Here is a 126188-nt window from a genome sequence, read left to right as displayed (position 1 = left end):
GTGAGTCATATTTTCATAACTATTTATTACCAAACAGGTTAAATGGAGGTGGTGGAAGATTTCAGTCTGGTCTGAATTCAGAGGGACACCCCCAGGAGAGATAAAACAGTCCCACAATGACTTTTTGCAGGATGCAAGATTGCAGGGCAAGGAAAGAGCCAGTTAGTCTGCAGCTTTACATTCCAACATGTTTTTCATCAAGTACTGAAATGACTTGCAGTCATGTTTCCACGAGGAAGTCATCATGGTTTCTATACATACAGTATCAATATTCATGTTTTTCATGATTTTAGAGGAGGTTGGTGTGGTGTTTGGTCCCAGTATTTTTGAGTACAATTTGGTTTTGGCTCTTTGGCACTTTGGCTCTGTGTCAGGGAAATTTTGACTACCTGTACCGTTTACTTGACCAGATGTTCCTAAAACTCCTGTCCTACTTATCCTGCCAGGATACTGGCCACCTCTACCAAACCTCAAGCATGTTTAGGAAGGTTAGTACCCTGACACTTTCCCTCTCCATTTTGAACTAAGGAAGTTTGCATGTCAACTAGATCATGTTTATGTAGATTTAGATTTCTCTTCCACCAAGACTTGCTTCTCAAGTAGAGTGGAGTGGTGATGGTGTAGTGGTCTAAAGCACATAACTGGTAATCTGGTAATCAGAAGGTCACTGGTTAGATCCCCACAGCCACCATCATTGTGTCCTTGAGCAAGGCACTTAACTTGAGGTTGCCCCAGGGGGATTTTCCCTGTAATAAGACGCTTTGGATAAAAGCGTCTGCCAAATGCATAAATGTAAATTTATATTTTTTCATGGATGTTCAGATATTTTCACTGGACAACAAGACAAAAATACTAAATAAAAGTAATAAATTGTTTTAAAAAATATATATATATTTTTGCAGTGCACTATGAAGAGACTACAATAGCTATATTCTTAAACAAACATGTGAGCAGAGTCCCTTGTATATGTTGGTACACTGCTTTGTCCCAGTACTGAATGCCTTATCCAATTTGCTTTACAAGTGAATATACTGTGTGTGTGTGTGTGTGTGTGTGTGTGTGTGTGTGTGTGTGTGTGTGTGTGTGTGTGTGTGTGTGTGCAGCTCTGAGGAGTTCTGGGAGCAGATTGTGCTGAGATATTGTGAAATGATAACAGAGGGCATGGGATGCTGGTGAAGGGCGTGGGCTGGAGAAGCATCTTCTTTAAGTTATACTATTATAAAGAAGAGCATGGTAGAACGGCCCATCCCACAGAGGAAGAAAAGTAACACATTACTCCATCTCCATGAACTATTAAATACAGCTCATACTCAAAGAATCTCAGTATTTATTAATTTATGTATTTTTGAGGGTTTTATGTTTGCAGTTTCACACTATTAATGAAGTGAAAATGAAAAATGCAAATGCACTCTTAATCTAGTGTGCTGTGAGTGCCAAAGTTGTTGCTAATATAGATTTTAAGAGTTGCAATATTCATTTGTAACTTTTGTACTAAATTTGTACTAAATTAATAAGTATATATTTTCATATGTATCATTATGTTTATAGTTAGTAAGAATTATGGATAGTTTTAATGGAAGACATTGGATTTCCCCAGCTATTGTTTAGACTGATATGGGACTGAAACAATAAATGTTTTCAACTTAGATTTCCATATATATTGTATCCTATATAAATGTTATTTTCCATATATACGCTAGATTTGCTATATTTTATAAATAGTATATGTATATATATATATATATATAATTTTTATTTTTTTTAAATAATATATATATATATTTCCTGAAAATAAAATCATCCACGTAACATCATGCTCACGTCATCATTCTGCGCGTTTGTAACAATCATAGCACGTCTCCCTCTAGTGCTGATTTTCATAACTGCACTGTGAATTCACACCAGCAGAGGCGCAGGAGCACAAGTTAATAAAGTATGTGAATGTTATAAATGAATTACAACCTGCCGGCATGCTCGTGGAAAATAATATTTTCACCATAATGTCACTAAATATGAACAACAAGTTTGCCTAAATCGCTTTACTTTCAGGTAAGTGGTTTTGAAAACAGAAGTCAGAATATTTTAGACACATTTTTTGAGGGAAAAATGAATCGTTTGTTTCATCTCAAGATGAGGGAAGGATTTTATGGCTAGTTGTGAGGGTAGGGTTACTTTTGAACCCTTTTGTCTTTTAAATGTAATTTTTTTTTTCAATCAGTTTGGCTGTGTCAATGACAATGGCATAATTTTTGCCGAAAGTGTGTATTTTTGGGGGAATTTTGTTAATTCAACCTCAGTTCCTAACATACATCTAATACACTGTGTACACAAAATAGTTTCACTCAGGACCGTAAGGACAAAAAGTTCCCCAATAAAACTGCAATAATTGACCCCAGTGCCATTAACGCATAAAATCATGAATTCTATGATATTGAGCTTTCATTCTGGAGCTATGGCTTCAAAATTAAAAACAAAAAAAAATATTTTCCACTAGGCATCTTTCTTCTCATGTTTAGCCTATGGAGCAAATACATGCATTTTTCCTATTTTCTGTTTGCTGTATTATACAGCACTGCAGGCCAAGTGAATAGATGATGCAGCTAAAATTGTGTAGGTGTGATGATATGGATGTCAGAGTGTGTTTTGTATGTGTGTATTGAGAAATTTGTATGTGTGTGTGTAAAAAACAACATTGTCATTATGTAAACAAACTGGCATTTAAAGGGTTAAAATCCTGAAAATGAATGAATATTTGGTAGTTAAGATCAGGACTGATGTTGGTTAAAACATCTCAGTCAGTGAAAGTGGAAAATAATATTAATATATATTGTTTTTATGGCAGTGTTTTTACACTGACAGTTTTGTCCTCTAAGGTCCTTTTTTTTTTTTTGCTGTTGTATTTATTTAATTATTTTAAATCTGACACTGCACAAAAAAACAATGAATCAAAATCAATTGTTGTTGCTAATCATTGACATATCCCAGACTGTGATAATCCAAAAAACGAAACAAAAAAATGTTTTCCCTTAGCATTTAGTATATAGAAAATAATAATTGATTTATTTTGAGTTTTTTCCATAGAAAACAAGTGGCATTATATAAACAAACTGGCATTTAAAGGGTTAAAATCCTGAAAATGAATGAATATTTGGTAGTTAATATCTGGACTGATGTTGGTTAAAAAAAATTAACTAATTGAAAGTGCAAAATAATATAAATATATAATATTATTATGGCAATTTTTTGACGCAGACATTTTGTCCTCTAAGGATGTAACGAACCCCGCTCCTCTAGTTCGCTCCGCTTCCTCGAGCTCACACGCTCGCTCCCAATCTCCCCCCTCTGGCTCTCACGCTCGCTCCCAATCACTCCCCTCTGGCTCTCACGCTCGCTCCCAATCACCAGAGTATTAGTTTCACCTGCACTCGTCCCAATCACTCGATTATTAGTTTCACCTGCACTGTTCGTTTTCCCCTATTTATACGCTGCCCTTTCGTCTCACTCGTGTTGGTTATTGTTTAGTTTACCCCTTCGCTTTGCCAGCTCTAGTGATCCCCTAGCTCCCCTGTCTATTCAACTCGATTGTCTTACTTGTTATACTGATTCTGATTTCCCCGGCTTCGACCTTACGCTTTCCTCGACCACTCTTTTGTAGATTTGCCCCGTTGCCATATCCTGATTCCCCGGCTTCGACCTTACGCTCCCCTCGACCACTCTCTTCTGGATTTGCCCTATTTGTACTTTTGCTTTGCCTGCAATAAACGCAGTTTGACTACACATTGTGACTGTCTCTTCTTGTGCGGGTTACAAAGGACCTCTGAGTAACTTTTTAAATTGACGCACAAGGGTTAAAGTCAGTATTTGTTAAGGCACATACTTTTATCTTGGCTACATTAAAGCCACTGACCATTTCCAATGTTACTGCCCATGAATAACAAAGTTTTATTGAACAAACGTTAACCTGACATACTATGTAAAGTAAAAAAAAAACAATAAATGGATCAAGTAACATAGAAAAAAATATTATGTAGAAAATGCACATTCAGTAGATCGCAGTTGTGCTACTGAATATGTTAATTCTTGATATAACTCGATGAAATAATACCCATTCTGCATATCAAAAATGAGATTTCAACTAGTAAAAAACATAATTACTGATATCTATAACTGCAATTTATCTGTCATTCAACTGTTCAAACACATTTACAGATATCTATAACTAATTTCTTATTTGTTGAAATTCCAGTTTCACATTTCAGCCAGTGTACAACACATTTTTTAAGTCCTTTTAAAATATTCTTCTTTTTGTATTGGCAATTCACGTTCTTCGTGATATCGGCATCTAATTGGCAGGAAAGAGAATTTATAGGAAAAAAGGTCTTAAGTATTGAACTATTTATTACCCAAACCTGCCATATCACTTCTGAAAACAGTCATATGCATTACTTTTGTGCTGCTTTTATGTGATTTTTGTAGCTTCAAAGTTCTGGGCACCATTCACTTGCATTGTATGGACCTACAGAGCTGAAATATTCTTCTAAAAATCTTCATTTGTGATCTGCAGAAGAAAGATAGTCAAACACATCTGGGATGACATGAGGGTGAGTAAATGATGGGAGAATTTTCATTTTTGGGTGAACTATTTCTTTAAGTAGTGCAAACGTAATTACTGATATAAAAAATGACCATTTGCTCTAGTAATAATTCCAGTGCTGATCTCAAGAAATTGCAATTTATCTAGTGAAAATTGAATTCTAGTTACTATAATACATGTCTTGCACATGCTTAAATGTCATAAGGGTTTGTGACAGGGGTTTGTTAAAATCCCTAACTCTTGATTATGAGCAATCGTAAAAGTGATGTTTGCCACTAATGACAGAATGGCAAAGATTAAAAGACAGGAAGCAGGAGAGAGAGAGTCTTACTCGGGCCCGGACAGAGTTATATCAACATTTTCCAGAGATTGTAACCGTTAAAAATCAGCAGTGTTGCTTCACCCTCCCTTTTTCAACCCCTCCCTCCCAATCTATCTCTCTCTCTCTCTCTCTCTCGCTCTCTGGATCATGGCGCAGCAGTTACAGAGGCCTGGTAAGTATTGCTAGGCTGAAAGAGTAACAGAGAGAGGCGCTGCGCTGCTTTAGTGGGCCCTGACACTTAAAAACACAAGAGCGTCACAAAGGAAGTCCTGCCCAGAGAAAGCAGCTGATCAGGTCCTGAAGGAGAAACAGTGCAGCTGACTGTTATTCTCTCTCTATCTCTTTCTCTCTTCTCAACCATGGCAGAACAGACTGATCTCACCCTGGTCCAGACTGTTTACATCTACAACTGCTCCCATGTGGATGAGGAGGACTAGATCAGGTATATAACAGAAGGGAGCGAGGGAGGGGTGACCTCACTTGACTCACTCTACTAATCATACAGAGAGATCTGTTGTTCACTAATGCTGACTAAAACAAAGTGGCGTTAAAGTGTGCTAAGTTTTCCGCTGTTGAAATAGTGAGCGATCAAGTGGTCAGGAGTTAGATGAGTGTGTGTGCAAGCTTGTTTTGGGCTATACTGTGGAAATAGACACAGATGGACTTTCCGGAGCCAGTCATTTACAAAAGTGGCATCAGTTTTCTTGTGTGTATTTCTATTGATTATGTTCCAATGAAGGCAGCTATTACTAAATGAGTAACCTATCAACTTTAAAGGGTTAGTTCACCCAAACCTGAAAATTCAGTCATCATTTATTATTCAACTTATAACCATATAGCCACATGATCAGTGTTGGGTGTAATCTAATTACAAAGTTATTCGTTTCTGTAATGTAATTACTTTTAAGTAAAAAAAATTGTGTAACGTGTTACTTTTTAAAGTAAATTCTTGTAATCGAAAAACTAAAACCTTTCTGTAAAGTTTATATTTTTTTAGAAAATAGGATTTAGTAATGGGATTTTATTTTTCCATGAAGTAATCATTAAAGTTATTTAAATTTTTCAAATAATTACAATTTTAAAGAATTATTAAATAGTTTGTTGTGGATTAAAATTTTTCAGTAACTTACCCAATTCTCCACACAATGAAATACTGTCAAAATATTTAAAAACGCTAAGTGAGGTTAAAATGTCTGAGACCACACTGAAAATTTGAGATTCAAAATCAAATATCAAATTGGGAGCACTTTACAGTGAGTTTCTACTCATTAACATGAGTAAATCTAGTAGGTATCATCAACTAACAATGAACGATAGCATTTATTAAAGGAATAGTTCACCCAAAAATGAAAATGTATTTACTCACACTCATCCATACCAGATGTGTATGACTTTTTTTCTTCTGTAGAACACAAATAAAGATTTTTAGAAGAATATTTCAGCTCTGTACGTCCTTACAATGCAAGTGAATGGTGACCAAATCTTTGAAGCTCCAAAAATCACATAAAGACTGCATAAAAGTAATTAATATGAATACTGTGGTTAATCTGAAGTGATATGATAGGTGTGGGTGAGAAACCGATCAATATTTAAGCCAATTTTTACTATAAATTCTCCTCTCTGCCCAGTAGGTGGTGATATGCATGAAGAATGCGGGTCGGCAAAAACAAAAGAAGAAGAATGTGAACGTTAAAGTGGATATTTATAGTAAAAAGGGAGTTATATTTTGTTCTATTCTCACCAAAAAAGATTGGATCACTTCTGAAGACATGGATTTTACCACTGGAGTCTTATGGAGTACTTTTATGCTATCTTTTTGTGCTTTTTGGAGCTTCAAATATTTGGCCACCGTTCACTTCCATTGTGAGGACCTACAGAGCTGAAATATTCTTCTAAAAATCTTTATTTGTGTTCTACAGAAGAAAAAAAGTCATACACATCTGGGATGACATGAGGGTGAGTAAATGATCTAATTACTGATGATCAGTTTTGGGTGTAATCTGATTACAAAGTCATTTGTTTGTGTAGTCTAACTACTTTTTTAAATACAAAATTTGTCTGACATGTTACATTTCAAAAGATTATAATCAGATTACAGTTACTGACTTTCAATTAGTTAGTTAATAAAGTTAATTACGTTTAAGTACATTACTTGGGTTACGCATGTTTCTATAATAATTTTATTGATGTAGAATAATACAATTAAGACGTGAATTATGTTCATATGTACATTATGTCATTATGCTGTGTATGACTTGCGTGAGAAAATGAATATGAAAAAAATACCTCTAGTGGAAAAACAAAAAAAAATTGCATGAAAAGGTTTATAAAGTAACATAAAGTAATATAATTAGTAATGTGATTCATTTTTAATTTAGTTAAATTCAGATATTTTTGGGAAGTAATTAGTAATTTCTAGTGGATTACTTTTTTGAGGATCTTAACCATTAATATTCATAATCAGCTCATGTTTGTTAATAATGTATTAACTAATTTTAACATATACACATTTTAGCCTAATTTAAAAAATGTATTAGTGTAGAAATGAATAACCAAGATTAATAAGTGCTGAAAAAGTATTGTTAATTGTTAGTTCGTGTTAACTAATGTAGTCATCTTAAAGGACACAAATTTAATGTAAAGGGTTGCCATCAAATTTAAACCTAGATGTAAACGTTGAATGATTTTGGGTGGGAAAATTATTTAGCAATAAAGCAAAAGGAGGACATACCAAAGACTAAAAACTCAAATTCATGTGAATTGTTTTGATTAAAAACGTGTATTGATATACTGATGATATACGTAATGTCTAATACAAACAAAATGTTTTAAATGAGAATATTCCAAAATAGAATCATTATCAAACAGGGACTCGCAACTGTGAACCCCATCGTAAGCTAAAATGTATATTATAAATTGTAGGTGTGAATTGGCCTGGGCCACATTTTGAATTCTTCATTATGGACGCCAGGGGGCGCATCACTGTATTTCCACGCACCGATGCACATTTAATCGCACTGACAGGCACAGGAGAAAAGACGATCTCGATTATGAAGAGCAGTATGAACAAACGGCAGGTTGGTAAAGTGATTTTTATCTTAGTCTAATGTACTCTTAAGTACTATTGCTGTTTGCAGGAAATGTTAAACTGTACCTTCTTCCTTCTGCTCCAGCCAGACAAAAATTATGTCATCGTATGACTAATATGATGTTTGGACTGTCATTTTCATTTGCTTATCTGTCATGTATTCACATTTGATCTGAATAATTCACTGCTTAGAATTTGGTTTCATGAGCAGCAAAGTTTCGTTCTATCATTTAATACAAAACACAGCAGCCCACTTATTGACCTAGGCCTCATCCTGATCGTCAGAGCAATTTGTCAGTGTTCAGTTTGTTTTTACTTTAAACTTAAGGCCAAACTGGCCTTAAGTGGATTATTCATACGATGAGCAGCACAAAAATACCATTAGCATGGTTTTACATAACAGAGGCCTCACTTTGACAAGGCCTCTTAGCTTAGATATGTCTGCTAGCATCTTTGATATTTTAAGGGAGAAGCAGGGTTGTTTGGCCACGGCAAAGAGTGGCAAAGAACAAAAGTACTTCAGCCATGCAGCAATTGTCCGCTAACTGTTGGCACAGAGCGTTCGCTGCATTCTTCTTATGACTCATTAATGACTGTGCTGTGGCTAGCACTGCGGGGTAATTTAGAGGCAGTACTTTGCATTGTTTAAGAATTCATTGCAAATGCTCTTCTTCAGGGGAGATGCACTTGAAAAGAGGTGATCTGTAAGGGAACATTCAGTCCCAAACTTCACCCTTTTGTGATATGAATCACATTTACAAGACAATCCAACACATAACATAACGTAGGCTAGTTCACAAGACAAGCTCTAAAGCACACTAGTGTTAATTGTCTTGCTCAAAAGCACAAAGGCAGCATTAACAGGAAGTGCCCTCATCTGGAATCGCAATGAATCTTTTACAATTATGGTCCAGTTCTTTCATCATTAAACCGCTAAATGTAAATATGCCAACATACATGGAGACGTGTAAAGTAACCTCCAGAAATATTACCACCTTTAAAAAGATAAAGAGCAAGGATGGGAAAAAACACAGACACACCTACCAGAATCCATCAGAACAGCATTATCATTAAATAAACAAAGGTCATTATAAACTATACATATATTACACATTACACTGAACAATATTTAAGCATTTTTTAAGATTTACACATTTACACAAAAAAAAGACATTTTTTGTCACAGGAAAGAATTATTAGCTAGTAACATTTGCCGCCCAATGAGTCACATGGGCAGTTACCCTCAATAATATTATCATGCTGGCTTGCTTATAGCAAGTTTAAAGGTGCGGTCACATAAGACCTCATGCTCCATTAACTTTCATCAAATGTGGGAGGATGACACACAAGCTCAACGCAAGCTTGTCTATGAAAGTTCAAGATTAGTGAACTCTGACCTGCGAATGTGCAAACTAAAAAAACGAATGATGAAATTGAGGAACTAAATGTCACACAATGATCACTTGGCTATATACAAAGAATACAATGTATTATTTGTTATTTATTGAAAACATAAGCCTCGGGGCTTGCAACATGATCACACAGGAAGTCGGCATGTACCCTGGAATTGGACTCATTATGGCAACTCAATGACAAGCGCCATCTCTCATCAAATATTTTTGCATTAGCTCCAGGATGTTTGCCTTCCCTTGTGGCTGACCGGGAGTGTATTGTGTCAGCAGCGTAGAAGACCCGGGTTTTAATACCATGTTGAAACCAGAAAGTAACCAAATATGCATTCCTCTTTACTGTATTACAGCCTGTACAGCTAAAAAAACAAAACCCGGAAAATGGAGCTCACACGTGCCCATATGTTCAACACACTTACCGCCTTGGCCACTGGGGGCAGTGTTTTGCATTTCAGTAAGCACAGACTGATAGCATGATAGCACTGGAGCATGACATGATAGCAATGGTTGCAGTGGCTGAAGTAATTTTGCTTTTCCAAATCAGCCTGATCTCATGAAAGTTACATGACTGTGGCAACATCTTTGTAAAATTAAATTCAGAATCAGAATTAGAGTTTGAATCACTTTATTCAGCATTGCAATAATGCATCAGAATTTGCCTTGCAGCGTTGTCTGCACATAAGAAACACAACAACACTTACAGTAGTAATGTGTAACATTACAGTTAGCAATAAAAAGTGCAAACGATAACAACATAGTTGTGTGGTTCAACACACATATCACAGCAGTTTCAAGGTGAAATGTCCAAATTAGTTTTGTGCTTTTAAGTCCTTGTGGTGGCGTAGTGACTCGCCTCAATCCGGTTGGCGGAGGACGAATCCCAGCTGCCTCTGCGTCTGAAACCGTCAACCCATCACATGGCTTGTTGAGCGCGTTGCCACAGGGACATAGCGTGTGTGGAGGCTTCACGCCATCCACCGCGGTATCCACACACAACTCACCACGCGCTATACTGAGAACGAGCCACATTACAGCGACCACAAGGGGGTGACTCTACACTCCCTAGCAACCGGGCCAATTTGGTTGCTTAGGAGACCTGGCTGGAGTCATTCAGCAAGCCTCATTCTAGGAACCCAGAAATTTGCTTCTCAAGTAGTCAGTCACATGTTATATTTGTAAAATTTGTATTAGGGATTGCAGTGTCTGGTTGACTAGTCAGTGCATTGGGTCTTTGCGTACAAGATGTGGATCACATGATTTCAATTGCGCTTGTTCCATATGGTGATAGAAGGAGGGAACTGCATTCTGTCTATTTTGTGCAAACACACCTTTATTAGGGCTGAAACAATTAGTCGACATTATCGACAAGCGTCGACAATCAAAAATTTGGCCAACATTTTTTGTTGTCGAATAGTCATTTCATCTCATTTAACGTAACATTAGATCACATAAAAATCTAATGATGGCATGAGAGAGCAGCACTGTAGCTTGCACATGACTGAGGAGAGAAAAAAAAACGCTCACAGTCCAGATGCACTCTAAACTTTCCAAACAGCTTCAGCTTATGTAGAGGAGTATGAGGGAATTATAATGCAAAAATACTAAATAAGTAAATACAGAAGCATATTCTTAAGCAAAACATGCGTATCGAGCATCTTTAAAGGAAACACCCCGGCGTTACATCTTTAATGCAGTTATATTTAATGCGTTATAGCCAGGGCTGGACTGGTAATCTGGCATATCTGGCATTTTCCCGGTGGGCCGAAACACTTAGGTGCCGATCAGTGGCGGAATGGTCATCGGGACAATGAGTCGATCCCGTGGGTCGGCCGCGAAACAGGCCAAATGGGCCGCGATAAGCTCAAATTAGCCACCACGTAATGCAAAACGGATCACAAAACGTTGCCGTGATATGCAGAAAAGGACAGCGAACATTTGGGCCAGTTGCTATGTAAAATGGCGATTTCTCTTCCCAGTCCAGCCCTGGTTATAGCTTTATTAAAGTTCAAATAATAAGAAATCAGATCATGTAAATAACTACAAACTCTGAAACTGGCATTTCTCTGTGTGGTCAGTGCCTCTTCTATGAGTTGTGCGAATGTCCTGATCTGAGGGGGAGAGATTGAAATTGCACCCGGTTGAGACACACTCTGTCGCGGGGACGCTCGTCCCTCGAGCATGCGTGCTTGCTGCAGCTAGATTATAACGTAATGGCTCACGACTTATTGAATCATAATATATGTGTCACTATACATTTGATATCGTGAAGAAAATTTGCAATACTCCGCTTTATTAATAAGAGAGTTTTTTTTTTTGTGAGTTAAAGATGGATTGAAGTGAACAGAAAGATGAGAGAGGAAGTCTTCACCCCATTATACACTGCAACAAAACACGTATTTGATTTGTTCTAGTTTTTGCTTTTTTTCCAATATAAATATCTAAAACTCCTTTATAACAACATACATTTACTTTAGCAGCTATACAGTAAGTTTATTTTTTTATTGAGAATGTGGAATATAAATATGTTTTGTCTTTACTGCACTCGCAGAAATATAACCAAGTGAAAAAATACTCTTAATACACTTATATTTAAGATACATTCTCTTAAAGCAAGTCTAAATATCTTATATGTTGCTTCTCAAGTAAATGTATCTTGTTTTAAGGATTTTTAGACTATTGTAAATGGAAATCAAGATAAAAACACTTGATAACAAGTTAATTAAACTTTTACCTTTTATTCAGTGAATGTCATTTAGAGGTATTATTAAAAGATGATTTTTTTTACTCTTTGTTAGTAAGCACTTTTAATACAACCTTTTAAGTCAGGACTCAAGCTGAATAATGGGATAAGAGCTAATGATTAATCGTTCAATAATCGCAGAATAGTTGAATAATCCTTCTAATAATCATTAGATTAATCGATTATCAAAATAATCATTAGTTGCAGCCCTAATCTTCATACATTTCCTACATTTTCACATAGTCAATCAAATTAGAATTTGAAAATCTGATATTTTAAAAGGCAATTTCAAACTAAGCATCAGGAAACAGTGAGAGGCTGTAATCTTGAGAGGTCAGTAATCAGTCCTGTCTTGGGATTTTATATCAACGTCAGTAATTCACTCATAAGAGCTGAACACAAGTGAATGCAGCCATTGTTGTGGCAGCTTGTCTTCATGGCACACAGGTGATAAGCACTCAGCCTTGTTTCCAGAAATAACTGCTGGTATCGGGGCATTAGGTTCACTCGCCACACTGTGAACTCAAGGTAGCAGTCGTCTGCAAGGTTTAAAGAGACACTTCACCAAGTTTAATAGCAGGTCTGCTACACTCACTCACAAGAGCTTATTTGACTGATTTGACCAATAGTTCTTGAACATATTTGAAATAAAATATAAAAAAAGAGCTTTAAGCTGAAGATCTATAGTGGGTCATATATATATATATAATTTTTTTTAAATAGTTTTTTTCCATTTGGAAATTTTGTATACGAAAAGTTGTAATATCTTATAAACTAATACATAGTTGTGGTGTAACATGAAAAATACATTTTAAAAATCTGATTTCCATGTTTCAATTGAAGCACACAAGATGCTGTTTGGAATATTCTCATATCATGTTGGAAAACAGCGATCAAAAGGTTAAGTACAAACAAAAGTTCAAATGCAAGATGTCATTTAATAGGGAGGGATGGACGGATCGATTGAAGTATTGATAATTCTGATATTGATGCTGTATCGAGAAGATTCTATAGTTGCTGTTTTTTTAACTAGGGATTTTATTATTTAGTTACCATGAACATTTTTGCATATTATAAGCTTGGAAACAACAACAATTTATATTAGCAAATAGTTGTGTAGGATAGGAATGTCTTCTGCTCATCTTAACATGCAGAAATGCTGAAAGACACTGACAAGCAGTCACGCTGCTCAATAAATGAAAGTTGTTAAAACGTTGAAAATGTTCTACAATTGTTGTTAATAAATGAGAAACAAAACTAGTAATTTTCCGCAGTTACCAACCAGGTTGTATTTGTTAATATAGTTAATACAATAGTTAAAACATGTATTACTTTTACAGCATGCTGTAAATTTATTGTTAATTACAGCATTTATTAATAAATTGATCAAATTAAAAGTTATCAATTATAACTTATAAATATAATTTTAAATTAACATTTGTTATTAGTTAACATTATTATAACGCATTTTAAACGAACAGAAACACAATTGTATTTTTTTTATATATATATATAAATGACCAATAACCAAGATCAATTTACGCAGATGTAAAATGTTGTTCATTGTAGTTCGTGATACCTAATTCATTACTTTTACTATTGTTAATGAACAGGATCTTATTGCAAAGTGTTCCTTTTCTGTTTAGGCCTATAAATATCAAAACAAGGCTTTTAAAAACAATATTTAAAATGACCCATTTTGTCCCAAGAATTCACAAAAAAAAAATCAAAAATCAAATAAATCCCCTGCAGTATTGTCTTTGATAGTACTTGGTAATGGCATCCGTAGCATTTAAGCAAATTGGGACATACCAAATACTAAATTCTGAAATTATTGCAATTTAAACGTTTTAGTATTCAAATGAAACTCTTAATTTGTTATGCTGATTAAAACATTTACAATGAAAAATGTAAATTAGAGCCATTTTGCCAGACTTATGTACCCCAGTTTTAAGTTTTATTTTAATACCACACCCCATAAAATGTAAAATTTTAAAAAATGTCTTATAAGTGAAAAATGAAACAATGATATTATGCAAAAATGATGAACAGAACAACAACAAAAGGGATAGATATCTTATAGTGTTTAGGTGCTGTCCTCATTTTGAATAACGTCAACCCCTTTTTGGTTTGTGAATTATAATAACCTGCAGTTGGAAAGTGAATAAGCTCCTCCTCTTTTTTCCTTTTTCACATTCCCTTCCCTCTCGCTCCAATCTCCCATCTCGCGCTCTCCGCAGCACAGCCGCATCCTTTTGCATCAGTCAGCAGCCATGTTGAAGGTGAACCTTCAGTCCTCCTCCACATTTCCTCTTCCTCGTGAGCTCTTGTTTTCTCTCCAGCGCTCTTTCGCACTCTCTCTCTCTTTCTTCTTCACCCTAACCTTTCGCTGCAACCCCTCTCTTCCCTTTTGCCATGTTCTCTTCCCCTCCTTGTATCCACCCCTCCCTCTTTCAGTCGTTCTCTCAAGTCACCATTTCCTTTTCTGCTTGCTCATGCACTCCTCTTTCTGTTTGATAGCATGAGATGAGCGGTTGAGAAGCAGACTCTGCGGTCTCTCTCCCTCTCACTCTTTTAATCTCAAACATGCACACCCACCGCTACAAACATACACGCATAAAAAAGTCACTGCAGTGGTACCAGTACATCTTCAGCCATAACAGCGAACATCCGCACTCAGATCTGCATAAACATGCACCAAACCCGAGAACAGCCGTTTCCATGCGTTGTGGAGAAATAGCATGAGGTGGGCGAGGGACAGGCATCAAATATGTGCATGTGTGGCTGTGAATTTAAATTCATAGCTGCTCGCAATTTTTTTTTTTTTGAGGGATTTGAACACCCAGACAGATATTATTTATTCTACGTGATGGAAAATATCAAAACCTGTCCAGTGCCTGGTGTTTATATTCAGACACTGGTGGTTACGTTGTTGCAAATGCTTCACACTGTATGCGAATGCTGTTCTTTTACAGTAGATTATGAAGTTGCAGTTCCATGCTAGCATTCCACATCTTTTTCCACAGCTAATAATACACAGGCTGCAGTGGAGCTATCCTGTCCGACAATTTACAAACTTAACAGTGAGCGAAGAGACTCTGGTGGCCATCTAGCAAGCGTTTCGGAACCAATGAGACATATAGCATGGTGCATTGGAGCAGACTGATGCCCCCTGCCACCTCTGGACTGGGCGTCTCATGCAGAGAGGGCAAGGGGACTAGGGTGAACCAAAAAGAGAGAGAGAGAGAGAGAGAGAGAGACTGTGAGAGAGCAAGCAGGATAGACTTACAGGAGAGGCTGTGATCGCAGCAGTGAGCAGCAAGTGATGAGTTGAATAAAAAAAAAAAAAAACTCTTTCGCCTGCAAACTAAACATCTTTTTCCAGTGGACTGCAGGAACCGTAGAGGAAAATGAGATGTTTTCCACTCTCCGTGCATTGAAGCATTTTCTCTGATTAACTGAAATAAAGGTACGTTCAGCATGCTTTTGCCTCCAGTTTCAATCAGACAAAGTCGAGCGCATTTTTGCTGGACGGCGCATGAAGACTGATGTGGTTTTATCTGTAATATTGAAAGATAATGTTTTCGCTCATTGTTTGACTGGACATTTTGTACTCGTAAGCAGTTGCATCTTTTGTTTTATTAGAAAAATGGTGGGGGATTTACATTTTTCCGCTGTTTCGCTCACCATTCGGTATGTTAAGGGATGTTTAAATCAGGGCGTGGCAGGAAGATACATCCAAGGAAGGCAAATGTGATTTTACACTTGCATGAAATTAAAACGTATAAAAATGTTAACAGAAAATCAACAGGCAAAATAACAAATGGTGAATAATTTTTTTTATTATTATTAGCTTTTAATTGTTTTTTAATGTGAATGGGCCCTTTAACTCAAATGAGCTTCGCCATCCGGCTCCTTCTTTGGGTAGGGGCTGTGATTTTGACTGCATACTACTCCACTAAACACACACATATATATACACACACCAATCCCTGATCGTCCACCGCTCCATCTAAATGCTACCCAGGCTTTCCACCATGTCTCATTCCATAAGATCTGTTTTTCTCCAGACAGAAAACACGACTGCCTGCTCATTCGCCATTCATCCAAATCCCAGTAAGAGCTGCGCCACAGCATGTTGCCGTGACAACGGAGGCCTGTCAGACAGGGAACAGGCGGATGTTTCCCCAGCGATTATGAGAGGTCTGCCTCTCCCGCTAGTGCATGCACACACAAACAGTGCAGATTAAAATAGACTCTTAGCTCCGACGTAACTTTGAATCTGGCATGTATTTCCATCCAAACTGTTTTCAGTTTTCGTTTAAATTCAGAATTAAGACTAAAGGTACTGGCTGAGCAAGAACACTGTCTCATGGTGTTTTGGCGTTGATCAAAGGCAAATTATATGTGGTGGATGCCTTCTGCATGGTTGTGTTGTTTCCTTTCTCGTTGTGAGTAACATCAGAGCGACCACAGATCAGCCTGAGAAAACGTTCCTCTGAACTAGTTTGTCATTTTGTCATCATGCTGCATGAACAGCCTTGCTAGATCAGTTATTTTAAAGATTCATTCACCTGCATACTCATCTATACTCTAAAAATAATCAGAATTGCATGTCCAAAGGTGATCGAACACTGTTAGATACAACATTCACTAACAGCCATTTTACTTGATGCCTTGCGTTGTGGTTTCAAAATGGTGGCTCTATTCAAAGAAAATAACCTTTCAGCAAAAGCACATAAAGTTTTGCACACCTCCCAAACCCATCAATGCATTAGTGTAATATTGGTGAAAAAAACTAAAACCTTTGTGCAATGTGTGTTTGTTAAAGTGCACAGCCAGTCTACTGCACATGGTCCCCAGCTAACTCTGCCAGCTGGACCAGCTGGTTTAAGATTTAACTGTTAACTGATCTGATAACAAAGGTAACATTTGACTTTTTTAAAGAGCTTCATATGTCTCCCTGGGGAACTGAAACCACTGGAATGGATCCTAAAAATCCATCCAGAAAACGTAATGTTAGCACGATCGATGCAACAACTATCTGTTACCTGTTGAAAAGACCAGGGCTGCATTTCCCAAAATTATCGCAAGCTTAAGTTGATCGTAGAGACCACTGCTGCCAATGATTTCTACAATCTACTTAGGCTTACGATGCATTTGGGAAATGCAGCCCAGGCTGGTTTATGCCGGATTGGTACATGTCTGGATAGGGACTAGCATAGCCATGGTGATTACCAGGACAAAAGCAAGAAAGTCTTGCTAGTTTAGCTAGTTAAGAAGCCTGGTGGCGACACCAGCATCGAAATCACAACATATAATGGTGACTAGACATTTTCAACAGAGTATTTGGCGACTACAAATATTATTTCATGCATCAAAGTTTCAGTTTTTTGAGCTAGTGGCCGCCAAGTACATTTTTAGTCTGGAGCATGACAATAACTAAAATGACACTACAATCACCCATTTAAGTAGAATGTAATTTGGACATCACCATCACACAAAGAGAAATAAAGACCCTTGGGAAGACAAGAAAGCTTGAGAGAAGGAATCTTGAGAGACAGAAAGATGTGCTAATGAGAAAGAAACAAAAGAGACAGTCAAAAACAAGAATGTTTTTTAATACATTCACACGGTAGGTCTACTTAAGATACTTTGATGGTACATTGTTCAAAAGTGCCGCTGCCACACTACAGAGGATGTGAACAAATCATGGGCTTACAGACATTTGGAGACTTCTGAATCCATCTGGGAGGGACTACACATTTTTTTCATCAGTTCATAAGATTTACTCTAGAATAGTTTTTTTTATATAGATATCTAAGTCAATTCCATTTGCCACTGACTGCTCAATTGGGAACATTTTAGTTTCAGATCATGCTTTGGTGTGTTTAGAGATGTTGCTGCATATAGAGAAAAGAAAATAATATAAATGCTGCTTTAATACATCACTTTTGCAGGACCCAGCATTTCAACAAATGTTAAAGACAGAAGTCAAGTCAAATTCATTTGTATAGTGCTTTTCACAACAGGCGTTGTTTCAAAGCAGCTGTACATTAAATTATGCTATAACTGAAATGAATGAATATTATGGCAATATTAGTATTTTATGTTTAGAACTATAAGTGATTAAAATCAGTAAACTAAGTAAGTGTTTGTAAGGAAGTTCTTGGAAAGGAGGACGCTAGAGCCGCCTTGACAAACACATAGACATTTATTGTTGCACTTTTCAGTTGCACAAAATTAGGCCGCTTTTCAGCAGTACACAAAAGGTTTTCTTTTCAGCTTCACTACACATACTCTCTGTTGGCTTTTCAGCTCAACACTACACATAAACTCTATTGGATTTTCAGCTCAACTCTGCACATAAACAGCTTCATTGTGTCTCTCTCTCTCCCTGTGTCTCTCCCCGACTGCAGCTCTCGCCATGGCTTTATCTCTTGCCCGTTACCACTGGGCGAGATAATCCGCTGTAGGTGTCCAACCCGGCCTCACTCCGCAAAGTCACCGCTTGGCCCACCTCATTCTCCACATACCCCCATCGCCCAACTCAGCCTCAGGACCTCTCTACACATACTCTCTGTTTTCTTTTCAGCTTCACTACACATAAACTCTGTTGGCTTTTCAGTTCAACACTACACATAAACTCTATTTGCTTTTGAGCTTCACTACATATAAACAGCTTAGTTGTGTCTCTCTGTCCCTGTGTCTCTCTGTCCCTGTGTCTCTCTGTCCCTGTGTCTCTTCCTGACTGCAGCTTTATCACTTGCCCATTAACAATGTAATCAGCCACAGCTGGGTGAGATAATCCGCTGCAGGTATCCAACCCGGCCTCGCTCTGCACAGTCGGCGCTTGGCCTGCCCCGCTCTCCACAGTGTTGTGGGTCAATGATTAAACAAAATTATTTTATATTAACTTTAATTTTTTCTGTTAAAGTCCTTGAAGTCATCCCGTAAATACACGTAGATGCATTGTCCTTTGATTTTGGCCGATGAAGGCTTTTGTTAGTGGTTCATTCATTTTCTTTGTAGTTTAAGAGTGCTGTCCACCCTTTGACCAAGTTGATATAGTTTTCGTTCAGCGAGGAGCATCGCAGTCCGGTTGGAAGCTTATGGAAGGTAATTTTGGTGAACTCCATCTTGAACCCATGCTTTCATCAATTTAAGTTAATGATTATGTGGTATGGGAGGTACTTAAGGCAGTTCTTAGGGTGCAGATCATACAATATGCCTCATTCATTAAAAAGATCAAAGCACAGGAGTTCATGGCATTGGAAAAGAGTATTAAAATTGCTGAAACAGAGCTGAAGTGCCAAATGTCATCCAGTGGTCTTAGAGAGTTGATGCAGCTAAAATATAGGTACAATACTATTTTGTCACAGGGCAAGACAGACATAATTTGAGCCGGGAGACAAGACAGGGAAACCCCTTGCCAGATACATAAAACAGAGGTTTTTTTTACACCATTCCTTCAGTGAAATCTTCTGGAGGCAATATACAGTATTTACCTCTGCCACAGATATTCATAAGGCCTTTAAATAATGTAATATTGATCTTTATAGTTCCACGTTTTCATCTAACAATAAGGATAATAGCAACTTCATAGACCCATTAGACTTTCTTTACTTAGATATTACTTCTTATGTCACAGATCTGGTTCCACTTATATTAAAAGTTTACATAGAGTCATTAAAGAAAGGTGAACTGCCACCAACCATGACACAGTCTCATGCTTAAAAAAGAAAAAGACCCAAATTAATGTAAATGTTTAGACTAAAAATATATTGTCTAAAACTCTTGCTAATCGATTAAGCAGTGTAATTACTCTTATTCATATAGATCAAGTGGAGTTTATTCATGGTCATAGTTCTTCTGATAATATTAGATGTTTTATAAATATTATGTGGTCAGTTTGGGTGTAAATCGGATGTTTCATCACAATACGATCTTGAATTGATTCTCTTGGCCTGCGATCCTATATTTGCTGATACTTCGAAGCCTGCCGCTATACGATTCGATTCAGGGGCCTGCGATCGATATTCCAATATGTGCCTATTTTACACAATCAATTAAAAATGTTTTCCCTCAAATGCAACCAAAATATAATTTGATTCTTTTATTCAGCTCTCTGTATACACATTGGAACATCCACAACAAAATAAGGTACTTCAGATGTTGAAAACAATTATACAGATAAATAATATAAAAAATAAATCACACACAAGTGATCATCACTCGCTTGATGACAGCAAATATTTCAGTTTAGTCCAATTCAAAATACTTACATACCCATGACTTGTTTCCAACTAACCATGCTATAACTTCCACAGTTGTAATGTTACAGTTAACTGGGATAAGGGTGTTGATGTGTAGATGTGTAAAGTCTTATAACTGATGCTGGAGATGAGCAGGTGTTTCTCTTTCCCTCGTTAGTGCTGTTTAAAATGTCGGCGTTGTCAAGATGTTTCACATGGTTGAACTTCTCCATGGTACTTTAAAATAGCAAATTCTCATGTAAAATTCAAATGTGTCGCAATGATATTGATGGTAGCCCAAATTAATCGTGCATGTGAGCTGCTCTGCATTTGTCATGAGAGCTCACATTTTAAGGAGTGCAAAGTTGATGCACCCGCACAGATCCTGTCAATGGAGCTCGCATTTCGCGGGAAGCCTGGTTGACTTGTGCGCAAGCCACACGGATAGCAGAACACCATTTGGCTTCAAAGACACACCCGTGTCCCTCAAGAAAAGCATATTTAGTGCAGTGTGATGAGGAGGAGGGCGTGGCCAGGCCGTGATAGCTTGCTATCCTGCTGATCAGCTCATTCAGCACCGGCCATGCTCCATCATGGCCCGGCCACACCCTCCTCCTTGGCAAACGCTCATAAAGTCAAATAAATGTAATATGGTTGCTTCATCGCCTGACAGAAAAACGGAAAAACATATGGACGTGGCTGACAAGAGAGAATTAAAATTAAAGTACATCTTAAAAACAATTCTATATCGATATCTATGTGTTGTATCGATCACTAATTATTGGATCGATGCATCGATCCAGATCAATTGATTGTTACACCCATAGTAGTCAGTAGCGAATTATCAGACCCTAATTGCTGCCATGTCACTTGATGCCGAGAAGGCATTTGATTGGGTGAAATGGGACTATTTTTTTAAGATTTAGGTAATTTACAGGTTTGGGTACACTATAGTTACTCTATAAACATCCGTTAGCGTTTTGTTATTTTTTTGTCTTGGTAGGGGAACCCGGCAAGGCTGTCCTCTCTCCCCTTTGCTGTTCTGTCTTGCCCTGGAAATATTAGCAGCAGCAATAAGAAAAGAGGATGATTTTCCTGGTATTGTAGCAGGAGGTGTGGTGGATAAACTTCTACTCTACGCAGATGACATATTATTATTTGACTCCGACATTAGTAGATCTTTGCCTAGCCTCCACAGAATTATTCATTCTTTCTCCAAATTTTCAGGAAGCTGGGTGAATTGGCCTAAATCAGAAGCTTTTGCTCTGACAGCATATTGCCCTGCCAGGGCTTTCCAATCTGGCACCTTTCAATGGCCCAAGCAAGGCTTTTGGTATTTAGGCATTTTATTTCCAGCAAATCTGAGCGATTTAGTTTGTTAATTTTGACCCATTATTGAAAAGGTTCTCGTGTGAGGTGGATAGTTGGGCTTTACCACATTTGTCCATGGCTGGGAAGGTCAATGTTATAAAAATAAATTGTATCCCCAAATTCAGTTATTTTCTACAGTCTCTCCCTCTAAAAGTTCCTCTTTCTTTTTTTAATAGTTTTTATTGAATATCTAAGTTTTTTAATGTTTTATTTGGAATGATAAATGATCTCTTACACTTGGTGACCTTTATGAAAAAGGAACTTTGAGATCATTTGAAATATAATACAGCAATTTGGGATTTCTATCTCTCAATTTTTCAGGTATTTACAGTTGCGCCATTTACTTTGTACTATTTTTGGTGGTAGTACATAGCCCCCTAAAGCTGCAGACACCATGTGTATGGTGCTCACAGCCTTTGGAAAGGGTCATAAAGCGTCAGTGTATTATTCCTTGTTGATTCAGAGTCTTGGTGGTGGGGCGATAACAGCTCTTAAGAGGTTATGGGAAAGATATTTTAACTTGGTATTGAGGATGGGGAGTGGGAAAGAATTTAAAAAACATTTTTTATCTATGTATAGGGATTCAAGGTTACGCCTTATTTAGTTTAAGATTTTGCATAGTTTCTATTGGACTCCCTCTAGATTGTTTAGGCTTGGTTTAAAAGACACACCTACATGCTGGCGATGTCAGTTGGAGGATGGAGTCATAGCTCATGCTCTGTGGTTCTGCACTAAGATTCAAGAATTCTGGTTAAAAGTCCAGAATTTTATCTGTGAGATTTTAGATACTCAAATTTCATTCTGTCCCAGACTATGTACTGTATATTGGGTGATGCCGACTCCCTGTCCAATTCTGTCACCATTTTTTTAAATGAGGGAGCACCAATTGACTTCCATCCTCTAAGAATTATTTGTCTGACAATCATAACATGATTGTTTGTATGAAAAGATGTCATACAAACAGCTTGGCAGATTAGATGCATATGGTAAGAAATGGGACAAATGCATAAACTTTGGGTCATGTGGAGAAAATACCTTTTTTATTCTTCAAATAATGAATTTAAAAAGACTTTTAAAGTTTTTTAATTTCAAACTTAAAATGCATTTGGAATGCTGTGTACACATTAATTAACATAAAAATGGCCTTTAAAATGTAATGTGGTGTGACCATGATTTATCTTCCAAATATTTTGAAATGCTTTTGTAACTGTCACTCAGTGACCACTTTATTAGGTACACCTGTACACCTACTTATTCATACAAGTATCTAATCAGCCAATCAGGTGGCAGCAGTGCAATGCATAAAATCATGCAGATACGGGTCAGGAGCTTCAGATGATATTCCATTCAACCATCAGAATGGGGAAATATTTTATCTCCGTGATTTCGACCATGGCATGATATATACAACCAAACTATAAGCACTTTATACAATGTAATAATATGTGCATAGTTCAGGGGTTATATTTTAAAAAGCATATTGAAATATCTGTTTTAACCCCAGGGTATTTTGGTGAGTTTGATTATCCTTTTAAGTCAAGAAAGGTCAGGGCATGTTATGTTTAATTTTTGCAATTATGTTTTCCATATTGCTTTAAATATCAACTATATTTTGATTCAGAACTTTGACAGACCTCAAGCTCAAGCTACATAACCCCAAACCTGTGAATAATTAACCCAACACAGTGAGTATCCTCTCTCTATGCCTGCAGGAGCTCTCTGGTGAGGAGTATATAGAAACTCATCTTCAGCCATCAAGGGTCAAGCTTTCCAAGTGTTAATGCATCCCTACTGGATTGGCTCATTAATATTAATTTGGTCATGTGGGCTACTAAATTTAATGCAATGTCAGCATGAATACATTTTTATTCATGAGCCAAGCAGGGTTAAGATTGCACCCAGTGCCCTATAAACATTTTCAGCAAGAAAACCAAAGTGCACTGGTGTTACCAAAGAGCTGTCGCCAACAAAAGCACAGCAGACTCATCAATGACATGCTAGAGCTTGACCAATCAGTTACCTCAGTCATAGTTCCTGCTAATGTTCTTTCCTGGCCAGATATGTTCCTTTGATTGTGCCATCTTTGTGTATATGCCCATTTTTGTCTCTTTAATGTTTGACTCAGAGTCTAAGTTCATGCCTGAGGTCATGCCCACATCGGGGTCTTGGTCCAGGTCAGGGTCCACATCCAGACCTTTCACACTGTGAATTCGCCAACAGCAGGTTGAAAGTACTGCTGCTGAAATTGGTCTGTGCTTACTGAAATTCGAATCACTGTCTCCAGGGGCCGAAGCTGGAAGTTTTGTTAAACGTATGGGCACGTGTGAGCTCAAGTTTCCAGGTGAAATTTCCACAGGGTGGTGCCAAGAGTGAGTTGTATTCTTAGTTATAAATGATATAATACAGTCAACAGAAATGTATATTTTATTAACTCTACACCCTAACCCAACCCCAACCCTAAACCTAACCATCAGTTGAGTAAAAATGGAATTCTAAGGCAAAAACGCAGCCTGAGAATCCCACTGACCATTGAATGCAATCAGTACACTAGAGAGAAATATATTTACGCTTGAATTTATTTTAAAAATGTCTGATGGGGATGGCACTTGTCAGTACTTCAGCTGAATGGGGTTGATTTCAGGGTACATTAACTTTTGGAAGCGACGTGTCATGAATTCTAGATGACAATCAGCTTGCTGACTTGTGACAGAAATTATTTTGCTAAATTATTTCAATTTCAGTGCTTTGTCAATAATAGGCCTTTTAATAAGTTAAATTATAGTCAACTAATGTAAAGCTTATTACTCACCCTCTGCAGTTTGTTTTATGCAAATGAATCAAACTTGAGCTCTTGATTATGATATAATGGACAATGTTCTCCAATGGACACACTACATGACATTTGGTCGCAGTGTATTAGGTTTTTAAGATTACACCTAGTTTATTAATTACAGGCACAGCCACCAAAGTAAAACAGGTCTTTTCTCACCAAAGTCCACCATCAGATTTATTATCAAAATATAGATAGACACATGATTTGTTTTTGTGTTTATGCCACATGACTTCAGCAACTACATAACCAGACCATGTCAATTTAAACTGATGAAGTCTATTCATTAATTTTCTTCATTTGGATACATTTCTGTACAGCCAGTTCAGATTTTATGATGAATCTGTTTTTTTTTGTTTTGTTTGTTTTTGCTATGATGTAAGATAATGATTGACCCTTTTCTCTGATTTCAGTAAAATCACATTATATAAAATTACCCTATATATTTTAGGTCTATTTGCATACAACGACGGTACACACATTAAAACCCTTACAAGTCAATAATGGGCTCTGACAATATCCGCTGAAACGTCATTTTACTGATGGGTTATTCGCAGCAGGCAGTATGACTATATTCTCATGCTGCCAGGTGAGCCATCTCCAACAATACAGGTGTTAGTTCTAAAAGTAGACAAATGGAGAATGCTCGATGAGTCATCCAGTAGGACTCAGTCTAGACTCTCTTGGATTAATCTGCCAGGCGGCACCTCCTACATCAAGCTGAGCAAAAGAACAAAACATAAACAATAGTTAATTACAGGGTTATCACGTATATTATCGTTTTGGCATCACTTGATTGCTGCATTGTAAGCATGCAGTGGTGGGCGAATAGGATGGCTTGCTTAACCTCACTAATTGAGTGCTGCTGCCATCTAGTGGTTGTGCATAAACATTCTCACTCTGTGATTAATGTGGTTGTGATTTTACTGTCTGTCACAGTATTAAATGTAATTGTAATGAATAATCATTGATTAACATGACAAACAATTACCGATCAGTTTATTCTGTTTTATTATGGTCAGTTATTCGTTCATGAAATAGATTGAATACCTCAGGTAGTTACAGTATTCATTTCCCTCTTTGGTGTAAGAAAATTTTGCAATATTTTATGCAAGTAGGGGACATATATTTATATAATCAGGCCATTGATGTGATTTGTCCATTAATATGCAGATATATTACTATTTTGTAAGATTACACAGATTCCAATTTTGTATTTATTATTTAAATTTTTTTGGCTTTCCCCTCTGCAGATGACTGTGGTCAACTCTAGCACTCTTGGCCTGATGGACAGTTCCCACCCCCAGGCTGTCCTCAGTCATCTGAGTGAACAGCGTTCACAAGGCCTTTTCTGTGATGTAATAATCGTTGTGGAGGATGTCAAATTTCGTGCTCACCGCAACATTCTGGCTGCCACAAGTGGATACTTCCGTAATGCTTTCAAAATGCCTGAAATCTACACGTCCAACCAGGTCCTGGAGCTTACAGACCTTAAGTCTGAGGTGTTTGCTAATATCCTAAACTTCATCTACAATGCCAAAGTGGAGTCAAGCAGTGCCGAGGACAGCAGGTCTCTGGTGGCAGCTGGAAAGCGTTTGGGAATTCCCTTTCTGGAAAAGTTGCTGGACTCTGAAAAGCAGAGCTCTGGCCTTCAGCAAAGCTCCGCTAGCCAAGGGAAATCAAACATTCAGTCAAAGTTGGCAGACACATGCAGTCTGAAAAAAGAACCCCTCAAGCCTGAGGAGTCAGACTGCTCCAAGGGCCCACGGATCACCAATGCTTTCTCCATCACTGAAGCTGGGGCAGTAAACAACCCATTCTCTACACTGGATCACCGCAACAAAGTTATAGATGCACTAAAGAAAGTTCACCCTCCTTCCAGCTCCCAAGCTACAAGCAATTCACCCATAGAGAATGAGCCTGCCCATGCCCTGTCTGAGCACTCATATGCAGTGAGCCAGGGGCAAGAATCTAATGATATCAAAGAGGTTACCCAGGGAAATGATAACAGAACCATCATGCCTGTTGTGGTTCCAGCTAAGACTTTGGTTAACCATAGACTTGGCCCCATAAAAAAACGGCATATACTTGGTGAGGGCATTCATCCCCTCTTAAAAGAGCCAGCTACAACTGTGCACACTTTTGCCAGCACATCTGTATTTGAAAAGGCCTCTCCTACCCCATTTTCTTCCTCCCAGTTGTCCTCAAATGCAGCACCAGAGATTCATTCCAGCCTCAATTTGTCACCACCACCTGACATTACACCCCCTGAGGATGCAGAGCCACCATGCCTGAGTCCTCAGAATACATCCAGTGCCCCCAGCTTCTGCTGCCAACAATGCCCTGAGACCTTTAGCGACTATGCACTTCTCACCATCCACATGCAAATACACAAGAGATTTGTCAGTCATTTGTTTTGCAAGTACTGCCGTAAAAAGTTCATGCATCTTAAAAGATTACGCAATCATGAGCAGGTTTGTGTGAAATCTCTGAAAGGGCCGTCTGAGTTAGAGACAAACAATAAAGAGTCTTCAAGGGTCCCAGTCTCTAATGGTGTGGCAAATCCAAATAACACACAACCAGATCTCGACATCCCTTTAAGTCTGGACCCCACTTTGACTAGTCCGCTCGAGATGCCTCAGGATCAGATTAAAAGGAACTTAAAAACGAATGGCACTTCAAGAGCATATAAATGTTCTGTATGCAAACGGGCTTACGTAACCCTCTCCAGCCTAAAAAGGCATGAGAATGTACATTTATGGCATAGAGCCTACCCTTGCCACTACTGCAACAAAGTGTTTGCTCTGGCTGAATACCGCACAAAGCACGAGATCTGGCATACTGGAGAACGTCGGTACCAGTGCATCTTTTGCCTGGAGACCTTCTTGACCTACTACATCCTCAAGAATCACCAGAAGTCCTTTCACGACATCGATCCACAGCTGGCTGTCAACAAAAAATCAGCAAATGGTGGTTTCAAGGGTAGTGTCTACCCCATAAAGCTCTACAGGCTTCTCCCAATGAAGTTCAGAAAAAAACGTTATAAGTCTTACAGTCAGACATACTCCGAGGGGATCGAGGGCCATGAAGAGTCCTTCAATGCACCACTGGACAGCTCTTCCCCCCATGCTATATTTGACAGTACAGTGCCCAATTCAGATGTTGTTAGTGGTCAATCATTATTCTCAATGCCAGTGACATTCATGGCCACTCCAAAAATGATGGCATCAGAAATGCCTCGCATAACCTTTGACAAACCGTGTGACCAAAACATTGAATTTCAGATACCATCTGAGATGGACCAACCTCAGAAACAACTCTCTAATGATTTCAATAAAAAGTCTGGCTTACCAGGATTTGATGGCAAAGGGTCACCGCTCTTCAGTTATAGATTTAAAGATTCTTCAAAAGCAATACAGAAAAACATAGGGTCCTCTCTGGGTACACATAGAAATGACACATCTTCAATCGAGAAAAACACAGAAAACAGCACAGATATTCTTCCATTCCTCAATATACCATCTGTCTGCTCCTTCGAAGGGTTGAGCAGGCTGAGTGAACTGTCAGCAGCTGCCCAAACCATTGAAGACATGGCTAATCAGCTGCTGCAAGCAAGGCCAGAGAGCATAACACAGGATCAACCACCTAGTGGAAAGACAGAAACTTATCTTGCTAAGCCTGCATGCCCTGGTCCATCGATTGACAACCAGGTCCTCCCCCTCTGCCAAATAACAGTGAAGATTGGCAATGAGGCGATCGTTCGACGTAAAATAAAAGGCTCAAAGCTGTTTCCAAAGAAGAGGAAGAGGAAAAGCTGGAGGCAAGAGAGCATAGGTCAAAGTAGCCCTGCAGAGGAGAGTGTTGTGAGCCCAAGTTTACGGCTAAGAGCTGAGGTCAGAACCTCTGTTACAGAAAAAAAAACATATGACCCAAATGACCCCGAAACCGACAAACTATGGCGTCCTTATTACTCATATAAACCTAAAAAGAAGGGTAAGAAGCTCAGAAGCAAACGGAAAAGGATGAAACCTGTAAGAAGCTACACTAGGCCTTTGTCACCTGAAGCAAACGAGGACTTGAGAGAGACACACTTCTGTCCAGATGAGAACATCTCAGCAGAGAATTATGAGGTCAGGAAGGAGCTGAGACATAGCAGCCAAAGGGAAGCTTTCCACTGCCACAGCTGCAAGAGCTCTTTCTCTAGCCAGACGTCCCTTAGTATGCACATCATCAGCTGCCATCAGCCATGCTGCAGAATATGTGGTAAACAATGTGCCCCTGAAGACACATCCAGCACAGCTGGGCCCTCTGTTGAGGAAAGTGCTGATTTTATCTGCAAGAGTTGCACAGAGGATGGCTCCTGTTTCAGCTCAGATGTTACTCCCCACAGCCTGAGCACAGAAAAGCGTTACAGATGTTCCTACTGCCCGCAGCGGTTCCTTTACCTTGCCACCAAAAAAAGCCATGAGAAGAAACACCTAGAGAAGTCAGGTAAAGGGCACAATTGCAGATATTGTTCAAAGGTATGTAAAACAGCAGTGCTGTTGGGTGTTCATGAGAGCAAGCACTTCAAGGCAGAAGTTGGAGAGGATCCAGACATGATATGTAAAATGACAAATTCATTTCCTACAAGTAAAGATCGCAAAGGGTCGATCAAACCTGAGCCTTGGGAAAGCACATATAACTGCTCAGAGATCAAGCCAAAGGAAACCATGGACAGAGAAAATGAGGGGAGTTATCCTACATTCACCAATGCCTACAATAAAACATCTCTGTCATATCCTTATGCAGCAGAGAGGTCTTTTGCTTCCATTTCTCCTGAGTTGAAGATGAAAACGTCCAAGAAAAAAAGCATTTTGGAACGATCTAAAGGATTTGGATTTAAGGGGGAACAGACAGTGTTCTTTGGGAACTGTGATATGGGGCCAACAGGATTGACTCCACAACACAAGTACTGACTTCATCCAAGCTCTGAGCCTGTAATGAAAGGAGCCTCCCTACAGTTGCCCTAGTCAGAGAAAAGCATTTGTAAAAACATTAACTTTCTCTTCACACCCACCACAGGAAGGAAATTTATTGCCTGCTGATGTCACATAGTATACTGAAATGATATAAGTTACAGGGCAGGACTTGCAGTAAAAATGGAAATAAATATGAAAATATGAGAAGACTGTTGTTTTAACTTTGCATCCAACAGAACTTGTGAGATGTCAATATAGAGTATTTTTGTTCTTACACGTAATACTATAAGTAGTTTTCCAGGCATTTCTATGAAAAGAGAAGTGGTTTTATTTTTGTAAATTTTTATTTGTCCTAGTCAGGTGGATCTTCCCTTTGTCATTACTGATTGTGTTGTACTGTAGTCTATGCATCAAGTTAACCGAACGGCTTTCAGCACCTTACAGTGAAAATAACTGCAAGGGATTTTCCTTTTTTTTTCATAACATTACATCATTACCACCATTTTCAATCTATGTATCTTATTGGATGCAAAAACCTCTGTTAATTACATTAATATAAATGCTAATTGTTTTCAATGTGTTATACCTTTCAGTTTTACATGGTTGAATCCTTAAAACATATCATGAAGTTAAATAAATAACATCAAATAACACATAAGACACATGTTAAAAATAACACAATTAATGTTTGTTAAAATTGACAAATGTTAGCCACAATAATGGTTGATTTTACAACAAATAATAAAATATATCAAAATGTCATTGAAGCACATGTTTATTGCATTACATTTACATTTTATGACACATCACGCCAGTCCTGAATACAGAGAGATGCATAAGAGAAAGAATGAGTGAAACAGAGCTCAAGAGTTCCTTTTCCTCTTGAAACTTCTGACTTGTAAGTGGGAACTCTGTTTATTCATTCAGAATGGCGATATCTCTTCGGGCCTCAGTTCTGACCCATCTGAAAAGCTAATTCCCGCGTCTCTGTCTGTCCTCCACACAATGCAGCTTTCACAGTGCCCCATCTGAGCCCACGTGACACCAGACCCAGATGTTCTGAACTCTCCTTTGTCATCAAACCCAACCTCCTGTGATATACTCTGATCTGGGTGGCAGTTTTGTGCCCACAACCAAACACCTATTAGTATAATGTCAGTAAAGTTTTCATTCATCCAGGTAATCATGGAATTGACTGTCTGCTAGTTCATTCATCAGTAACTGTACTGTGTTTTGCATCTGTTAAACAACTCCACCAGACAGCCTATCAACTACTCGTCAGTTTTGCATGTATAATCTATCAAGAAGAGGTCCTGCCAGTCAACTCAAATATTAACATTTGCTTTCTTACTGATGTGAATATTTGAGAAGAACTTGTAATACTATTACAATCCTGTACATATGGAATAAAAGGTAATTTTATTTTTCACACAATGCTGTGACATTTCACAAAGTTGAAAAGCACAATCTTAACAAGTTTCCAGAGCAAGATGTCGATGAAGCACATATTGTACAACCAATTCTGGTCCAGTTAGCTAGATTCAGTGCATAGAACCCTGTGTAGCAAAATAAAAGGTATTTAAGTAGATTACAGTTAGTTACTTCTGATAGTAATCATCCACTAGCAGTTTGGGGTCGATTATTTGGGTATAAATGTAACCAAGTACTGTTTACAAATCACACAACTTGAATTGTAATCAGTAACGTAATATTTTACTGTAGATTACACTAGGTAATAGTTTAGTGTTCGCTCTCAATAAATTAAAAAAATGTTTTACTATAGTAATATTGTAGTAACCATGGCTGTAGTAACCATTCATTTTGTGTTGATAAGTTTTTACGCAACATGTTCACACAGGAAGTCAGCATGTTTTTTCCGAGAGTTTCGTTACACTAGGATCGACCACATTATGCCGACTCGCCTACAACCTCCATCCCCTATCAGCAGTAGTGTAGTCTAGGGGATACACAGGCATACGCCGCATATCCAACTATCATTCTTAGGATTTTGCGTATGCCCATCTAAATTAAGTGATGATATGTATGGCCGCCAGAACAACAAGTACGGTAGTCTTTTGACTTGGAACTTTCAATCTACTAACATGATGTCACAGCACCAGTGAGTGAATTGTGTATTTAATTTTATTTTAAAAAGTGTACAGAGCTTCTCTCTAAACGCACACGGTGCAGCGGGAGGCAGGAGCGCAACTGATGGCACTGGCAAGACAGACTAACCTGATCCACCAATCAGAATGTTCATTTCGGACGTGATTGGATATTGTCTAACCAATCATATTTTCAGTTTCAGTAAGGGATATTTCCAGCAATTAATGCTAATGTACAACTCTAGAGTAACCATCATTTGCGCTGTAAATTACTTTCCCTGCTAAACGTAAATATATACAATTAAATTTAACTTGTGTAATTGCTGTCGGAGGTGCCTTTTTCTCGTGATATCATATCATTTCAATTTATATTTCTAAGTAGGAAAACAATTTCACTATACACAGAAAAGCACATTATAGTACACAAATAAAACAAATAACCATGAATAGTTATGTAGCCTTTATATGGTTATACAAGATCATATTTTAATGCGAACATTACACTCATATTAGCTATACAATGCTAAAAAGTTTATTGCGTATAATGTATGTATTCGTTTATTCATTCAAGTAATTGTAAAGTACTAACAATTTTCATAGTAGCCTAATGAAAGGAACATTAATGACACCTATTAATTTAAATGAAATTAAACATATTTAACATCAAGTTACCATACTACTTTTCTTAGTAGTGTACTGTACACCATGCCAGCAAAAACTTACCCTGATATACATTTCCATGTGGGACTATAATTACAATAGCCAATTCTTACACATTTGACTTATGTACTGTATATAAATGTAAATATAAGAATTTTAGAGACCGGGTGCATGTTTTATTTGATTTTATTATAGTTTTTTTCTTCCGACACTACTACACCACTGCCTATCAGACATTTTTGCATTCCTCTTTACTGTATTACAGCCTGTACAGCTGAAAACAACTCACTTCACAACTCACTTTTGGCGCCCCCTCCGTGGACATTTCACTCAGAAAATGGAGCTCACAATTGCACAACAGGATTTCCGTTACACAGTAATTACTGTTTTTTGGCCATTAAAATGTCCTAATGTCTGACAAATTCAAACATTGTCACACAATGTCCGGTGAAAATATTAACACGGATGGTCAGCATGATGCCACAAGTACAATGATAAAAGCTTCTCACTTCAGAATTGCATTAAAACAACCTTGCGTGAATGTCACATAAAACACTGGAAAAAACTTCACTTCGGCAGCAAAACACTTTTGTGCTATGAAAAATAGTCATTAAAATAAAGAGCCAAGGAAATTATCCAAGGTGAGAAATTATTCGACATAACATAATGATTTGTTATTTTAAGATTTCTTTGTAAACGAAAATGACAGTATTTTTCCCAACTGTCTGGCAAACTTTATCATTCCCGGACACATTGGCCGGCAACAACATTTATTAGCGGAAACTCTGGTGCACATACGCCCAACAACACTTACCGCTTTGGCCACTGTGGGCAGTGTTTCACATTTCTGGTAGCACAAACTGATTTTAAAGAAAAGTCAACCAACTGTTCCTGATTCCTTGCCTGTTTTACTACACATACAATAGTTCAACTGTATTTACTGTGGTAAAACCTTTGTTAACCCTTACATAAATTAACCATGGTTTTACTCTCAAAAGCTGTCAAGATACACAGACTTAGATGGTTTGGTCATGTACAGTACTTTGAATGCCATTTAACCACGCCTCAACCATTTACCACGCCAGCTAATCGGCATAAGGTTTGTGGAGGTCAAATAATGACCTGTCAATGGGAAATAAAGGCTACAACGAAGACATTAGGTATGGTAGGTCGTGTTTGTCTTCCGTGTTGGGGACCTCTGGACGTGCCCAATAGATGGTTGGAGACTCTTTAGTGTTTCTTGGCACCACACACACACACACACACACACACACACACACACACACACACACACACACACACACACACACACACACACACAAGAAATGGTTACTACAGGTTTACCATAGTAAAAAACTATGGTCAATCTACTTATACCCGGCCATGTTAATATACCATAGCAGACTTGGTATATATGTTTTCCAATCTACCCACATCTAATGAGCTGACCACCTAGTCAGTATGTTTGGGCATCAAAGGAAAAAACTATGAGCACAAATGCTACCCATCTAGGTAAGCTAATCAAAGCCTAGCTTGGTGGGTTTTAACTACTGTCCATTTAATTGTTTAATATGCAAGTACTTTTTAAAACTATGAAAGGTTTATATCAAATAACAAACAATGTAAAACAATACCACTACCAGTAGATCCACACTGTAGATTTTCCAATCTACCCACACAGTCTCATAACCTAATGAGCTGACTACCTAGACATTGTCTGCATTAAAGGTGCCAAAAATGCTTTTTTGTTAGGCAGCTCACAAAGAGTTGTTAAATATAATTTACTAATTTGTTTACGTATTTATTTTGCAAGGACTTCTCATAATAATCTGCATAAAAGATTAAAGTATTTGTCAAAATGTCTAGCAAACCACAGAATGGGTCTCAAATCCTAGTGAGCTGCCTACCAAGACATCATTCTGAGGCATTATGTATATATACTATGTGCGCGTTTAAACGTTGTCTCTGTAGGCAGTTCACTACCTTCTGAAACACTGCTCTATCGCTCGTCCTCCACAGGGACTTCCGTTTGTTTTGACTAAACGATGCTGCTGCTGCCGCCTCTGTGAAGTTGATTCACACAAATCCCCGGCCAGACGTCGGCGCGACCAATCGAGCTGCTGAGCCGGTGACGCTGAGGAGGGCCGTCCGTCAGTGCGCCTGCATTCATAAACGGATGTGATAAGTGTTGATTGTACTGTACAGAGACGAAACTTGCGGACCATGGCGGAAGAAGACGACACGAAAATACGGATTTTGCAGAGCCTCCGAGGAAAGATCTGTAAGTGCGACACGCTGCCTGGACGGCGAGGTTTGGTGTGTATGTTTAGAGGCTTTAGGAAAGAAAGAGTGAAACGTATCGGGCACGGGGGAGAAGAGAGGCGCGGTAGGACACACACACACACACACCTACCTGATGGGGCGCTGAGAAACCAGAGCTGTTTGACACCTTTTGCGCACATTCCCGGCGCAGTTTAGAGGTTTTGTTCACATCATTAGGGATAATTTATGGTTAAGTCGCATTTTTAAATCAGCAAAGTTAGAGATAAATATCCAGCTTTTGCACAGGAGATGTAAGTTAGCCGTGCTGCTAACGTGCTCTGTAGCACAATTCCCCTTTACAACCGCCTCATTTATTAACTCTTATATGAGTGTATCTGTGAAATCTTGTTATTTATGCTCTCATTCAAACTAAAGCGTTGTTCATGTCACTGGAGTTGACGGTTGGTTGAGTCATTCTTACGGACTGATGTTGTGAGAGACTGTGGGGATCCTCGCCGAAATGTGACAAATTCTGCGCTGCACGGAAGTTGTTGTATTTCTTTTACGTATAATATTAAATTCTAATATATTTATTTAATATTCTAATATATATATATATATATATATATATATATATATATATATATATATATATATATATATATATATATATATATAATTAATATCTAATATATATATTATTAATATCTAATATATATATATATATATATATATATATATATATATATATATATATATAAAATAATATTAAATAAATATATTAGAATTTAATATTATATGTAAAAGAAATACAACAACTTCCGTGCAGCGCAGAATTTGTCACATATATTTATATATATATTAGTATTACGTGTAATGAAAAGTAAAACTTGACAATAAGGTTCTATTTGCTAACGTTAATACATTATCATTAACTAACAATGAACATTATTTTTTACAGTAATTATTAATCTTAGTTTAATTTAAACTAATTCATAGTTCATGTTAGTTCATACTGCATTAACTAATGTTAACTTTTGAGTTAAACATGTATTAGTATATATTGAATTGACAAAGCAAAAAGAATAGTATATTGTTGTTAACTAATGTTATGAAGCGTAGTTGACATTATAATTTACATACTATATTACTAAAAGTATGGCAAAACATAATTAAAACATCATAGTTACTACAGTTTGTTGATACAAATGTGGTATGGCCACAGTAGGCTAGTTTTAACTTTTTTTTTCTTTAAAAAAATAATAAAATAAGGGTTATGAAAAGTGATATTGAAACTATCAGGCAAATGGGAGGTTATCGTCCGTCTGAAATCAAATAAAGAGAGGATTGACTGTTTCACATCTAAGGAGCGTTCAGAATAGAGTTGATTTAGTTTGGTAAACTTAAGCTCAGTTTATTTAAAAATATATGTCCTTGACATCACCACTTATGTTTTTTTTATCGTTACCCCCTAAAAAAAAAAAAAAAAACTGAACTGAAACCTTCGTGTTGCAAGTGACTTTGTGGTAAATCAAAAATGCTGTGTTAAGCTCACTGGAAGCCTCATATCCATACGATATTGCATAATTCAAGTGAAGTAGTATGACCCCTAAATTTCACATAAAAGAAAACCATGTCTTATGTAGGATAAGAAGTTGAGAACTGGACATCAATTACTCCTGATTTTCAGCAAATCTCACATATATCTGTTGGCATTATACTTATGTATAGCCCTTTATTGCATTGTTTTCAAATTGTCTGTATGAAACAGATTGTGTGAAAAACATTCCTTTTATCTCGCCACCTGGATGAGGGTAGGGATTTTTGAGTACCGGCTCAGTAACCTGGATTTACCACTGTACCGAAACGGGGCATTTTATTCAGAGGCAGGGTGGAGATATTTCGGAAGTCAGTGAGTAATGTAGTTGGGACTTTCAGGGTGCTTTGATGGCTTGAAATTCACATTTAAGAACTGGGCAGGATGGGACTTTACAGCAGCAATTTTATAGAAGTATACACATCTGAAATGTTTGGAAACTTGACTGAATTGTTGTTTCTTCTCATTAACATGAAAACCTGATCTAAAGCTTAAATACATGATGAAATTGATTTGAATTTTTTTACAAAACGAAAAATCTTAATTTAAATAATGTGTTTGATTTGGATGAGTGAGACCGGATAGTGAAGGGAAAGCAGTCAAGAAGTGCCCTGCATACATGTAAACTTCAAAACTGTTTTTTCAAGACGCACCTCATGAAGTTGGTTGAGAGAGTGATCAGAGTATACAGAGCTGGAATCTGGACAAAGCGCGGCTACTTTGATGACACTCAAATATTGTCAAACTTTTTTCTGGTCAATGCATATCTTTTGACTGGTAGAATATATGGTAAATCACATAAAGTAATGTATTATGCGATGTGACAGGATTTAGAGAAAATTTCAATACGTTGTATGTAGTGTATATGTTCAAGAATTGGGAATAGAGTACTTCTGAATCATCCCTCTTGTTCAGATATACTTGAGTTTATTTGTACTTATCTTTTACTTTGTTTTAGTTTGTTTGAGTCTCTCAAAATCTGTCTAGAAAATGTTGTGGTCCTATTTTACTGCAAAAGCAAAAAAACAAACAAACAATAAATTATATTTTGCATAAAGAAAATGAAGCCTATTTTCAGGGTCATTAAGATTTTTTACATTGCGACATTACTGTCAGAATGGTTACAGAAATTTCCCCCTAAATTCTCATTACCACAATTCAAAAAATATATTCATTATAAAGTTCTCATTACTGCATTGTGAAAAACATTTATTATAATTTAAATTACACACACACATATATATATATATATATAACATAGTAGTACTCCCTTCCCTTGGTACTGCCTTCCATTTTTGCTGATTTTAATAATAATTGTACAACTGCATCTATTTTACAGTTAAAAAGTGACTGTGCTGAAGAAATGGATCATTTAAAACCGTGGGAGATGTCAAATGTCTGGACTCGTTGTGGTAATGAGAATTGGGGTGTAAAATGTGCTTATGTGTCCAGAAAATATTGTCACAAAGGAAAAAATCTTAATGGTCCTAAATGTAGGCTTCTTTTTCTTTTGTGCAAAATCAAATTTCAGTTTTTTGTGTTGATTTGGGGATATATATGACCAGGACACTTTCTTGTCAAGTTTCGTGAGAATCACCCTTTTGCACTGAAAAAAGTGTTAACCTGCAATTGTTGCATCAAGGATCTATTTTGACTTGATCTAACCCATAAAATTACTTCCATGTAAATGTATCTTTCAGGCAAATTTTGTCAGATAAAATATTATTTTTGAACCGAGGGAGAAAAAGAGTAAATGTAGATTTTTTAGGTTTCCTCTCAAAACCCTTTTACAGTGAAATACACACACTCAAAAATAAATAAATGACATAAAAAAATACTTTTATGTGATTTTTACATGTACACTACCATTCACAAAAGATCTGAGTGTATGAGTGTAAAAATAAAATAAAAAAAAAGTTAAAATGATCGTTGAGCATTCCGAAAGAACTGTTTTTTTTAGATCACACACACTGAAATTTTCTGCCAAACGACTTCCTAGCTAGCCTTTTGCCGACCTGACCGCAATGATTTGATCCTGGATAAATGAGGGAGAAACAGACTGAATGTCAAACTGAATGTCAGATTGTCGTGTGTCAGAGGGGATGGTCGATGGATCAACATGAGTGACAGAACGATTGATCAATCGCTGTATATTTGTTTTAGTCATGTAGTTAGTTCGTGGGTCATGTATTAACACTGTGGGCTGAATAGATGGTTTTGTTGATAGGGTTGATTTCACCTAAATGTGTATAGTGCGGCTCTGTTGCACTATTAAAGCAATAAAGCAATATTGGCTCAACCAATAGAGTGAGTTTGGGAAGTGACTATCTGTTTGAGCATCCAATGAAAGACAGGGGAGTTTCTTGTATCTGTTTGAGAACAGGCATTATTTGTGCTCTTCCGTTTGGTGATTATTGTGGTGATTCTTTTGTGTTGTGGTATGTAGTTGCTTGACTGTTATGTTGGATAATGGCTACTGTCCATTGGCCTGTGAGGTGTATACATGCAGCTCAATGGCTTGTTCATTCACAAAAGTGCACCACAGTTTCAGAATGACTTTTTTGACCATGCAGTTCACAGTTAAGCACGTAAGCTACTGTGAGTAGTGCGTCATTGTGAAGTGAAGTGAAGACTTTGCCCACATACGTGCCTTTACATGATGCATGTCAACATATAGCATAACCATAAATTGGGTTACAGTCTCAACAAACACAAATATAACATTCTGTGCATGCAATATTTAAAAAGGTATTGATTTAATTCCATGTACTAGTATTCATCCCTGAAATCCCTCATCTTAACAAAAATCTGGTATTAACTCTGAGATTTGGGCCATATTTTGCCCAGAAGCATGATTACAAATATGATTATGAACAATAAAGCCAAACCAAGATTTAGTTCTGAGATGAAATTACCATGTAATGATTTGATCTGCTTCACTGAAGCAGTCATACTTGTTTTAGTGTCTCACATTGGTTACCTACCCTTCCAATTTTTTAAGTATGGTGTTATTTAATTGAATTCTAGATGTCAGGGGTCAATGGTAAGGATTTGTTTCTGTGGGAGTTCAGACATTTACTTGCCCTGCCAACATTTCCATAGGCCCCCACAAAAAACAAAATGCTTTTCTGGAAAATGATGGCATACGATGCAAACCATTACTGATTTTTATTTTTACAATTAAACTCATTCTTACAGATGCCATTCTCACTGTTTAAACAAACGTATTTCTAAGATAATGATACTTTTGTGATAAGTCTAAATCAGCAGAATACCCAACAACAATGTTCAATAATGCATCACAGAAATCCAAATTCAAAAGTTTGCCAGGCATAAAAACACATTTACATGAACGTTAGACTTTAAGTGCAGCATTGACCCGATGAGGCAACTGGCAATACTGTCAACTGGCCTTAAACTCTCTTTCTTTTTACCTGGACTAATAAGAAACCACCCAGTAAATGCCTAGAAACTGCATAGCAAAACCCTTACAGCCACCCACAGCACTAACATCATGGGGGCTAATTTTACAAAGGCAAGCAGTGTGGGAGAAATCTTGTTTTATTTACAAGTTTAAACAATCCAACTGCCTTAAAGTGTGCCTGGCTCTTTGTCGGGTCATTGCGAAAACTGCTTTTCCTGCAATGTTGAGCCACGTACCTTTTCACCGGAAAGAGTGGCCCAACCAGTACCCTCATGGACTAAATGGCTTTGTTCTTCGCTCACTATGTCTGATTTAATCTTTTAACGGCCACATTTACATGCGGTCACCATCACCGGCGACTCGCGGGTGTGTGTGCACATACACAAAAAGCAGAAGGAACTGTTTTGATGTTGTCATGTGTTTGAGAACTGCGAAGCATTCAGTAGTATTCAAGAACAGGCAGTGAAGAGGAACTGAACCCGATAGGCTAGCTCAGTGATGACCGTCTTACAACATAGTCTTACGACTCAATACTGGCCACATTTTTCCTGTGTCAACCAATTTCTATGCCCTTATTAGAATATTTCAATACTCTGTGAACGGATCGGTAGTCTGTTATATTTAAACCATCATGCGACTTTCTGTTTTCCTGTTGTGTGTATGTCTTATTCCTTCCCTCTTACCCTACACTCCTGGTTAAGTTTGCAATCTGAAGTCAGTTGTTAGAAACTTGTGATTCTCACCCTTTGACTCGTGAGCTTTTGACATCATTTATTTAATTCACTCTCTCAGCTCAAACTACTCTTGTCCCTTTATACATCGTTTACAGTGATTTATTGTTTACAAGTAGTTTTGAGTAATATGAAATGATCCAAAAAGCATATCAGGAAAGCAGAAGTTCTACTTTATGTGTGTCTCATGTCTCACATACTTTCAGGTCTGTCACTTAGTTTTAAGGAAGAGAACTATTTGTTAAATAGCATACTACCTATTCTGTTTGTAGTACACAGTGGTGATAGACCGATATACTGGTTAGGCCGACTGATGTTTGACTAATTTGAGAATACTGATGTTGCTGTTTGTCTGATTAATATACATTTTTCTTCCCTTTTAATGGACAATCTACAGAGAGCAATTTATAATATTTTTTAATTGAATTTTTAAAGTTGTGCCAAAAAAGTGTGATACTCACATATGTTGTTACATTTAAATATATCATATATGTAAAGTACCTGTACATCTGTAATAACATTGTTGACCTTACCACTAATCCCACCCATAACCCAACCTCTGTAAACGCAAATGCAAATTTTGCGAGTTTCAAAGAACAACACATGCACATAATATGTATGTTGCATCAAATGCTACATTTTGTGATGTAAGTATAGCAGTTGAAGACAACTAATATAATTTAGGACTGCTTTTCCTTCTTGTCTCGCCAGTAGATCCGTGCTAAAATCTTCTGAAAGCAGTTATGTATTGAGTCGTAGCCGATCTCTGGGGCTGGTACTGCAATTCAGGGCAGCAGGGCTTAGCTCAGAGCTCAAGAGTCGCTTTAGTTTTCACAGTCTGTGCAATAGGATTAGACATTAATAGTTTTTTAAAGAGCTGAAGCAGATTGGAGCTGTCACCTCACACACTCTTAACAGTATGCTGTACTTACACAGCCAACACTAAACCTGCTGCTATGTTCAACTGCCACTACTTCACCATTTCAACAATCCCAGCCTAATGAGTGATGCAGCACTCTTCAAGTGTGATGTGATATTAAAGGTTAAGTGTGTCAGTTCTGTGCCATTACCGTCACTAAACGGTAACTGCAAAATGAATGACTGTTTTCAAACTTTCTTTAAAGAACTTTTATCCCAAATGCTATTAGTATTTCAAATAAGGAGCCAAAATGAGATTAAGTCCCAGTGCATTTATACTCATACTTTACTCATTCTTTATTATTTATATTGTACTGTGGCCTTTGTTGTTTTTTTGTGTATGTAATTTATGTGTTTTTAATGTAATGTATACTGTTTTACTGAGCCTTTTCGTCAAAGAAAATGTTATATCCCCATGGGATAGACAATAAAGTTTTGATGTTTTCCATTGGTCGAGCAAACTGATAGTCCCGTCCCAGACTTGCGGCATTAGTTGAGCGAATTTTGTTGTGTCAAGCTGGTCGGGATACTCAACAGAATTACTGGGTGTATCTCATTACTTAAATTGCGCATCATAGTGTTGCCAAAAGTACCGGTACTTCGGTACTAAGTCGTTACCAAAATAAAAAAGATGTAACGATACCAGTGTTTCTGCAGTACCGTTAGTAATGGGTACCAACTCTATTCGGTACCAGCGTGCTTTATGACTGACACACGAAAGTTTTAAAATGCTCACAGGCTTAATTTGAACATGCTCATTTACTCCTTGTACACTCAAATGGACAATTAATGAAATTAAAATCTTGACATATCCTAGTGTGATTTATTAAACCACTAATGGTTGCATTCTTGCTGTGGACGAGCTGTGTACTTGAAATAAATTCGACCGCTCATCCAATAGAAACTCCACAGACACTGAATCATTGTCCTTGTATGAGATGATAGAGCAGAGCACTAATCCACTGTGAAGATCACTGCACATGTAAACTACATGTTATATTATAAAATCACAGCATTTGCACTTTAATTTCAACTTAACTTTATTTATATTGCATTTAAAACAACAGAGTACACAAAAGTGCTTCACAGTAATACAATTTAAAACATAACATTTCAAAATTACCACATACTCAAACACCAGTAATCTAAAACACAAAATACAAACACAAAACTGTGTCCTACATTTCATTTGTCAGACTCAAAGTCCAGTGTAAACAGATGTGAATTAAAAGTCTTCAACGATCACACTGGACTGTGTTGCGAACTTTTTATATGGAAAAATGAAGCATTTGGCAAAAAACAAATGATTCAAAATAAAAGCTAGTTGCCTGAAATTGAATAAAAATATATTTAAACTGTATAGTAAAATTATATAATAATATTCACTGTACTGATAATTATAATTAATCAAAATATCAAAAGCAAGACTGCTGTTGAATAAAAGTTTGGCAAAACAATGCCCTTTTGATTATTAAATGAAACTTTAAAAAATTAATAAAATAATTATTAAAAATAACTAAACTGGTGTGTTCAATAGCACATTATAATATTTACATATTTTTGCTGTGGTATCGAGGACAGTGAAATTTCACTGCTATCGGTACTAACTACTGAAATTTAGGTATCATGACAACACAAGCACATTGTCTTTTCCTTTCCTTGCTTGCTTTACTTGCGTCCTAGCTCCATCCTCTTAGGAAATGAGGGAATGTCCTTGCTCACTTGATTGTCACTTTTAGTGGCCATTAGAGTATTTCTGCATAAAATGCATTTCAGTATGTGAATTTGTGCTTTACGTCAAATTGCAATTTGATTATTTTTTTCTTTGTTGGTTAAATCTGTGGTTTAGCTTTCCAGAAGTCATGTCAGTGTCTTGTTTGTGTTTTGTTAGAATTTTTTTTTATTCAAAAACTAAAGCTCAATTCCAAGCATCACAATAGCTAAAATTGATAATTCTGCAGTAGATCATGCGCAGGCCCAAATGGAATCTGCAGACTTTCTTTCTTTCACTTCTGTGGAATGTAGTGAAATATTTTAAAATATGTTCAATGGAGCTGGGAGCACTACACACTTATTGGTAGCTAAAAGTATATTGAAATGATCCAAAATATTTCTTAAACTTGCAAGGGGTGGGAGATGTTTCAAACTTTAATGAGAGGTGTAAACTGTGAACTACGATGTTCTAATTCTTCGGAAATCTGCCCAGATTTCTGCGAAGTTCTGCGGGCCTGAAAAAAGTAACCTCATTGGAGTAAAAAATAATTTACAGAGTAACATTTTGCTTTGCCACAAGGATGCATACCATAATTATTAATTTCTTTACACCTTTTTTGTTGTTTATGTCTTTGAATGCATGTGACTATATATGTTAGGTTAAGTGTTAGCATTTATGTTCATTTGCAGAGAACTCCAAAGTTTCTAAAGTTATGCGCCTGAAATATAAAATATGGACAAAGAAATGCCCTCGTAATGAATTTCTCTTTCCTTTTTAATTTATTTATTTATTTTTGTTTACATTTCTTAATATTCTATTCTAGTTCTGTTTAGATGTAGTATTACACAAAATATGTGTTGATGTTGATTTTAAATGTATATGCCACTTACAGCCTATGTAATAACAGAGATAGAGGATTTATTTTAATGAATGGATTAAAAGTATTTGACAAAAATGGTTATATGGTTAGAAATAAGCAAGCCCCCACAATGACCCTAAAAAAATCAATTCCATAGGGCAAATATTGCTCCTTAATGGAAAAGTATATTTTTGTTACTGGTGCGTGTGTCTATGTGTGAGCGTTTCAGTAGCTTGTTTGTTCACGTCTAACGGTTGTGGTTTGCGTTAACTTCCGTTGCCAGGCATACAGTGCTACACACTTGCTTCTCTCTTGATCACACCTGTGTGTGTGTGTGTGTGTGTGTGTGTGTGTGTGTGTGTGTGTGTGTGCAGAGAGGGTTAACTGTAGGGCATTGGCTGCTATCACAAGCTCCCTGTGGCAGTGTTCTGTTGGGAGTTTAGTTTCCTCCGAGTCTTTATCTGTGTCGACTGTAAGCATCATTATGAGCTGCTCAGCGTTGCATTAACTGTTGTTTTCTCAATGGTGCAGGGGAAGAGTCATGCATGTGCGTGTGTGTGTGTGTGTGTGTGTGTGTGTGCACGTGTGCCGGAAACAGAGGGAGAATGTATAAGTGCTAAAGGTGTGTGTGTTGCAGATTTCTTGTTCATTCAGCAAGCAGAGTCAGGAATAACTGCAATGGATGGATCTGCTTGTAGGATGAATTTTTGGGATATTTGGCCACAGAAACAATCATGGCTAGGTCTGTGTTCAACTGTTGATCAAAAAAGGAATAACAGTTGGTGCATCATTGTAAGAATATTATATACTGTATACATTCATATAAAACTTGTTATACCGCTACTTAACAAATAAATAAATGGACACACAAAATAATTAAATGGACACAAATGATGTAATTATGTGAGAAGAAAGAGACAGTAGAGTGATTCGAGAAACATGAAACTTGCACAGCTATGTAGTTTAGTAGTCACAAACATATTTGACCTCAGAATGCCAAGACTGACCATTCAGAAGCAAATATTCCAGAGAGTGGGCTAAAGGGCCTGAACCAGAATAAGGAATAACTATGATCCGTTCATGTAATCTGTAACTTGAAAAGGTGCTTGTTCTTGTTTGATTATTATTCTCTAGTTGAGGAAATATATCTAGCTGTGTCATTCTGAGTAGTTTGATGTGGTCAAAATCAGCCATGCATACATCTGCCCACTGACACAATAATTTGTGCGGTTGTGTATATGTGTTTGAATTTGATCTTTTGAATCAGCGCTCTCATGGTAGCCCAAGTGCATGCTGGGAGGAAGTGAACGCTTCTCATCTGTAACCACATCTTAGATGAGCTCCACGTATGTCAGCCACATCCGCCTCAAGCCCATGCACCACCACAGTGCTCCTGCAAGCCTGTGTGTCAGAACGAGTGTGTGTTAGTTAGTGTGCACTGCCGACCCCACAGCTGACGAACCTCTAATCCAATTGCATGTAATGTTCAGATTATTAATATCCTCAGTAAGTGAATGATGGAGTATGAGCCGAGAGGTGTGTGCTTGGGTGGGTTTGCTTAAATGCTAAGGATCCCCTCAAGGAATATGCCTTAATAAAGCATATACAAAATATTTCAAAAATATTCCACGTTCAATACAAATTAAGCTTAATCGACAGTAACAATAATACATGAGCTTTAACAGAACAGTTAATGTAAGTGCTTTTTAAACCCTCCAAATATTGGCCCCATTCACTTCCATTGTAAGTGCCTCACTGGAACCTCCATTTTTGCTTTTTTAAAGAAAAGGAGGGTAGAGTCCAAATAAAATTTCTGCAAATCAATTTTTTATCACAAATGCTGTCGATAGAGCTTAACTTGTATTGAATCCTGAATATTCCTTTACTGAAGATGTAAAAATATCGGTATAAAAGCAAAAGAAGTAAACGAAAAGTTGTTGTCATTTCTCCACAGGCGAAGCAAAGAATCTTGGTCCGTGCTCAGGGCCCAACCGCCTCCGTGACCTCTGCACCTTCTGTACCATCAGTCTGGACCAGGAAGAAGTATACCGCACAAAAGTCTTTGAAAAGAGTGTCAGGTGAGACTGTAAATACACACAAGCACAAAAACATCACCGGTGACATGCAAAACCATGTGCTGATTATGATGATATTTATCTTACAAGGACAGCACTTCTCATATATGTGGTTTTGATGCTGCTTTACAAAAGCCATACAAATGAGAGACGGGAAAACATGTACGAGTAATACATTCTAACAAGAAAATCAGCACTTTTTGGGTCATTCTCAGGAAATGGTGCCATATGTGTGCTACAGTATGTGTGTCCCCATGACTCACTACTCGCATACTGTAGTTAACAGGATATTGTTTTATAACAGATTTGAAGTGTGTAATGCAAAATAACTTTTAAAATAAAAATGTGAAGTGTGTAATGTGTGCAAAGTCACAGCTATCGCCATGATGAACCGAAATATCAACCAGGCTGATATTTGGTCATTTTGAGATTATCGGCATCAGCCAACAGCTTTGCTCACTTGGACGATATGTAGCTCAGATACACTCATGGCGAAGTTCTTCTTCGTTCTTTGCTCAGAGCTAGGAAGAAGGTTAAAACAGCTGAGCAACGGTATAGGCTACTGCTTGGGAACAATCGAACACTAGCCACGCCGCTGGGGGAGGCGTTAAGAGCAGCGTTTAAGTACGAGATGCACGCTGTCCTACATGTAAAAGGTTAACCAATGTGACATCAAAATGTGTTATTATTGACTTCATGCCTCATTCTGTGAGTAGAATTCACACAAGATTAGTAAAAAAGCTGTTTTAACCACATAGTGATTATTAAAAGTGACTTATATGCCGTAGATAATGTGTAATTTGTCATGTTTACATTCTGCATTCATGGTGCTAAAGCTAACACGCTACAAGTGGCCATAATATGCACCAATTACTATCTGTTATTGTGTTTTTTAAATCACATGACACAGTCTTGAAAAATGTCTTTGCGTAAATCACATGACACAGTCTTGGAAAATGTCTTTGCGTAAATCACATGACACAGTCTTGGAAAATGTCTTTGCGTAAATCACATGACACAGTCTTGGAAAATGTCTCTGCGTAAAAGTTGATTAAGTTTGCATCAACTCTGCACTCCAGTATGTTAATGTTTACCGGGTCACACCCACCGATGGCGTGGAGCTGCCATCCCCAAATCGCCTCCATCACAGATTCTAACCTGCGTTCGGCATCAAGATTGGTTCGCGGCAGTAGACCTGAAGGACACGTACATCCACGTCTCCATTTTGCCTCGACACGACCCTTCCTACGGTTTGCGTTCGACGGTAAGGTGTATCAGTGCAAGGTCCTCCCCTTCGGCCTGTCCCTATCCCCTCGCATCTTCACAAAAGTCGCCGAGGCAGCCCTTGCCCCGCTACGGGAAGTGGGTATCCGCATACTCAACAACCTCGACGACTGGCTCATTCTAGATCACTCTCAAAAAACACTGTAACAAACTCAAAAACACCTCCTTTTTGCTCAAAATGACATCAAACTTGTTATTTTTGTTACTTGTTATCTAGACAGGTGTGAAATTTCAGTGGTTATATCTGTCAGGACATTTTATGGTTTTCCCAAAAACAAACAAAGAAAAAACAGAGCAAATTGAACTTGTTTTTTAATCAGAATATCAATCAATTTGCATATCCCTATTATCAAACTACATTTAGCTTTTTATTTAAATTAAATTGTCATGTTCTCACTGATTATTTTGTTTTTGTTTTTCTGAGTTTGTTGCATCAAAAAAATAATGGGCAACACTTTCTATGAAGTCACTATAATGCATTAGTAATGTCTCATAATACACATTATAATATGTTATCACTTCTCATAAGTAATTGTAACCACAATTATATTAAATTAAAATACTTACATATTCATAGTTATACATTAGTTATAACACAAGCAACATCCAATTTTATCTTTAGTTACAATATATTATATGTATTTGTAATTTAAGTAAAGTGACAAAATCAATGTCTTATAAACATCCCTAAGATTTGTTTAAGTATTTATAAGACATTACTCATGCTGGAAATAATATTCTGAATATTGCACATGCACAAAATAGAAAATAACACCAATTCAATATAAATTGAGATATTATGAAAAACACTTGTAAAGCTACAAGGTTAAAATATATCAGAAACTCTCTCTCGGAAAAAAAAATATAATTATGTTCATCACACATGCAGCTAATCTTCTTGCGTGTAAACACACCCACAGAAAAAACACTGATTCTATACGGACTCTATTCTATAAAAATCTTATATGGAGAATTATTTTATAAATATCTTCCTTTGTATAAGTTTTACATGTAATATATTGTATGTTACAAGTTCATGACTGTTTATAATAAGATATTGATATTGTAACTTAAAGCAGGCAAAGATCACTTATAATATGATCGTGTCATAAAGTCTTTTGACTGTTTACACAATACAGCACTTATACGTTTATTAGCTTCTGCTGTTTAACATTGGATGTTGCTTGTGTTATAATCTTAAGTATAGCTATGAGTAGGGGAAGTCTTATAATGTATTATAACTAGTTATAATTATTTATTAGAAGTTATAACTTATTATAAAGATTATGAGACATTATGATTGCAGTATAATATTTGTAAAATGCCTTTGCAATGCATTATTAATATGGACTATGTTTAGGACACAGTTTAGGAGCGGGTTTGGTTATTAGCAATAATTAATAATTATCATAGATAATTATAAATTATTAAAATCAATAGAATATTGATTAGAATCAATGTTAACTTTTAATCCTTTAAATAAAAAATTATCAAGTTTAATAGAATATTCATTATGATCAAAGATAATCATTAATTATTAAAAATAATGGAACATTGATTTCACTTAAAACTAGCTTATTGATCCTTTAAATTCAACAATCATCAAAGATAATTGTCAAATATCAAAATCAATAGAATATTAATAAGGATTAATGTCGACGGGGCACCACCCTGGAATCGGACTAATAACCAGACAGTATAACAGTCAATATTAAGTTGGTCTCTTAAGAACATTGATCTCCGTAGAGTAGCATTATTCAAAATGAAACAACGAAGGCTTGAATTTGAGCACTGGCATCCCCTGCCAGCCTTTGACACATGTGTATGCAAAACAAACCAAAACACTTCTCTTTGAAATATAGCAAAGTTTATTGATAATATAATATAAATTAATAATCAATACAGTGCAGTCAATAAACTTCTGACTTTCAACTACAAACTAAACAGTCACGTGATTAGATATGGTAACCTAAATAAGCCTATAACACATGAGAGGACGGTATGTGTGTGTGTGTGTATGTGTGTGTGTGTGTGTGTGTGTGTGTGTGAGAGAGAGAGAGAGGGGTTGGGTGTGTGTGTGTGTGTGTGTAAGGATGGCGGACTTGACTCATGTGGAGAGTACGTCATACGAGATTTCCGGCCAGAGTATGGCCGCGAATGTTGGCGGAGAGAAGCCAGTTAATGGCGTCTGCCCGTGTACAGTGTGTCTCCACTTGTACGATAACTTGGACAAAGCTGAGCTTTATCACAAAGTTATCTACTTGCCAAATGTTTGTGAGGGGTCGCGTGCGCGGGTGTGTGGTTAGTATGACAGAGAGAGAGAGAGAAAGTGGCGGTGCCGAAGCCGGTATCGCGATCGTGGGAGAGAAGGCAACTGTTAGTTTATCACTCAGAGACGCGGTTAACGCGTAAACCGTCCCGTGGCCTTTGGTCCTTTAATGGATAAACACAGTGTACCGGTCTCATCCGCGATGGCGTAAATACACAACAGACCAACATGATTGGATTACAACACAGCAAACTCTCTTTTGTGATAACAGTTTGTTACATCAATAGCTTGAGTATTATTAGTAACTAATTGACTCCGACTCGGTTCTTCGAGGCTCGGGTGATGACGGGAGGCCGTTTCCTCGCTCTGTCGAGGGCGGTACGTTGCTGATTCTCAGCGGGCTGGCGGAGAAATCAGCGACGTCACTTTGATTGAAGAGGGAAGGGGATTCTTCTTTCTTCACTTCTGCAGGCAAACGGATGAAGATTGCTCGGCGGATTTCTCAGCGATCGCCTTCGGATCCGTTACAGTGTTCGGTGGAACACAGAGTAATCTCAACTCGTCCAGCGAGATAGAGATTGTATGGCCGCAGTTTCAAGTTGTACGTTACTTCCTTGTGCAACGAGGCAACACCTGAGAGCAGCGATGAACTGCATCTACGCACGGCGAGCAAAGTCACTGGAAGCAAGGTATAGAACGATTTTCAAGGTATTTCTACTCCTGATGACATCATAGTTGAGGTGCGTTCTGTTGAGTGCCTCATCCAATAGGAGTAGATAGTTCGATCCTTTGGAATTTCACACAGTTGTAAAGTGAGCAAGGCTTCTTGGGATTTGTAGTCAGTTTTGTACTACCTTTGTTTGATTTTGGCACGGTTTTTATCAGCAAGATTTATGACTTTGTTTTTGTGAACCTCAGTCAGGCTTTACGACTGTGTTAGGCCTGCTTTTGTCTTGTATCTGAATACACGAGGTCCAACATTTTCATAGAAAGTGTTACAAATAAAGCGGGGCTAAGGGCAAAAACCAAAGAAATCCAAAATGTATGGGCAAATAATGCCCTCATAATGTAACACCTGATACAGTTTTTAATTTTCTATTATAGTCATTAGTTTTTACAGTAAGAGGTAAACATTCTTGAGCAATTGTATTAATGAATCTATTAAATTGAAGTGTTTGACATAATCGGATGAGACAACTGTTTGTAATGGTTTGAGGAAAAAAAAAAAGCCCTCATATAGATAAAAAATGGCCTTGATAATCAAATACAGTTGGCAGATATGCCCCTTAATGTAAATTACATTTCTGACACTGATTTAAACACATATTTAGGATTGGAGATAATAGTTTAAGAATCAACCACTTAAAAACCCATATTTGTGACCACTAATTTGGCAGGTATGGCCCTGGTGGGACTGAGGTGGGAAAATATTGAGTTCAGCACTTACCATCTTAAACGAAATGATATAAACAAAGAAAAAAAGGATGGCTCTGGCTCTGTTTCCTGACCCCTGTGCTTCATCTACCAATCCGATTGGTCAATATCATACACTGAAAAACGACACTGAAGAAAATAAAGTATTTGCGCCGCAAGACCACTCCACCCATTTCCTGCTCCACAATTGCACGATTGAAATAGTTGATGTACAAAAATAATGTGTTTCATTAACATTTACATTTTGTAATACTCAAACAAGGCCTTCCTTCCGCTGAACACCGGATTGGACTTGATGACAGTTCAGCTTGATACAGATGTTTAGCATTGTGTTTGATGAAACTACACTGTGTACATTTTCGGTTGCAAGAAAATGTCTAGTCACGGAAAGAACAACATTTTTGTTATCTCTCACTCTCTTTCTGAAGGCTTTCCCTCTCTTGGCATTTCACAACTCTTTTCCCCCTCTGTTCAAAGAGCTGTTGGCTGTGTCTAAGGAAGTATGTCCACCTACGCGTTCCTTAACTTTTCTCTCTCACACTTGCTATCTATCTCTCCTTTTCTTTCATACACGCACTCGTTCGCAACCAGCCTCTCTCAGAGCATGAAGGTTCTCCCCAGGTCTTTCTAAACCCTTTTGTAATATCTCTTTCTCCCATCTTGCTTATTATAAAGCATTTTTTTGGCCTTTAGTAAACGGAGGCCATTTATGTGTGGTATCGCTCTGTTTTGAGTATTTGGAATTGAGTGAATGTACCTGTAGCTGCGTTGGGAGTTCAGAATCTGTGTTTGTGTGTAAATTAATGCAGTAGCATGTGGGGGCTTTAAGTGTGGAATTTGTGTGTGTGAGCTGGAGTGTGTGTGGGTGGATGAGCATTCTCCTCTCAAGTGTCAGCTGAGATATTTGACTGTTGCAGTTACAGCTAGACGTCCTTCCGTCACATGTTAAATCTTTATGCTTTTAAAGCGTCTTTTGTTTTGTTTTTTGTTTTTTTACACTGCTATTACTCGTTATTAATATGATATACATTTTAATTTAGGAATAAAAAGGTTTTAACCTCTGACTTCCACATAAACAGTGACCCGAAGATGTATTTGGACATTTAAAGACCCCCATGAAGTTGCTTTGATGAGTTCAGTTTTTTTCTTGTGTTGATGTACCTGTTGAAACAGTAAGTTGTGGTGAGATATATTGAAATGCTCGTCCATATTAGCCAATAGGGTTTAGTTTACATCACAGCCATGTAACATTATTTGCTACTTGCAACAGTCGGGTTCCAAAAGTCAACATGATCACACGTGAAGTCGGCATGATGTTTCCGATAGTTTCGGTAGCCTAGGATCGGTGACTGTATGACGACGTGGCGACAGGCAGCATTCTTATCAGACGTGGTTTCAATGTATTTACCTGGGCAGTGCATTGCATCAGCAGCGTGAGAGACTGGAGTTCAAAGTCAGACAGTAACCACGTTTGAATAATTAATGACGAGCATGATTTGGAGATTTCACTCTTCCCTCTAACATTACTTTTTTACTCCACTAATAGTTAAGGTAAGGTTTGTGTTTGGTCGAGGAATAGAATCTATAAATATATGCTTTTCTCTTCATTGTAAAAACGTATAACGTCCTGTAAAACTGAAAACAAATTGCTTCACTACTAGCTTTTGGTTTCCTCTCTTGGACATGAATGGCACTCACACGTGCCCATATGCCCTACAAAACTTAGCACTTTGGCCACTGGGGGCAGTGTTTCAAAATTTCGGTCAATCTATGCCGATTTTGACGAAAGAAAAGTCTGTCTACTATTTCTGATTTCACTGTGAGTTCAGGCTGCCAAAAGTACACTGTAAAAAAAGAAAAAATAATTATGGTAAAGTCCCAGCAGCTGTGGTTGCCAGAAATGATAGTTGCCAGAGAGGTCTAGGAATGGCTGAATAATATTATAATAATTATTATTATTATTATTTTACATGTATTGTCTTGGTAAACAATATACATTTTAACTGTTAGCTATTATATGAAAAAATCATACATATCTAAAAAACAGAAGAATAAAAGGACATGTAGCCTATTGTCTTGAAAAATATAATATAATCTTTTATCATATATGTAAGAGATAATTTACAGTCAGCCGGATGATCTCCGACAGGATGATCAGGAACCCGACACAAAACAGAGCGGCCTTGTATCATCCTGAAGGGGTTTATTTAGCAAAAACAACTGGCTGACTGTTCATTGTCCCGCTTATTATACTGCTACTCACCAAATATTTCAATTTGTGGACATAAAATATTGATTTGCATTGAAATGATGTTATGTTTAAAGAAAGAAATCGCTGAACTGCTGGAATCAATCTCCAGTTTGAGTTCTGCTGGTGTTTACTTTGTAAAAATGACCACCTGACTCCTCATTATCCAGCCTATTACAAGACTACTTACCAAATAAACAAATAAATGGACATTAAACATTGATTTGTGTAAAAATAATTAAATCATTGAACAGCTGAAATCCACCTCTGGTCTCCGAGTTTTTTGGTGTTTATTTGGTAATTAATAACCGTCTGACGGGTCATTATCCAGCTCATTCTCATATCATTTTTACATTCTTATACATTTTGTACAAGTGAAAAATCCCAGCTGTTTTCTCCTTTGGTGAATTGATTTTTAGCAATAACTTCTAAACCTTTAAAGACAGACCTATCGTGAGTTGTTAATTGATAGTATATGCTTCTGTTGAAGCCATCAATCTTCATTTTTTTACTGTGCTAATTAGTGGGATTACTGGTGAAAAATCACCAGGTAATTGAAAGGAAATTGTGAGAGTAATTTAAGGGTATTTTTCTTTTTTTGGCATGGCAAGTATAAACTTGACTGATCAGCAGAAACTTTTAAGCTTGGAAATAACTTCACTTTTCAAAACCATTTTTCAATTATTTCTAACCAGCTGGTGTTAAGGTGATTTTTAGTGGAAGTATGAATTCAGTTCCTCTCAAGTTCTCCTAAAAGAGTAACCACAGGTAGAGTTCATCACATTAACTATTGCCATGTGCCATAGTTTTTGGAACAGTTTATCTACTGTATCGTTTAAGACCAAACAAACGTCTTTTAGTGAAATGTGTGCTTTAAATGCCGCTTGGTTTGATATTTTCTTCTCTAATGCAATGAAATCATGCATTTTTAAGTGTGGCTGAAGTGTCCACATACTTTTAGGGGCCACTGTAATTTAGCCCTTCTTCTGAAATGCTTTTACCAAATGCCACCTGCACAGGAGGCCCCTAGGAATGCAGCTGGCGAATTCTCCCAGCACATCTGTTGCCCACTGCCAGCCAATTGCCAGGCTCATATGAAATCCCTCTTTTGCATAGCAAACATTTTGGTTGGATCCCTCAAACATAAGCAATACTTTAAAAGCAGTTTGATGTTGTGCTTGGGAGTCTCTGTGCTTGTAATTAACATCTTTTTTTTTCCTTCTTCTTCAGTCCATTCTTTGGAGAGGACTTCTACTTCGAGATTCCCCGCCCGTTCCAATGCCTGTCCTTTTATGTGTATGCCAAGGGCATTTTTCTAAGGGATTTACCTGTAGGTCAGTATCTCTTCCCTTGTTTTCAGTCATTTACATATGCATTGAGACTAATGCATGGTGAACATGTCAACTAAATTACGGTGTGTGTGTGTGTGTTGGCAGGGAAAGTAGCTATCAGGAAAGAAGATCTATATAAGTACAGTGGGAAAGAGAACTGGTTTCTCTTGCAGCCTGTGGACCCACACTCAGAAGTTCAGGTGAGTAATCGAACTTACTGGTTGACAGATGGCTTTTGGATCCAGATTTTAGTGTCAACCCAATACAGAATCAACACTGACCCTTCACCCAGCAGTTTAGGAGCCCTGATCTTATATATCTAATTGTGAGATTGGATGCGAGTTATGATTGAACACACAAACATGCACCCAGCAGAGAAATGTATAAATACACCGCCATACTTCCCTTGAGTGGTTAGTCTCCATCTGTAGTTTGAGCCAATTGGATGAATTTGTTATTACTCATTGCTTCACCATGCCCAATGAGATCAATGGATTATTAGTCTGCTGTCATATGTTGTCCATTGGCTTTAAGCAAATGCAAGCCTGTGTCCACATCCTGTTTTTGTGTATGGTGTGTGCAAGGATCTGTTTTGTACACAAGTATGATGCAGTATTCAGCAGAACCGGGTACAGTGGGGGTTGGAAGGTGTGGGTTTACTGAATCAGAAACAAAAAGGGTGTTTTTGTTGAAGAATTTGCTCGGAAAATCATCTTTTAAAAACATCTAAAAATCCTGATTTCCACATTATTGTTTCCAAAAACTTTTTAGGTCTTTATTTTAATAATAGTAAATTATTCACAAAATTAAATTAATTCTTATTTCACACAAAATTCACTCAAAATTCAGCGGAAGTCAATGGGGCCAATCCGTAAACGCTAAACGCTCAATGTTTAGTTAAGCATTAAGTATAGCCATATGATGTTAACAATATACATGTTGACATTTTTTAATATAATAAAATCAGGGATTTACCAGCCTTACTTTGTCATGACAACAAATTTGTAAAATTGCCTATACTTCACATAGAAAAGGTTAACAAGTGATTTTATCACACATATCATGTTCACATGCATATTGTTTACAATATGTAAACAATATTGAATGGGTATACTTTTGAAACGATGAGTTTCATTTGATCAATTCTAAACGCTGATTCAATGATTTGTTTGCATCATCACTTAAAAATGTTCATAAAATCTCTGCAATGCATATTTTTAAATGTTTTATAAAAATATATCTAGGTTAATATTGATTTTTATTATTATGTAATATTAATGCATTTAAATTAATGTGATCAATATAATTAATTTGTTTTTATTTAGTGAAAAATAATGTAGATGTTTACATTTGTACTAGAAATTGTACTAAAAATACTAAAATTGTTTTAGGAATGTACTGTGTGTCTGCCCAGATCATTCAAAAGTTTGGACACACCTACACATACTTTATTAAGACTATTTTCCATATTTTAGAATGATAGTACAGTATCCAGTCCAACTCATCTCTTTTATAGAAGTAAATAATAAAGATTCATATTTTGGTTTAGTATTTCAATAATATATTCTAATTTATATTGGCCTATAAAACTAATTTAAAGCTTTTAAACATGAACTTTTAGATCAGAAGATTTTGAAGAAGTATAAATTCAGTCAAGTGTGTCCAAATTTTGACTGCTGGTGTATATTTTAGAACTGCTCTGGACTTCTGTGTTCACATTTAATTATTTGTGTGCTCTCAGTGTCATTTCTCAAAGGAACTTGCACAAAATATTGCATAGGAGTACGTGGGTGTATCTTCTCCTCATCGCCTCTACTTTGTTTGCCCTTGCTCTCATTCCGACATTATCAGCTTCACCAAATTTGACCAACTTGATAGGCTATTTCAACATATATCCTATTATATCATGAATATGTCCGTTATGCTACCAGTTCAGCCCTACTGTGCACTGCTCCAGTCCATTTTACATTACATTTTACCTTGTACAGCACTTTGGTCAACCATGGTTATTTTTAAATGTGCTTTTTAAATAAAGATTGATTGATTGATTGATTGATTGGTCTGTTCAAAATGAAGACAAAAGGTATTTGGACTCTTTCTGGTTGTCAAGTGTTAATGGTACATGTCCACAGTTAATGTGATGAACTCAACATTTGTAGTTACTGTGCTAGGGCACCTGTGTGAACTTCATGGGGATTGACTTCATGCACCTACTAAAAATGTATCTAATTATTATAAAGGATTATAATGCATGTTGAACAAATATCTTTTTTATAAATTTTTATGATCTTTTGCAATGGATGCTAATGAAAGGTTCAGTGCACATAGACAAAGTAGCAGTGTCTCATCCAAAGAGAGGACTAAATGAACCGCTCTGAGTTCAGATGATTGTTTGCTTGTGTTATCCAGTAGATAACTGCACTGAATGAACTGCAATGGGATCTGTTGTCTTTTCTTTGACAGGGGAAGGTTCATTTAGAGATGAAGCTGAATGAGTTGATCACAGATACGGGATCCGTCAGCCAACAGCTTGTCGTTCAGTAAGTAATGTCTGTCAGTCAGATGTGGGTGTGTGTTTGTGGCATCATTAAAGAGAAGTAATTTAAGTCAACATGAATTTGCATTTGCAACCCATTTTATTTCTTTAATTCTTTAATTATTATTTATTTCTATGTGTAACCGTTTTTTAATGATAAATGGTCAGGCAGGACTTGATATGATCCTTTGGGAATTGACTGAATTGTAAAGAAGTGGCTGTTTCATAACAGAATGAAGACAGACCAGGGGAATGTGTAGAAAAATAAGGCTAGGTAAAATAAGGCTAGATGCAGATCAAGTTGTCAAGTTGATTCGAGCGAAGATTGTAAAAGATTACAAAGACTTGGATGTTTTCACTCATGGAATAAATGAATCATGGCTGACTGCGAATAGCACACTTTTGCAATGACATAGGTAATTGAGTCTATGCTGCTAAGTACAGAGCCTCTAATACGACAAGGAGGGAATTTATTTTATGCAGTAGTTTTGCGTTCCCACACAATATTTTTACATTACTTCGTAACAGTTTGCATTTCCTCACAATAGTTTACATTCCTTTGCAACAGGTTGCGTTCCCTCACAATAGTTTGGCATTTCCTCACAATAGTTTACGTTCCTTCGCAACAGGTTGCGTTCCCTCACAATAGTTTTGCATTTCCTCACAATAGTTTGGCATTTCCTCACAATAGTTTACGTTCCTTCACAACAGATTGCATTCTCTCACAATAGTTTGGCATTTCCTCATAATAGTTTTGCATTTCCTCACAATAGTTTGGCATTTCCTCACAATAGTTTACGTTCCTTCACAACAGATTGCATTCTCTCACAATAGTTTTGCATTTCCTCACAATAGTTTGGCATTTCCTCACAATAGTTTGGCATTTCCTCACAATAGTTTGGCATTTCCTCACAATAGTTTGGCATTTCCTCACAATAGTTTACGTTCCTTCGCAACAGTTTGCGTTCCCTCACAATAGTTTTGCATTTCCTCACAATAGTTTACGTTCCTTCGCAACAGGTTGCGTTCCCTCACAATAGTTTTGCATTTCCTCACAATAGTTTACGTTCCTTCGCAACAGTTTGCGTTCCCTCACAATAGTTTGGCATTTCCTCACAATAGTTTACGTTCCTTCGCAACAGTTTGCGTTCCCTCACAATAGTTTTGCATTTCCTCACAATAGTTTACGTTCCTTCGCAACAGGTTGCGTTCCCTCACAATAGTTTTGCATTTCCTCACAATAGTTTTGCATTTCCTCACAATAGTTTTGCATTTCCTCACAATAGTTTACGTTCCTTCGCAACAGGTTGCGTTCCCTCACAATAGTTTTGCATTTCCTCACAATAGTTTGGCATTTCCTCACAATAGTTTACGTTCCTTCACAACAGATTGTGTTCTCTCACAATAGTTTGGCATTTCCTCACAATAGTTTACGTTCCTTCGCAACAGGTTGCGTTCCCTCACAATAGTTTTGCATTTCCTCACAATAGTTTGGCATTTCCTCACAATAGTTTACGTTCCTTCACAACAGATTGTGTTCTCTCACAATAGTTTGGCATTTCCTCACAATAGTTTGGCATTTCCTCACAATAGTTTTGCATTTCCTCACAATATTTCTGCATTTCCCTCACAATTTTTTTTAATTCCCTCGCAATAGTTCTGCGTTCCCTCACAATGTATTTGCATTCCCTCGAAACAGTTTGCGTTCCCTCGCAATAGTTTTGCATTTCCTCACAATAGTTTTGCATTTCCTCACAATAGTTTACGTTCCTTCGCAACAGTTTGCGTTCCCTCACAATAGTTTTGCATTTCCTCACAATAGTTTACGTTCCTTTGCAACAGGTTGCGTTCCCTCACAATAGTTTGGCATTTCTTCACAAGAGTTTACGTTCCTTCACAACAGATTGGGTTCTCTCACAATAGTTTGGCATTTCCTCACAATAGTTTACGTTCCTTCACAACAGGTTGCGTTCCCTCACAATAGTTTTGCATTTCCTCACAATAGTTTACGTTCCTTTGCAACAGGTTGCGTTCCCTCACAATAGTTTGGCATTTCCTCACAATAGTTTACGTTCCTTCACAACAGGTTGCGTTCCCTCACAATAGTTTTGCATTTCCTCACAATAGTTTACGTTCCTTTGCAACAGGTTGCGTTCCCTCACAATACTTGTCATTTCCTCACAATAGTTTACGTTCCTTCGCAACAGGTTTGCGTTCCCTCACAATAGTTTGGCATTTCCTCACAATAGTTTACGTTCCTTCACAACAGGTTACGTTCCCTCACAATAGTTTTGCATTTCCTCACAATAGTTTACGTTCCTTTGCAACAGGTTGCGTTCCCTCACAATAGTTTGGCATTTTCTCACAATAGTTTACTTTCCTTTGCAACAGTTTGTGTTCCCTCACAACAGTTGTCATTTCCTCACAATAGTTTACGTTCCTTCGCAACAGTTTGCGTTCCCTCACAATAGTTTGGCATTTCCTCACAATAGTTTACGTTCCTTCACAACAGTTTGCGTTCCCTCACAATAGTTTGGCATTTTCTCACAATAGTTTACTTTCCTTTGCAACAGGTTGCGTTCCCTCACAATAGTTTGGCATTTCCTCACAATAGTTTACATTCCTTCGCAACAGTTTGCGTTCCCTCACAATAGTTTGGCATTTCCTCACAATAGTTTGGCATTTCCTCACAATAGTTTACTTTCCTTTGCAACAGGTTGCGTTCCCTCACAATAGTTTGGCATTTCCTCACAATAGTTTACGTTCCTTCGCAACAGTTTGCGTTCCCTCACAATAGTTTGGCATTTCCTCACAATAGTTTGGCATTTCTCACAATAGTTTACTTTCCTGCAACAGGTTGCGTTCCCTCACAATAGTTTGGCATTTCCTCACAATAGTTTACGTTCCTTCGCAACAGTTTGCGTTCCCTCACAATAGTTTGGCATTTCCTCACAATAGTTTGGCATTTCCTCACAATAGTTTACGTTCCTTCGCAACAGTTTGCGTTCCCTCACAATAGTTTGGCATTTTCTCACAATAGTTTACTTTCCTTTGCAACAGTTTGCGTTCCCTCACAATAGTTTGGCATTTCCTCACAATAGTTTACGTTCCTTCGCAACAGTTTGCGTTCCCTCACAATAGTTTGGCATTTTCTCACAATAGTTTACTTTCCTTTGCAACAGTTTGCGTTCCCTCACAATAGTTGTCATTTCCTCACAATAGTTTACGTTCCTTCGCAACAGTTTGCGTTCCCTCACAATAGTTTGGCATTTCCTCACAATAGTTTACGTTCCTTCGCAACAGTTTGCGTTCCCTCACAATAGTTTGGCATTTCCTCACAATAGTTTGGCATTTCCTCACAATAGTTTACGTTCCTTCGCAACAGTTTGCGTTCCCTCACAATAGTTTGGCATTTTCTCACAATAGTTTACTTTCCTTTGCAACAGTTTGTGTTCCCTCACAATAGTTGTCATTTCCTCACAATAGTTTACGTTCCTTCAAGCAACAGTTTATGTTCCCTCACAATAGTTTGGCATTTCCTCACAATAGTTTACGTTCCTTCACAACAGTTTGCGTTCCCTCACAATAGTTTGGCATTTTCTCACAATAGTTTACTTTCCTTTGCAACAGGTTGCGTTCCCTCACAATAGTTTGGCATTTCCTCACAATAGTTTACGTTCCTTCGCAACAGTTTGCGTTCCCTCACAATAGTTTGGCATTTCCTCACAATAGTTTACGTTCCTTTGCAACAGGTTGCGTTCCCTCACAGTAGTTTGGCATTTCCTCACAATAGTTTACGTTCCTTTGCAACAGTTTGCATTCCCTCACAATAGTTTGGCATTTCCTCACAATAGTTTACGTTCCTTTGCAACAGGTTGCGTTCCCTCACAATAGTTGTCATTTCCTCACAATAGTTTTCGTTACATCGCAACAGTTTGCGTTCCTTCACAACAGTTTACGTTCCTTCACAACAGTTTGCGTTCCCTCACAATAGTTTATGTTCCTTTGCAACAGGTTGCGTTCCCTCACAATATTTCTGCATTTCCCTCACAATTTTTTTTAATTCCCTCGCAATAGTTCTGCGTTCCCTCACAATGTGTTTGCATTCCCTCGAAACAGTTTGCGTTCCCTCGCAATAGTTTTGCATTTCCTCACAATAGTTTACGTTCCCTAACAATTGTTTTGCATTCCCTCACAATTAACTATGGTATTTTTTGTAAAACTTCAAAATGTAGTAACCACAAAATATACCATGTTTTAACTACAGAAATCTGTATTATTTGGATTGTTTTACAATGCATATATTGATTGCAAAGCCATGGTCAGTTTAGTTGTTACTATGGTTTTACTACAAATACCTATATACCTAATAACTATGGTTACTACAGTAAAACCGTGGTGAATTTTCATAAGGAATGAATAAAGCTATTACAACTAAATGCAAAACGTATTGTGAGTGTACGCAAACTATTGCAAAGGAACAACAACTATTTCATCAAATAAATTCCCTCCCTGTTCACTAAGTGTTAGTGAACATCATTTTTTTTTTCTCAGTGCACCTTTAAAGTAAATAAGATACATTTGATTCACTGTTTACTTTAAATTAATACTTCATCCAGAAATTACAATGGCTATCAAATGGCTTCAGAAGACTTTGAATATAATACAATTGGACCACTTTTATGACACTTTTATGGTGCTTTTATTTCATCTTTAAGCTTGACGGCTTTAATAGCCTTTCATTTTCAATGTTTGGAATATAGAGGTCATGATGGTCCTCCGCATTTCTACTTTTGTGTTCCAATGAAGATACTATAGTAAGGTTTGCAACAACATGAGGGCGAGTAAATGTTGACAGAATTTTAATTTATGGATGAACTATGCCTTTAAGAGTCGAACGTGGACATGTAACATATGGAATAATTAATATGGTATGTTTCCTGTGACGTGTGAAAGTTGTGCTTACGATTGCTGGTTCAGAGTTGTGTATGCAGTATGGGAGGGGAAGAGTACCTGCGAAATTCACTTTCACACCTCAACGGTGTGCGTATGTATTCTTTGATGGTGGAGGTGTGTGTGTGTGTGTGTGTGTGTGTGTTTAATGCAGCCCATCGCAGTTCATTCACACTCTCCCACAGAACAGGTTGACGAAAGAGGAAGTGATGCCGTGGCGGCAGGAAGTCCATGCTGCACAGTTCCTGTGGTTTTGTTTTGTCGTCACACTGCTTTTTTCACTCTCTCTCCTTCTATGCTGTTTTTTTTCTCACCTTTTTTCTTACTGCTTCATCAACAAGTTTAACTGTCACCATGACGACTACAAGTGTGAATTACTTCCTGCCTTGGATGGCAACGCTTCTACTTTCTCCCCATCTGACACTATCTGACACTTTCATTTATACTCTTTCTCCTTTCATCCTCTCATTTTCTCATTCATTCATGTTTTAACACATGACATGGAGGAACTTCTTAAAGGGAAATTACACCCAAAAATTAAAATTCTGTCATAATTTGCATTATGTGGTTCAAAACCCATATGATTGTCTTTTCTCCGTGGAACATGAATATAGCGGTATTTGTACATGTTTTTCTCCTTGAATATACTGTTCACTCAGAAATATGGGACATTACAGAAGTAAAATGAGTTTTTTGACATGTGTTGCATATATCCAAGACTGTATAGAGCATTCTGCTGTAAAACATTTTTATTATCACTAACAGGCTCATTAACAAGCTGTGTGTGTGTTTGTTGCAGGATAATTGCGTGTCAGGGTTTGCCATTGATAAGTGGGCAGAACTGTGACCCGTACGCCACAGTAACACTTGTTGGGCCAGCCAGGTGAGTTTACACACGTTTCAAGTTATATTCAAAGTGCCCTTAAATCACAAGGGTTACTTTTATGGAAACGGAGGTTTACACAGAATTCTGATGGTTTCTAATTAAGTATTGAAAACAGTCAGAAAGCATTGTTGTGATCAGTCTGTTAGGAAACTCAGTTATGAGTTTCGGCCTCAGTCTCTGATCTATACTGAAATGACTACAGCATCCGCCCTGATTCAATAATAACATCCTGATGTCTTTCATTTCTCTGTCTCTCTTTCTCAGGTGTGATCAGAAAAAAACAAAGGTAAAGAAGAAAACCAGCGACCCTCAGTTTGAGGAGACCTTCCACTTTGAGGTACAGACTTATCCATTTATACATTAATTAGTGAACAATTAAAGGAATCGTATCATAAATGATTGAATATATAAACAAAAACTTTATACTGTCAGTAAAGGTGTTTTATTTTTTTGGCACCATAAACTTTTCTACCTTGTCTCTGAACCTTTTTAAACATGCCCGTTCTTTGCTGCTGTGCCTTTAAGACTTAAATGTAAATGTAAAATATTATTTTTTTGTTGTCAGGTCCAGTATAGTTTGCACTATCCCAACCTTCAATCATGCAAAGTCTGCATTGTAGGTTCACAGAAAAGGCTAAATGTGCTGCTTAAACTTTTAGGATCTGACTGAAATTATCAGAGATCTTTTTTTAAATAAACCTCAGCTACTAATGTTGAGATTTATCAGAAGAATGTGCAGAGTAGCAGGTGCTACAGGAACAGCAGAAGGTTTGACAGACTGGCCCACATTTTACTCTTATTGTTAGTTCTTCTGGTGTTTAGAATTAAAGGCCCTTGCACACTTATATGCAATCGAAGAATGAATGAGGGTGACCAAAAAGAACGTGTTTTTGAGTTTGTTTCATTGGTTCGTAACAGCTCTCCAGCTCGAACTCTCAGGAAAACGTCTTACTGGCTGATAAAACACCTTCTTACTGCCATTGGTCCACATCAATGGTAGGTGTGACATGGAGCTCCACTTACCTTAAGGCCGACAGCTTTTTGCCGTTCAATCAGATCAAACCAGTAGACATGAATACACCGATGTGCAGAGTTATTAGCGAGCTGTTGCATCTGTTCGATTGTTTGCATTAAGACATTTTCCAGCAAGATCTCATGCAGCTTTTTTGTTTGTTTAATTGGTCAACAAAATGAATCAAACCTACTCAAGAACTCTCAAGTGCCTATTCACTCTGTTAATTGATATGCTGCTTCACTCATGTGTCACTTGCAGCCAAAGCCATTCACACATCTGTCCATAGTAAGATATGCCTCTCTTATCATCATTCTTTTGTCTGTATTCTACCCATTAACACTCCTTTATGCATCCAATTTTTGCAGTTGTATTAGTGTCACCATAAATTACATATTTGCATATAGTGTGTTAGCGCATTAGCGCCATGATTGTAAAAAGTAAACATTACAAATGACACATTATCTACTGCATATATTACTTTAAATCATCATTGTGTGTATAAAAAAGCTTGTTTTATTGATCTTTTTCATACCTCATTCTATGAGTTCTACTCATATGAAGTCATTGATAACACATTTTACATTTACATTTTTTTTTTACATTTATGCATTTGGCAGACGCTTTTATCCAAAGCGAATATCAGAGCCCTTATTACAGGGACAATCCCCCGGAGCAACCTGGAGTTAAGTGCCTTGCTCAAGGACACAATGGTGGTGGTGGCTGTGGGGATCGAATCGATAACCTTCTGCTTAACAGTTTAGTGCTTTAGCCCACCACACCACATCACATCACACCACATTGTAATATCAAATTCATAAAGGTTGTACATGTAGTCTTGAGCGTCCTCATGTGGTGAACAGTCGGACCAGATAACACTCCAGGAGCCAGTTTATGGCAGAGCCCCTCTATATCTGTCAAGGCAAACAAGAGTGGCTCCATTTTGATTGGATCGTGGCAGGACCAACACAAAAAATGCTAAGAACAGCCATCAGATAAGCTGCTTGGACAACTACCAGATACTTCAGAAAGTACGGCCCGGACCTTCCAACACATTGGAAAAAACTTCTCATTTGTCTGCGAGTGGTTTCTTGTCTGCGAGTGGCAACCTCTCAAACTCCCCATCCTAAGTTGACCTCTTGAAGCAGCATTAACTTACCATGTGGCAAAAGCTGAAACAAAGAAGCCACAAAGACAAATCTTTACACAAACTTTTATTCCTAACATCACCAAATGCAAAGCACCCACTCTTTGTTCACAGAACTGTTTATGTAAATTACAGTTGTTCAATTAGCACAATAATTCACACAAACTGAACTATGGTGGTATAAATGTGTAATATAAAATTTTTCAATATCATGTTTGGTCTTTATATCTTCAGAAAAGTGCCAAGAGTATTTTTGAAGAGGTTTGGAAAAGGAACAATGCATAGATGAATATTTAAAGACATTGGTTTACCAATGTTCCTCACAGAGGAGGAGGCTGAGCCTCACTGTGTGGGCCCCCTCCGATCTCAGCAGCCAATCATGTCATTGAAACAAGAAGTGCCAAAATGAAATTCCACATCAGGAAGGTATAAAGCATCCTTACAACAGCCACAACTTTTGTTCTGGTCTCACTCAACAAGAGAGAGGCAATAACAGGATAATTATCAACATTCTGAGTTCCCGGTTGTTAGAGTTTGGGAGCAATAACAGAATAATAATCATCGTCCTGAGTACCCGTCCAGAGGGTCATTAACAGAATACAAACCATCCAACATGGTTAATCTCACTCCATGAGAGGGAGGATAACAGATCATCCAAGGTTCTTGGTCTCCATCCGAGAGACAGAAGATCAACCAAGTACCAAGTCTCACTGAAATAATATTTAAAAGTAGACTATTGAAATGGCATGTTCGGAATCCCTATACCAGGGAAATAACTACAGCGACAAGGTTTAGCTCTGGTGAGCAAACCTTCTCCTCAAGTTTCATGCATCTGCATGTTCCAGATGATGAATCTTGCACCGACATAAGGGCTTTATATTGGCATGTTCGAGATCGCAAGAACCCTCTCTTTGCTTCCAGGAGTTCCGCATTCCTCAGCTCCTTTGTGTCCAAGGCTGTTAAAACAGAATACAGCTCCTTCCCCTGTATCGTGGCCCTGAACCCCAGTGGAAGACATCACCGTCACCAAACTCATTGCCGATCAAGAAGAATGTAAATATCACTACTAAAACTCTTTCCAGAGACCTTGGCATTAGTGTATACTATCATTTTGTGATTATCTAATGTTCCTTAGATTGCATGACTTCTGTATCAAATGTCTAGCAAATAAACAGCAATTTATCTCTAATAAGATAAAGATAGTCTTACTTTGCCATTGCTACATCCATTTCAACCACTTGCATCTTTCCATCCTATGCACTTTTATTTACCTATTCATTTATATAATTTTTTAGCATATAAATACCATTTTGTAGTTTTTGTTAGTTATTCTTGCTTATCTTTTTGAAAATAAAACTTGTTTTATTACAACAGTGTGTTCCTCGTGTTGATGATATAGAAGAGCTCTAAAGGGTTAGGCTGCTCTCAAATCCTTCTGATTATTCGGATGACCAACTCCCTCCAATTTTTCATAATTTTTGTTTTTGTGATTTTCTCCCCAATTTGGAATGCCCAATTCTCAGTGAGCTCTAGGTTCTCGTGGTGGCATAGTGACTCGCCGGGTGGCGGAGGATGAATCTCAGATGCCTCCGTGTCTGAGACCGTCAATCCGCACATTTTGTCACGTGGCTTGTTGAGTACATTACCACGGAGACATAGCTATTCTCTATGGCATCCACGCACCCCACTGAGAGCGAAGCACATTATAGTTACCACAAGGAGGTTACCCCATGTGACTACCCTCCCTAGCAACTGGGGCAATTTGGTTGCTTGGGAGACCTGGCTCAACACACCCTGGATTCAAACTCATGTCTCCAGGGGTGGTAGTTGGCGTCTTTACTTGCTGAGCTACCCAGGCCCCACCAATTTACCTAATTTTAATTGGTAATTTTAATGGTCCATTTGGATCATTATTTTATAGTTAAGATGAAACTCCTTAGCTGGTACCTTGAGGATGGAGGAAGGGGCCGTCTGATTTTAATAGTCACACACACATACACCTTAACACTTTGGTGTCTTGTGTGATGTAGAATTAATTTATATTGATGCCAGGGTGATTCTTACTACACTCATTTAAATGTTCCTCAACACGCTTTCCCCAAGTGGTGTGTCGGGTGTCTGAATGTTTGCAAACAGTATGTCGCTGCTCTGATGTTTCAAACTTCTTTTTGTCTCTGAGTGAAGAACAAAGAATAATTTCTCCGTAAGTGTGCTGGGGCATTTAATAGGACCTATCCTATCCAGTTACCTTATTATGCACCGTGACTGGGCAGGCTAAGTTTCTGAGCACCAAAAGGGTGTTGTTGATATGTTTTGATTTCTGACATTAGACATCCAAGGAATTCAGAACCTGCTGTTTTTGCAGCTTAGCTTCAATCTATTTAGACTAAGGAAGATGCTAATGAGTTCTGAAAGTTACAGTTTTCATAATGAACTCTCTTTGTGTCAAACGATTGAGGACAATTTGATTCCTCATGATATGACTCTTTTCAATGAATATTGATTTTGTTAGCTTTAAATTGTGTTTGAACAATTTTAAACAATTGAAACATCTGACTTCGTAAGGAAGGATCATTTTATCATTAATAAATTCTCATGTCAGAGTTATGTATCCATACCATTATCCATACTTTTTAAAGTTTCAGGTCACAAGGTCAAGCAGTTTCAAGGGGAAGTCCCATTTTCAGGTAGAAGAGGAGGACATAGAGAAACTAGAGATTAAGTGAGTTCTCATCTTCTCTCTTTTCTTGTAATGTTTTGTTTATTTATTTTTTTGTTTGGTTTATTATATTGTCATTGATCAATCTTTGCTGCTGGCAGGATGCAGACCTTTGTTTTTTGGGGGGTATTTTCTCCCCTTTTCTCCCCAATTTGGAATGCCCAATTCCCAATGCTCTCTGAATCCTCATGGCGGCTTAGTGCCTCGCCTTAATTTGGGTGGCGGAGGATGAATCTCAGTTGCCTCCATGTCTGAGACCATCAATCCACGCATTTTATCTCATGGCTTGTTGAGTGCGTTACAGCGGAGACGTTGCACATTTGGAGGCTTCATGCTTTTCTCCGCGGCATCCACGCACAACTTACCACATGCCCCACCGAGAGTGAGAACCACATTATAGCGACCACAAGGAGTTTACCCCAACGTGACTCTACCCACCCTAGCAACTAGGCCAATTGGTTGCTTAGGAAGCCTGAATGGAGTCACTCAGCACGCCCTGGATTCAAACTTTCAACACCAGGTGTGGTAGTCAGGGTCTATACTCGCTGAGCTACCCAGGCCCCCATTAGTTTTTTGAATGCTGATGACTTTTTAAAATTGCAAATCACTGCTCATATTGACTAATGTATATTATAGTCATCAGGGATGAGTGTTCATTTGATTGGGTGACTATATGTTCCGTCATGAACGTTTTCATGAATGTGGCTCTGATATGATTTGACATGTAATATGTCACTTTGAATTGCCCCATATAGCCCTCTGCAGAAGCTGGCAGGTAAGAGTCCTTGAAACAACCAGATGGCACAGATAGATAATAACACTGATGTGTGTGTGCATGGGTTTGGTGTGTTGCTGGTTTTATTTGATCTATTCAAAGACGATTCAAAGATTTTAATTGTGTGCATGTTTGACGTGACAAAAAACTGCCTCACTGGGAGCTTTGTCGAGCAATGAAGAAAAAAATGGCTAACCCACTTCGACACAACAGCATTTATGCTCTGCGTGCTGAATTTCAGATTAATTTTTACTGAAAATGGAAGAAGTTGAAGTGTGTGATTCATACGGGGGTTTGAATATGTTGAAACCAAACAAAGAGTGTGTGTGCTGGTGGTATTCTGTTTTACAGTTTTTTTTTAAATACTGTTATGATACATACTGTATTTTCTTTAGGGGTAGGGTTTAGTCTATATTAATTCTAATTAGCTTTATATATAAAAACAATACATATATAAGCACTTATATGCATTTACATACTGTATATTTATGTGTGTGTGTGTGTGTGTGTGTGTGTGTGTGTGTGTGTGTGTGTGTGTGTGTGTGTGTGTGTGTGTGTGTGAGCATGTATTTATCACTTTGTGGGGACCAAATGTCCCCATAAGGATAGTAAAACCCGAAATCTTTGACCTTCTGGGGACATTTTGTGGGTCCCCATGAGGAAAACAGCTTATAAATCATACTAAATTATGTTTTTGAAAATGTAAAAATGCAGAAAGTTTTCTGTGAGGGTTAGGTTTAGGGGTAGGGTTAGGTTTAGGGGATAGAATATAAAGTTTGTACAGTATAAAAACCATTATGTCTATGGAAAGTCCCCATAAAACATGGAAACACAACATGTGTGTGTGTGTGTGTGTGTGAGTGAGAGTGTATTTATGTCCCCATAAGGATAGTAAAACCTGACATTTTTGACGTTGTGGGGACAATTTGTCAGCCCCCATGACAAAAACAGCTTCTAAATCATACTAAATTATGTTTTTTGAAAATGTAAAAATGCAGAAAGTTTTCTGTGAGGGTCAGGTTTAGGGGTAGGGTTAGGGGATAGAATATAAAGTTTGTACAGTATAAAAAACATTATATGGAAAGTCCCCATAAAACATGGAAACCCAACGTGTGTGTGTGTGTGTGTGTGTAAAAGTGCAATAAATTCATATGAGATAATACTTATTTTCTTGTACTCTCTCCTGCAGGGTAGAGCTGTGGAATAATGGTAACTTGGCACAGGACGTGTTCCTCGGGGAGACCAGAGTATCTGTGAAAGTCCTTAGAAACGACCATTCGCACAGAGCATGGTAAGAACACATACACAGACACACACAGGGGCGTATCCTGCAGCACAAGCCAAAGAGTTGTACATGCACACTTCATGCAGTGTTGTTATATGCTGATCTGTCTGAGTGAGGTACAACGATGAACAGATGAGGAAGTTAACAGCCAATCCCAGCTCTCCTTCGCCCTTATCTGCCAATTGATTAAACAAAACAAAAACGCCTTTTTTTTTTTTATTTCTAATAATTCATAAGCCTATCACTGGTCTACAGACAACATCAATGCATTTTGCAATCAAGTTTAGCAATATTTCTTGTTACTACAGGACATGTTCTTATCTGTGCTATTTTGAATTGTCGGTCGATGTAAATAGATGAGATAGATGCTTTAGAAGCATCTCACTGGTTAAATATATAATTGATTGCACTAAAGTGACAGTCAATATACACAATTAACTATGACAGTCAATAGTGCAATTAATTGTGCCAAACCACACTTACTGAGAGCAGGTAGAGCTGATCACACTGGATGCGTTATTGCACTCAAAGACAGCTCAACAGAATGGAATAGAACCCAGGGGTCTTAAGACATGTTTTAAAAGTTGAACTACTTTTACATACACCAATATTAAAACATCACAGAAGACATACCAGAATGTGTCCTTTGTTAACTGCCCTCAAATTCTTCCTCGGACTGATTGGCAAACTTGTTTTGCAGAATGGATTGATGTGGACTGTAAGCTAGTGATGGGCTTATGTTAACTGATTATAAACCTATACATCTGTTTCATTTGATTAATTATTTGTAGTTTCATAATTATTTTGATGAAAAGTTTTAATGAATTGACTACTCTAATGATAAAGTCCTTTTAGTTTTCGTATCGTAGTGCACAATTATGTTTCAGTTAATTTTCTGTTATTTAGCAAATAGCAGTTTTTATTTAGTATTTCTAGTTTTTGTCTTTGTATTAGTTTTAGTTAACAACAATAACCTTGGTGTGTGTAGGTGTGTGTGTTTTGGGTGGATCGCTTCCGTTGCCCGCTTCCCTTGTGTCCTCAGACTGCGGATCACAGCGTTCTGCCGGTAGTGTTGTGTAAACATTGTATGCGTGTGTATTTGTGTGTGTGTGTAAGAGAGACATTGAGAGGGAACTTGCAGATACTGATCTGCATGTTTTGAATAAGGGCAGTGAGTTTACTGCGTGGGTGAGCTTTTGCATGAACCTAGCATAAAACCAGCACACACACAGAAGCTGACACTTGCAAACAGTCTTGCCACACTAATTGCTGTACTTTGTAGTGTGAGTAATGCAAAATACACTCAGGCTAAAATGGTGAATGCGTCAGACAGGTATATACAAATGAACAAAACACACCAACAGGAAATAATATAGGTTTTAAATTGGGACTGGATATGATGGGTAAAAAAAACATTTGGTGATATTCAATATGTATATTTAAAATGAATAATTTTTCTTTTCAATCTGAGGAACAATCATTTCAGCTGGACAGCCATTTTTGTCAAGTAGATTCAAAAACAGAATGTCCAAAAACAAAACACAGTAGAAATTAAGTTTAAAAATAATCAAGGCATTTTTTCCACACTGTTTTTCACTAAATCAACACAAGATAGAACAATATTTAATCATTTTAAATTCATATTACCAATTTAATAATAAAATAGTTTTATACATTTTATATAACAATAAATATATAAAAATAAAATAGTAATAATGTATATATAGGTAAAATAGCAATGTAAATGTATGTATAAATCTATAAAATAACACATTAAAACTCAGTTTTTCACAATTCCTGACATTTAGTCGTAGAAAACATTCCCTGACATAGATCAGTTAGGATCACTACTTTATTTTAAGAATGTCTTTAAAGTCAATGGTCAACTGGCTCTAACAAGGACAGAAAGAGATGTGGAAGGCCAGAGTCTCTAGTTTGAGAAATAGACGCCTCACATGTCCTCAGCTGACAGCTTCATTGAATTCTACCCACTCAACACCAGTTTCATGTGCAACAGTAAAGAGAAGTCTCAGGAGGCATTATGGGAAGAATTGCAAAGAAAAAGCCACTTTTGAAACAGAAAAAAAAAATAAAAGGTTAGAGTGGGCAAAGAAACACAGACATTGGACAACAGATAATTGAAAAGAGTGTTATGGATCTTAACCCCATTGAGCTGTTGTTGGATCAGCTAGACTGTAAGGTGCTTGAATAGTGCCTGACAAGACTTGTGCTACAGGAAGTGTGGTGTGAAATGAGTATCTGGACAAACTGGCAGCTAGAATGCCAAGAATCTGCAAAGCTGTCATTGCTGCACATGGATGATTTTTTGATGAGAACACTTTGAAGTTGTTAGAATTTGTTTCTAATAGTAATAGTAATTTTTCATGTTATTAATGTCCTGACTAACATTGTGATCAGTTAAATGCCACTTTGGTGAATAAAACTTCCAATTTCTTTCAATAAGAGCAAAATCTGAACATTATTCCAAACTTTTGGCCGCCAGTGTATATGTAATTAAATATTTCTATATTTATCTACATTAATTATATTACTACTTCATTGTTTATGATACTACTATAAATTATTATATGCAGGTAAATATAGAAATACTTACCTACATATAATTTTACTTAAAAAAAATGCCACGTTTGCACATCCTTGAACATTTCTGAATGAAGTCAAGCAACAAGTCATACACATAGCAACAAGTCTTTGAAAAAAGAGTTGGGAATTAATTCATTAAAATGGACAACTTCAACGGATTCACAGAAACTTACCAACGCTTATGGCATTTGTGCTACTGAAGTTTAAATCGGATGCCATTAAAAGGATGCAGCCTTTAGGAAACTTAATGGCCAAATAAAAAGCTAATTAAAATCATGGCAATATTCCTTAAGTTGCTTAATTTTATATAGAGAACATATAGTGAATATTCGATATATTGCCAACCCTATATTCAGTCATCTAGAATATTTAATTATGCAGTATATCGAATGATTAAGCTACATGGGTCTGTAAAAACAATTAAAAAATTAAAAGATACATTTTTCTATGCTTCTGTTTCATAGGTACTTACTGCAGCCTAAAGGAAATGGTACGAAGTCTAAACCTGATGATCTTGGTTCGCTACGACTGAATGTAACGTACACAGAGGACAACGTTCATCCCTCGGCATGCTACAATGCCCTCCGCAACCTAATGCTCAAATCCCCAGATGTCAAGGTACCACAGCGCCCCCCTCCTGCCTGGAGTATACACACACTGACATCTGTCTATCTTACGGATGGGATTCATGCTCATTGTGTCATTGTTCTTTATTGTTCACTTCTGTCATTGTTCTTTTGGGTCCTTGTTGTCTGTGTCTAGCCAATCTCAGCGTCTGCAGCTCATGTTCTGGGAGATGTTTGCAGGGAGAGTGTGGGGTATGAAGCTCTGCTTCCTGTGGTCAGACTGCTGCTCCATCACAACAGACTGCTGCCCTTCCTCACCGCTGTAGCCGCACTGGAGCTAGAGAACACACAGTTCAGTTTCACTCACACATTTATCTTGTTTTTAAATAAAGCTAGTAATGGCATTGCTCATAGTTAGGGAATTAGAATGTAAAAATATCCTTAAAATATCCTGTGCTTGTCTGTGCAGAGAGGCCAACACCATATTCAGAGGGAATTCTCTGGCCACTCGCTGCATTGATGATATGATGAAGATTGTGGGCCGAAGTTACTTGACTGTCACCCTAAAACCTGTTCTTAATGAGGTCATACAAGATTTCTTCTTAAATTGTTTTTTTTGTTGATGCTGGGTAGACGTGTTTAAAGACACATGCAGATCTGTGGCTCAGATTTATTTCAGTTGTAAGTCACAAATGTACTGTAGACTGGGCTCCCGATGCTGTTTAAATTGGGTTGTTTTTGTAATTCTGTTATCACAGATCTTTGAAACAAATAAAACCTGTGAGATCGACCCCATCAAGCTGAAAGAGGGTGACAATGTGGAGGTCAACAAGGTGAGGGTCGTTTTCTTGTTTCAGAATGTTGAATCAGGACCTATACTGGCCCATAACAACTCGCTCTGTTAAGCCTCGTTCACACCACCAGCAACATTTTATATAAATTCTCTGTCTTGCCTGCACTTGACACCAGTATTTGAAAGGAGACCGATGACGTGAACTGCACTGCCTTCTCTACCATTGGTAGTTGCTCCCAAATGTTGCTCATTAAGTCAAACTTTTGACTTGAATGAGATCCTGTCGCTTTGTCGCTGGCGGTGTGAACGGGGCTTCAATCGATTTTGTCCAATATGGCGTCAGATGGTTTAATTTGCAGCTTTAGAGATGTATAAATCTTTACGAATTCTCTGGCGACTGGTTGGAACGGAAATTACCAGAACTTTGACGAGAAAACCACTGTAAGTGAAGGAGTTCAAAACTCGTGCACCCATCCCATAGCGGGACTTTTTAATGTATCAATAAATGATGGACAAACATTTTGAAAGACCTTTTTAATGGTATTTTTTTGCATACATGACATTCAGATGGGACTAATAAAAAGGTTGTACTTTGCTATGTGTTTGCCTTCAGAATTGTTCAGAAACTTCAGATTCTTTAAACCCGAACAGTTTCTGAAACTTTTCAAATGTGAAAGGGTTGAGATGCTGTCAGTACATTGACATTGTACATGGCTTTGCAAACTTACTAAAATGTACCTATGATAGAACCACACTTACCTGCCACTACATACAGTACGGATATCTTTGAGATCATGTTCAGTGTTCATTTTTACACTAGGGCTGTTCATTTTGAGCAGTTCAACCTTGAAGGACCACCTGTTTTCAGCAGGGGGCAGTAAGCAAAACTCCAGCCGTGTAGGCAAAGCACAGCTGTACAGACGACAAAATACATTCAGGCTTGCTCGATACCAGCAAGACCATTCTTGCATAGAAACACAGCAGGACAGAGCGCAATAGAGCGCAACAGTCTGGTTCGGAAGTAAAAATCCCATACATTTTTTCCATAGACAAATAAATGTTATGCTCAATAATATAGAAATAAACAATATATTTAAAACAATAGCTTTATGTTTTGCCTAATAAATGCTTTAATCATCTTCCACAATAGTGTAATGCTTTTTTTATTTGTAATAATTGTTTTAATAATTTTGTAGTATATATTATAATTTTAATTGCATAAAACATATTTGCTGAAAAGCCCCTCAAATTACAATAATTCATTATATAATTAATTATTTGTAATTTGAGGGCATTTTCAGCAAATATGTTTTATGCAGTTATTTTGATTTATTAATCAGCCATGTCATGTAATTAATTAGACGAAATTCCTATCGACAGCCCTATTTTACAGTTTTGTTGTTTTAGTCATGTTTTTAAAAACATACTTGTCAATAATTCGTCATGTCATATTCATTAAGTTTAGTCAGTTTCAGACATTTTTGAACTAAAATAACATACTTTAGTTGATGCTAATGTGAAAAATGACAAATGTGTCTCTAAATGTAACAGACCAAACCTTAACTAAACACATTTTAAACATTTAGAAAAATGTATTAACATTTATTTATGTAAAATAATAAATAATGCCGCATAATAATTAATAATAATTCGGCATGCTTGGAAGACTATTATTAATTTTCTGTGTTTTAGCCAGTTTAGCTTTGCGTGTAATGCATTTTTAAAAACAGCGTATTCATAATTCATGTTACGCATTCTGACTAGTGCGTAACTTGGTTTAAGTTCACCGTTCACTGTGTAAAGTTGTAAAATGACTTGCAGTATATACTATCAATCTGCTGTATAAATAGGCTGTGTTTGAGGAAGGTAATTCAATCGTTTGTAAAGCGCTTCATTTAACACTTCCTGTTCACCCAGATAATTTAGTTGTATTTAGATATTTCTCCTTCGTTGACGAAATCAAAAAACCCTGGTCAACGCACATCTTTGTCAGTAATTTCATTGACTTGATTAACACTGAGGATGTTGGTGTTTGTGTGTTCTCAGGAAAATCTGCAGGGATACGTACAGAAGTTGTTTACGTCCATAACGCAGTCCAGCTCCAGCTGTCCTCCCCTAATGTGTGACGTCTTCAGATCACTCCGACAGCTCGCTTCTAAACGCTTTCCAGGTGAGGCACTCTCGTTCACGTTCCTGTATGTTTATGTTCCTGTAGCTCAACTGGTGGCACATGTTGCTTACAACGTCAAGTTCATGGGTTCAATTCCCTTTGGATAAACATGTAAATATATTTCTATTGTTCATACGTTAAGATAGGGATTTCAACAAACCTCTCCCTTAGTATTTTACTTTAGCATCCCGTACTGTTTGTGCTTTGAGCATGAATCATTCCTTAGAACATGTGCTTGTTGAGGAAAGGTGTGCTGTTTACCCACATTGCAAAGTACTAAAAGCCACCAAAAAAATCATCCAGGCCACCTTAGCAACCACATACATAAGCATTGTGGTGGTGAGTTTGACACAGGGTGGTTTGTATATATTGGGTCTTGTTCACTAATAATTGCGTACAAGTTGCTCCTTAATAAGAGCGTTCTGCTCAACCTCACATGTACAGTCATCCGTCACTCTCTGGAAACGAATTCTTGCGCTCTTTAAAGATGTGTCCTCGTCTGAGAGCATGCACAGCAACATCTTTCAGTAAGTGTACCATTGTGAAAACCAGAAACACAATAAATGCCCACTTGATCCTGAATCTAACGCACATCCTTTTTGTTACTTTAAAATGTGTAAGGCTTATGATTGGGTCACTTAGTTTTATTCAGCTTACTTATTATAATGATATAAGCATTTCAGCTATGCACAGCTAAACATATTTCTGAGGTCACCCGTAGTCTGTGATTTTTGCATACATGCGTTGTTTATTAATGTTATCTTAGAATAAATTACTGTCAACTTATTTGGTGAATACAGGATTTACGCACAAATACTTGCGTACGCATATTGTCTTCACACTAGCATTTCTGATCGATTGCATTGATTCAACACCAGAAGGAGCCAGAGACTTCGGCATGACTAAAACCATCTCTCTTTCTCTCTCTTTCACGGCAGTGGATCCTCATGTGCAGTACTCTGCTGTCAGTAGTTTCATCTTTCTGCGGTTCTTTGCGGTGGCTGTGCTCTCTCCACACACCTTCCAGCTGCGATCGCATCATCCTGTGAGTGTACAACATAAACAGCCGCATCACAGCACATCCCAAACAAGTTATCAAACTTTAACAAATGTACAGTTCCTTTATTAATATGTGACTCATATATGTATGCCAGGAAAGACCCATTGAGACACTCCTATACTGAGAAAGCTCTGAGCCATGTTTCCTCTGAGATGCACGAGTGCACCGCCACGCACTGCTGACGCAATGTCAAACGCTCCCATGCCGAGAGAAATTCTCAGCAGAAGGCAGACTCAAAAATGCTAAACATTTCTTGAATCTGAGCTAAATGAATGAGCAGCGTTTCAGCTGGTCAGTTTACAGTTTGCAATGGAAATTGTTAGAAAACTGGCGAAGAAGGTTCATTTGCATCCTATAACAGTACAGAGATTTTACGTTCACAGCAACATTAAACTAATAACTGATTCAAAAATACTATAGCCCACAGATGCCATGCAAAAGTCTTTTCCTGTTATCATTTCTTGGGATTATGAATATTTAGATTTGTTAGTAGAGCTAAAAGGTTTTAAGAGTTATCTCAATAAAACAAGACAGTAAATGCATGGAAACATTATTAGATGTAAAAAGTACATTTCTCAAATCTTTAATTAAAATTATAATTATATATTAACTGTATGCTTGTTATGATTTCTATGCTTAATTTAGCTTATTTTGGTGAGGATAGTGGCTTCTTTTCTTAAAGTCTAAAGTTTTCTTAAAGCGAGATCTGGCAACACTAAAATTGGTATTTCACCCAGCCCTGAGCACAGAGTCTGTCATTTTAAAAAGAACGTTATTAGCCATTCTTTTATTTTGTTGTAACCGGTAACCAGTTGGAAAGGAGGCTGTGGAATTTCTGAACCGGAACAAAAAAATACCGAAATGAAAAACATTGTGTTTTTAGTTCCTGGTTGTATACATTGACATAAGAAGTTAATGTAATGCATTAATGTTTTATACGTTAATGCAAACCTACATGAACAAACAATTAACACATTTTTATTGGTAAATGAACATTAAACAATTTAATAAATGCAGTTAAAATATATTGTGCATTGTTAGTTCATGATACCTGATGCATTAACTAATGAACAGTACAACCTTTTTGTAATGTGTTACCAAAATAATATTTAAAATGAATCAGAAATGTTTAGGATTCTTCACTATTTCATGTTTACAAATCAAATGTTAGCAAACTTGTGAAATTGACCATGTTAACATCACAAGATCTTTGGAACGTTCTCTATATATTGGAACGTACTAAATAATTCTGAAATAATGTAAACTTTTTACTGAAATTATTGTGCTGATCATATATTTTGTAATAAATATCTTCACTGTAAAAAAAATAATATATATATATATATATATATATATATATGTTTTAAATAAAATAAAAAAACTTGCAGCTGTGGTTGCCAGAATAATTATGTAAAAAATACAGTAAAAATGTAAACAACTTTACAGAAAAACCTGTAAAATTTACATGACCATGCTGGCACTGTAAAAAAAAAAGAAAAAAAAAAAATATATATATATATTTATTTTTTTTACAGGAAAAAAAAACATCATAAACTTGATATATTAACCTTCTGAAACTGAAAATCTGCTTTTCACTTAATAATGTATTGTTAATCACTGTAGTAATTACAGAAGGACACATGATGACATGAAGTTCATCAGTAGTGGCTCTTCCAGGAGCAATGACCAATAAACATATAGAGACAGCACTCAGTGTCACTCACACAAACACTAACACCATCAGAGTAACATGTGAGATTTAAATAATGCAGTAAACATTACCTAAACTACATTACATTTCAAACTCCCCAATGTATGTAACTGATATTAAAAACAAGAAGAAACAACTATTCCCATAAAATATAATGAAATGTAATTGGACGTGCAGGGAATTCTGGGAATGCCCGATTATTGTTTTTAACTGTAATTTTAACAATAATTTCTGTAAAATGTACACATATTCTCTTGTTAAACAATGTAGATTTTTACCATTAATTGGTAATGTTTACATTTGATTGTAAAGACTGCTGTATCGTCTTTTAAAATATATTTAACCTTTTTACTGTATATTGTACAGTTAATATTTGTTAATCAATTAAATTAAATTCCTGTAGCATTTTTACAGTCTTTTACTGTTAAAATTACTGACATTTTTTACAGTGTTTTGTATGATATTATAAAAATGCAAAATATCTGTTTTTCACTAATTGTATTTTTGGAATCTGGTGGGTTCCCACGCGTCCTTGAAATCCTGGAAAACCTGGAATTTTGCAATACAGTTTTCAAGTCATGGAAAAGTAATGGAAAATGAGGAAAATACATTAATGTCCTGGAAAATAATAATTTGTCCTGAAAATATATTAGTTTGTTTAGTTGACAAGGTATTTGTTACATGTACAATATTTATATAGTGCCATTTCTTTTAGTTCCGACACTGTTGCAGTGTTAACTACAAAAACATTTGATATGTAATCGTTAGGCAACAACGTCAGCCGGACAGCAGATTTTTTACAATTCCAATCTATTAATTCGCACCCGAGGTGGTAGCGTGGTGATTGGGCCTTTACACCTCAGTATGTAAATTAATTTAATTATCGGAGTCCGCTTATAATGTCATCACCACATGTAGGGCCTTTGATTACCACAAAGCTGAAAACATGAATGGAATAAATGAATCCAGTCATAAAAATCTCTATGTCCAAGTGTGATTATTTAAACCGCAAAAATCATGAGTATCACACTTGCTCTGGATGTGTTTGTGTTGTAGATGACAGTGAGCAGAGCGCTCTGAAGCATGCAGCACATTCAGAATATATATTTATTTGAATTAAATCACTTTTTGGGGTTTAATAATCACACTGGGACATGTAGCAAACTGCTTATCCAGAGGTGAGACACTACTGAGAACAATTTTATTAAAAGGATGTGTGAAATGGGGAAAAAAAGTTTAATGCAACTGAATAATAATAATTACAATGAAATAATGTATTAAAGCAATAACGCAAATCTGTGATGTTCTGTGGTCAGCACTTCATTTGACAAAAATATCTCCAGTGTTGTTTTGGATTATGCTGTGAGGATTTTGTAGAAAAGAACTTCATTTGATAAAAATAATGAAATATTATGTTGAAAATTTTTCATTTGACAAAAATTTACAAATTAATTTGATTAGACACCATTTTGGTGATGATGATAATATTTCAGTAAACTGTTGAATATGAATTTCGAAAAAATAACCACAATTTTAACAAACTCTTTTGTGTTTTTGCTTAAATATTACAATCATGTGGCAGAAAAATATGTCCTGGAATTGTCCCTTGAAAAGAGTGGGAACCCTGGTTGTATTTTATAAAAAAAAATGTCTGTTGTTAGTTACTTTATAAAATGAAACCTTTTAAGAGGAGTTCTACCAAAATGTGATAATTGGACTAATAAACAAATGAACTGTTGTAGATCATGTTCATTTTACTAAAAGTGCATTGTTCTAAAAATGTGTAAAATCACCTCACTTTCTCTCTTTCAGGACCCTGAAATTACACGTACTCTTACACTCATCTCTAAAACCATCCAGTCTCTGGGCAGTTGGGGCAGCCTTTCCAAGAACAAACTGGTACGTCAACTATTAGTCATACAATCCGCACATGTGCTGGGAAGGGAAGTTTTGATCAGTTTTTTTTTTCTCTTTTTCTTTTTTTTTAACACAGATTTGTAAAATTCCTGTTCAAGTATTTTGTTCCAACCTTTTTTTTTTTTTCAGTCTAGCTTTAAAGAATCCTATATGTACGATTTCTTCAAGTTATTCCAAGAAGATGAATGTATAGAAAAAGTTAAAAAGGTAGGTATTTCTAGAAAGACCACCTAATCTGACACTAGGAATATAAATTAAAACACTCTTCTGACATAAAAGTATAATTTCAACTTATTATTTCATGTCTGTTCTCCTTTCAGTTCTTAGATGAGATCTCGTCTAATATGTCTAATGAGTCCAGTGGAGTGGAGGACTCATTCGTGCTGAAGGAAGGGTATGTAGAAGATGTCACGGTCTTCTGATGAACTGATGGATTCTATTTGTTACATTTCTGAGTGGTCCAAAACGCATGCATATCAGTCTACCAGATTACGACTTCACAGGAATCCTAACTTTTAGATATGTTTGTATAATTTGAACAGAGAGGTACATAAACGAGCCCAGGGCAGAAAGCGAATAGGAAAGAAGAACTTTAAGAAACGCTGGTTACGAGTGACCAATCAAGAGCTGTCTTATCACAAACTAAAGGGTGAGTGGATCCAGCTATTATGTGTTTTTCTAAAGACAACCTTTCTTTGGTTTGAGGAATGTTCTTTTTTTTTAGATCGTAATTATGTGCATCAAACTGCAGACGCTCGTTTGTGCTGGCCGTTTTTCATATTTGTGTCGCTTCTGTTCATGTGGTGTGGTTGGCTCTTCTGGATGTGAAACATTCTATTTCCGCTATTTGAGTTAAGCAATCCCCTTTATGTCATGGGTGTGTATTTATGGATCTTGTGTATTTAGAAATGTGTTGGGTAGTGATCAAAAATGTGTTTGTCCACTTGCAGCACTTGGTAGCATTGTAAATGTATTGTAAATTAGTGGACAACTGATGTGTTTTTCAATGGCCGATGTCGGTATCTCAAAATCAAGGTGTGTGGTGGCCAATATAATGCAGGTACGAAAAGGGTAATTTAGGTTGACACTTTTTGACAGTCGTTACCTGAATTAGTTACTCAAAATTAGCTGAATTCTCCATGTGTGATTATTTTCAAGTAATGATATATAAAATTGCTCAAATTAATTGAAATTATTTCACGCAATATTTAATAATTTTTTGAAGGGTTTAAAGGCAGAAATGTGAAGCTTATAATTTAGCACTTACATTAATTCTTCTGTTAAAACTTGTGTATTTTTGGAGATGTAAAGTTGTTTAAATTGTGGTTTTTACGTTGTTTTAGGGTTTACAGCGTTACGTCGTCAAGCCAACAAAGTTGTAAAATTGGATATAACTTTACACAGAAAAGGTTAGTAAGCAGTTTTATCACTCTAAAATCATGCAAACATGCATACTGTTTGCATTTTGTGACTATTCTTTTGAAACAGTCAGTATTTTAACGATTACCGTTTGGCTCCATTCACTGCCATTATAACAGCCCCACTGAAACCCATATTTGTGCCATATTTGAAAAGGAGGGACAAGTCAAAATTATTCAACATTATGCCACAACTGCTGTTGATTGAGCTTGTATTATTAGGGCTTGTTACCCCTGGAATATTCCTGAATCAGCCAAGCGGGCACAGTTATCAGTTATAGCTGATACTGATAATCTCAAAATAGACAAATATCAATTAATGATTAACTTAAATGATTTGCCAGACATTATTACATACCTCAGGACTTTGGCGACCCGACAAATATACAGTTTAAGTCAGAAGTTTACATACACCTTAGACAAATACATGTAAACCCTGTCTTAGGTCAGTTAGGATCACTACTTTATTTTAAGAATGTGAAATTTCAAGGGGCCTGGGTAGCTCAGCAAGTAAAGACACTGACTACCACCACTGGAGCCAGAGTTCAAATCCAGGGTGTGCTGAGTGATTCCAGCCAGGTCTCTTAAGCAACCAAATTGGCCGGTTGATAGGGAGTGTAGAGTCACATGGGGTAACCTCCTCGTGGTCACTATAATGCGGTTCTCTGCTGGTGGAGTGCGTGGTGTGTTGTGCATAAATGCCGCGGAGAATAGTGTGAAGTCTCCACAGTAACATGCTCAATAAGCCATGTGATAAGATGAGCAGATTAACGGTTTTGGACGCGTAGGCAACTGAGATTCGACCTCCGGCCATCCAGATTGAGGAGAGTCACTGTGCCTCCACCACGAGGACTTGGAGCTCATTGGGAATTGGGCATTCCAAATTGGGGAGAAAATGGGAGAAAATTCTAAAAGAAAAAGAAAAAAGAATGTGAAGTGTCAGAATAATAGTTGAGAGAATGATTTATTTCAGCTTTTATTTCTTTCATCACATTCCCAGTATGTCAGAAGTTTACATACACTTTGTTAGTATTTGGTAGCATTGCCTTCAAATCATTTAACTTGGGTGAAACATTTTGGTTAACCTTCCACAGGCTTCTGACAATAAGTTGCTGGAATTTTGGCCCGTTCATCCAGACTTTTGGCCCGTACATCCAGGTTTATAGGCCTCCTTGCTCGCACACACTTTTCAGTTCTGTCCACAAATCAGATTGAGGTCAGGTCTTTGTGATGGCCACCCCAATACCTTGACTTTGTTGTCCTTAAGCCATTTTGCTACAACTATGGAGGTATGTTTGTGGTCCTTTGTTCTCTTGTCCTTTTGGAAGACCCATTTGCGACCAAGCTTTAACTTCATGGCTGATGTCTTGAGATGTTGCTTCAATATTTCCACATAAGTTTCCTTCCTCATGATGTCATCTATATTGTGAAGTGTACCAGTTTCTCCTGCAGCAAAGCACCCCCACAACATGATGCTTGCATCCACATGCTTCACGGTTGGGATGGTGTGCTTCGGTTTGTAAGCCTCACCCTTTTTCCTCCAAACATAACAATGGTCATTATTGCCAAAAAGTAACATTTTTGTTTCATCAGACCAGAGGAAATTTCTCCAAATGTAAGATCTTTGTCCCCATATGCACTTGCAAACTGTAGTTTGGCTTTTTTATAGCGGTTTTGGAGCAGTGGCATCTTCCTCGCTGAGCAGCCTTTCAGGTTATGTAAGGACTCATTTTTCTGTGGATATAGATACTTGTCTACCTGTTTCCTCCAGCATCTTCAGAAGGTCCTTTGCTGTTGTTTTGGGATTGATTTGCACTTAATGCACCAAATTACGTTCATCTCTAGGAGACAAAACGTGTCTCCTTCCTAAGCGGTATATTCTGGCTGTGTGGTCCCATGGTGTTTATACTTGCATACTATTGTTTGTACAGATGAATGTGGTACCTTCAGCCATTTGGAAATTGCTCCAAAGGAGCAATAAATAAATAAAGACTTGTGGAGGTCCACAATTTGTTTTCTGAGGTCTTGGCTGATTTCTTTTGATTTTCCCATAATGTCAAGCAATGAGGCACTGAGGTAGGCCTTAAAATACATCCACATTTACACCCCCAATTCATTACACATCCTATCAGAAACTAATTGGCTAATTGTCTAAAGGCTTGGCATCATTTTCTGGAATTTTGGAAGGCACAGTTAACTTGGTGTATGTAAACTTCTGACCCACTGGAGCTGTGATATAGACAATTAAAAGTGAAACAATCTGTCTGTAAATAATTGTTGGAAAAATTACTCATGTCATGCACAAAGTAGTTGTCCTAAATTACTTGCCAAAAGTATAGTTTGCTAATATTAAATCTGTGAAGTGATTAAAAAAAAAGTTTTTATGACTTCAACCTAAGTGTATGTAAACTTCTGACTTCAACTGGATCACAAATGGATCTACAAAATGCGTAATTACTAGTTTACTACTAATAGTTACCTTCCACATTGCTGCTTCGTCAAATAGCAATGTCAAATGCAAATCAGTGAAAAGTCAACACCACCTTGTGTGTGTGTGTGTGTGTGTGTGTGTGTGTGTGTGTGTGTGTGTGTGTGTGTGTGTGTGTGTGTGTGTGTGTGTGTGTTACAGTATTCAGAAGAGAAAATTTGAGGAATACTAAGTGTTGGCATAACTGGATTGGGTACTGGGGCTGGAATGAGGAGGTCACTAAAGACCCAAGTTATGCAATTAAGGGATAACAGGCCTGGACAACATTTTGGTCTGTCACAAGTGTACATGGTGTTTAAAGGCTATGGACATTTTTAGTATTAAAGCATATTGTAGAGCAACAATTTGTGTATATTTACAGTTTAACTGCATGCCATTCTGGCTGGAATTTCCAGTAGTTGTTGTTTTTTCCTGTGAAACAAGAGACAGGCCAATTCCCAACATGTGACGTGAATTCCAAGGTCACCGACTGCGAATCTTGGTGTCCCCACACATTACGTGTTTACCGTTGTTGTCATAATAAATATCTTTTGGTGTTATAATCTCAGCATGAGCCAGCATGATGGTTTGACCTTCTTGTGCTTGGAACATCGTTTAATGCGTTTTCATGAACACATGAGATGTCGGCTTATTAACCATAATCGTGTAAGAATGTGTATCCACACAGAACAATCATTTTGATAAAATTCTCGTATACAGGTTTTATTTCCCCATGCATTTTGATTGACTTCTCTGCCTGGTTTAGTGACATGTCATTCGTCTTGTAATTTCAGTGTTTACACTGGGAATAAACGGGAAAAAAGCAACTTTTTGCTCCCATCCATGGCAAGCATTGTGATGATTGTTTGTTCATTTGTTTGTTATTAGCATTTTTGACTTCTTAGATTATTTTAGGCAACAATGAACCATTTTTTAATTTTACTGATGAGCCGATGTGATTTTGATAAAATATATTTAAAGGAACATTCTGGGTTTAATACAAGTTGAGCTCAATTGACAGTATTTGTGGCATATTTTTGATTACCACAATAAATAATTAAATAAAATAAGTTCAAAAAGTGAATTGAGCCAGTCTGTAAATTCATTATTTTAAAAGTATAACTACAAGATGTAAACAATACTCATGTAAAAATATTTTTAGTGTGATAAAATCCCTTACTTACCTTTTCTGTGTAGTTTTATCCAATTGTACAACTTTGTTACCATGACAATGTAATGCTAACATAAAAATTATGATATACACGACTTTACAGCTCAAATAATACACAAGTTTTCTAAGAAGAATTAATGTGTTTTTATACAACTATAAGCTTCAGATTTTTGCCTTTTACCCTCCAATAATTGGCCCCATAGACTTCCATTGTAAGTGCCTCATTGTAATTTTTTTGTTTTTCTTTTTAATCAACAAGATGCCACAAATGCTGTTGATTGAGCTTAACTTGTTGTAAAGGGAGTTATGGAAAGGAGGCGAGAACCAGCTTGACAATATAAATGATATTTAATGACAAACTTAACCCAAAAGACACAAACACACACATATGACGGACAGCTCTCTCTCTGTGTCGCACCACCGTCAGCAGTCGGCCCTTATCCCTCTCGGAGGCTTGATTAGACTGATAAGGGGCTGGGTTGTGATTCTACACACCTGGAACCTTATCAGGCTAATCAAGCCTCCGAGAGGGAGGTCTGCCCTGTCACACTTGTATTGAACCTGGAATATTCCTTTTGTATGAGGGTGTAAGAATCGTTGAGGACATATTGTATTGTAGGATTGTATTGTTTTTTTCTTCTTCTTTTGTATCAGCAGTATATTATTTTCTAGTGGGTATAGGCTACACCCTTACAGTGGCCCCAAAAGTATTAAGATTTGCTTAAAAATGTATGAATGTCATTGCATTAGAAAACAAAATATAAAACTAAATAGCATTTATTTTAAAGATGTATGGCAAAAGTTTCAAAAGAAGTTTGATTGGTTTTAAATGATACTAAAGACGAAAGGTATTCTATCTGGTTGTCAAATGTTAGTGAAACATGTCCACAGTTAATGTGATGAACTACATCTGTGGTTACTTTGCTAGGAAGAGGAACTGACTGTTGTTATCAAATGCAATGACATTTATACATTTTAAGGTATGACTTATGACATATGTCTTAATACTTTTTTGGGCTATGGTATGATTCACTACCTCGCTGGAAAGCACAGGATTCTGAACTTTACTCCGACTTGAAACGCATCTTTGGATCAGAGAGTATCTGTTAGGACTATTTTTGTGAGACAGTGACACAAAGCAGATTAGAGAGAGAGAGAAAGATAGAGAGAAGCTAATAACTCATGATTTAAGTTCCTTTAATTTGGTCATCTTGACCAGTATGACCTTCCACTACAGTGCCTGGAGCAGATGACCCCCTTTAACTGTTACAAATGTAACTCTGGAGAGACTGCAAAGCATCAACATCAACATTTAGTATGTCACCATTACACAATCATGGGCTGCATCCAAAAAACTAAAGCAGCTGCCTTACTGCTTCATTGCCCAATCGGTCAATGAGTGCATTTACATGAATTATAGCCAACATTGTTGCCATGACGATTTAATGTCAACAAACCCTAAAAGCCCAAAAATAACTTTACAACTCAAATAATACATTAGTTTTAACAGAAGAATTAATGTAAGTGCTCTTATAAAATTATAAGCTTCACATTTCTGCCTTTTAAACCCTCCACAAATTGGCCCCATTTACTTCCATTGTAAGTGCCTCACTGTAATTTAAATGTTAGCTTTTTTTTTAAAGAAAAGGAGGGACGAGTCTAAATAAATTTGTGTGTCAATTAAAATTGTCACAAATGCTGTCGATTGAGCTTAATTTGTATTGAACCCGGAATATTCCTTTAACCCTACTTAAAGTTTGTGTGTACAGCTCTGGTTCTCAAGCATCTGTATATTTTGGCTGTTCTGTGGCAAAATGTTGCAAGTCAGCAGAGGAGATAAAAATAGAAATTCATCACATTTGTAGAATGTGCATGAGAAACGGCTGCATGTTTGTGTTGGTGGGAGCGTGCCGGTCTGCTATCAGCTCCATGAGCTTGGCCCGGCTGGACCATGTCATGGGTCAGAACAGGATACCAAGTGAGATTTAATGTCTGTGTCAGAGCCCCCAGACATTTGAATGTGTTTATGCAAGAGAAAGACCCAAACATTCCCACCCACTGAGGTCTGTGCTCTGTAACTGTTAATATTAAAGGAATTTAAAATAAAACAATGTATTTAAGCAATATTTTTATATGCAATCATGTTGACGTTCTGGATATCTGCATGGCTCTGATTCAGCCGCAGGCACAAGGCTCTCTTGGAAAGCTGCTTGGCCAATTAGATTGAAGGACTAGAACTTGAATCGTCACTGTCCCTAAAGCTAAATGTTATAAAATGACAAAATGCGTGATTTTTGTGTCTCTTACCGGTGATAAATCGTTTTGATGTGCTATTGTGTGCATGGATGAATGTATATTTCTGTGTGTCTAGGGAAAGAAGCCCTGTGTGTTATTCCTGTGAAAAACATCCTCGGTGTTGAGAAACTGGAAGAAAGTGCCTTTAATCGCAAAAACGTGAGTAGTTCTCAATTGCATTTATGTGTTGTTAAATATCAACGGCCACATACACTCTGCAGAAATGTGGGAGATTTAAATGTGGTATTGAATCCTCTAAATTATGATTCCATGTGTGTCCTGAACTTGTGATTGGCTGACATTAGGGCTGGGTATTGATACAGAACTCCCATTTTGATACTATTCCAATTCACAAACTGTCTATTTCAATTCCAATTTCAATTAGATTTGATTCAGTTTTAATTAATTTGGGTATTATTCCATTTTTATGTCCATTTTGCTTGCATATGAAAAAAAAAGATCTCTCAGTTAATGCTGATAATTATTCAGGGGACCATGTACTTGGTACATTACAAAATTGTATATTTTACTAATTTTATTTTATTATTAGTTTATCATCATTTTGGTCACATTTTACCTTTATAGCTACAGTATATGCACCGATCAGCCACAACATTAAAATTTGATTTGATTTGATTTGATTTACTTTATTAATCCCCAAGGGGAAATTTATATGTCACAACAGCTCAAAAATACAATTAATAAATAAGCAACAACAACAACAGACAACATACACAACAATAACAAGTCTTGTTCTCAAATATCAATTTCATCAAAGCATTATGATTATATACGACCATTATCTATATATCATCTTATATAACACTGGTTATAAAATCTAATCGCAGTTGGGAAAAAAGACTTTCTAAAACGCTCTTTGTAGCAGCGTGGATGAATTAATCTTGAGCTGTAGGTACTCACAAATGCTCCAAATATTTCATTAAGAGGATGACAGTCATGATTATTCATAAGAGAAAGTTTCCCAATCATTTTATCCTGCACTATCTCCTCTAAAGTGGGTAACACACACCCCACGACAGAGCCTGCCTTCTTAATGAGTTTGTTTAACTTATTCTTCTCCTTTTCCAACAGTCCCCCTCCCCAACATGTGATAGAGTACAAAATCACAGATGAGACTACAGAATCATAGAATATCTTTAGTAGTACCTGACGTACCCCAAAGGATCTCAGTCGTCTTAACAAATGGATACGACTTTGACCCTTCTTGTAAACATACATCATATTATCAGACCAGTTGAGCTTGTTGTTCAGATATACACCCAAATACTTGTAAGTTGTAACAATCTCAACTTCTGAACCTCTTAAATTTACTGGTACAGCTTTCTGGGGAAATCTACTAAAATCAACCACTATTTCCTTTGTCTTACTAGCATTTAGCCTGAGGCCATTTTTATCACACCAGTCCACAAAACTCTTTATTAGCTCCCTATATTCAGTCTCGTCGTGGTGCTTTATACAGCCAACTATTACAGAATCATCTGAAAATTTCTGGAGATGACAAGATTTAGAATTATACTGAAAATCTGATGTATAAAAAGTGAACAAAAATGGTGCTAAAACCGTTTCTTGAGGGACTCCAGTGCTGCACTTCACTATTTGAGACACACAGTCCTGCATCCTCACATACTGTGGTCTATTAGAGAGATAATCAATTATCCAATTGACCATACCCTGATGTACTCCAACATTTTCCATCTTACTTCGTAGAAGTGAAGGTTGAATAGTGTTAAATGCACTAGAGAAATCAAAGAATGTAATTCTAACTGTGCCGTCCGAGGTCTCTAAATGACTTAAGGATTTATGTAAGAGGTAAATAAGTGCATCATCCACTCCAACACCAGTTTTGTAAGCGAACTGTAGTTTATCCTCAGCACCACACAATACTGATTTTAAATGGTTTAATACCAATCTCTCAAAAACCTTCATTAGCTGTGCTGTTAATGCAATAGGCCTATAGTGCGAGAACTCAGTGGGATTTGTTAATTTAGGTACGGGTACTACACATGATGTTTTCCATAAAACAGGTAATTTTTCTAAACGCAAACTCAAGTTAAAAATATAATGTACCACCCTGCAAATCTGATCAGCACAGGCCTTTAGAACGCTAGAATTAATACCGTCTGGACCCGGAGATTTCTTCATCTTAATTCTCCTTAGCCCACTTCTTACTTGTTCAACTGATATGGAAAAACCAGGGACATACTCACAAATGGGAGAAAGGGATGAGCTTAGGGCTGTAGGTGGATGTGATGAAGAACTCTGTGGTAAACTACTTAATGGAGAATGTTCAAAATCATTAAAACCAACATCAAATCTATTGAAAAAAACATTTAATTCATCTGCCCATGTCTGACCACCAGGGGCAATGTATCTCCTTACTTTGTTCTCATGTCCGGACATCATATTTAGATCTTTCCAAACCTCTCTCACGTTCTTTTGTTGTAATTTTCGTTCCATTTTCAACTTATAACTCTCTTTTCCCTCTCTAATTTTTACTTTTAGTAACCTCTGTACTCTCTTTTGCTCATCCTTATCACCAGCTAGAAAGGCCCTCTTTTTCTCGTTTAATAATACTTTTAACTCAGAGGTGACCCAAGGTTTGTTATTTGAATAACATTTGATCTTTTTAGTAGGTACTGTATTATCAACGCAAAAGTTTATATAATCTGTAATACACTCAGTTAAGCTATCAATGTCCTCATCATGTGATTTACACAGAACGTCCCAATCAGTAATTTCGAAACAATCCATTAATGCTTCATAGACTGAATCAGACCATATCTTAATTGTTCTTATTATTGGCGGTTGCTTCCTCACAACCGGCACATAAACAGACCTAATATAAACAAGGTTATGATCCGATCGTCCCAATGGTGGAAGTGGTGAAGATCTGTAGGCTTCTTTCACATTTGCATAGAACAAGTCAAGGATTTTATTGTCTCTCGTTCCACAGTCCACATACTGAGTAAACGTGGGGAGAATATCATGTAGAGATGCTTGGTTAAAATCACCAGAGATAGTAATCAGTGATTGGGGATATTTTGACTGAATCCTGGCTGTAACAGTATTAATATAGTCACAAGCATTTGTCACATTGGCCGAAGGAGCGATATACACCGTTATCGCTATCACATAAGAAAATTCTCTTGGCAAATAGTACGGTCTCAGCCCCACCGCAAGTAATTCAATATCCTTGTTGCACAGTTTTTCTTTAATCGTGATATGAGCCGGGTTGCACCAGCGTTCATTTACAAACAGTGCCAGCCCACCTCCTTTCTTCTTACCCGTCTCCACAGCACACCTGTCCGCTCGCACAAGATGAAAGCAATCCAGTTTCGCAACCGAATCCGGCGTTCTCTCGCTCAACCAAGTCTCAGTTAGACACATAAAACTGCATTCACGATACTCCCGTTGCCTCCTTGTTAGTGCCGTGAGCTCCTCCATTTTATTCCCAAGCGACCGGACATTTCCCATAATAATCGCCGGTAAAAATGGTTTATGTCGTCTTTTCTTCAATCGCTGCTTTACTCCAGCTCTACATCCCCTTCTCCTCCTCCTTAATTCCACAGGAATCTCTCTTCTAGGTACAGATGACATCGCTGTGTGCTGAAGTGCCAATAGTTGTTCTCTTGAATAAATAATGGAGCAAAAGTTTGGTAGGCCTACTCCCGATACTGTCCCCAAAGTTCCAATTAAGAACGCCAAAATAAGAATAATCATAATCCAATGCTTCTTGATACTCTCGAACTTAGGACCACACATGAACACATTCCTCAGACATCGATAAAAATGATTAAAAAGATAAAAAAGGTTAAAAACATTCAGAGCTGTTGCAACAGGCTGCCACATGCACGGCGCCTCCATGGCTCTGAGTGACACATTGAACACCACCTGCCTAATATTTTGTAGGTCCCCCTCGTGCCACCAAAACAGCGCCAACCCGTATCTCATGATAGTCTTCTAACCACAAATGTACAGAGCGGTTATCTGAGTTACTGTAGACTTTATCAGTTCTAGCCGGTCTGGCCATTCTCTGTTGACCTCTCTCATCAACAAGACATTCTGAGTAAATTCTAGAGACTGTTGTGTGTGAAAATCCCAGAAATACTCAAACCAGCCCATCTGGCACCAACAATCATGCCACAGTCCAAATCACTGAGATAAAAAATTCCCATTCTGATGGTTGATGTGAACATTAATTGAAGCTCCTGACCCGTATCTGCATGATTTTATGCACTGCACTGCTGCCACACGATTGGCTGATTAAATAATCACATGGAGGATTGTTGGTGCCAGGTATATAAGTTGTAGAAATTCACTATTCACAATCAGCCATGATTAATTTAATCCAAGAGTGAAAGTGTCCAATAACAAGACTGTTGCTGAGATTTAAGTGAGTAGTATTCAGCTGGTCATGTGATTCTAAAATGGCAGCCCCCATGAGGGTGCCCCTGCCCCATGTAGATTGAAACAGCTTCTATAAGGTTACTGATATGACTAGAGTCCTCATCTCCTGTGAATGTTCTTGAATTTATACATATGTTTCAAAATTACAGTTCATTTCATTAGGAGTAAAACATTTTTAAATGGGGAAAAATATTACTGGGTGCACCTTTAAGCTTTTTATATCCCATATATTCACCAGATTAAGGGTTGTGTGTGTTTGTATTTCACCAGATGAGGTTTAATGAGGAATAAGGTGTATAATTATTTACAAGATAAAAAGGTGGGAGGTACAAAGAGGCACATTTCTATGTAGTTGCATGTCCCTCACTTCAGTTTAGAACACTTGATTATCTAATTGAAATAACAAAATATGCATTGAAGGGAGGATAAAAATGGATAAATATTGATAATAGCCCTATTTAGACGGCATTTATTTTGCATGGGGACGTGAGGTAATTCCAGCATTTACAGGGGGTAGTCAGTGATTTTATTGCCGTTCGAATCCGAATTTGTTTTTTCCCCCACCTCCTGCAAAAAGATTCCCAGCCGAATTACCTACTGTTTTTTGACAAACACCAAGGCTGTGTGGTAATGTAATTACCGTCTGAATCCACATCTCTGAGTTTATAATCCAAAAGCCATTATGGAAATCCTTTTTGACCACTGCTAAGTGCCGTACGTTTGTGCTGAATTGGGGCCAGTGGTGGCTCAGTGGTTAAGGTTCTGGGTTACTGACCAAAAGGGGTTCAAGCTCCAGCACTGTCAAGATACAACTGTTGGGCCCTTGAGCAAGGCCCTTGACCCTATCTGCTCCAGGGTCGCTGTTTCATGGCTGACCCTGCACTCTGACCCCAGCTTAGTTGGGATATGCGAAAACAACTGCATTTCATTGGCTCTGTACCTGTACTCTGCACAATGACAACAACGTTGAATCTTAATCTTAAAAGTTCTGGCGGTAATGGAAAGTTGTGAATTTTGGAGGATTGTGTAACAGAAATGTTTGAAATAATTTACAACAATAATACTACGTCGCCCCTTAAGTAGAAGGAAAAGAAAAACGAGAACCAGATCACGTAAACTTTTGAAATGGTCCATTATTACGTCAGCAATGTAATAAAATGTTAAAATATGACATTTTAATATAGAAACATGAACTATATACATCTATACATAGGACTTGCATGACTACTCGTTCATACGGGTCAACTAGTCCCAGAAACATTGCCGGGTCAGTGTTTATCTTATTGTGACAGGGCGGAGGGCGGGGCCGGGTCGTGATGCTACACACCCGGCCCCTAATCAGGCTAATCAAGCCTCAGAGAGGGTCGATTGGAGACTGCAGTGCGACAGAGAGAGTGATTTACGGGGAAAGAGGCGACAAGTGGCCCGTCCTCCGCCCTGCCACACTTATTTAAAGAGTTTAAAAGGTTTCATTTCCACTGCCACTTTTTAAACACTGACAGATAATGATGTTATATATTATTATATAACATATTATTATTTTTTTTACCATAACTCCCCAAATTTAATTTGAACTATGTTTACTGTCCTTGATACGTGCGCTTAGGAGAGAGTGCACAACTGAAGTGATGTGGAAAACGAAACATGCGTACCCCCACTGACAGATTTATTTGGCTTGCGTTGATAAACAGTCTTGTGCCTACAGTTTCTTCATTTGTTTAATTGCTCTTTGCAAGTATTTTGGTTTGCTCCCTATGTGAAAATGTACACTGTAAATGTCCGCAGCACTTTGCAGCACGGTTCCCTCATGCTTAAAAAATTAAATAACTTTTGCGTAATTCCAAACATATTTAAACACAAATACAGAGGTTTGTGGATTGATTCATTTTCCATACAACAAGCGCAACTGTAATCATGTGATCTACAAATAGTCTCGCTCATCCCCTGTGATTTAATAGTCATAGTCATCCGAACGCATGAGTTTTATCACAGAGGAGCCATGAAAATGTACTTTTACAGAAGTCACACTGAGAAACAACTGCCATCTGAATAGAGATAATGATGAAAGATTTAGATATAGCAAAACCCCACATTTGTTTTGAATTCACCTCTAGAGGCTGCTGTGATACTGTTGAACCAATCCATTTTAACTGTCAAATCCTCCATTGGCGGCCACTGAGGAACAAGGAGAAATAATAATAATACTTTGCACAAAAAAGCATCTATCAGCACCGATTAATCAGTAAAGCTGATATTTCGGTCTATCTCTAATCAGAGACATTTTTTATTTGCCTAGTGCGAAATTTGCTTACATATGTGAATGGTTACTTGCATTGTATAGGGCTGCGCATTGAGTGAAATATCAATATTGGAATTTTAAGAATCGATATTTGGATCATTCAAATTTTTACCCAGCCCTAGTTCACATTACCACAGTAACATTTTGGTGTCTCATGGCTGTGAACAAGAAACATAGATGCCAACAGTTCAACGTTTTAGCAAGTAGCAAGTAATATTCACGATCAGAGACATCATATTTACAGGTATGCTCATATCTGTCGACAGAGGCACGCATGTATGTGACCTAAGTGTAACATGAAATATGTATAACGTCCTACTGTCTCGTGTTTTTTCCCCCAGATGTTTCAGGTAATTCATTCAGAGAAGCCTCTGTACGTTCAGGCGGGGAACTGCGTGGAGGCCAACAGCTGGATCGAGGTGTTGAGTCAGGTCAGCCGCTGTAACTCGGGGCGACTCAGTGCATTTCACCCCTCCGCTTACGTCAGTGGATCCTGGTTATGCTGCAAGGAACCCTACGAAAATGCCCAGGGATGCAAACCCTGCACTGTGTAAGATATTGTGTTGATTGCACGTAGATGCATGTGGATCCCAACTGGTAGGTCACCACCCAAAAATGGGTCTGTTCTGATGGGTCACATATAGCATTGAAAAACAATGCTGAATGCAACAAAACATATATGACCCACTACATCATGTCACTGTGACCCAGAAACACTACAGTAAAAAGGAAAGTCTCAGCCGACATTTTAATGATTACTGTAGCCTATATCTCAGCAATGGTTTGGAGAAGAAACATAACAATTCTATCCTCGTTCACGATGCTGTCTACCTTAAATAGCGGTTTGGTATTGTGTTGGGTCACCACTTGATGTCCAATGTAAAATCTGGGTTCTCAAGCAAAACCAGTTGAAATCCACTGCTTTATGCAACAATACACACACATACACAATGTTATTTGTGTTGAAACCATGTATTGTATTGTGCACATGCTTACTGTCTTTTATGCCTGACTCTGCACTATAGGACAGTGCTGGCTAATATTCAACTGGACATCGATTGTGATAGAGAGACAGAACGAATCTTCTCTTTCTTCTCGTCCAACCTCTCTAGACTGCAGAAGATGGAGGGTCTGTATAATTTAAATTAACTTATGCACCCTTAATTCTGAATCTTAAAGTCGGCGTTCAATCAAAAGTGACTCTATTACTTAATACATGTTCCTTGTCTTATTTTGCATAATCATATGTTTTCACAATCTTTCATGGAAATAATAAACTTCTCCACCTCTGCATCAACCTTTTTTTTTCTGCTGACAATACCAAGGCTATGCAGGTGGGGGAAAATAATATTAACTAATAATGTTATATTCGTATGTACTTCCATGTCTAATCAATCAAATCGATCCTGTTAAACCCCAGTGGATAAGAAGTCCCACCCTACAATATTTTCACCCAGATGTATAGTGCCAGTCTTTGGACACACTAGTCATGCTTTATTAGTAACATTTTCACATTTGAAAAACGGTAGTTTAAAATGGTATTATGATCGAGCTTCTTCAAAGTCGCCAGCCTTTGTCTAGATTCCAGCTCTGCACACTCTTATCATTCTCTTAAAGGGATAGTTCACCCAAAAATGAAAATTCTCTCATCATTTACTCACTCTCATGCCATCCCAGATGTGTATGACTTTCTTTCTTCTGCTGAACTCAAATTAAGATTTTTAGAAGAATATTTGAGCTATTTTGGTACATACAATAAAAGTGAATGGGTGCCAACATTTTGAAGCTCCTAAAATCACATAATGCAGCAAAAAGTAATCCATACAACTCCATGTCTTCAGAAGCGATATGATGTGTGTGGGTGAGAAACACATCATATTCTCATTATTCATGCATATCGCCCCCTACTGGGCAGGGAGGAGAATTTCAAGCAAAGCAGAACTTAAATATTGATCTGTTTCTCACCCACACACATCATTTCACTTCTGAAAATATGGATTAAAACACTGGAGTTGTATTGTTTACTTTTATGATGCCTTTATGTGCTTTTTGGAGCATCAACATTTTGGCGCCCTTTCCACTTGCATTGTATGGACCTGCAGAGCTGAAATATTCTTCTAAAAAATTGTATTTGTGTTTTGCAGAAGAAAGAAAGTCATACACATCTGGGATGGCATGAGGGTGAGTATATGAGAGAATTTTCATTTTTGGGTGAACTATCCCTTTAGGCAAAGTCGTGAGGTGCATGCTTTTTAAACCGTATTTAAAGAGTTAGTTCGCTCAAAAAAATAATTTAACCACCCTCATGATATCCCATGTGTGTATGATGTTCTTTCTTTGGCTGAACACATTTGAAGAAAAATAGAAATATATCTCATCTCAGTAGGTCCTAAAAATGCAAGTGGATGGTGATCCAAAAATCACAGATAGTCAGCATAAATGTCACTAGCAGTTAAATGAATGTCTTCTAAAGCGATACAATCACTTTTGTTGTGAAAAAGATCACAAAAAAAAACTACAAAGCATCACTTCAGTATGCGCGTGTGATGTTATCGCATTGGCATGTGAACAGATTGTTCTGAGACGGCGCTTATGATTAATGGGGATTAAAAGATGTGGCTGGATTTTTATTATTATAGGGTGGTATACACACACTGCCAACACACATTTATGTTCAAATACCATGTAAAAGTGAATTTTTACTGAAATTGTTTGTCATTCGGAATTGTTGCTATTGACTTTAAACTCTTTTATCATTTTACCATGTTTGTTGGTTACAAGCCCAGAGGCTGTGTGCATTCAATACATGACTGCTGACTTGTTTGTGTGTGTGTGTGTGTGTGTGTGTGTGTGTCCAGATGCCTGTGCCGGTATGTCCGTGTATCTCGGGCAGCAGAAGGAGCAGGAGGAGTATTCAGCCTTCACTATACAGGACCCGAAAGAGACCTTCCGCACCATTAATGAGATCAGAGCTGTGCTGGAAGAACTGCAGGCTCACCACGACTCAAAGGGGGCGCTAACCGACGAACCAGGCACTATGTAAGGCTTCCACAACTTGTTACAGTTTTGAAAACTAGTAACTAAGTAACACATCTTAATTCAAAAGACAAGGGATATTTTCTGTTTTTTTTTTTAACCATGTCCATCAGTCATTGTATGTACAAATGTCAGTGGAGATTTTGGGAATTTTTTTTATTTTCTTTAGAAAGTCATGAAAATTCCCAGCACAGTGTCATTTCCAGCACATCTCAAATTCTGTAATATGTTTAATAGAATTGTTTGGTGGAAATGGTGCTGATGGAAATGGCGTATTTAATGTTTTTGTAATTAACCCTATAATGCCGTATGTGATCATATATGATACTCAGCGTTAGATGGCTCCTGTTTCACCATCTGTTCAAGCTAAAAGGTAAAAAAAAAAAACATATGGTATGTAAGTTTCACATGTTTATGGCACCATCTAGTGGTTATTTGTGAAAAAAGTGGTTTCAGAGTTTTATCAATCTATTTATTTAAATGGCTGCAGACTTGCTTGAAAAGTGACTTATGTTGGGATAAATATATCTTAATAGAGTATTTTAATAAATTAAAGTGACAGTAATTATAAATGAGTAGTTGCTGAATATAAGCAACTTGATCTTACTTAAAATTTTGTATGTTATTTTATTGAAAAGCATATTGAAATCCATATGTATCAAAAACAACATGATCCGCACTCCTTTTTCTCAATTTCTTATATTTTATTCATATCTCACAGTTCAGGAGAACACAGACATTTTGGCCTCATGTAATTTGGTTATACAACTGCACATAATGTTTTTTTATTAAATCCGATGGTTTCCCTGGTGTGGGCATAAACTTCTAATCAACAGTAATTTTAACATTCAACAAACATGATTCTCTCATTAATTACTTAACAAGCTTGTTAATTAGACAAGACATCTTGCTACATGTGTGAAGTGATCCAATATGTCATTGATGGTCAACGGTTTAGTTCATGTTAAAGATATGTATCTACATTTACATTTGTCATATGTCAAGCTACTAGTGCCTTTCATAGGTCCATATCACCACCAAGAATCACATAAAGATTTCACCAGATTGGACTAAATACACATTAATACAACCATATAAGATAATGTCCTTTAAAGCCTATTGTATCAAAGGTAATACATAAATCAATTTTTTTTTAAAGTTTGCAATTATTTTTATTTTATTTTTTAGTTTGTCTAATGGTACTAAAAACCATTTAATGTAAAAAATATATAGAGAAAGTTTTCTGACAATTCTTTTATATGTCAGGCTATACAGTGTTAAAATGTTGCTAATGGTCATTTCATGGTTAAAAAAAAAATTTATCCTAAAAACACACTTTTAATTATAAAAATTGCCATTTTTGACCTAATATTGACCTTACTGTGGCTACTCAAAAACAAACAAAAAGACAATGTTAAAAAATAATAGTTTCAGCAGTGATTTTCTTGTACCAAATTATGAATTTACTCAATATATGCATGTTTACTCAAGGATAAGATGTTGGAGTGATGGCTGATGGAAATGGCACCTGTCTAGATTTGATAAAAAAAGACTTTTTTAAAATAGTGATGGTGCTGTTTTTTACTTCAGTAATGTCCTGATTATACATTGTGATCAGCTGAATGCCACTTTAGTGAATAAAAGTAACAATTTCCTTCAGAAACAGCAAAATCTGAACATTATTCCAAACTTTTGGCTGCCAGTGTACATCTTGACTGCTTGTGTATACCAGTGCATAAGATGTCCTTTTGTGCTTTGAAAAGTGTGCTTAAGCCCTGCTTAATTGTTCCTCACATGTCTCTTGTCTCATATTTCATTTAAAGCATGCCCTTCACTGAAACTTGTTTTAGTCTTAGTTAAAAAGTACACTAACTTTTGAAAAAACTAATAGGATCAAAGCTGGTGGGGTGTAAATGACGCCTCAACTGTGGGACAGTCGTTATTTTAAAAAAAACCTTTTTTACACAATAAATATTGAAATGGTTTGTTTATTTCACTCTTTGTTTTGATGAGCATAGTTTTAAACCTGTAATAAGTCAAACATTTTAAGCAGATTTTCATAGTTTAGTATTTAAAGTCTTGGTCTGGGACAAGGCTAAAACAGTAAATCTGTACATAAAAAGCATTAGTTAGGTACCAAAAATAAATGATTAAGGCCTGGTAAAAAGTTTCCAATTAAATTTGAATGAGACCCTGATATAACAAAAATAAAAAATAAGTTGAAATCTCTTTGTTTTGGTGAAAATCAACCGCTGGGAAATGAAATGCCCTGAAGTTGAAGAAGCAACCATATACTGTGCAGTAAGTAGAATGCGTCCCGACATCCTCAAACCAAAACAGCTTAAAGGGTCATACAGCTTGAGGTTTCTCAATCCTGTTTTTTGAGGTATCATGTACAGTGAAGTCGTAAAACCAACCGGATTCCCCTCATAACGGTTTCCCATTCGTTTAACTTTAAATGCATTATCTTGTAAACAAAATCCTGTGTTCGACAAGATTTACTGAAAATTCTGCTTTTCAAGTCTAAATGCTGTACGTTCTTTTTTTGCAGTGAGAATCCTATAGTGGGAAAGACAGCGTAACGTTGTGGCTGAAGGATCAAGTGGTAATGACAGCCACACAAGTAGACGGCACTGTGTTTGTCGACCTAGAGGAGTACAGCCCTACAGAATGACAAAGCACCGAGAACGTTCAGAGAGCCACTGCCGTTCCACACGTGACTGGGCCTAACCTCTCCAGCAACGGCCTGATGTATTGTGCACATGGAAGAATTTAGCCAGTCAGTCATTGGAAAAATCATGCTCTTTTCTCTGTGTGCCTGTCCCGTCTCAGTCTTATATCAGTTTTTTAAGATTGTCCAGTACCTCATGTGTCAGTTGGCACAGTAAGAAAACATTCTCATCACTTCTTCTCCATTCCTAACCAGGCTGTGAAAGTCCAGACACCACAAGTCTGTGAGAAATTTTAGCTGCTAAAATACTCTTTGAACAAACTGAACCTTTCTCAGTTAAATTAATTCTCAGAGTCTGTTCAGGCCTTGGTTGTCGGATCTTTTTGACAGCAAAATAACTGTATGTCAAAGGGAATATTGGTTTTATTATTATTTTTCCTTTTATATCATTCTCTATCTGTCTGGATTTCTATCTGTAGTGGATAGAATTAATCTGCCTTATAAAATCAGTGGAGGTACTTACAATCCCACCTGTGTATGAATTAGGGACTAATGCAGAAGCACTTTAGATATTTGGAATCTTCCAGATGTTATTGTTTTAGATACGTGGTATCAACCTTTTTGCCCCCAATATTGATCAGTTACATGATCAGCTAATGTTGTGTAGATACAAACATATCCTGTAGATTTTTACTAGCTATTTTTCTTACACCAAAGAAGTTGTTTTGTAGGCTTTCATGACTTGAAAAAAGGTATACATGTAGTTTTCTAATGACAGGAATTTTAAAAAAGGCAAGTGGATATCTATTTTTGTTGGCATACATTTTGGGGACATCATCAATTTTTATAAATCAAGAAGAATTTTTCAATCAGTCCATCTTTGAAATTTCCCCCATTACAAAATTTGGGATATTTTATTGTATGCTGTCATAATTATAAATCGTTTGCTCAGAATTCTGCTCTACAAGACACAACCACCGGTTTTATGTTTGCTTTGTCACAGTTGTGTTATATTATTGTGGTGTATTTGTCGTGAATGTTGAATCCCACCTTCTGATTCATACAGGTCTACATATTGATTGATTCTTAAAGTGGGTCTGAAATTACACCATTCCCAACCCTACAAGAACACTGGGGTCTAGAAATCAGAGACCACATTGAAAATCTGGGATTATTATTTTTTTTTATTATTTTATTTTTTTTTCATTTAAACCTAGAAATAAAAAAAGACATTTGAAAAATATATGAGTTAAATAAATATTCTAGGTCAATAATGTAAGCAGATTTGTGACATTGACCATGTTAACTCCTTTCTCATAGGTCTGTCAATTAATTAATTACATGATATGCTGATTGATTAATCAAATGAATCGCATATATCAATATTTGCCTAGAAAAGCCCCTAAATAAAAATAATTCAATGTTTAATGATTAAATACAACTAATTAGTTAAAAAGGAATATAAAATAAAGATAAAAATTCAGATATTTTTGCAGACAATTAAAGCATTGATCATTCAATACAAAAAAGCAGCTTTAAAAGGCAATATATTTTTTAACTGTTTATTTCAATATCATTGAACATAAGCCTATCATTTGCCTACAGGCCACAGCAATCCCTTTTGCAATTGAATTCATCAATCTGTTTGATGTTGCCTCATTATAAGGACACGTCTATGCACACATATGTCAGACGGGGGCTTTTGGAGCATCTCACTTTGGTTGCGTCACATCATAAACAATGTTTTTAGATAACTGCATCAAGTTAAATGTAGTTTGAAACTTAGAAAAACACGTAATGAAATGCCTACCTTCAAAGATGCACTCCGTCCAGCTGTGTTTCAATGCAAGAACGTGTCCTCATCATGTGCTGTCAGTATGTGTGGACTGTTGCCTGTACTGAAATGCATTGCCTCTTCAGCTGGTGTTGCGCTTACTGCCCCTTGCTGACTGGGGTTCGTAAAACATGAAGGTGGTTTTCAAGGTTGAATTGCTCCAATAGTAATTGTTTTATATAATGAATTGCACTAAATTAACATATAAAATTGATAGCCCTAATAATTTGATATTAAAACTATTGTATTAAATTACAAAGCAATGGCAAAAAAAAGATACATGCTGATTAGTGGTCCAAGACATTTGGACCCCACTGTACTGTATTTGGTCACATGCACAGCTTATTTACCATTTGGCATACTTGTGTTCTGTAAACTTCAAATCCACCATTTGATATACTTGTGTGCCACAAAAACCAAATCTTAATAGCTGAGATAAACAAAACAACTGACTAGCATATACCTGTTAGTATGGGAGTATATAGTATAAAATTGAAGTGTACTTAGCATGATCATTTCTTACCTTTTATGTTTCCTAAATTGTTTTTAAGAAACATCAGTGTCAGAGAATGTTATGTCCAAAAATATGAAAAACTGTTAATGTAGGAACACAAGGGCCAACACATTGTGGCTAACTTTGACATCTCAGAGAAAGCAATTGGTTTCTTGCATTCTTCATAATATTCCAATTGTTCTTTAAGATATATACTACTAATAATAGGTTTTAGGAGATTTTATTCTGAACAAACTCTTTTGAACAGGAGTACACACAGGACTGTGAATTTTATTTGATGTGCCTCTCACAAAATACTTATTTTCAGAATTAAGATTTGTTTCGCACTGATAAAGAGAATTGGAGCACAGTTTGCCATTTGGGCACATATAAATATGCAACATTCTCCTTCCAGTTGAAATATTTGGTGTCAAAAATGTCTCGTATATTTATCTTTTCGCAAATACAGAATGTGATGTGTAGATTTTCGTAGCACACTGTGAACGGAATTATGTCATACTAGCTTAATACATTGATCGAATGGTACGTGGATGTTAATCTTGTACTCTGAGGGTCCAGCGAGCTTCGGCAGAAATGTGGTAGTGATCTTCCTCGATTCAGAACTGTGGTTCAGTCCTTCATTACACTTGTCTGATCAAATTTAGTGGTTTCTGTGGCTACATTTATTCCCCTTATCTTTGAACTGGGCATAATTGCTTCTCTTTTAAAACTACAGAAATCATTACAACCCCCGACCAGCCACCTTTAACATCCCCATCCCACCTGAGGATATTTTTTTAACTTTCCCAATTTAGCACTTTGCTTTGAGTCATGGGAAATAATGAAGATAATGTCATTTTTCTATTTCTTGAAGTCCTTATTTAATGTAAAATGGTACGAATCTACAATCACCATTTCATAAGATGGTTTCAAACTGCTATTTGCTCCTGTTATGTTTGTGCATAAATCTCAGCCCGTTGTGTAATTGGATTAAGTATCTGTGATCATCCTAATGAGAATCTTGTAGTTTGAATAATGCATTTCTTAAATTATTATATTTTTAGATCAATAATGCAGGTCTGTAAACTCCTATAAATATTTGCACAAATTTGACCACTTTTGTGTCAACCCAACTCCCATTCCTGTTCTAAGGTGTTACTAACTGTACTGGACATGTTTGCTTTAATTTGTTATTTAAATGTTTTTGTACCATTATTTTCACAATACAAGCTAACATAATTCCTCTGTTATTAGTTCTGTGGAATTCATTTGCAATAAATATATTGTTTGTGTTTTCTGTTTTGTGAGTGTCGTGGCAGTTTTCTATTCACTTATGACCAGTAGTGTTAAACTGACCGGTGCAATGACTTAAACAGGTAAAGTGAATTGGCTGCAGTAATAAAAGTACAAATTAAAATACAATTGGTTTTTATAACACTGAATGGTTTAGTATGTGATTTCGACAACATTCTGTTCCATCTAACAATTATAAAAATACAGTGGCCCCAAATATATATTTGGATACTTGAGCCACACTTGAAAATATATGACTTTCGTTGCAGCCTGGTTCTTAGGTTTAAATGACAAATACTAAATATACTCTTCAAAATGAAGACAAAAAGCATTTGGACACCTTGTGATTGTCAGATGCTAGAGAAACATGTTCTTAGTTAATGTGATGAACTATACCTGTGGTTACTCTTCTAGTTGACCTGTGTGAACTTGAAGGGAACTGACCTCATCCACTAACATCACTTGATTGTTACTTTAGTCTCTGTATGTTAAGCTAGAATAGGGAAAAGTACTGAAAAAGTTACACTCCAGCTTTAATTAATGTAGTGATAACTGGAACAGTATTAAAAAATAGCATGGATAAATATATTTTGTGTACATACTAATGTTAAACAATACAAAACACTGACTCAAACATCTGAAGATCATGAAGCACAAGCTCTATACATGACTTCAGTATACATGTAAACATGCAGACAGCAAGACAAACACGTTGAGATGGAAAATATTGTACATATTTTAATAAACTTTAAACCCCAACTAGATAAATGCAAGACAACTGCAGTGAAATACAACAGGAATTTAACAGAAGTTTTAAATCTTAAAATTAGTATAAACCCCTCATTCTTATTTTAATATCAACAGTTAGGGCAAATGCCATTGATCAGATGTCATTTGCCTTTGCAACACTGTAAGGCTGTCTATACAAGGATGACAGGAAGCCAGACTTCAAGATACGGTAAGCCTTTTTAATTTCCCCTGTTTGTGCCAACAGTATTCACAGTTTTTCACAATAATTTTCACAGTCTCTTTATGTTCGAACGCTGAGTTCGTAGTCCGTCTCTGACTCCCTCTGTTCTGTGGCTGCTGGCTTTTTAACCGCTCTCCTCGCTCTACTGCAATTAGAGACAGGTGTTAGACATAATTTAGCCCAGGTGTGAGCGCCCTTACCGCTTTTCTCTCCCGGACGGGCGCTTGACCACGCCCCCGCTGCCACAAACACCTTTCACAGTCTTCTGCCTTGATAGCTCAATACCCTCTCTTCTACCAAAATTTGACGATCTGCAATACAGAACAGCAAAAAGAAAAGGAAAAAAAACATATGATCATTTTAGGAACATTACAGATCTGGTTATACTGCCTGGCCAGAAAAATGCCAGTGGCTTTTAAAGATGGGTTGCATGGTGTCCCAGTAGGTAGCACTGTAGTTCCTTCAAGATTAAAGTGCAGTTAACATGCTGAAAATTTGGTACAGTATATAAAAGACAATAATCAAAACAATTTAACAAGAACTGAAACCAGTTTAACTTCCAGTTTAACCCTAACTTTAAGACAGCATACTATCGTCTTCATTGACCGCATTTAATCCCTAAATGGCTGCACCTATGTGACATTTCAGAACGCTGCTTTCTGCAAAACCCTGGAAGAAGTTGCTTTCTTAAATGTGAGTAAACATGTTCAAAGCGTTGACAGAATGAAAGATATATATGAAATGAAAGATATAGAAACCTCAGCGATGTCAAATGATGTCCACACAGCAAACTAACAAGGAACTATGCTTCTAACCACAGGTTAACCACACAAATTTGCGATGCTGTTTGCGAATGTTGGTTGGAACTATGGTTTCGGGAACTATGTTGGTAACAACAAAACTTGCTACCATACTTGGCTAATGATGCTTTTGGGAAATGCACCCTGACCAAGTGTAAACCTTCAGGCTTCATGAACCACATATGGATTTGATTTTACTACTCTCACAACTCTGTTATTAGTACAAGGTAATAAAAACATTAAGCCCGCTAAGACTACCCCTAGCACCGCCCCTGACCCTAGCATCCAAAGCCCATATGCCTGGATTACCCTGCACCCTCCATAACAGCACCACTGGCCCTAGAAACCACCCTGGCAACCACAACACCCTAATATTATGCAATTATCCATTGCACGGGCAAGCACACTTCATATTTTCTTCATGGATTTCTCATTTTTAATTACTATATCTAGGATTGAAAGACTGTAAAGGAGTCAATGGAAAGGATGAGGCAAGAACCGGCTTTTCAATATAAATAATAGTTTAATTTCAAACTCAGACAAAAGACAAACACACACATGACGGACATGTCCGTAAACTATCTCTCTCTCGTCGCACCACTGTCTGTCATCGGCCTTTATCCCTCTCGGAGGGTTAATTAGCCTGATAAGGGACCGTGTGTATAATCACAACCCGGCCCCACCCTCCGCCCTGCCACATTCCTCCCTCGTTCTCTCAGGCTGGGGAGCCACGGCCCTACCGCTCCTGGCGGTCAGGGTACACTTCCCTCCTCCCCTCGTGGACGGCGGTCTTCCTCCGACCCCTCCGCATTTCTGGGAGATGGCAGGGCTCTCCTCCGCCCCTGGCAGCGGCTCCATCGCTCCAGGCGGTCGGGGAGTCCAGTCCCCACTCGCCTCGCGGATGGTGGCCATTCACCGTGTCCGGGCGGTCGGTCTACTCCCTCCCCCGGTGGATGGCAGTGGCGCTCCCCTGGGTGGACGGCAGTGTCGAGGACTCCGCGACGGGCATCCCTCCTCCTTCCCGGGCTTCGGCACCAGTGTAAAGGAGTTCAATGGAAAGGAGGAGGCGAGAACCGGCTTTTCAATATAAATAATAGTTTTATTTCAAACTCAGACAAAAGACAAACACACACATGACGGACATGTCCGTAAACTATCTCTCTCTCTTCGCACCACCGTCTGCCATCGGCCTCTCGGAGGCTTATTTAGCCTGATAGGGGACCAGTTGTGTTTAATTACAACCCGGCCCCGCCCTCCGCCCTGCCACAAAGACATTTATTTTTATTCAAGATTTGTTTGTTTAAATCTTATCATGCAGCAGCCAGAGGTTTGTTGAAATATTTTCACATTACGCAATGAGAAATCAGTCAATCCAATTAGAATGCATTCTTATTCCCAACCCAAATGTCCAGCTTTGTGGGTCATGCTTGACCTGACATAGTCGTCACACTCTCTCTCAGGTTCTCTATCATTCCCTCCCTAATTTTTCAATCTTCTCCTCTGCAATCTTTGCTCTAGACTTGTTCTGTCTGATTCTGGATTTCTCAAGGTTTTCTCTCTTAGAGGCCCAATCAGCTTCTCCATTATATCTTTCTGCTGCTGGGATCCCAATACAAACACAGTGCTGAGACACGGGTCAGTGAATGCTGAGAAACTCTGACAATGAAAGGAAGATAAAGATGATGATGGTCTTGATGAGATTTAGAATATCTGTTATGCTTGTGCTGGTCCTGCAGCTCAAAGGAACAGTGCTTGGAGAGATAATCAACCCAATCAGAGGTAAAAGACTTCCCATATATCCATGTTCACATACACATATCATCCAAAACAGTGGTTCTCTTCTGGTGGGTTGCGAATTGGGACCCAAAATTGGTTCACAGGTCATTTCTGATAACATATAACCATATAATCAGCATAGATAGGACAGAAAATAAATAGGCTTATCAACTTTAAATAGGGAGGAGAAAGTTCTTCACTTATCTTTTGTTAATGATGTCAAAGCCAAGGCATCAAATCAAACTCTAAGGTATTTTGTAAGGCTGTCGATTTTATGTGGTGGTTCAATGCAATTAATATTTATACAAGAAAATGCTCAATTAATCACACCAACATAATACATAATTTTCCTACCATTGAAGCGATTCAAGATTAAAGTGCCACCTCCATGTTTTTTGAGACTCAGTCAGCAGGAGGCAGTAAGCATAGCTCTTGCTGCACAGGAAATGTGCAGCTGTACAGAAAACAAACTGAGAGCTGATCAAAGACAGCTGGATGTAGCACAATGCAGTGGTCTTGAGATGCATTTCTTTAAACTTAAAAAAAAAAAAAAAAATGCAGACCTGATAATTCTGTCCTAAAAATAAAAATTGTAATCGATTGCCAGTATTAGTATATTGGTGTAAATTCATCTGTCACTTGGTCAAACTAGGCATATGATAACATCCCCTCTAAAGATCATGAGCAAAACTGTGCAAAGTAAAAACATATATAATAAATACAAATTACCCACACTACATTGTGCTCCAGATAATAATAATAATTACTCCAGAATTTTATATTTTTTCATTTCAAAAGTGAAGGACTATTTAATTGAATTATGTGACTATCTACCAAGAATATTGTCAGATCATTCCTCTTTACTTATTTCAGTGCAACAGTCTTCGGAATTGCCGAATTGTACACTTTGGTGATTTAGCAACCATTTATTGAACATTTCTGAAGCTTTGAGCTTCATAAATAATAATATAGACAACTTTATGATTCCAAACAGGAATTCATTATTTGAGAGGCTATGAAAGCATTCTTACGTGGCCAAATCATCAATTATTCCTCCAGTAAGAAAAATAGGTTACAATTACTCTAAATTTTTATGTTAACAATGGATAGAGAACATTTTAAGACTAGAGATGCTCAGCTATTTCAACAATTGCAATCCCAAAAATTGGAATACAATATTTTGACATCCAAATAAGCAGAAAATGCACTTCTCAGATCACGACAGAAGTATTATGAGCAAAAGTGTTAGCGTGGCAAATAAGAAAAGAAGAAATTAATAAAACTATAACTACAATATGTTCGTCAGACAATAAATTTATTAAACACCCTAAATTAATTAACCAAGAATTCTTAGATTTTTGTAAATTCCTGTATAAGTCTCAAGGAGTAGAGCTGAAATTCAAAACTTTTTAAGCAAATTGGATAACCCAGTCTTATGTGTTAATGACGAGAAGAACTTGAGAAAGAAATTTCAAAAGAAGAGATAAAATTTGCGGTTCATGCACTGGCTGGAGGTAGAACACCTGGTTTGGACGGTTTCTTGATGGATTTTTATAAAACTTTTTTTTTTCTAAATTAGCCGATCCATTACTTTCGATGTATAAGGAGGCAATTCATAAACAAGAATTACCAGAGACTTTTAATCAGGCTTTAATTACAGTTTTGCTAAAACCTATCAAAAACCCTAATCTATGTACTTCATACCGACCAATCGCACTGCTTAATTCTGACTATACTAAAATGATCTTGTTCCGGTTAGAGCAGGTTTTTGCCTAATTTAATTCATATGTATCAAACTGGATTTATTAAAAATGGATCCTCCTTTGATAACATATGGAGGCTAATGAATATTGTTTATTCTGCAAAACAAAAAGATTATCCAGTGATTGCTCTTTCTTTGGACACAGAAAAAGCTTTTGACCAAGTAGAATGGCCTTATTTGATAGCTATTTTGCAAAAAATGAATTTCGTCCCTAAATTTATTGATATGATTCGTATGTTGTATGGAAGTCCACCAGCAACCCTCCATACTAACTCCGATTTATCTTCGCACATTAATTTGTCAAGGGAAACCAGACAGGGATGTCCTCTATCTCCACTACTTTTTGCACTAGCGGTGGAACCACTTTCCATTGCAGTACGGGCACACTAATCAATCTCTGGGCTAGAGTTAGGAGGCTTTGTACACAAAATATAACTGTAGGTGGATGATGTTATGTTATATTTAACTAACCCTGAATCATCTCTGCCTATCTAATCTCAATTATTGGAAAACTTTAGAGAAATATCTGGATATAAAATGTATATAAATAAAAGTGTTATGATGCCACTGAATGTGGATGTGGAAAAAATGCCCTTAAATAACATCCCTTTTACATGGAATCAGAAAAGATAGTTTATTTAAGACTAAATATTCCTTTGAAGTTGGCTGAAGCATATTCTTTTAATTATTCCCTGTTACTTAAAAAGGTAATGAAAGACCTGTAAAGATGGAACTCACTACTGTTATCACTAATTGGCAGGATAAATTGCATAAAAATGTATGTTCTTCCTAAATTTGTATATTTATTTCAAACTCTTCCAATTTCTATCCCATAAAAGTTTTTTAATAATCTTAATAGGTCAATTAGAAAAGGTATTTGGAATAATATAACTCGGAGCGCTAAACTTAAGACATTACACATGACATTTAAAAAAGGTGGATTACAACTCCCAGATTTTTTGCTTTATTTCTGGGCAGCACAAATGAGAGCGGTATGGTTTTGGCAGATGAATAGTACATCTCCACCTGCATGGAAACAAATTGAAAAATATAATGCAGGAGAAATACCTCTAGACAAGGCTTTATTCATTCCCCTGACATGTGTTATGAAGAAGGTTAATAAACCATTCATTATACACACTTGCAAATTGGGGTCTGAGATCAAGAAAAAATGTAAATGGATACTACCAGTATATAACAATACTCCAGTTCATTGCAACCCAGCTCTTCCTGAGGTACTAAGAGATGGGATAACACAATGTTGGTATGAAAAGGGCATTCAAGTGTTTGGAGAATTATATGATGAGGACACACTCATGACATTTGAACAATTGAGAACAAAGATTTATCTTCCTTTTAAACATTTTGTTTTAAATATTTTAAGGTGAGACATTATATTATTACATTACAAAGAGGTCATTTAAGGCTCCTCTCCTCACTCTCAGTAGACAATATTATAAGAGAGAAAAGGGGTCCAAGGGTTTTGTGTCTTATGTGAGTGGTGTGGCGTAGTGGGCTAAAGCACATAACTGTTAATCAGACCTGGTTCGATCCCCACAGCCACCACCATTGTGTCCTTGTCCAAGGCACTTAACTCCAGGTTGCTCCAGGGGGATTGTCCCTGTAATAAGTGCACTGTAATTTGCTTTGGATAAAAGCATCTGCCAAATGCATAAATGTAAATGTATACCAACTTCATTGACTTGTATGTATCATCTTCTAGACTTAAATGGGAAAAACATCTGGAATGTACTTCTGAACAAGATGGCTCTGATAGCAGCAAAGAAATGTATAGCTATACAATGGAAATCAGAAGAACCACCCAGTCATGTTGTATGACTTAGAGAACTTTCGTCCTATGTTACTGTTGAAAAAAAAAAATAATATATTGATAAAAAAAAGTACTGTGATGAAGTGAAGGGCTGAACATAGTCCATTCCCCTTTTAAAGTGTGTTGCAGCTTTTTCAAAGCAAGCTTGTTTAATGATTATCAGTGAATAGCCACATTCGACCACAAACGACCCAGATGGTGACACAAACCCACAAGCCTCAAATCCAACGTACATATTTTGTGAGTTGGCTACATTGTATGATGCTATACGATTTAGTTCATGAATGAATTTGTAAAATTTTATCACGTGCAAATGCCCGAATTTTTTATCCGGAAGTAAGCACAAGTTCCGAGTGTGAGGCTTCAAACAAATGCTTATTAATATTATGCTCTTATCCAAACCCCTCATCAGGGTTGGAGAGTAACGAAATACTTGTAACGGAAATACATATTAAAAATCTAAATATAAGTAACTGTATTTCACTACAGTTACAATTTAAATAATTTACATTTAGAATACAGTTACATTCAAAAAGTAATTTGATTACTGAAGAGATTACTTTCCATTTTATTGTAATTTGTTTAATTTAATATTTAGTCCTATCAGATGCAAAACATTTATACATATAAATGATTTGATCCAAAGTCCATTTGAACAGCTGTGAAACACTTTCTTATGATGTGTCACATTCATACGAGCAGACAGAGAAGTACGTTTGAAGTAGGTTTAGAGCAGAAGTAATAGAAATAAACCTTGGGAAATTGTCAGCTTTACCCTAAACTAAAATGCTATTTCTAGCCATTTTACATGCACATGTTACCAGACACGATCATATTTTATTATCAAGAACATTCTCGTTAGATCACAATTTCTTTTTATCTAGTAAGACCTTTCATATTTGGGCAAAAATCTTATTCTTGGTCATTTTTGTTTTGTTTTCCTGTAAAAAGATCAATTAGATTTATTTTTACAACACTGCATAAGATATTTAGGTTTTTCAGAAAATGTATTTTTAACTTGTGTATTTTGTCTTACTGTACTGGCTAGTTTTTATAGTCAAAACAAGTAAAAAAAAATCAACCAGTGCTGAAGAAGTATTGCAAAATTTTTAGAATACATTACTGACCTTGAGTAAGCAAATGGAATTCATTTCAAATGACATTTTACAGCATGTATTCGGTAATCTGTAGTTGAATACATTTCAAAAGTATCCCTCCCAACCCTGTCCCTCATCTAAACCTAACTGATCAGTAGAGTGTGTAAACATGATAGGAAGCTGTTGTGTGTGAGAGAAACAAGTAATTGTGGCGTATTAGATGGAAATTATGTCAAAATGCGTGATTGGCTGTGGTGAAAATCGTATGAATTCATATGAAAGAAATTATACAACAATGTTGAGCAACGTGATTGGCTGTAGAGAAAATTGTATGAATTCATTCCTGAGAAGATTTATTATAACAAACGAATTTGCCAAATGAGAGCGTGTTGCTCAAATCCGAAGGATGATGCCTTATCCATAAGGACACTAATGGGGCTTTTCCACTGCATGGTACAACTCGACTCGACTCTACTCGGTTTATTGGGGTTTTCCACTGTGTACCTGGTACCTAATACTTTTTTTAGTACCACCTCGGTCGAGGTTCCAAGCGAGCCGAGCCGATACTAAATGCGATGTCAAAATCCTGCAGATCACTGATTGGTCAGGGAGAATCGTCACTACCGTCACTGGATTTCTGACATCAACCCGCTAGTTTTAAAGTTAGCAACAGCGATAACAGTATCATTTGTTCATGCAACTTTCTAATTGTAAAAAAAGAAACGGCTGTGTGCAAAACCACACCGTAGTCAATAAACGAGGTGCAGATGGTCCAATCGTTAGCGATGAGCGAAACGAAAAAAGTCTCTCAGGAAGTGTCTCAGCTGTTACACCGTATGCTACCACCGGACCTACCAACAGTTAAGGGAAAAGTAAAAAAAAACGTAATAGTGACTACAGAACCATCTGGAAATGTGGAACTGGTTTGTGGAAATGGACGCTATCTAAATGGCGAGCAATGGGAGGGAGAGTGCCCTGGACTGGCATTGATCCACGAAGGAGGATGTTATGTTAACTCTATACTCTGCTTGAAAGCTTCACTTTATTTAGTTGACCAGCTACTGAAAGCTTGCTTCTAAAACAACCAGGCCAATTTAACTGTTACACTTGTGTAAAATCACCATGCAACAACTGCTTTATGCAGTACAATGAGCTAGTAACTAACAGCTAGCGGTTGTGTTATTGTTTTGGTCAGTTTGGGTCGTGTTTAAGATGATATCACGGCAGTAGAGGTGGTGCAACTATGAAGATCAGCCTATAATCACACCCACGTTGAGGTGGCACTAAACTACAATGTAAATGCAAGCTCAGAAAAGTAAAGCGAGTCGAACCGTAACGTGCAGTGGAAAAGTGCCATAAGTCTTTAGCAGGAGTATAAGTGTAGTCCTAAAATGAATTAGGTATTCCAATGGAATGGAGGGCTGAACCTTGTCCAGTCCTCTTTGAAAGTGAATTGTGACTTTTTTTAAACCAAGACTGTAAAATTATATCAAAGGATAGCTAGATTCTTTTAAACAACCCAGATGGAACTCAGACCCACAATCCTCAACTCTGAGGGCTGATGCCTTATGCATTAGGCCACTGGGTTTTTAACAAAATTATTATTGTACTCCTAAATTACACCTTCAGTACTGCGATGCAGTGAAAGTGCTGAACCTTTTCCATTATTGTTTTAAAGTGTTTTGTGGCTTTTTACAAACCAAGATTGTCCAAGGACTAAAAGTGATTTACCACACTCTTGGAAACCACAATCCTCAGCCTTGAAGGCTTAGCCATTAGGCCAATGGGTCTGATGCCGGACAGTTAGTGCAGTCCTGACCATCACCAAATAAACAGAGCTCCTATGAAAGGGCTCAAACTTTTATTTTCCTCTTTTAAAGTGGGTCATGGCTCTTTTCAAAGCAAGATTGTTCTATTGACTATCAGTGGATAGATACATTCTTGTAAACAGATGAGACTTGAACCCACAATCTCCATTAGGGCACTAGGTTTGCACAAGACAGTTCCCCCTTTAAAACATGTTGCAAACTTTTGAAAGCAAAGCTGTCCAATGACCATCATAGGATAACCAGCTTTTTGTGAATAAACCAGAAATTACTCAAGCAAGAGTACTATTGTAACATTACCTTAAGTACTTTGATTCAATTAAATGGCTGACACTTTTCCATTCCCCTTTTAAAGTGTTTATTTATTTTCAAAAGCAAAACTGACTAAAGACCATCAGTTCTAGTCCCATCTGGGTTGTTTAACAGTGTCTGACTGTTCAATTAAAGTCAGAGAAAATCCTGCTTTGAAAAAATACATAACACACTTGAAAAGGTTGATTGTTTTCATAACATCAAGAAACATAAGGTGATGTTAAGAACTATACTACAACTCTTATGTCACATTCAGTGGCCTAATGGATGAAGCATCAGACTTTGCAGATTATGTTTATGGGTTTGAATCCCTAATGGATTGTTTACTTGAGTGTGGCTGTTCAATTATAGTCTGTGGAAATCTTGCTTTGAAAAAAGCAAGATTTGAAAAGTTTGTTAATTTTAACAACACCACAGTAATGAAGGTGATATTAAAAACTACACTAATGTCACTTATGTCAGTAACAGTGTCCTAGTCGATAAGGCATAAGCCTTTGCGCTTAAGGATTGTGGTTTCTAGTCCCATCTGGGTCTTTGACAAGAGTGTGTCTACAAAAAAAGCCACAAAACATTTAAAAAGGGTAATGGAAAAGGTTTAACCTTTTCATTGCATAATAGTGCTGAAAATGAAGTTAAGGACTACAATAATACTCATAAAGACCCAGTGGCCTAATGGAAAAGGCATTTGGAGCTGAGGGTTGTGGTGTTGAGTCATTTCTGGGTTGTATACAAGAAGCTGGCTATCCTGTGATGGTAATTGGACAGCCTTACTTTCAAAAAGGCATGTTGTACAAAGTTAGGCAGTAGATGTCCTAACCCTGCCATGATCCTAACCATATGGAGCCTGTAAGGCAGAGTAGCCTGCCTGAAGCAACACCCAGCACCTTTCATACATCGCAGCTTCTTGTAAATAACCCAGAAATGACTCAAACCCACAATCCTCAACTCTGCCAAAGGCTGATGCCTTATCCTCTAGTAATGTATTATCCATATGGCTACTGGGTCTTTAGCAGGAGTATTATTGTAGTCCTAAACTTCAACTTCAGTACTGTTATGCAATGAAAGGGCTCAAACTTTTAGATTACCCTTTTCATGTTTTGTGGATTTTTTCAAAGCAAGATTTCCACTGATTAAATAGATCAGCCACACTTGCAGATTCTTGTAAACAACCCAGATGGAACTCAAACCCCCAATCCTCAGTGCCAAAGTCTGATGCCTTATCCATTTGGCCACTGAGACAGATGTAGGTATGTTAATGTGATTCTTAAGGTAAATATAAGTACTGTGATACTATGAAAAGTCTCAAAACGTTTCATGTGTGTTGTGTCTTTTTTCAAAGCAAGATTTACACTGACTTTAATTGAACAGCCTTATGTCATGCCTTATCCATTAGGCCATTTGGATGTAGTTGTTTTAAGATAGTTCTTATCGTCACCTAAAGTACTCTGATAAAAACACAACACAGTTGAAAATGTTGACCCCATTCATAGCATCAAAGCAAGATTTCAACTGATTATAATTGAACAGCCACACTCTTGTAATCTACCCAGACAGGACTCAAACCCACAATCGTCAGCTGCCATTACAGATGCTTTATGCATTAGGCCACTTAGTCTGATTAATGTCTTACGGTAGTTCTGAACATCACCTTAATTATTTGATGCTATGAAAAAGCTCAGCCTTTTCTATTGACTCTTGTAAACATCCCACATGGGAGTCAAACACACAATCCTCAGCTCTGAAGGATTTTTCCTTATCCATTAGGCCACTGAGTCAGATGTAGTGATACTTCTGTTGTTCTTAACATTACCTTAAGTACTGTGATGCTATGAAAGGGCTCAAACTTTTCATGTGTTTTGTGTCTTTTTTCATAGTTAGATATCCATTGACTGTAATGGAAGAGCCATACTCTTGCAAACAAACCAGATGGGACTTGAACCCACAATACTCAGCACCGGCTATCCATAGGCAAGATGAATTGATAGAATAGAATAGATTGCCCTTTGAAGGTCTCTGCGTTGTTCTGTCTTTTCTGAGCGCTGAACCAAAGCAGTTATTAATTAGCATTTTAAAAATTCATTGAGTTAATTTGATCTGACTCCAATTTTATTTTAATCTGACTCCAATTTATTGTTGATTATTAAATTAGAATAAAGCTCTAATTACTTTCTGAGCATTCTTTTAATAAAATATTTTAGGTAATTGATTACTCAGAATCCTCTTAATTTTCATTATCCTTTCATTCGGGTGCCGATTGTCGCTTAGAGTCATATGCTGGCCAATTAATTACATAGATCTCACAGACACAAAATAGCCAGTTTTGTTCATAGTCAGCGGTTGCAGGGTTTACTAATATCATCTGATTCGTCTGCCTACTTCTTGCACATAACCAGATGATAGTTTTATTTAGTCACGTTTCATACAACTTGCTAAGACAGTGATAAGCAGTGACTGGTAGTCTTACGTGGTTATCTCCTATTCATAAGCTCCAATAATGTCATTATCCTGGACAGAAGTTTGCAGTAACAAAAGGCATCCCTCGAATCTACCAGTGAAAATGATTTAGGAAGAATACAGAATAAATCAAAAAGTAACAATTTATTTGCCATATAGGATTTAAAACGTAAGTTACCAAATCAATCAAAGCCAATTTGACATATGATCAGAATAAACAAACATTCCTAAAAATAAAATACAAATCAAAGAAAAACATACCTGCCAATAAGAAATTAAAATGGCAATTACCTGATAGAAACTACACACAGTAAACTGTGTTGGATTGTCTGACTACAGAGAACCAGTGACACATTTCCTTAAATACCCAAACCATAAACAAAGGGAATTTTGGAGTGGTTTGGAAGTCCTGAGGACATACCTCATTAACACAGGCAGGGATGGGGACAGACCTCCAGAATTATACAGCATTTGGCAAAGACCTTATAACTTTGTTACCATTAGTTTTATCAAAATGGGAAAGAAACCAGTATACATGTCACACTGAGACATTTTAAATGATACCAAACATGCCAAGTTACATTACTTGTTTTCATGGTTTTCTTTGTTACATTTTCACATATATATTTTGTATGTCTGTGTGTGTGCCTTGTGGGGGAGAAGAGAGAGAACAGATGAGTGAGTTTAAGGAGAACAGAGATTTACATTTACATTTATGCATTTGGCAGACACTTTTGTCCAAAGCGACTTACAGTGCACTTATTACAGGGACAATCCCCCCGGAGCAACCTGGAGTTAAGTGCCTTGCTCAAGGACACAATGGTGGTAGCTGTGGGGCTCAAACCAGCGTCCTTCTGATTACCAGATTACCAGTTATGTGCTTAGACCACTACACCACCACCACCATAGTGGTAAGATGTGAGATTTGTGTTGTGGACAACATTTTCAAGTGTGTTGTGTCTTTTTTCAAAGCTAGATTTCCATTTACTACAATTAAACAGCCACACTCTTGTCACCAACCCAGATGGGACACCAACCCACAATCCTCATCTCCGAAGGCTGATGCCTTATTCATTAGCCTCACTGGGTCAAATGTAGCAACATTCATGTTGTTATTAACATCATCTTAAGTACTGTGATGGTATAAAAGGAATATTTTTTTTCAAGTGTGTTCTCTTTTTTAAGCAAAATTACCAGTGACTAGCCACACTCTTTTAAACAACCCACATGGGACTCAAACCATCAATCCTCAGCTCTGAATGTTGATGCTTATCCATTAGGCCAGATGTAGTATTTATAATGTTGTTCTTAGCACCAGCTTAAGCTTTGAGATGGTATAAAAAGAATTACACTTTTCAAGTGTGTAGTGTCTTTTTTCAAAGAAAGATTTCCATTGACTGTAACGGAATAGCCATACTCTTGTCCACATACCACATGGGAGTCGAACCCACAATCCTCAGCTCTGAAGTATTATAATTTATCCATTAAGTCAGATATAGTACTTTTGCTGTTGTTTTTAACATCACCTACTGTGATGTTATGAAAGGGCTCAAACTTTTCAAGTGTGTTGTGTCTTTTTTCAAAGCAAGATTTCCATTGACTGTAAAGGAACAGCCATACTTTCGTCATCAACCCAGATGGGAGTCGAACCCACAATCCTCAGCTCTGAAGAATTATAATTTATCCATTAAGTCAGATATAGTACTTTTGCTGTTGTTTTTAACATCACCTACTGTGATGTTATGAAAGGGCTCAAACTTTTCAAGTGTGTAGTGTCTTTTTCAAAGCAAGATTTCCATTGACTGTAAAGGAAAAGCCATACATTTGTCATCAACCCAGATGGGATTCAAACCCACAATCCTCAGCTCCAAAGGCTGATGCCTTATCCATTAGGCCACTGGGTAGATGCAGCAATAACAATGTTGTTCCTAACACCCGATTATGTTTTGAGATGGCTTAAAAATAATTACACTTTTCAACTGTGTTGTGTTTTTTTAAGCAAGATACCATTAACTAGACACACACATTTAAACAACCCACATGGGACTCGTGCCCACAATCCTCAGCTCTGAAGAATTAGGCCTTATCCTTTATGCCTCTTAGTCAGATGCAGTACTTTTAATGTTGTTCTAAACATCACATACTGTGATGCTATGAAAGGGCTCAAACTTTTCAAGTGTGTTGTGTCTTTTTTTCAAAGCAAGACTTCCATTGAATGTAATGCAACAGCCATTCTCTTGTAAACAACCCAGATGGGACTCGAACTTTTCAAGTGCGTTTTGTCTTTTTTCAAAGAAAGATTACCATTGACTGTAACGGAATAGCCATTCTCTTGTCTACATGGGAGTTGAACCCACAATCCTCAGCTCCAAAGAACTGTAATTTATCCATTATGCCTCTGAGTCAGGTAGTACTTAACATCTCTACTTTCTTCGAAGGCTGAGGAAAGCATATCTCCCACCCCCCATCCTCACTACATTCTATAGAGGGACTATTGAGAGCATCCTGAGCAGCTGCATCACTGCCTGGTTTGGGACTTGCACCGTTTCGGACCGCAAAGCCCTGCAGAGGATAGTGAGGACAGCTGAGAAGATCATTGGGGTCTGTCTTCCCTCCATCAAAGACATTTACAAAAAACACTGTATCCGCAAAGCAACCAGCATTGTGGACGACCCCACACACCCCTCACACAAACTCTTTACCCTCCTGCCGTCTGGCAAGAGGTACCAAAGCATTCGGAAAAGATTACCATTAACTAGCCTCACACATTTAAACAACCCAAATGGGTCTCATACCCACAATCCTCAGCTCTGAAGTATTAGGGCTTAACCTTTATGCCTCTTAGTCAGATGTAGTACTTTTAATGTTGTTCTAAACATCACATACTGTGATGCTATGAAAGAGCTCAAACTTTTCAAGTGTGTTGTGTCTTTTTTTCAAAGCAAGATTTCCATTGAATGTAATGCAACAGCCATTCTCTTGTCAACAACCCAGATGGGACTCGAACTTTTCAAGTGCGTTTTGTCTTTTTTCAAAGAAAGATTACCATTGACTGTAACGGAATGGCCATACTCTTGTCTACAAGGGAGTTGAACCCACAATCCTCAGCTCCAAATAATTGTAATTTATCCATTAGTCAGGTAGTACTTTTGCTGTTGTTCTTAATATTACCTTAAGTACTGTGATGCTATGAATTGGTTCAAACTTTTCAAGTGTGTAGTGTCTTTTTCAAAGCAAGATTTCCATTGACAGTAAAGGAACAGCCATACTCTTGTCCACATCCCACATGGGAGTCAAACCCACAATCCTAAACTCCAAAGAATGACAAGTTATCCATTGGGACAGTGAGTCAGATATAGTGCTTTGGCTGTTGTTCTTAACATCACCTAATGTGGTGCTATGAAAGGGCTCAAACTTTTCAAGTGTGTAGTGTCTTTTTCAAAGCAAGATTTCCATTGACTGTAAAGGAACAGCCATACTCTTGTCCACATCCCACATGGGAGTCAAACCCACAATCCTAAACTCCAAAGAATGACAAGTTATCCATTGGGACAGTGAGTCAGATATAGTGCTTTGGCTGTTGTTCTTAACATCACCTACTGTGGTGCTATGAATGGGCTCAAACTTTTCAAGTGTGTAGTGTCTTTTTTCAAAGCAAGATTTCCATTGACAGTAAAGGAACAGCCATACTCTTGTCCACATCCCACATGGGAGTCAAACCCACAATCCTAAACTCCAAAGAATGAAAAGTTATCCATTGGGACAGTGAGTCAGATATAGTGCTTTGGCTGTTGTTCTTAACATCCATTATCCATTGGGACAGTGAGTCAGATGTAGTGCTTTTGCTTTTAACATCACCTACTGTGATGCTATGAAAGGGCTCAAACTTTTCAAGTGTGTAGTGTCTGTTTCAAAGCAAGATTTCCATTGACAGTAAAGGAACAGCCATACACTTGTCCACATCCCACATGGGAGTCAAACCCACAATCCTAAACTCCAAAGAATGACAAGTTATCCATTGGGACAGTGAGTCAGATATAGTGCTTTTTCTTTTAACATCACCTACTTAACATCTCTACTTTCTTCGAAGGCTGAGGAAAGCACATCTCCCACCCCCCATCCTCACTACATTCTATAGAGGGACTATTGAGAGCATCCTGAGCAGCTGCATCACTGCCTGGTTTGGGACTTGCACCCGTTTCGGACCGCAAAGCCCTGCAGAGGATAGTGAGGACAGCTAAGAAGATCATTGGGGTCTCTCTTCCCTCCATCAAAGACATTTACAAAAAACACTGTATCCGCAAAGCAACCAGCATTGTGGACGACCCCACACACCCCTCACACAAATTCTTTACCCTCCTGCCGTCTGGCAAGAGGTACCGAAGCATTCGGAAAAGATTACCATTAACTAGCCTCACACATTTAAACAACCCAAATGGGACTCGTACCCACAATCCTCAGCTCTGAAGTATTAGGGCTTAACCTTTATGCCTCTTAGTCAGATGTAGTACTTTTAATGTTGTTCTAAACATCACCTACTGTGATGCTATGAAAGGGCTCAAACTTTTCAAGTGTGTTGTGTCTTTTTTTCAAAGCAAGACTTCCATTGAATGTAATGCAACAGCCATTCTCTTGTCAACAACCCAGATGGGACTCGAACTTTTCAAGTGCGTTTTGTCTTTTTTCAAAGAAAGATTACCATTGACTGTAACGGAATAGCCATACTCTTGTCTACATGGGAGTTGAACTCACAATCCTCAGCTCCAAAGAATTGTAATGTATCCATTATGCCTCTGAGTCAGGTAGTACTTTTGCTGTTGTTCTTAATATTACCTTAAGTACTGTGATGCTATGAATTGGTTCAAACTTTTCAAGTGTGTAGTGTCTTTTTTCAAAGCAAGATTTCCATTGACAGTAAAGGAACAGCCATACTCTTGTCCACATCCCACATGGGAGTCAAACCCACAATCCTAAACTCCAAAGAATGACAAGTTATTCATTGGGACAGTGAGTCAGATATAGTGCTTTGGATGTTGTTCTTAACATCACCTACTGTGGTGCTATGAATGGGCTCAAACCTTTCAAGCGTGTAGTGTCTTTTTTCAAAGCAAGATTTCCATTGACTGCAAAGGAACAGCCATACATTCGTCATCAACCCAGATGGGACTCGAACCCACAATCCTCAGCTCTGAAGAATTAGGCCTTATCCTTTATGCCTCTTAGTCAGATGTAGTACTTTTAATGTTGTTCTAAACATCACATACTGTGATGCTATGAAAGAGCTCAAACTTTTCAAGTGTGTTGTGTCTTTTTTTCAAAGCAAGACTTCCATTGAATGTAATGCAACAGCCATTCTCTTGTCAACAACCCAGATGGGACTCGAACTTTTCAAGTGCGTTTTGTCTTTTTTCAAAGAAAGATTACCATTGACTGTAACGGAATAGCCATACTCTTGTCTACATGGGAGTTGAACCCACAATCCTCAGCTCCAAAGAATTGTAATTTATCCATTAGTCAGGTAGTACTTTTGCTGTTGTTCTTAATATTACCTTAAGTACTGTGATGCTATGAATTGGTTCAAACTTTTCAAGTGTGTAGTGTCTTTTTCAAAGCAAGATTTCCATTGACAGTAAAGGAACAGCCATACTCTTGTCCACATCCCACAATGGAGTCAAACCCACAATCCTAAACTCCAAAGAATGACAAGTTATCCATTGGGACAGTGAATCAGATATAGTGCTTTGGCTGTTGTTCTTAACATCACCTACTGTGGTGCTATGAAAGGGCCAAACTTTTCAAGTGTGTAGTGTCTTTTTCAAAGCAAGATTTCCATTGACAGTAAAGGAACAGCCATACTCTTGTCCACATCCCACATGGGAGTCAAACCCACAATCCTAAACTCCAAAGAATGACAAGTTATTCATTGGGACAGTGAGTCAGATATAGTGCTTTTGCTTTTAACATCACCTACTGTGATGCTATGAAAGGGCTCAAACTTTTCAAGTGTGTAGTGTCTTTTTTCAAAGCAAGATTTCCATTGACTGTAAAGGAACAGCCATACATTTGTCATCAACCCAGATGGGACTCGAACTTTTCAAGTGCGTTTTGTCTTTTTTCAAAGAAAGATTACCATTGACTGTAACGGAATAGCCATACTCTTGTCTACATGGGAGTTGAACCCACAATCCTCAGCTCCAAAGAATTGTAATTTATCCATTATGACTCTGTGTCAGGTAGTACTTTTGCTGTTGTTCTTAATATTACCTTAAGCACTGTGATGCTATGAATTGGTTCAAACTTTTCAAGTGTGTAGTGTCTTTTTCAAAGCAAGATTTCCATTGACAGTAAAGGAACAGCCATACTCTTGTCCACATCCCACATGGGAGTCAAACCCACAATCCTAAACTGCAAAGAATGACAAGTTATTCATTGGGACAGTGAGTCAGATATAGTGCTTTTGCTTTTAACATCACCTACTGTGATGCTATGAAAGGGCTCAAACTTTTCAAGTGTGTTGTGTCTTTTTCAAAGCAAGACTTCCATTGAATGTAATGCAACAGCCATTCTCTTGTAAACAACCCAGATGGGACTCGAACTTTTCAAGTGCGTTTTGTCTTTTTCAAAGAAAGATTACCATTGACTGTAACAGAAAAGCCATACTCTAGTCTACAAGGGAGTTGAACCCACAATCCTCAGCTCCAAAGAATTGTAATTTATCCATTATGCCTCTGAGTCAGGTAGTACTTTTGCTGTTGTTCTTAATATTACCTTAAGTACCGTGATGCTATGAATTGGTTCAAACTTTTCAAGTGTGTAGTGTCTTTTTCAAAGCAAGATTTCCATTGACAGTAAAGGAACAGCCATATTCTTGACCACATTCCACATGGGACTTGAACCCACAATCCTCAGCTCCGAAGGCTGATGCCTTATCCATTAGATGCAACAATAGCAATGTTGTTCCTAACACCGCTTATGTTTTGAGATGGCTTAAAAATAATTACACTTTTCAACTGTGTTGTGTTTTTTAAGCAAGATTACCATTAACTAGCCACACATATTTAAACAACCCACATGGGACTCGTACCCACAATCCTCAGCTCTGAAGAATTAGGCCTTATCCTTTATGCCTCTTAGTCAGATGTAGTACTTTTAATGTTGTTCTGAACATCACATACTGTGATGCTATGAAAGAGCTCAAACTTTTCAAGTGTGTTGTGTCTTTTTTTCAAAGCAAGACTTCCATTGAATGTAATGCAACAGCCATTCTCTTGTCAACAACCCAGATGGGACTCGAACTTTTCAAGTGCGTTTTGTCTTTTTCAAAGAAAGATTACCATTGACTGTAACGGAATGGCCATACTCTTGTCTACATGGGAGTTGAACCCACAATCCTCAGCTCCAAAGAATTGTAATTTATCCATTAGTCAGGTAGTACTTTTGCTGTTGTTCTTAATATTACCTTAAGTACTGTGATGCTATGAATTGGTTCAAACTTTTCAAGTGTGTAGTGTCTTTTTCAAAGCAAGATTTCCATTGACAGTAAAGGAACAGCCATACTCTTGACCACATCCCACATGGGAGTCAAACCCACAATCCTAAACTCCAAAGAATGACAAGTTATCCATTGGGACAGTGAGTCAGATGTAGTGCTTTGGCTGTTGTTCTTAACATCCATTATCCATTATGTTCTTAACATCCACTATCCATTGGGACAGTGAGTCAGATATAGTGCTTTTGCTTTTAACATCACCTACTGTGGTGCTATGAAAGGGCTCAAACTTTTCAAGTGTGTAGTGTCTTTTTTCAAAGCAAGATTTCCATTGACAGTAAAGGAACACCCATACTCTTGTCCACATCCCACATGGGAGTCAAACCCACAATCCTAAACTCCAAAGAACGACAAGTTATCCATTGGGACAGTGAGTCAGATGTAGTGCTTTGGCTGTTGTTCTTAACATCCATTATCCATTATGTTCTTAACATCCACTATCCATTGGGACAGTGAGTCAGATATAGTGCTTTTGCTTTTAACATCACCTACTGTGATGCTATGAAAGGGCTCAAACTTTTCAAGTGTGTTGTATCTTTTTTTCAAAGCAAGACTTCCATTGAATGTAATGCAACAGCCATTCTCTTGTAAACAACCCAGATGGGACTCGAACTTTTCAAGTGCGTTTTGTCTTTTTTCAAAGAAAGATTACCATTGACTGTAACAGAAAAGCCATACTCTAGTCTACAAGGGAGTTGAACCCACAATCCTCAGCTCCAAAGAATTGTAATTTATCCATTATGCCTCTGAGTCAGGTAGTACTTTTGCTGTTGTTCTTAATATTACCTTAAGTACTGTGATGCTATGAATTGGTTCAAATGTTTCAAGTGTGTAGTGTCTTTTTCAAAGCAAGATTTCCATTGACAGTAAAGGAACAGCCATACTCTTGTCCACATCCCACATGGGAGTCAAACCCACAATCCTAAACTCCAAAGAATGACAAGTTATCCATTGGGAAAGTGAGTCAGATATAGTGCTTTGGCTGTTGTTCTTAACATCACCTACTATGGTGCTATGAAAGGGCTCAAACTTTTCAAGTGTGTAGTGTCTTTTTTCAAAGCAAGATTTCCATTGACTGTAAAGGAACAGCCATACCTCCGTCATCAACCCAGATGGGACTCGAACCCACAATCCTCAGCTCTGAAGGCTGATGCCTTATCCATTAGGCCACTGGGTCAGATGCAGCAAAAACAATGTTGTTCCTAACACCCGCTTATGTTTTGAGATGGCTTAAAAATAATTACACTTTTCAACTGTGTTGTGTTTTTTTTAAGCAAGATTACCATTAACTAGCCACACACATTTAAACAACCCATATGGGACTCGTACCCACAATCCTCAGCTCTGAAGAATTAGGCCTTATCCTTTATGCCTCTTAGTCAGATGTAGTACTTTTAATGTTGTTCTAAACATCTCATACTGTGATGCTATGAAAGAGCTCAAACTTTTCAAGTGTGTTGTGTCTTTTTTTTCAAAGCAAGACTTCCATTGACAGTAAAGGAACAGCCATACTCTTGTCCACATCCCACATGGGAGTCAAACCCACAATCCTAAACTCCAAAGAATGACAAGTTATCCATTGGGACAGTGAGTCAGATATAGCGCTTTGGCTGTTGTTCTTAACATCCATTATCCATTATGTTCTTAACATCCACTATCCATTGGGACAGTGAGTCAGATATAGTGCTTTTGCTTTTAACATCACCTACTGTGATGCTATGAAAGGACTCAAACTTTTCAAGTGTGTTGTATCTTTTTTTCAAAGCAAGAATTCCATTGAATGTAATGCAA

At 37.3% G+C, this 126188-nt stretch overlaps 2 protein-coding genes across 3 annotated transcripts; both read left to right on the top strand.

Moving 5' to 3' along the window:
* Positions 1–5198: 5198 nt before the first annotated feature.
* On the top strand, positions 5199–30322 carry LOC127622627 (zinc finger and BTB domain-containing protein 38-like). The gene is given in 4 exon segments (XM_052096638.1): positions 5199–5358; positions 7839–7993; positions 25863–29492; positions 29494–30322. Coding segments are annotated over 4 exon segments (3864 nt in total). The 5' UTR covers positions 5199–5333; the 3' UTR covers positions 29548–30322.
* Positions 30323–34441: 4119 nt separating this feature from the next.
* Positions 34442–103989, top strand: LOC127622629 (ras GTPase-activating protein 2-like). Of its 2 annotated transcripts, XM_052096639.1 has the most exons (25): positions 34442–34616; positions 45795–45918; positions 54381–54484; positions 54587–54681; positions 56945–57021; positions 62770–62853; positions 63121–63193; positions 67655–67737; positions 69699–69800; positions 72863–73016; positions 73161–73315; positions 73434–73548; positions 73723–73797; positions 75804–75927; positions 76866–76972; positions 80511–80597; positions 80745–80822; positions 80936–81009; positions 81158–81264; positions 81959–82024; positions 88043–88125; positions 95035–95243; positions 95719–95822; positions 97552–97732; positions 100281–103989. In XM_052096639.1, exons 1-25 carry the CDS (start codon positions 34559–34561, stop codon positions 100309–100311), a joined length of 2550 nt encoding a protein of 849 aa, XP_051952599.1. In that variant the 5' UTR covers positions 34442–34558; the 3' UTR covers positions 100312–103989. The 2 variants fall into 2 exon arrangements, with proteins under 2 accessions (XP_051952599.1, XP_051952600.1); XM_052096640.1 differs by lacking the exon at positions 81959–82024 and having other exon boundaries at positions 34443–34616.
* The last annotated feature ends 22199 nt before the right edge of the window (positions 103990–126188 follow it).

Source organism: Xyrauchen texanus, chromosome 29 (genome assembly GCF_025860055.1).
Source record: "Xyrauchen texanus isolate HMW12.3.18 chromosome 29, RBS_HiC_50CHRs, whole genome shotgun sequence".
Classification (NCBI taxonomy): Eukaryota; Metazoa; Chordata; class Actinopteri; order Cypriniformes; family Catostomidae; genus Xyrauchen; species Xyrauchen texanus.
The sequence above is the reverse complement of the archived record's forward strand: the minus strand, read 5'-3'. Positions and strand labels throughout refer to the sequence as shown.

Coding starts and splice junctions, on each gene's coding strand:
- LOC127622629 (XM_052096639.1), top strand. CDS start 34,559: ATGGCGGAAGAAGACGACACGAAAATACGGATTTTGCAGAGCCTCCGA. Junction 81,265..81,958: donor GTCTTATCACAAACTAAAGG/GTGAGTGGATCC, acceptor ACGTTGTTTTAG/GGTTTACAGCGTTACGTCGT. Junction 88,126..95,034: donor GTGCCTTTAATCGCAAAAAC/GTGAGTAGTTCT, acceptor TTTTTCCCCCAG/ATGTTTCAGGTAATTCATTC.